General features: G+C 34.4%; 3 protein-coding genes and 1 pseudogene across 7 annotated transcripts; 1 reads left to right on the top strand and 3 right to left on the bottom strand.

Moving 5' to 3' along the window:
* Positions 1-8,653: 8,653 nt before the first annotated feature.
* LOC142610386 (putative calcium-transporting ATPase 13, plasma membrane-type) lies at positions 8,654-12,877 on the bottom strand (annotated as a pseudogene).
* A 5,237-nt stretch (positions 12,878-18,114) lies between these two features.
* On the bottom strand, positions 18,115-33,921 carry LOC142610387 (protein DETOXIFICATION 21-like). Its single transcript, XM_075782196.1, has 9 exons — positions 33,817-33,921; positions 29,297-29,591; positions 26,579-27,120; positions 24,987-25,073; positions 24,359-24,413; positions 23,614-23,854; positions 23,380-23,498; positions 18,467-18,553; positions 18,115-18,354 (listed from the first exon to the last, which is right to left on the bottom strand). Exons 2-9 carry the CDS (start codon positions 29,561-29,563, stop codon positions 18,268-18,270), a joined length of 1,485 nt encoding a protein of 494 aa, XP_075638311.1. The 5' UTR covers positions 29,564-29,591; positions 33,817-33,921; the 3' UTR covers positions 18,115-18,267.
* Positions 33,922-50,035: 16,114 nt separating this feature from the next.
* On the bottom strand, positions 50,036-69,007 carry LOC142610388 (protein DETOXIFICATION 21-like). Of its 5 annotated transcripts, none has more exons than XR_012839820.1 (9): positions 68,862-69,007; positions 66,960-67,254; positions 60,965-61,506; positions 59,866-59,952; positions 59,225-59,281; positions 58,471-58,699; positions 57,926-58,044; positions 50,445-50,531; positions 50,036-50,331 (listed from the first exon to the last, which is right to left on the bottom strand). XR_012839820.1 is itself a non-coding variant. In XM_075782197.1 (9 exons), exons 2-9 carry the CDS (start codon positions 67,224-67,226, stop codon positions 50,260-50,262), a joined length of 1,470 nt encoding a protein of 489 aa, XP_075638312.1. In that variant the 5' UTR covers positions 67,227-67,254; positions 68,862-69,007; the 3' UTR covers positions 50,036-50,259. The 5 variants fall into 5 exon arrangements, 3 of the variants coding, with proteins under 3 accessions (XP_075638312.1, XP_075638313.1, XP_075638314.1); XM_075782197.1 differs by having other exon boundaries at positions 58,461-58,699; XM_075782198.1 differs by lacking the exon at positions 59,866-59,952 and having other exon boundaries at positions 58,461-58,699.
* Positions 69,008-77,445: 8,438 nt separating this feature from the next.
* On the top strand, positions 77,446-77,835 carry LOC142609058 (uncharacterized). Its single transcript, XM_075780698.1, has one exon. The coding sequence runs from the start codon at positions 77,446-77,448 to the stop codon at positions 77,833-77,835; it is 390 nt and encodes a 129-aa protein (XP_075636813.1).
* The last annotated feature ends 23,518 nt before the right edge of the window (positions 77,836-101,353 follow it).

Genomic DNA, 101,353 nt, shown 5'->3' with positions numbered 1-101,353 from the left:
TTTTCTCTCCTTTTTACGAGAAATTATTAAATTTTTATTGCACTCATATGATTATTATCCGTTACATTTCTTTCAACTCCTAAAATCTGCACGCCTTCTCCTCTTCCCATATATATCACTAAGATATCTAAAAACAGTATAAATATCTAATTTCTATTCTAGCATATATCCAAAACTTCGTTCATCAACACTACCATAAAAAGTCATGGTAGATGGAGCTTGGAAATGAAGTCTATGGCTACATAGAGCAAGCGCATGGGACATCCAAATTAAAGCTCTTGGCAGATATGAGAGAATGGATGCAGTATTTTCAATTAGGTGAATAGGAGCTGTATCATAATAGGTAGATAGCCATTTTTCACCATTGAGTTTATTGGGGAAGTTGCTCAAGCCCTATGGTAAACAAATGTAAATCATTTGTTTGCTGTATTTTGTTCTTTTTGTTTTATAGTAGTCCCATTTAGTAAAAGGTAAACATTATATATATATATATATATAGAATTCAAACATTTAGTTTTTTTTTTTTTTAGAGATACTTACAATATACTACTAACCGGCTTGCAGCTCAAACCCTCCCCACCCCACCCCCCCCACCTCCCTAGACCCCAATGGCCCATGCATAAAGGTTCTAGCTCAACTACAAGGCCCTTGGTAATTCAACATTTAGCTTGACGTGCTATATAAACTTATTTATTTTATTTATGGATTTAAAATGTTACATGAACCATAATCCATGAACATTACAAAGAGCGCTTATGGTTAGAAATTGATTCAACCCATTTTGTGAAATGCTCAAGAAAGTGAGCAACCATAATATAAAGTGAGATGTAGAAGAAATTGGTGAATGGTGAATTCTCTACAAATATATATAGTACAAAATTTTAATCTTAATCTCTATTTTGGAATTTTCTATATATATATATATATAGACACACACACATACACATACACACCGGTAATTGGGGTTGCTTTGGGTTACTCCAAACACATGGTATAACTTGAAGGAAGAAATAAGATTTAATTATGGTGATTTTTTTATCCCTCTCCTTTGTTGTAGCAGCACGAATGAGCATAGTTATGACTTACGATCACTTATCAGAACTCTAGCAAGCATTAAAGATAACTACAAAAGGATACCAAAACTTAAATTTAAATTTAATATATAGAATATTATTGTTCAAAAATTTATTCAGATATAGAATTTATTTTTCCACTATATAAAAATGACAAAAATAAGACACTTGAATAGTTGAATTGATGTTTTTTTTTTTTACTACTTATTTCATAACCTAGCTAAACATGCTACTAGACATGTTAGAGGTTTGTCAGTGTGGATGAAGGATGGAAGATGCCCCTCCTCACCTTTATTCTGTTCTTTTCGCCGATTCTGGCTAATATTAGTTTGTCTTCCTTCTCAAAAAAAAAAAAAAAAACAAACAAACTTAAAATTCCGTTAAAAAACTAGACAATTTGAATAAAACCGTGTTTTGATATTTTTTCTAAAAAGCCATTGAATTTTTCATGGTTTAATCTCTCTTTTTTTTTTCTTTTTTTCTTTTTTGTTGCAAATCTAGCATTTCTTTCATACTAATCCAAAATTTGACGGTTCAACCACTGGTTTAGTACAGTTCGAATAATAGTGTTTTGTAAAGTTGTAAATGAATTGAGAAGTTAATGAATAACATGGGCTCAACTCGAGAAAAAAAAATTGTTTATATTTGTTTATTTTAGCAAATGACTAACCACAAGTCTAAATTTAGGTTTGACTATTAACAAGTCAATATCAAACATATTAATGTGTTCATAAGCAAGTTCATAGATTTAGAGCTCAAATAATCATATAAAATAGGGTTAATTAAGCTCAAGTTACATTTAATATAACTCTTTATAATGTTACACCTATTTATAATTTTTTTCTAAAATTAATAATTTGAAAATCTAGCCATTAGATTACCTATTCTCATTGCTCTTAATAGACACACACACACATGCCAATTTTTTTTTTTTTTTTTATGTTGATAAAAACACGTGCCAAATTTTGTGTTCATATTAATGCTATTGAGTTATTTACTATTTGATACAAACATAAGTTTTATGTATAATTTCAAAGTTTAAACAACTTGAAATTCAAAGTTATTGATCCACAATTATCTTGATATTTTATTTACTTAAAACACACTTTCAAGGATACATGTGTCAAGGTTGCCTGGTTGTCTAATTACCAATCGCTCAAAGTTTTTCTCCCTCACTTTTTTTTTTTTTTTTTATGCAAAGCTTGAATTTGTATTCAATCAAGCAAAGAAAAGGAATTACAATAGAACGAAACAAAGAAGAAAACAAAGTCACTATTCAATACAATCAAACTGAATTATTTCCCGCACTACCATAGGAAGGGCTCCTATCCACACCTGCGAACCTTCATTTCTTCTTGCAAGATGAGCTATCTCATGAGCAGCTCTGTTGTAATTCCGTTTCTACCTCACTTGCCACAATCACATGAGTCTAAATCTTCTGTTCCACTTTTCCTGCTCCACTCTATACTCCACTAATAAAAACTTGCCACGTGTTTACTTAATTAATTAAATACTACTATTAATTCATAACCATAGCATTAATAAGTCAATAATGATAGTATTTAATTAATTAGATAAACACGTGGCAAGTTTTTATTGGTGGAGTATAGAATGGAGCAGGAAAAGTGAGACAGAAGATTTGGACTCCAATCACATCCCCCGTACTCGATTTCAAATTATGTGAGCCTACAACAAATGAATTGATTGACTGTTTCAAATGAATTGGGCGAGTCTGAAAGACCCTGAAGCTTGGTTGCCCAAGAATTTGATTCTTTATAAGTCCAAGTTTTTCTATGTATATACTTGTTCAACCATGAGACCTTAACTTAAATTTTTCGTTATATCTTTGTTTATTGCTATTTTCTAGTATAAAAAAAATTAATACTATATTTAACCTTTACAAGTAAAGATAAATTCATTTAAAATCAAATTAATAAAAGATTTCTTCATATCAATTACATATATAGAGCATAAAACGGGGAAAAAAAATCAAATTTATTTATTTTAAATGTGACATGTGTAAATAAGTTTAAATGTAAGTGAGAATAGTGGTTTGATTATGACTTATTACGAAGAGATGTTTTTTAAGATTAAAAAGAAGTGTATATGTCCATGATTTTATGATGACCAATTGCAAGAGCCAACTTTTGAATGAGAAAATGAGATTTTATTGAGAGATGGAATTAATTAAAAATTTCTTAAGTTAGAGATGAGAGTAAAAAAAAAAAAAAAAAAAAGTCTATGGATATCTTTTATAATTAGTTAAACATAGACCAACATCATTATCATAATTTACTATTATTATTATTATTATTAAGTCAGGGTATAATGAAATACAGAAATAGATTTGATTTAAGATTATTATATTAGACTATTAGTATTATACTATAAGATCAAAATTATGAGGCCTTTTATTAATTCGGGCAATTTAGGCCCAGAAAAAGGTTGCCCCTCCTGAGTTTGTGGTCTTGTGGGACTTGATTCTTTTTGATGATTTGTTGGGCTAGAAAACCCAATACCATATAGTGCAGTCCATTAATTCCAATGGCATGTCCTATTTGCAGGTTGGGCTTTAGAGCCGAGTTCGTGAAGGCCCAAAAAAAAAGGTGTATCGAACAAGAATGCTTCAATGGAGGCATAAATTATTTAGGCAAATTTTAATGTATGTTAATATCAAATAGGGTCGGTTAAAGGGTGACTTAAAAAAATCTTAATATCTTAGGTTTTTCTTTCTTCGGTACTTGTTTTTGGTATTTTTTCCATTTGTTTTTGGTTTTCTTTTTTTTGGTTCATACTTTTTTTTCCTTTAATTTGTTACTTTAATTTTATTTTTATCTAATAAGGACATGAGAGTAAATTTATTTTTTTACAAATTACATTTTTCATCCTCCTATTTTTCTTTTCAATTAAATAAAAGAGTTTTAAACCCTTCCACTTTTCCATTCCTCTAATCAAACATATATGGGGAAAACTTAATTTTATTTATCCTCTCACTTTTTCATCTTCTTCAACCAAATGGATCCTTAGAGTTCATCATTGTTCAAGGGCTTCATTTTCCTCTACCATGCGTGTTATTTGATCCTTATGGGCTAATCATCATCGAAAGACTACATATATATAATAGTAATGTCCATCAACATTTTGAGTTTTTGTGCTTTTGTCCCTTTATCATGTAATCTCTATCTCAAAAATTTTCCCTGTCACAATTGGATTGAAAGAGAAAAAGCATGAAGCAATTGCCAAGTAGGTCCATGTTACGGGAGAGAAAGATCGGGTTTCATTTGCAATCATTTACTTTTATCATTTATAAAAATAAAGGCAGAGCCACTTGCAATAGTTCTATCTTCTGTGGCACGTGCTAAAAACCCAAATCTTTGTTCTAGTAGACTAAAGTTCATTGCATGAGTCACTACAAAAAACGAAGGCTATAGCTGATTTTCAAAAACGCAGCTATAGACCCTAAAAACGCAACTATAGGTTATAGCTGCGTTTTCAAAGCTGTGTTTCCAAACACGGCCTATCCTGCGCGACAATAGCCCTCTGCGGGGTCTAAAGCCGCGTTTTTACAAACGCAGCTCCAAGTTACCCTATAGCTGCGTTTTTTATCCCCTACAATTGCGTTTTTTCCACCCTTATAAGCTAAGACCTATAGTTGCGCTTTGTAAAAAAACGCGGCTATAGACCCGCCTTGAGCTGCGTTTTCTAAACACGGCTGTAGGCTCAGATTTGTAGCTGCGTTTTCTAAAACATGGCTATAGGCCATCTTGGCGCTGCGTTTAGAGAGACGGCTAAAACATTGGGCCTTTCTATAGCCGCGTTTTTAAAAACACGGCTATAAGTTTTCCCCCCTAGCTATATCTATAATTCCTGCCCAACACAATCACAAACACTCAACAGATGTAACCATTTGGAACCAACAAAACAATTGCTAACACTCAACAGTTCTCAACCATGTGAAGACTTACACAGAACAGTTTTGACATTACAATATTTTGTTTGCCCTTTTTCAATTAAAAAACAAAAGTGAAAGGTCAGTTAATTCTACCATGTAGTTAGTTTGTGGCTCTATACTAAAATATAGTCAAGTTATTAACAAGTTGAGCCAACTTGGTCTTGCTTTTGACTTTTTAAAATGATGCCTCTACATTTCAAAGCCACAATGAGTTAGAGTAAGGCCAATAAAAGAATAGTTTTGAGTTATAAGTATACTTTCAAAATCTCTGAAACTTTTGCGGCTAACTGCTGCTGCTCAAAGGTACTTTGATTTCCATGCCAGGTGAAAATTGAAGAGCCAGATTGAAGGACAAAACACTCCATAGAGTTCAATGATGTTGCGGCCTAAACAAGAATAAAACATATATATGTATATTTCTGTTAGAATAACATCTAGATGACTCATATGATGATCAATGTCTTGCAACTATGCAACTTAAGAATGCTTAGTATTTGAAATAGAGAAAGGAAATGGGGAGTTAGCTTGCTCATGTTAGTCGTTTTTCTTGTTCACTTACCTTATAATCATATTGTAAACAAAATTTTATATATTATCACCAGCCTCTTCTCACGTGTTTAGAGGCTTGTTTCGATTAACATATATATAGTTTTTAGGTCATAAAACTCTAACATGTTCAGAAATCATGTTTTCAAATATAAATATTTTAGGTTGTTAGAAACTTTAAACCTTTGACAAAATGATTTTTTTTTTTTTTTTAACTAATAAAGTGCTTGCGAAACCATCGCTTATAGGTAGTTATAACCTCCTCTTCTCTCACAAAAAACAAGGTAGGTGGTGTTCTTGAAATTACCGTTATAACTACTTCCAGCTAGCTAGTTACAGTTTAGGTGGGGTACTCTTTAATAAAAGTTACTAACCTTTGCACAAATGCAAGGAGTGACTAATGCCAAATTACAGGCTACATCCTGCTATCTTCAAGGAATCTCATATAATGAGCAACAGTAGCATCAAGTACACGATATGGCAAAGCATACTTCTTCTCCAAAAGAAGCTTTATAAAAAAGCTGCAATGGTTTACCAAGGAAACTTTGTCAAGCAGTTTCCAAAGCATTTGGCAAAGGAGGAGAGGTTGTAAAAGAAATAATAATAATAATAATAAATCATTGCTATTATATGAGATTTCATTAAATCAACAATCGATTGATTCTATAAACCTTAACCAAAGTAAAGAATCAAAACAGTTAATCATGAATAAACATGAATACTAATCTCGAAGCATTATGAGAATCTCAACAATACCAACCAATTCCCTAAGTTATCGCTACTTAGGGAAAGCACATATGATGTTAATCAGCACCAACGAAAGCACTGGGCTGTGGTCATTATGTCTAGCTAAGAAAGCAATTTGATATATCTCAGCAGGATGCATAGATTCAAATTTAGACATCATTTTTTTATTTGTGAAAAAACTTTAGTCGAGTAGTTTTCTACAAAACTAATATGCATACCTGGAACATCACTGCAAGAAGTTTGTTGGCTTCACCACCTGCTGAAGTTATCTGGCCCATCACACCACATGGAGCTCATATTGATTAAATAAGGCAATACTTTCAAAGATATTGTCAGGTTTATATTGGTCCAAATCCATGCATTAGCTTAGGCTTGTTGTACTATTACTTATATTAGTTCTCAAGGTTCGCAATACAAGTCATAGTGGTCATATATATATAATAGAATACAAACAGTTCTCCTTCTAAATGGTGCTAGAGCCAGGGTCTTAAACCCTTTTCCTTGCCTTTTTTTTTTTTTTTTTTTAAATTTCTTGGCCAAACCCTTTTCCTTGCCTTTTTTTTTTTTTTTTTTTTAAATTTCTTGGCCAACAGTACGTTCCATTATATACATATACACACACATAAGTAGAAAGCAACAATAATTATGTTAATGGAAGGATATAGGGATTCTTTGTTTGGACCTTTTTTTTGGGGTATAAGGTGTGAGTTAGCAGTAATAGTTTTATGGGCCCGTCCAATTCAGGCTTGAACAATTGAGGTCCAGCTTTGGACTGACCCGCAATGGACTACATTAGTGCAGCGAGCTAGTCCCTGAAAGTGTTTCGTGCTATTGCAGCTGGCCTTTAAAAGGCAGGCCTTATAGTTTTTTCTTATTAATTTGCATAAAGTTGTTTTGTGACCCCAAAACCTACTTATATTCAGTAATTTAATTGTTACTATTTTTTTTTGGGCAAATTACAACTTACCCACCTGTAGTTTGGCTAAAATTTAAGTTGCCTACCTGTGGTTTAAAATTTCACACTTTACCTACTTGAGGTTTGATGAAAATTTAAGTTGTCTACCTGTGATTTGAAATTCCATAATAAAAGTGTTCCGGTGGATAGTTTTTTATCTTATTTAATATTATATTTTTATGTTTATTGTGTTTTTAGAGAAGAGAGACATAAAAGCTGAGCAAAATTACATATTTAGCTCTATTTTTAACAGAGGTGGGTTATAGAAATCTAACTAAGCTAACCTCAGGTGGGTAAAGTGTCAAATTTCAAACCACAAGTAAGAAACTTAAATTTTGACCAAATCACGTGTGGATAAATTGTAATTTGTCCTTTTTTATAAATGATACATATAGAACAAAAAAATAACTATGCCCATTACCTATCCTATGGCCCTCCAAAGGAAAAACCCAAAATTTCCTTCTAAGACATTCCAAAGTTCAAATTACCATATATCATCAATGTCTTGAAAAAAATAAATAAATAGAACAAACAAACAAACTAATCTGCATTCCCATCGCGCCGCCAACCCCCTCAATGTGAGCGCATGGTCTTTCATAAGTTCCGGGCTCCATCACCTAGCAAAACGCTAGAACCACTGGTCTCTCCCTCTCTCTCTCTCTCTCTCTCTCTCTCTGTTTAACTTGTGAACAAAAAGCTAGGTAGCAGATTTACTGCCTAGCTGTACTACCTTTTTTTGCTTTTGTTTTGAGATACTGTGTGCTATACTGCTATACAGCTGTGTTTTAATTTGTGTCTATTTTCTAATTTCTTTTGTTTTTTCTTTTAAAAAAAAAAAAAAAAAACTTGTGACTGTCCAATTTCTTTACATTTTTATTTATATAACTTTATTGTCGTATTTTTTTTTATGGGTACATGTTTTATTTTGGGTAGAAATCGGTATGTGCTGTTGATTACCTGTTACTGTGCTATTGCCTAATGCAAAATGATAAGGTTAGTTTACAGTAAATGTCATATATATTATATAAAATGGTTTTGTTTATTGTACATTAATGTGTCTATATTTGGTTTAGAGCTTGCATAAATGTTTGCTTTTATCTCACTGAGTTTACATCATTAGCTAAAGTGTGAATAATCTATGAGCAATATATCCACAATTTATGCATATTTTAAAAGAAAAAATATTTAAGATTCAGAAATTGTAAATGCCGATAGACCGTCTAAAATAATAAACCATCTAAAAAGTTTCAAAAATGTGAATCTAAGAAAATAGATAGATTTTTTTTTAGTAAAATATTTTTATTAATTTTATGACATCAAATACTTATATATATATATATATATATATATATATATATATATATATATATATATATCATTATATCTTATTCTACAGTGTGAACTAAAACAGTAAAATAAAAAATACAAAGCATAAAATATTTGCTTCGAAAGCCTAGAGAATCATAGCTATGAATACAAAATATTGGAGAAAAGCCCAAGGAGGAACCGCGGTTGAAGAGGATTTTGCACAGGTCTCATTCCATGCTTGTTGCTTGTTGGAGGGGTTACACTCCCCAATCCTTAATTCTATTTCATCCTTAAGTAGCTGAGCAATGGTGTGTGTGGAACAGGTATCCACTTGACAATACAACCGATTGGCCAAGATACTATTCCAATTCCAATGCACACACCCCATTGCCCCCAGTTCAACCTTTCTGTATTTGCAAACTTCTTCAAAAATTCCACCATGACCACCTGAAGGACTATGGTTATGGCAATAATCCCCAAAAACAACTTGTTCCTATGTATCCCTTTAAACACATTCTTCTTCTCAAGCTTTCTTGCATTGAATTCATTGAACACTTGACAAAGAACAAAAGTGTTAAAGATCAAGGTGTCATTTACCTTCTCGGTCACACCGAAGATTGATTCACCTTTGAATTGCAAGGTCAAGAGAATGATAATCTGATACAAAGCTTGAGCTAAGAGATTTCTCCACATTATGTTGGTAATAAGTGGTTCAGTTCGACCTACTGGTGGCTTTGTCATCAACTCTTCGGTGGGCTTCTCTGTTGCAAGAGCTAAAGCACCCAATGTGTCCATAATTAGGTTCACCCATAATAACTGAACTGCTGTTAATGGGACTTTTCCAGCTGAGACAGCTGCCACAAAGTTTATCACAAGAGCAGCAACATTCACGGTGAGTTGGAACTGAATGAACTTTTGGATATTGGTGTACACACATCTTCCCCACCTTAAGACTGTGGCAACGGAGGCAAAGTTGTCATCCAAAATGACAATATCTGAGTTCTCCTTGGCCACTTCAGTGCCTTGAATTCCCATTGAAAGTCCTACGTCAGCTTCTTTTAATGCTGGTGCATCATTTGTGCCATCCCCAGTGACTGCAACAACATGACCTTTTTGTTTCAAACATTCTACCATCAATAGCTTGTCGAAGGGAGATGACCTTGCCATCACACAAATTTTATCAACTCTCTCCATTCTCTCCTCTGGTGTGTAGTTTCTGAATTCGACACCTTCTACTACTGCTCCACTCATGTCTTGATCAAACCTTAGTATTCCACATTCAGTGGCAATAGCTTTTGCTGTGAAAACATTGTCTCCAGTGATCATTTTGATTTTCACACCCGCATTTTGGCAATCTTCCACAACTTTCTTTACCCCTGGACGACAGGGGTCCTTAATACCCACCAATCCTAATAGGGTCAAACCTTTTTCTTCTATCTTTTTTTGTTCGGAATCATGTTCTTGATCTTTTTCTGAAACTTGCTTATGTGCAAAAGCAATGCATCGAAGGCTACTGGCAGCCATACCTTGAATAATTTGCTCAAATTTCATCTTTTCACCACCATCTAGATCTTTCATAATTCCAGAAGCATCATAGTAACTTGAACACATTTTCAATATCATCTCTGCAGCTCCTTTCCAATGTACATGGATTGTGTTGTCTGCATTTCTCCTCATTAGGACTCCGCTTCGTTTCTTTTGAGAATTGAATGCTTCAACATAAAGAATCCTGCAACTTTGCATCAATTGTTCCATTTCCATGCTAAGCTCCAAAACAGCCCATGAAAGAATTGCTTGCTCAGTGGGACTACCTGAGAACTCAATTTCAGATCCTGAAGCAGGCTTGTAAACACTACCAGTTGTGTTTAGAGAAACTCCTTCTTGTAGCAGTTTGAGAAAATATGGAGCAATTGATGAGTAAGTAGTTGGTACAAAAGATTCTTTCCCTAACCAAAACTTAGTCACCTTCATTTTATTCAGAGTGAGGGTGCCTGTTTTGTCAGTACAAATGGTGGTGGCAGACCCCATGGTCTCACAAGCAGAGAGCTTTCGCACCATAGCGTGATCAGCCATCATTCTTTTCATGGAATAAGCAAGTGTAAGCGTCACAGCCAGAGGCAAACCTTCTGGAATTGCAACCACGACTATAGTAACTGCAGCAGCAACAATCCCCACCACAGCATTTAGTATGTCATTGACCTTGGTGCTGCTACCATTGAACTCTTTATTTCCATTCTCATCTTCAGTATTCCCTGTGAAATATCGAACCAACAAGACTACAAGAACTAGGAAAGCAACTACCAAACCAACCTTACCTATTGATGAAGTTAGTCTGTTGAGCCGAACTTGCAAAGGTGTTTGTTCATTGGTGTCGCGGCTGATTGAGCTCATCATCTCTCCCCATATCGTGTTCATCCTAACCGAAGTGACTAGCATCCGAGCATAGCCATCAACCACCTTAGTACCAGAAAACAAAAATGGATGACTGCAATTTACTTCTACATGGTCACTTTCCCCTGTCATGCTAGATTCGTCCACTTGCAATGAATGTCCGTCTAAGAATAGCCCATCTGCTGGAACTTGATCTCCAATCTTTAAGCAAATGACATCTCCAACGACAATTTCAAATATTGAAATCTGCTGACGTCTCCCAGCTCTCACAACTTCAATTTGGATATTGTTGCTAACTTTGGATAACTTGTCAAATTGTCTGTTTTGCCTAAAGTTACTTATGGTAGAAACAGCAATGACAAGAAATATAGCAACACAAATATGCTTCCACCGTCATACCATCCTTCTTTTATTCCATTCTCTTTGATGCCAAACACAAGAGAAAGTACAGCACAGCCTAGAAGGATGAGAATGGTAAGATCCTTGAAGGCTTCCACTACAAAATGGAAGAAGCTCTTTGTGGGCGGTCTTTTGTACGTGTTTGTGCCAAAAGCCTCGTGTCGGTGAGCAATATCTTCAATATTGCCCTGAATCCCGCTTTCAACATTGGTTTTAAGATCAGATGCCAGTCTATCAATGCCTCCAATAATTTGGAGTTTTTCAATGTTTTTCTCTTTCACAAGCTCTGTGAGAGTTTTTTGATCGATTTCTGTGAGACTTGCTTGATCAGCTTTCAACCTATTGTCTTGATTGAGATCCATAATTATGAATGAATGGGAAGGTGAAATCTTGGTATTTTTCTTCTTTGGTAGTGAGGGTCTAGAATAATAGATGGAAACAAAAGCCGATAACCATCTCTTTTTGGGTTCACTAAGGAAGTTTGGTACACAAAGTAAATACTGAATCTGCTCCAAGTTTTCTTGGATATTAAAAGTAGACATGGTTCAGAAAGTACAGGATGAATGTAAATTTAGCAGCTCACTGAAAATAGTCTTTTTAAGAAATCAAGGAATTGACAATGTAGTAATTAGAAGGCAAGAACAGCAAATATATATGCTCACGAGCAAATTATAAAAGGATGAATGAGCAAAAAGGTTTTTAGGAAATTACAATAATAAAAGAAAAGAAAGAAGGAAAGGGTGATGAATATATGTTGTGATGCGAAATGGATGAAATCTAAGGATTTCTTTGGCTAAGTCTATATTGTTTACCTAAGTACAATTTTGGAATGAGTTGTTTGGAACGGAATAATATATATATAGGAGGAATTGGATTAGGGAAGCAAGGGATTGACAAAATTAATGTAGTAGTAAGAAGAAATAATATTTCCGTACGAGTGAATATATGATGATGAAGGATGAATGATGGAGAAAGAATTTAGGAAATAAAGGGAACTAAGAAAGTAATAGTGGAGATATGTCGTGATAGAAAACGGAATGTTAAATATATAGCCATATAGGCGTGTTCATCGTGTCGGTTATGAATAGTTTGTAGGCGTGTCGGTTATGATACGTATGAACTAAGGAGGGCGCCATTTTTGAACAATTTCTTTGGATGTTGCGTTGGGTGCTTCTTCCCTTTATGCTGCTCTTGCTTCTCCAGAAAGTTGCTTAAAGCGCAAGTACAAAGATAAGGTCAGGGGGGTGATGTGTTGGACTTGGATCAGACGCTTCCTCCAAATAATTAGGAACTTTCATAGTCATAGTCGTATACGCCCTTCGTTTTTGTCAATGAAATCATTGAAGTAAGGTATCCCCCCATAAATGATTTATTTCTTTTTTGAGGAGTTAAAAAAGAATACTTCGCTATTAACTCTCACACACAAGGGAGTGGGCGCCGGAGAGGTATAATAAGACTTAAAATACTAGCAACTTCACAAGGGCCAAATGTTATGTGGCTTATTTGTACAAGTATTATATAAGCAAAATTTATAGTCAGTTGTGTGATTCATTCAAATTAGTTAGATTAGATTTGGAATATGTAATGACAGATTCAAATTTACTTGCTTTTAGTTTTATTGATAATAAATTATATGAAGCTAGTGGTTTTTTTTTAGCATGGTTTTGAAACCCGAACTATACAATTTGACCGAAAAATCGCAAACCTCTCAATTTTGCGGTTTTTTTTTAGCTTCAAGAACCGTTCTATAAAAAAAAGCAAGAACTCGTACAAACCATGGTCGGACCTTACGGTTCTAAGAACTATAACCGGTTTTTGAGGTTCGGACGGTTTCTTTTTGTCTTAGCTTTTCCGGTGAATTTTGGCCAATACACCGGTATGAAGTTATGATCAGATCTAGAAGAAATGAAATAACACGAAGAAGAACAAAGATCGGAAGGAGATCTGATAATTTCAGATCTTGAACAAATGGATTTAAAAGGGAAAAAAAACAGAACCAGAGAAGAAGACAAGTTCCTCAAAAAAAAAAAACACAGCGAAGCAGGGTCTGCGCCAAAAGGCCCAAAACAAACACCACACTTGCTCAACAAATAAACAGTAAACACAAACTACATCAGATTTAAAAAAAAAAAAAAAAAAAAACACACACACACACAAATTACAGTAACACTTATCTTCGTCTTCTGCCAACACAGTCACCGATCACGCCTTCGTCTTCTGCTGCTGCTGCTGCTTCTTCTTTCTTCTTTTTTTTCTTCTTCTCTTTCCTTTTTCCGTTGATGGAGCTCTGTAATTTCCTCTTTTTTGCTGAGCTGTGTTAAGAAAATAGATAGATAGATATTCCTTCTCAAAAAAAAAAAAAAAAAAGAAGATATTACCTCCTTAGAACTTATCCTAAATTTTGACAATAGGGACAATTTTAAGTGATTGTTTAACTATGAATATATAATTTTTTTTTTTTTTTACTTAAAAGTTTTATTATATTTAGCTTAGCCCTCCTTTAGGAAAAATTTCTGACTTTACTACTGTATTAACTAGTCGCTAAGTGCGATGCACGGGACAGTTAATCTTGGAACGCACTTGTAGTTTTTGATGCTATCTCAATCCCTCAACAATCTTTACCCTTCTAGCAAAAAGGAAAAAAAAAAAAATATATATATATATATATATATATATATATATATATATTTCTCATCCTCAAACCAAACCTATTTAGCGCATCTTCTTTCTATTTGCTTCAAAATAAAGCATAACATTAATCTACCATATGCTTCTACCAGTTTTACAGTAATAATTCCCCATGTATAATCATTCCCATCCAAAATATTAGCACACAAAACAAAACTCCCCAATCAAAGCATCGAAACGTAAGAACATATGGAAAATGCAAAAGGTACTTCCAATTTTACAACAAAAAGCTTACACAACTTACATCAATAAAAAAATAAAATAAAAATTTTAAAGTGGGCGCATTTCATGAATTAGCCCATCCATTACAGTGATGACTCCAATTTTTCTAAAGCCTCGTCTGATATGTTGGATTTATGAATGCAATATTATTCAAACTATGAACATTTCCAATTAACAGGAAACCAAACAGGTTCAAGAGATACACCTAAAAAGGGAAACATGAAAAGAAAAAATTGTCAGCTCAAATTTTATTTGCTTTAGTCAAATGAGTTCCATAGCAGCAAATTGCTAGCATCATAACTCATTTAGTTCATAAATACAATAATAGAATACAAACAGAATAAATTGCTAGCATCATAACTCAACTAAATGGTATAATCACATAACACATCAATTTATGAACTTAAAATAAAATATGAGGCAAGAAAATCCATTGAGAAAAAAAAGTACTCACAGTTAATATAAGCCTATGCACCATAGAACTATGTTAACCTCAATATCAAATTACAATGGCTACAATACAACTTAAGAAATGAATGCAACATAAAGAAAAGAAACTAAATAAGAAATGAATAAGTAGATTCAAGATACCTCCATATGCACTGAAACTTTTTTCAAGAGAAAGCAAAAGCAATCACCTTTAAATCAATATCTACAAACATTATTTCATGATACTATTATACGAAGGACATAAGCAATAAGCCTGAACCCAAAATATTCTTAGATGCCTTTTTCTATATACCCATAATATAGTAATTCAGAATAAAGCTTATTTCAGCATCAAACTTAGCAAAGCACAAAAAAATCAAGTTTATAGCATAATTTTAACAATTATAGCAGAAATATCAGCTATAAATCAAAATGGCAATCAAGAATATATATGTACATTTCAAAGTGGCAAGGATCAAAACATGTGCATATCTCTAATTTTAGCATGATTATATGGATTAAACAAACACAGTAAGGATAAAATATATACACACACACACACTCACATTGAATCATTAAAATCACTATTATTTCCATGGAGATAATTCACTCTACCATTAAACTCAAGCCCAGATGATTTTTAATGAGCCTTATTGACTTATGGTTATCTACAAGAATTGGTAACCATCACCGAGGAAAAAAATATCCAGAGTCTTCCAAACTTAAAGATTGTCACCATTCCCATCTCTTAAGGAAAAGGAAAAGAAAGGCATGATTGTGTTTCTTTTTCTCTATTTTAAAAACATCATTGACAAATACCCAAAACCAATTAACCCAAATACTCTAAACAAAAAAGCAAACCAAATGTGACACAAATATCCTAAAGATAGAAGATTCTAACCAAATACCTTTATCAAAACAAAATATAACCTAGAAACAAAAATCAAAGATTTAAAATCAATCCGACCAGAATACCCAAAACTAATCATATTTAATGCCATTATTGAAAGGCCATAAGTTCAAAATCAATCCAACCAAAATACCTGTTTTAGATGGTGTTTTTGGGAGCAAAAATTTATGTTGGTTTGGAATTTTGCTGCAGTGGAAGGCCAGACAGAGTCTTTTATAGATCATATGTAAATCGTGTTTGAAATAGTACTGAAACCTAAATCACCTGAATTAACTACATTTGAAATTACCTGAATTCTTTCTATCTTTCTCACGATGTCAAAAATCTTCTGAAGTACTTCTTTCTTAGATTTTTGATGCACTTACAAAGACAAAATGACATTTGAGGAGTATTTAGTAATTCACCCAGTGAACGATTTTTAAAATTCAGATTTTTTTTTTTTTTTTTAAAGTTGAAATCTTACAAACATGAGAATGTACTTGGTGAATCTAGTGGACTTGCACAACATGACTAACCCTCCAAGATAGCAAGATATTATCACATATTAAGATGCATCAAACAGGAAAAGTGCAAGAAACTAAATTCATATTAATGGATAAATAAGAAAGGATAATGCATTAAAATTTAAAACAACAATTCCATAACAAAAGAATAAAGGGTAGTTCAAATAGTTCATATTGTTAATCTCATGCCTTAAAGGAAACAACAATTTCTGAAAAATTTATTGACTAAGTTCTTTTAACAAACAGGCAGAGCACATCATTAAACAAAAAATTGAAATAAATAGATATTGAGACTTGAAGCTCAAATATTTGACATACTAAAGTAGAAATGGAAATCCAATTCAGATGCAAAGTTTGCATTATTAGCCTCGTTGATCAAATATGACAAAACTCATCTCTAACATTACAGAGTGTGAGTATACTAATGAAATACAATTTAATAATAAAATTGACCTAATCATTGTGATATGTGAACAACATGGCCTTTATATCATAACCCAGGAAAAACTTTAATTTTAGAAAAATATACACCGAAAAACCTTGACAACAATGGTAGAAAAGAAACATGGGAAATGAAAATATAAAGAAGGGAATATATTTCAACAAAAAATTAAAAACGGCATAAATGAAATGGCAAACAGAGCTTTATTTTTTGGTAACATGAATCTATGTTCTTCAGAACTAAATCAATCCATGAAGATCTCCAGAGATTTCTCTTTGGAGCGAAGACATACTCAAAACAAATTTAACCCAAATATCCAAAAGAAACACCAAATCTAACACAGATAATTGATATTAAAAACAATTCTAACCCAAATTTCTTACTCAAACCGAATCTAAGCCAAAACCTGAATGCAATCCAATCCAATCCAATCAAAATACCCAGACCTAAATCATATCTAAACCCCAAATTTAAAGAACCTAAATCAAAACACAATACAATTCCACAATAGTACACCCATTAAATAGCACCGTTTCTGGTAGGGATAGAACCCAATAGAGAGAAGCCATTTTTCTGAGATTTTCAACCAAATAGAGAGAAATTGTTTCAAGTTTGTGCATAGGAAATACATTTCAGAAGAGAGAGAGAGAGAGAGAGAGAGAGAGAGGGAGAAGGGAGCGTATAGGGAGAAAAAAGTAAAGCGCTTGCTTTTTTTTTTTTTTTTTTTATATATAGTTTTTTATGGGTAGGAATATGAAACGGGTTTGCAACTGGTACCCAAGAGCCAAAACGTTGTATTTTTTTTTTTTTCTCTGAGAAGAACTTAATTTTTTTTGAGAAACTTTTAAGAAGAAAAACGTTGTATCTAATGAATCAGAAAATTGTCCTGCATAAACCACTGAACCAAAAGTCACCTCTTTTAAGGTTTTTTTTTTCTTTTTTTTCCTTTTTTTGATAGCAACCTCTTTTAAGATTTTTTAAACGTAAACATGACAGTAATTTATGTAAATATGTGGTGCAATGAAGAACGATCAACAAAAAGTCAAACGTTTCGATTATTAGTTATTATACAAATTAGCAAATCTCTTTGTCCTTTTTTTTTAATCAATCCTATAGCAACACGAGTTGCTTGTCAAAAAGTCGACGTATGGTGTAGTCCATTTGATCAGCGAATATTGGAAATAGTTTTTCCTCTGGGTTCTAGGTAAAAACTTTTTGGTCTCCAGAAAATGTTAGAACTAAAAATTGTTTTACAATTTTTTTTATAAATTGTTGATATAATGAGCAGTTATTGATAAATGAAAAAATTTATACTAATAGCAAACCCGAATAAGAACTAGTGAAAGTTTGCTACATAAATAATTTGTAAAAATATTATAAAATAGTTTGTGATAGGCTTGCTATTATTTAAACATCAGCATAACAGTTGATAAAAGCAAAAGAAATTTAATCATCTACTCAAATACAATATATTTGTTATCTATAAATTGTAATGCAGAGAAAATTAAATTCATTTCATTATTTATTTAGTAGGTAAGGCTGGTAAGCTTATTTCATTCAACACTTGGTACTTTTTGAAAAATAATCCAATCCAAGCAACCGACTATATGGTATATAGATTCTAAAAAGTAAAATAATCTCATATTAGATTCCTCTACCATTTTAAATTTTTGAATGCATAGAGGAAAGAATATGTAGCAGCTCAAGGGTAGACATCTTTTGTGGTATGGTCTGGTTCATTGCTATCTTTCACAGTCCATCTATTAACGCGATTGCGAGCTATAATTACCTGCAATTATCCACAAAATATAAATAATAATAAAAAATTGGCTAATGTAATATAGGAAAATAGATCCATTCAAACGACTGAACAAAGCTAAGAGGAAAACTAAAGCCAATACCTGTTCATCCCAATCGGTTTTGTAGGTCATAATAATAAGTACAACAGTTTGAACAAATGTTCCGAACAACATTCCAATCCAAACACCCTACAAGATAATATCAAGATAAGGAGTTGAGAAAGACAAGACGTAAAAATTTGTAGTTGTACAAATGGTGTAACGTCACTCTCACAAAACCCAAAATCCAAATACACCAAATGCTACTCTTTCTAACAAATACACAATTAAAAAAAAGAAAGTTATTTTCCTTCAATTACAGTGCAACACCACTTTCTCTTGCTAAATAACAATCTGCATCTAACATATATAGAGCTATACTAACAAAATTCGGTAACGCGAATTTGTTGTTCATGCGACGGCAGGCATTCAAATTGCTAGGCTTAATATTTTAAGCCACCTAGTCTATATAAGTTGATACCAAAAAAAAAAAAAAAAATAGAAGCCATTAATGCTTGATAAAAAATCAAGGCAATCTTTTTTGACTCCTTAGGCTTGTTTTGAAGTCAAGCCACCGACGAATGGCAGCTCTAAGAATGTTTTCCAGAGCAGCCATTAAGAAATTGAAATTATACAAAATCTAATGAAAGGAGAACTTGAATATATTTCTGTCACAAAATAAATACATGAAAGTTTACAATTATTTTTTACTAACAAAATGAAAAGAAAAAAAAATGAACTAATGAGGGATAAAGTGAGAATTGGGAAGATTGCAGTGAGAGTAATAAAGTGAGAAATAGTCTAAAATGAGAGAGAGAGAGAGAGAGAGAGAGTAACAAATGATACCTACTACAACTACAAGCTGAACCTCTGAGGAGAGCAGAGTTGCTGTGATTGCAATGCCACAATATCTCTCATGGTATAATTTTTTAGGAAAAATGAAATTAAGAATTATTTTGATGAAATGGGTTGAATGAGTTATGAATTTAAATGATTATGGTTTTTATTTTTGAATGAGCTATTTTTTTGAATATTTTGTTTATGTGTTGTTGTTTGTCCTAATCTTGTTATTGTTTGAGCTATTTTTGCTATTATTTGGTCTAATTTTTATTGTTGTTATTTGACTTTCTTTTTTTTTTTCTTTTTTTTTTGCTTAAAGGTTTAAGGACTATGTTTGGAGGCCAAGATTATTTTTATTGAACCTAAATTCCTGAAATTCTAAAGTCAAAATATTTAATATATATTTTTAGAATAAACAAAATAGGTTAGTTTCAAAATAATTATATAAACTTTTTTTTTTTTTTTTGCAAGTCTGGATGTTGATATGAATATATAACTTGAGCTCAATGTAAAGTTGCCCCTGTCACTGACTAAAATTATTTGTAGATTTAATTGAATAATTACATCCAGAAGAAAGAATGCAGTTATAGTATGTTTGGATATCGCTTATTTTGCTGAAACTAAGAACTTATTGCTAAATGTACTGAAAATAAAGATAAAAATTAGTTGAAATAATACAGTGAGACCCATGAATAGTACCAAAAAGTATAATGGAACCCATGAATAATAGCAAAAATAAGCTGAATAGTAAAATAATTTTAATTTTTAATCGGTTCCCAAACGCATGCTTAGATATCTAAATTTCAAATGGAAAAATGTAGACCCATATATAAAATCAAAGATGCATGTTGATTTAAGATCTTGTCAATACGCTAGTTTGTGAGTTTTTTTTTTTTTTTTTTTTAATTTATGTAAAAAAAATTAACAAATACACAAAACAATAAATTTCAAGTATTACAATTAGGGAGGGAGCTAGGAATTCCATAGAGAGGGGGGGGGGGGGGGGGGAGAGTATGAACCATTTTTTTTTAAATAAAAATCCAAACTACCATCTAGTTGGTATTAACAAAATATCAACAAATGAAAATACATAAAAGAGCTGTTTTTTTTAATATATTGCAATGCAAAGTGAAAATATTAGTGTAAATCTACATAGTTATTGTAGCAACTTTGCAAATTTATATATTTTTAGCTTGTCTCTTCCTTCGTCGTTGGAATTCATAAAGAAATGATAAAAAAAACTATATGCAAAGTGTATAGTATCAGTATAAATTTATACAGTTATTATAAAAATTTTGTAGATTTACACATTTTTAACTTGACTGACTTGAGTAGTTTTGAGGCTTGAATGCATAAAATTCATACTTTTTTTTTTTTTTCGAGCAATGCTGGTGCCAAAACTTGTGCCAAAATTCGCCCATGTGGCGAGTTGTAATTAGTAAAAGGGTGATGGTGAGTCCATATAAGAACACCCCTCCAGTAATAGTGATGAGGGTGGCAGGTCTTATGTGGGCCTCTTTGGCGTAAAGTGGAGGTGTGGGTGCATTGATTCAATATCAGGCTTTGTTTTTTGAATTAGAACATTTTGATAAAATGGTTTCTTTTTTTCTTTTTCTTTTTTCCTTTCAAGATTTTAGAGGAATAGAAATTGTACTAGTGGTTAATTTCTTCAAGAAAATCGACTATCAATAATAAGAATTAAAATGATACATACATTATCATCAAACTCCCAAAAAATAAACTAACCTAAATTCCTAACACAACCAAAGGTGTCCTCACATTAATATAGTAGACAAAGTTTAGTCCCCAACTCTTTAGTAGACAAAATATCGTCTTCTAACTCCCATACACAGTTACACACCAAACCTTTTACAATGCCCACCTTAGTAGATAAAAAACACATAACATTACCTTTAGCACCAAAAAAAAAAATAATCAAGAAAACTCAAATAACTAATCAAATCAAACTTGACAACCTCCACACTATTCCATTCATGGACTAGACTCAGAGCATTAACATCCAGTATCTCAAATGCTATATGTTGGTATGTTTTAGCATAAAAGCCCCAAAAGCCCCCATTATCCGGTCTCTCAATTGTAAAAATTTTACATTGTGCTATAGTACCATCATAAATTTTTGATCATACTTTAGCAACATTCTTAAATTATAATATATTTTAATCCCAAAATATTAGCCTCTTTTTCACTCTCTTCACAGTCTCATCCTCTCTCTCTCTCTCTCTCTCTCTCTCCCATGCCTCTGCCAAGCACTCTTTCTCTCCCCATGCCACTCAACCCAGCACTCTAGCCACTATCCCTCTACCCATTTAATTCTCCACTTTATCACTCTCTCTTCAAACCAAAGATTCAAGGGTTTTTGGGTTTGGGTTAAGATTTTGTTTGCAAAATTTGAAACCGAAGCTCTGTCGGTGTTGGGGGTTTTGTGCCCCCTCGGTGATGTGACTATCTCTCACCGTTTGGGTCATCAATCATTTGGGTTAGCTAGGTTAATTTTCTCAGCTTCATCACGGTGGGTTTTGGTTCCAATGTGGTGGTGTCTCTAGCTGTGGTGGCTGAGGTGAGTTCTGATGGGTTTGATTGCTGGTGGGTTTCAGTGGGTTTTGATATGAATTTTTCTTTGATTTTTTGTGGGTTCTATGCATGGTGGTTGTGGATGTGTTGTTGCAGTGGATTTTCTGTGGTGGTGGTGGATTTTTCTTTGATTTTTTATGTTGTTGCCGTGCTGGTTTTGTGGGTTTTGTGGGTGGAGGTGGTGGTGGATTTTATGGGTTTTGTTCCTAGTGGTAGGGGTGGATTTTTTCACGGTAGTGGTGATGGGTGGTTGAAAGAGAGAGATAGTGAGGAAAAGATAAATAGAGTGATGAGAGAGAGAGAGAGAGAGAGAGAGAGAGAGAGAGAGAGAGAGAGAGATTGGATTATATTATTTTATTTGGTAGTATATATAATTTTAATGAGTTGAATAGGAAAATAAATGTTGGGAGTGTTGTAAAATAGAATGGTATAATAGATAAAGTAACTTTAGAGATGATATAATGAGATTTTTTTGAAGAAACCGAATACTAATGCTGTTAACAAATCTCTGACTTTCGTCTTTGAGATGTCGTCACCAGTACCTCCATCCATAACACTGTTGCAATTAGTACACTCCTCTATGAATAAGGTGCTCCACCACATCCTCAAAGCCTAAGAATCTAGTTGAGGTTAAAATAATCAAGTTTCATCCAAACTCAGATACTTATCTCTCTCGTTATCCATGTTCTTTGCAATCCTATTAAATATATATCTTAAATTTTAAGTGTAGTTATCCCCTAAACTTTACATTTTACATTATGAAAAATGCTAACGGATTCCCTTAAAATGGATTGTTAACTTTTGCCCTAAGAGCACTCATTAGCATGACCTTGTTTCTAAACATTAAATTTTGTGTGTTGTTGTTCTTGCCATTTTATTCTCCTTTTTTTTATACAAGTTTTTTTTACAACAATTTAGTACTATATTAGACCTATATGTGGTGATGTTGTTATGGTTAACGAAGGTTCTAAATATATTGAGAATTCCTAGGTTTTGAATTATGTTTTTCATATGCACTAGAATAATGTAAGAGTCGTGTTAATAAGTGCTCTTAAGATAATGGTTGAAATCCATTTTGTAAAAAAAACGTGTATAAAAAAAAAAAAGAATAAAATGACGAGCAACAGCACACAAAATTTAATGTTTAGAAAAATCTATGCATACATTCATGGCAAACGAAAACAAAAAACTCATTAATGATAATAGGAATAAGAATCACATATAAACTCTCACAAAATTAATAAACATAAACTAATTTATCAAAATCTCAAAGCCACTCCATCAAATCCGTTATGATGTTGCCTATATATATATATATATATATATATATATATATATATATATATATATATATATATATAAGGCTTTAACACGTATTCCTTTAGCTGATAAAAAAATATCTTCTTTTGTAGAGAAGGATTTGATAAGGAATAAACTTTTTTCACTGTTTAAAATCTAAAAAGAAATTAATTGAAACCAGAAAACCTCCTCTATAACGGGTTAGATTTAAAACGTGGAAATCAAAGGGGATAAAAATAACTCACTTTGACTTCCATGTCAAAAACAAATCCAAGCACAGCACCAACAGGAATCCCTACTAGGTAATAGGCTGCCAAGTTGACATATGCAACAATGCTCTGCAAGCCAGCTCCAATAGCAACTCCTGTCCATGTAACAAGTGAAGTACTATTAAGATACGATTAGTATGTATAAAAAATCATCCAAATAAACAAAATAATCAAGTTTGAGAGATATCAAAGCAAATGTAAAAAGAGTACCAGAGAGCACAGGTTGAATGCTATTCAACAGTACGGAGACAGCCAAGAAAGGTGACATGTTTGCAAATGCTAAAGCCACCTCTTCATTTTCGGTGAATATGTAAGCCACACGTCCTCTGAAGATAAGGAAAAACAAGAAAAGTACGAATCCGATGGTAAATGAAGTGAGCCCTGTGATCACGATTGAGAACTTCGCTGCCTTTGCACTCCCTCTTCCAAGCTCATTTGATACTCGAACACTAGATTTTTAACCAAATATTTGGACAAGTATATATGGTCGAAACATTCATAAAATTAATAATCAGTAGGAAAAATGCTATAACTATTACAAATTTTATTAATTTACAAACTGATTTATCAATTAATGTGATTGATAGGCTTCAAAAACATTATAAATTAACATCATAATTTCTTCTTTTTTTGCGATCAATATAATATCACCAATATGCCAATAAGTATGATTGGTATGCTTAAACAACATGATATATGAATGCCAGATTTTTTTTGTAAGTTCTAATTAATGATTGGTGACAAAGATTTATATAGTAAACTTTGTAGTATTTCTATTATCACTCATATTTTAATATGTAAAATCTTTTAAAACGATGTTTATATAGTTCAGACATGATAGTGAATGAACATCCTAACCCCACTTTTCTCTTAAAAAGAATATATCTAAAAGATGATGATGATGATGATGATGATGTTGGGCTTCACAGAGGTCATGAGAATGATGACAATTCCTCGCTGCAGACATAAATCCAATAGCTATCATCATTTCCCACCCATTGATGCTAAGGCTGTACAGAATCATGTACTTAATTGAATTAGCTACGGGTAGGCATGGAGCAAAATTAACGGGGGCAAACGGATAATTTAGAAAAAAAAAAAGAATAGGCAAAAAAACTTAATTGCTTCCTATATTTTGGTCTTTTTTTTTTTTTTTTTTCTTTGTCCTCAAGTTTTAACAGCTTTTATTTTGGTTTTATTACTTTTAAACTTGTAATTTTAGTTTATATCGTCATCTCACTTATAGAAAATGTCTACCTGGTTAATGGACCACACTACAATTTTAAAAGTAACATTTTTTTAAGTGAGATAATGTCAAGGACCAAAATGACAATATGTTTAAAAATATAAGTACCAAAATGAAAGCTAAGAAAACTTGAAGACCAAATTAAAAATATGGTCAAAATATAGGAACATAAATGATGTTTTTACCGAAAGAATATGAAGGAAAAAGAGTTGGGAAATAAATAAAAAAATTAAGTACAATAATAATAACAACAACAACAATAAAGAAGACGGAGTAGTCAAAAAAATTCTAAATAAATAAATGGAGGAGAGGAGAGGAGAGGCTGTATGAGAAATACCATATGCTTAAAGCATCAATAGAGACCTCGGCATTTTTCAGGTATCCTGCTATAAGAAGCAAAACTGCGTTGTACCAAACCTCCGCACTGTCATTATAAATACATTTATTTACTAAATAGTTCTGTATATATACACTCCGTTATGTGTGAAAAAGTCATAAATTTCAAGAGTTTATTAAGAGATTGTTTCCACAGTTTTGGAAAGACTACTAAGTTTTAAAGTTCAAAAAAATAAAATATGAAATTGAAAACTTATTTAGTTGAAACAGCTTATTTAGTTGAAATCAAAAATTTTTTATTGAAAGTATAAGAGAAAAAAAAAATGTTAAAAGTTAGCTGAATAATACAATGAGGCTCATGAATAGTACCAAAAAATACAATAAAAACCATAAATAGTATAAAAAAAAAAAAGCTAAAAACTTAAATAAGCTGAAATTTGCATCATATTCCAAACAAACTCGGAGTTCGCTTATTACATTGGAATATAAAATTTTTTCTCTCATTTAATAATCATTTATATTTCAACAAATTAATAAATGATTGCTCATAATTAATAAAGAATCGCAATGAGGAGTCAAAGGCTATACAATGCCTCCTCGGATTGAAGGTAGACAAACCGGAAAGGCCTAACTTCAACCTCAGAGGTTGGTCAAACCAAATTGATTTTAGTCTCTAGCTAGCACCTTATGATACTGATTATGTCGTAAGAGAGACACAAATGAATTTGTGGAAACCACTAAGGAAGAAGGGCCTTGGTGTAAAGGGCCATCAGAGCATGATATTATTGGTCAACTATGCAAAAAGATGCATATATAAGACTATGTTCAAGAATATTGTGGTAAGTGTCAATGATTCTTAAACATGCAAAACTACTATTAGAAGAATTAAAACCTATGATAAGACCCTAGCCATTTGCCCAATACGGACCTCATCTTGTTTCCTCTTTGTAGTTCTGTTTTGTCTTGTGAATAAAATTCTTGTTTATCAAAAAATAAAATAAAACCACTCATCCTTGCAAAGAGACAATTGACTCATTCACAAAAATGGGTAGAGGAAAAACCTTTAGCAATCATAATGGAGAAAAATTTCAAGGATTTCATTATTTCATATGCCCTTACAATGCCTTCACAATCCAAAATTACTTATAAATATACTCAATCCGAAGTATCACACCTATGAACTTGAACAAACAGCTAAGAATATTTCTCTTTTAAGATCACTCCATCACAGATCTGTCGCTTCTATTTTTCAATTGAAAAAAAATATATATATATATATATATATTTTTAATATTTGATGATTATGTCTAGGACTTGTGTTCATGCCTATACACATGCTTCCTAGGTTTTTCAACAACCAAAGAACAAGTGAAGCAGATAAGCTTGAACATAGAAAATAATAACAACAATATTTTTTTTTTTTTGAAAAAAAATGGGTTAAACAAAGAACCTATTTTAAAATGACCATTGTTACGTAATTTTTAGACCATATACTATCTTGTATTTATTTTGGCGTACTCTTAAAATACAATATTATTCTAAATTCCAATTTCAGGTATATCAACCTACTCACTAATTAATAGAAAGTCTTACCATAACATTACACCCGATGATAAAGAAAGCTTCATAACATCCCATAGATCCTGGAAAGCCAATGATGAGAAACCCTTCCATGTTTCCCGGCAACCTCCACACATAATAAACATAAGCTGACCGATATTGGGAATCCAAAATGCCAACACTGTGGACAACATTGCACCAGGAACCCCAAAGTTATATCTCACAGTTAGAAGCCATGAAAGGAGGACGTGTATTAGAATGGCAACAGCTGCGAAGTAAGTAATGAGCATGTTCTTGCTCTGTGATTGCAAGTACATTTGACTTGAATAAGATATCACCAAGGCAAACATTGCCCCAATTATCCAGTGAGCAACCTCTCCTCCAACTTTTGCAACAGCTTCATCTTGGCCTAAAACCTCTAGAATTTGGGTTGCGAAGATAAATATAGGAAGAAGAATTATTGATGCCAAAAACATAAAAATCCATGATCTTTGAAGATATACACCAAGCATGTGGTATTTTCTTGCACCGTATGCTTGCCCACAGAGAGTTTGCAATGCCGTAGCCATGCCTAACTGCACTTCCAAATTCAAAAACATGATTTAAATCTCAAAATACAAGTTCTACTCTGCCAAATGATTTCCACTGAATATAACTTCATATAATCAATTTTATTTTTTTAATTAAAATATTGATTATAATAATAAAAAATAGAACTCATCTTATGGGCTATCAATGTACTAGCAAATCAAAAAAGATGAAGAAAGAAAACACAAAGGACTCATCTTATTCAAGTCAATAGTTAATTGAAATTCAAACTCTTTTGGAAATCAATTAATTATTCAAATATAAGGAAAATCTTCACAAAATAAAATCCTTCCAAGACTTAAAAGGTAATTGGGCTTGGAAAGCTAATTTGGGTTTCCACTCAATTCCATAAATCAATTAAAACGTAATTGAAGAAAGAAGGGATATTGTCTTAATAGAATAAAGATGACTAAGATAATTAATTTGAATTTAAATGATAACATGAAATTCAAGTTAATTCAAACTTAATTAATTGAATCTAACTAATCTCTAAAGCTTGCAAGACAACTAATGATGCATCAAGATCATCTAAGTCTAATTAAGGAAAGACACTTAAGAGCTAATGAAGTCTCAACTTCAATTAATGCTTCTCCTTCATAAAACTCAATGATTCATCTATAATGAAGCCCTTAAACTTAGTTGGTATCCACATGCACATGCATGATTGGATAGACACTTACACCTAGATGCTGATGGTGTAATGCTCTTCGTGTTTACAGGTTGTGTGATTGAATGTGATTCCATGATGATATGCTTGTCTTCCCACACATTTGTTTGATAACATGCTTTTTATACATTCTCTTGGTTGATTCATATAACCAGTAAACTCAGGCTGTAAACATGAATGCACATCCATTTGAGCTTTTTGGATAGCTCTCACCTTATCCAATTAAGTAACGATATATGAAGGCTAGATACGGTTAGGCAAGCTTGGGGTGCTTAACATCTTCCTATCTTGCACCCTAACTCCGGACCTAGTATAGTAGGTAGATCCCTTCAAGGAGTTATGTTTTGGACGTTTTGGTTCCTGGATTTATAACTCTCAAATCCCAACCCAACACATTTAAAGGCGGTTTTGTAACCCTAATTTACAGAAAAGGGAGACAGCCGTAGAGCTTAGAGAAACTAGATTTGAGAGTTCCCTAAGTTTTCCTAACCACTCCCACTGAATATCTTGAGAGGGAAATCCATCCAAACACCTTGTTACCTTGAGTGTATTGGATTGGTGTTGAAACCACATAGACTTCGATTCAAATTTTCAAGAAATTCTTGTAGTTGGTCGAAGGTTCAGATAATGATCATGGGTTCATCATCCATGGAGCATTCACATGGTAGAAGAGTATAAAGGTTTTGAAGTAGTAGAAAATTTCTATTTTAAGTTCATATACTAGGATTGTAGAGTCTAAAAACAAAGTTTTTATACTAGATCTTAAACTTCTCTTTACTATAATGGATTAGTTGTTGGGAACATTTCTCCCTAGTGATTTTTACTTTGAGACAAGTTGTACAATTGGTTTTTAACTAATTTTATTTTTGCACAATAATGGTGGTGTCAATTTCTATATTCAAGGTGTAAATGAACTTTCACATTATATAATTTGGACTTAGTATCCGTTTGGGAAAAATTTATTTAATTAAAATTGAAAACTTTTTGCTGAAAGTACTGTAAATAAAACTAAAAGGTAGCTGAAATAATACAGTAGGACTCATGAATAGTGTCAAAAAGTACAATAAGACTCATAAATAGTAGCAAAAATAAACTAAATAATACAAAAAGCTAATTTTTTTAAGTCAATATCAAACGCAACCTTAGTATTTAGTTTTTTTTTTAATTGTTCAATATTTTATGCAAATAAGGTTTCTGGATTTTTGTTCCAAACAGTGGAGTTATTAGGTTAGTTTTGAATTTATTTGGTGTAAAAATTCTTTGAAGATGAGTGCTAGTCTATAAGAAGGCCTTTGACTTATAAATTACTTCAGTTAAAAATAAAAAATAAAATAAAAACCACCTAGGTAGCTTATTCATTGGGTTGGGGGTGTGATAGGTTACATATACTACCTTTGACTTGAGTAAACTTTAAAGACACGCATACTGTTCATACCAGTTTGGTATATAGTAAAGCTAGTTCATGAGTTTCTGAAAAGAGTAATGCCTAAACGCACCAGGATGCCAACTGCAAATTGCAAAAACACGGTACAAATGAAAGAGTAGGCAGCTAATACTGTAGACCCAATGTGCCCAACAAAGGCTTGAGTGATGACAATGATCCCAAAGGCGGAGGCTCTGGTGAATATAGCAGGAACAGCTACAACCCACATCTTCTTCATCTCGCTCCATACCTTGTCCTTGAGTGGCACTTGATCAACAACACTGATTTCTCCTGCAGCATCAACTTCTCTAAGAAGCTTTTGGTTCATATGTTCCTCCATTTCCACAGTATCAATACCTTCCTACTAGCTATCCAATGAGGATAAAATCATTAATAGATTTTCTTACAATCACTCTAATGCATATCTAGGTGCCAAATTTCAATTTTCATAAAATAATGGGATACATTAAGATACCAAAAATATAAAAGAAATTAAAGAACACAGAAGATTAAACTTAGTGAAGTCATACTTACAATCCCACACCCACCATAATGGCCTAAACAATTAAATATCTTTATTGACTATAATACAATGTCTAGTGATAAAGCATTTGTTCACAAACGCAGCAAGCCAAACGCCGCAAAAGTCTACTCTTTTTTTTTTTTTTTTTTTTTTTTGTAGTGAACCTATTAAAAAGTTAAAGCCATTGTACACATGATATATTAAAAATATGCTCAAGTGAAATTCATCATTTTATTTAGTGTCCGTTTGGGAACAGCTTATTTAGTTGAAATTGAAAACATAAAACTGTTGTAATAGTACAATGAGACTAATGAATAGTATCAAAAAGTACAATGAGACTCATAAATAGTAATAAAAATAAGCTAAATAGTTAACTGACTTTTTCAGCCAATGTCAAACACAACCTTAAACCAATATATTTCAAACAATGCTATTTTCAATTATACAAGCTATTGCAGTAATAAATTGATGATAACTTCGCCGAAACCTCTAGCATTTTGGCATCGGCCAAATTTATTTATTTGTTTATTTACCTTTTGTAGATTACTACAGTTTTGAATTTTTTTATGAAAATAATTATTATCTTTTAATTTTCCTCATCAGAATTATACTTGTATAGTGTTTTAAAATTCTCTCTTTTTTTAAAAAATTAATAGAAATGAATCATCCAAACTCAAGAACAAGATAATAAGCTAGGGAAATTATTGTTTCACGTACACTCGTTGAGACTAATTGTTTCTCCAAAACCAAAAAATAAAATTTGCTATACACTACTTCACATGACCTACCACTTAAAATACTCTAATCACTGTTGAAATATGAAATTTTCAACATAAAAAAAATGGTTACTTACAAATTGCCAAGCAAAATTTATCAAAAAAAAAATTTGGACAAGTTTATGGGGTCAAAAATGTCCTCTTAAAAAATTGATAAGATACTGAAGGGTGGGACGTGTGGTTAAATAACATATCGCTGGCCACATGTACCATCATAATAAAAAAATGGAAGGAAAATAATATGAAAATGGTTAGTAGCACTTGCAACACATCACCTAAAAACAAATAAAAACTATTGTGTTAACTTTAGTTTGATGACTAATTTCATTAAATGATGTAGCTAGGAAAAATGGGAAAGGATCCAAATCTGAGCTGACAGATTTGGATAGCAAGTTCTGAACAGATGGAGTTAATGGTGTAGAAAAAGCGTAGGATTTTAGATTTGGAGGTCAAGAAAGGGAGAAAACTTGAGGATTTGGGGGCTGCTTTCAGTGCCAGCCCTTCCACTAGGCCAATTAGGCAATGGCCAATTAGTTTATAATTATCCTAAACTATGTAGTTGGAATTCTGTTTTTCAGTTTGCTCATGTAGGTCATCTTTCAAGTATCACTTATACATTTGTGTTGCAGCTTGGGGTGTACTGGTGTGGCAGCTAAGGCACCATGTGCTGCATTGTGTTGCAGCTTGGGCTGCACTGGTGTGGCATATAATCTTTCAAATCCCTTCAATTTATTAATAAATGAAAGTGTTTATTATTTTAAAATTTATCTACATAATAGACCTTCTTGTAGTCAAGAAGTTTTCCTCATTCATTGGTCAACATTAATTTGCCCTTGCTGACCTTGGGAATTTTATTAAAGGTGAAAGATCTCTAAAGTTGTATCAAGGTTGTTAGTTGATGCCCATCTCAATTCTTATCAATAAAAAAAATGAGCAGATCTCTTACTCCAATGTAAAGTGGATGACTTTGGAAGAACAAGTGCATTGATTGGATTTTGTTGCTCCTATCCCTGGGGAATTAATACATCTAACTTGTTATTGTAGTTATTTAGTCTCTTAGGTAGGTGTATTTTTATTTGAGCTGAAAATTAGGGCAAATTGGTTGATTTCTGTTGATTGTTTCATTGAATTTCGTAGCTGTTTGTATTCCAATCTAATTTAATTAGATCAATCAAATTAAACCTAAGTGTATGCAAATTCAAACTCCAATGCTTTTCAATTTTTTTTTTATTTTTTATTTACTTTCGTAGAGTATTTATTTTTATTGAAGTGTTATTTGGCACGTGTTTTGTTGTCGGTAAGGCTAAGTTTGAATAAATGGTAGTGCTGGTAAAAGAATTGTACCTTTCTTAAAAGAAAAATTTACAAAGTCAAGAGATTGTAGTTATGATGCTTGACGTAGAAGTGGAAGCTCAAGGAGAGATCGAGTTCAAGTGTGCTTAGCCTTGGGGGAAAGCAGGAAGCAATTAAGATGATATTACCTAGAAGGATCTAGAATCTAGTAAAGATATGTCCTTCTTAGTATACCTCTTTTAAATTGGGAGGTCCGTGCTTTTCTTTAATATAACTTTTATTACTTATCAAAAGAGTCTAGTAATGATATAACCTATCAATCTAATGCATATGGTATATAATATTTTCTTTTAACTAATTACTAACTAACTTATTGCTACTTGTACTTTGGAATAGCCTTTTAATGGGTGAATTAGATACCCATAACCCCACACCCTCCCTGCTATCTGGTTGGTGGGCTGATTATTTGATGTGGGGATGTGATCTCAATCCTGCCCTGGATAAAGTCAGAGGTCAGAGGCATCATTTAGCCATTTAGGTCATCTTGCCCTTCTTTTTTCCCTTATTTCATAATCCCATACCCACACCCCTACCAACCAACCTATACAGGTGTGTGCACTCTTGTTTATTTAAATCAATAAAACTATGTTTAGGATGTGATTTCCTTTTTTTTTTTTTTTTAATTTAATGATGATTCTAAACATGATTTATTTTTTGGTTTTTGGTGCTAGACTCAGGCCACCGTTGAAACCTTAAGCCCATGGTAGATAAATACATATAGCTTGAGTTCTTGTTTTGTTTGTTTTGTCTTGGTGTATTTTTTTTTACATTATTTATTTATTTATAGTATTTTGTACTTGGTTTCTTGTGGTGTCTTGTACTGAGGTTTTGAAATTCTGTGTTTTTGATCTTCTTGAAGGCAAGAGAGAAGCTGAACAACAGCTAGAGAAGCAAGTTGCCAAAAAGCGGAAGAGGGATGAGGGTGTAAAGCAAGCTATTGTGAAGAATTCAAGGGTTATAGCTGCATTCAAAACGCAGCCATAGTGATGGGCTGAAGCTGCGTTTTTAAAACGCGGCTATAAAAACGCGGCTTTAGCCCACAACTATGGCCGCGTTTTAAAAACACGTGGCCATAGGCCTATAGTTACGCATTTTAGGCCATGGTTAAAAACGTGGCCTAAAAAAACGCGGCTATAGACCAAATGGTCCTATAGCCACGTTTTTTGGAGCTATAGCCACGTTTTAAAAACGCGGCTATAGAACCTTTTTTTTGTAGTGCAAAATTAATAGAGTCCTTCACCCTACCCAAATCAATGAAGTCCTTGATTTCCAAAATTATGATTCTAATTCCTTCAAATTCCAACATGGCTAATATTTTTGGGATTTCTTAATCAAGATTGAAGTTAATAATGCCCAAAATAAAATAACCATAAAAATTGATTTGAGTCAATTTTCCAAATCCCAATTTCTAAAAAAACTTGCTCATTAAAAATAAAATAGGATTATTGACATTCCAAAAGTTGAGATTAAAATCAATTATCTCACCCAAGACAATATATATTAAGCCAATACTTAATTAAACACTAAGTATTTAACTTAAAGGTTCATCATTTAAATTTCCTTCTTTAAATAAATAGTAAATGAGAACCGGATCGTACAAATCAAATCATGGGTCCAAATTTCATTCACCCACAAAATAGAATTCAATACAACCAACAGGAAAAAACTACAGTCCACACAGAACAACAAAAAGAGATCCTCTCAAGCAAGATTACTACCAGTATCTATGCTAGGAGCACCTTTATTTGAATCCTTGCCACTTAGAGCAGTAAAGTGAGCTTTTTTTCTTTTTCTATTTTTGTCCAAACAACAATGAAGTGAATTTTAACATTCAAGTGAGAAATATAGAAACATAATGCAACGTTTATTGTAAACTAGAAAAAAAAAAAAGGAGAAAGATATTAGATAATTTTTTTTAATCATTTAAAATATTTAGCTTACCTTAGCCTTGTAAATGATTCTAAAAATGGAAAGAATTTCACTTCGAAACCCTTTGTAGTTGCTTGAGTTGCTTCAACCTGAGAGAGAGAGAGAGAGAGAGAGAGATGACACATGAATACAGGATTGGAAGAAACATTTATTATAAGCCGACAGCCATGCAAATCATCACATTGAACAGTACTATTCATTTATTGAGGAGAGAGAATGTGTGAAATCTTTTTTTTTTGCGTGCATAAAAAGAGTGAAATCTTATTTCTTTTGCTTATTCCAACGACTTCATTTTCCAGTGCTAACCACAAATCTTGATTTAGGGACGGCCATATCCTTTGTTTGTCACTATCATGCTTACTCGTTGACCCTAAGTGACATGTAACTAATTTAGGCAGGTATTTTAATTAAGATATTTAAGTTTAGAGACCCTCTCTCCATTATCACTATTGAATTTTATAAATAAATAAAAAACGTTAATAAGTAATAATTTGACTTAATTTTTTTGATTAAGATAGGTAGAAATGCTAATACGTAACGTTGACTCTACCACTAGAATTTATCTTCCCTCAACTCTTAAGTGCTTTATGTACGAGAGGGTATCAATTGTATTATAAGCCTTTTCATATGATTTGAAGTTCTTGATTTATATATTCTATAAAACTGAATCCTCTAACTAATATTTAACTTTTTATAGAGTTTCCACATTATTATTAAAATAAATATTTCTAACTAAATTTCTTACGTGTAAAACTCAACTTTGAAAATCAAAAATTCAGCTCGGTTTAGTAATATTGTTTTAATAACGTTGTTTAAGTGTTGTGAAAATATGTTTCGATAAAAAAGTGTTATAAAAATACATAAAATATTATTTAAATAAAAAAATTTTTAAAAATAAATAAGAAAAACTAATTTCTGTTTGACTTCTCTTTTCCCTACCCTTCTCCTTCCCAACGCAAAATCATAAGAAAATTTTGTAGAGTACCGTTGTATTTCTACACGTTTGCGAGATAGATGAAGATCAAAAGTAAAACAGGTAGCATAAATCTTTATTCTGCATAGCCATTGATGCTTAATGGTTCATAGATTTGCAGAAAAAACTCTTCGTTGAAAGTAAAAAGTAAAAACAGTGGAGGAATGAAGGAGGAGAAACCAAAGTACAATGGAGAGAGTAAAGTTAAAAAGGAGGAAGATGAAGAAGAAATTAGAACGTAGGGTTGGTAGGATCGGGGAATGGGAATATCATAATTAAGAGCTGGTATCTCATGCGCACGCATGCGCATGAGATATTTTTCCCATGATTAAAAGTTGTGGACGTGGGAGTGTCACGTTTTGGATTTTTAAATTAATGATTAGTTTTTTTTTCTTTTTTTAAAGGAACGGTTAGGGTTTTTTTTTTTTTTTTTTACTCAGTATAAGACTATTACTGCATGCTATTTATGGTTTTAAAAACCGAATAAAAAATCAAACTGTTTTTTTTTCAAAATTTTCAATTTTTAATCGGTTTTTTGATTTTGAGGCATTTAATCGGATCGAATTGCACCGGTTTTCCTAATTGAACTAGTCGGACCGGCCAATCCGGTTTGGTTTTTAAAACAGTGATACTATTCATCGTTTTCCAAATATTCAAATTGGAAAGTTAATTTTTTTAATTAAAATTAACTCTTTTCTTTAACCATGGAAACAAGGGCTTTTGTTATTGTTAATATTATTGTACTATTATATTATTATTTTTATCATTATCTAAATACATCATAAGAGCACCTCCAATGGAGTAGCTAGGCCAAATATTCTCTATAATAGATAATGAAACCAAAAAAATGGTCTCCAATAGATTCTCTAAATTCTAAAATTTTTTTGGCTCATGAACAGTAGCTCATCAAATCTGATGGGTTACTGTTCATTCTTCAAATGTCTTTTATTATTATAATAATCAGGTATTGATTAAAAAAATGTTGAAAGATGTGTAGTTGTTAAAAAAATAAAAAATAAATAAAGAAATAATATTTAAATGATATAGATAATGGGATAGAGAGCCTGTTGGAAAGTGTATTTGAAAAAGTAGGTAGTTAAAAGGTAAAAATCACTGTTTATTCTCTAAACAGTATAAAAATTTGAAAAATCTATTAGAGATGCTCTAATTTGGTGATAATATATGAGTGCATCTATTGTTTTATTTTTGTTTGCCAGACAAAACAGAAATGTTATTGACTACCTTTGACTGGAGACATGTGGAGGAGTTTAAAAATAATAATAAAATAAAGAAAAAAAAAAAACCTAAAAGGTAGAGAGAATAAGTGGATGAGAATAAAATAACGTACAAATATGTTGGTAGGATAGTTAGAGTAAAAAATATAAATGATACTAAAGATAAAATAAATTTCACCACTTAACTTCTAAAAATTAACATCACTCGGCATAATTTTTTAAAAAAAAATTATTGCTATTTACTAATCACAATTATTATCATATCAATTTACAAAATGTTATGTTATAAAATTTTTAGTACCTTTAGCATTTTATAGAACATTCAGTTTAGTATTTATAAAATGATATTTTTGAAACGTTACAATAGTATTGATTGGTACCGAAATATATCATTTTTTAAACCAAACCAAAATGATATCTAGGCCATTAACATAATTGGTATTTTTAGTACATTAGAAGTTTCATTGTAGAAACCCAATTTGCAACAATAAAATAGTATTCTTCTTTTCCCAAAAAAAGAATAGTAGTCTTCTTACAATGGAATTCTATTTTACGAGTTATATGTTTTGTATTAATATGCGTTTACAAAGACAAATCAAACAAATGAGAAAATTATAAATTCTGTAACATTTAAATATTAAGGGATTCAACCATTATTAAACGGGAGATAGAAGGAAAAAAATCTTTGAAAAATATTAGTACTATTTTTTAAAATCTCTTGAGTGTTTTTTTCGTGCTTTGGACGAGCTAGCGACTAGTATCATATATTTCAAAAGCACTTCTATAAATATTGATTATTTGTCTATATTTTTTCCTGTATTTTTTTTCTTCTAAAAACTTGAACTTGGGTTCTTACTCTTCACTCTACAAGAACTTTGTACTTGTAGAGTAATCACGCCAAGAATAAGCGGAAATTTCGCCAATAATTTTAAAAACCTAATGCAACTGGGAAATTTTACTACGAATGGCACATTAGTCTAGTCTGGTCATGTTGAAAAACTAAGAAATAAAAAATAACCAAAAATGATAAAAAGTCAAGAACCAAAACGGTTACTTATACAGGTTTTGTTAGTAAAGAGACAAGTAGTTGAAAGCAACATAATTTTCATCAAGATGGTGTCAACAAAAACCATAGATGGCAACGTTTCTTTCTTTCTTTTTTCTTTTCTTCTTCTTCTTTTTATTATAAATAATCTCTTTCTCATTATGATGGGATTTGGAGTTTTGCACTTGGGTGCTGCAATTATTTTAAAAGAAAAAAAATACATTTTATTTACTCATTATTTTGCTGTGGTGTAATGGGGTTTTCATTATCTTGGCTGGTGGAGTGTTGGTGTCAACATGGAGCTGTTTAGTTTTCACTTTTCTTATGTGTGTCTATAATATATATATATATATATATATATATATATATATATATATTATACTGCTCGGCCCTTATTGCAGCTCAAAATTCTCTTTTAGGACTTTCTTTAGATTTCCTAAATAGTTAGAATATCTCATTACTATCTACAAAGCTTGTAACTAGAACCAGGTTTAGCCTTCAAGCCTTGTACTACTATCCTATTAATTGAAATCTTGTAACTACAATATTTACATATAGGATCATACCGTCATTGGCGCCACCGTCCTTCTCCCTCTATGATTTCAAGCCTTGTACTACTATCCTCCACAGCCTATCCATAGTTATCCTAGTTATAACACTCAATTATCATATTTTTCTCACAACCGTTGCATTTTGTAACACATACCGCAACCAACCCTATTCCTCTCATGCCCTCATGCTCTCTCGGCTTCACGAGCCTTACTGTTCGGATCTGGGATTTCACTTTACGACTACGATGGCACCAACGATGGTAAGAAGGAACACAACAATGAAGTATCACAAGGTCGAGTAGACACAGACAGGATATGAAGGATACAACAATACTACTAGCGGCCAAGGAAAGAATGGCTCTGATACCATAAAGGGAGAAGGATGACAGCGCAGATGGTGGAAGCACAACAGATATAGTAATAATTGAAAGTAAATGTAATTGAAAGTAAGGCAGTAGAACCAACTAAGCAGTTATAATGACATCTGGTTATGATATTAGATCCAGAAGGAGCATCAGATTTTACATCATCTTCTTCTTCATTAACATTTCTGCTAATGTTAGAGGGAGATTTAGCTTTAGTTGAATAAAAAGCAGTGCTAACTTGAGAATTGTTGCTCGCAACTCCCTTTAGCCTTAAATCAGGTTTTTCAAAGTTCCTTCTCAAAAACTCATCAATATCATGATCTCGTTTAACAAAACTTTCAGATCCAGCAAAGGAATGTCTTCCTTCGTTGATCCTCAAAGGTTTATTTTCACCAAAACATATTTTACAGTACCATCAGCATATTGTTGAATATTAGTAAGATCAAGTTCATCAAAAACAGGTTTAACAAGTGGAGATTCTTGTTCCAAAGTCCATTCTTTGGGAAGAGTTATATCTTGCCATTAAATCATTTTAGGGACTTGGATCTTAGCATCAGGGGTAGAACATTGGATTAACATGGTTTTACCAGCAAGATCTCTTCCTCTAGCATGAGGAGTTAACTGAAAATCAAGCAATCGGTAATAGATGCGGTAAATAAGAGTAAAAGGCTTACTGCCTTCATCCATATCATAATCAGATGTCAATATGTTTAATGTCAAAGTTTTAATAATATTAGAATCATCTAAAGCAAGAGCAAGATCCTTTATGATTTCAAGGATCTTGCTTTTGCTTTAGATCTCTAGATGGATACTGATTGCTAAAATGGCCAAATTCTATCTCTAGATCTCTGAATATAGAGTTAGAACTGTTGAACAAACTTTTTCTATCTCTAGATCTTATGCGTGTCTATAATATATATATATATATATATATATATATATATATATATATATATATATATATATATATAATATTTTGTTTTCTTTCCATTTCCTCTTTACTCTATCTTTCTCGGACTGAGCAAAAGTACTTTGGAAATACTTTCTTTTACTTCTGTTTTTTGCAGAAATAAATTCATTATACAAAGCAACCATATCAATTTCAAAATCTTTATTCACAAGATTTATCACTCTTAGTTGACTTTGATAAATAGGGGTTTCAATAGATGGAAAATCAGATCCAGAAGGAGCAGTAGACTTTGCATCATTTTCTTCTTCATTAACATTTCTGCTAATGTTAGAGAGAGATTCAACTTTAGTTGAATAAAAAGTAGTGCTAACTTAGGAATTATTGCTTGCAACTCTCTTTAGCCTTAAATCAGGTTTTTCAAAATTCCTTTTCAAAAACTCATCAATATCATGATCTCGTTTAACAAAACTTTTAGATCCAGCTAAGGAATGTCTTCCTTCGTTGATCCTCAAATGTTTATTTTCACCAAAACATATTTTTACAGTACTATCAGCATATTGTTGAATATTAGTAAGATCAAGTTCATTAAAAAGAGGTTTAACATGTGGAGTTTCTTGTTCCAAATTCCATTCTTTAGGAAGAGTTATATATATATATATGGGATGAGTTCAAGTTATACCTAGTGTAACTTTATTGAAGTTATACTTTTTTTATATCATAGATCTTTAAGAGACCTAACGGTTTAAAAAACATCATTAAATATTAATTCCTTACCAACTCATTTACCAAATTAATACTCCACCCATCCCAGTTTGTTTGTCCTATATTCCATTTTGGGATGTCCCAAAATATTGTCATGTTTCTAGAAATAAAATTAATTAATTTACTAATGTTCCTATTATACCCTTACTTTATTTTCAAAACTATTTGAAAAAAAAATAACAAATATTTAAAAAATCTTTCTAATTGGGCCAACTTTTTAGTTGCCTCATTAAGAATAACTCTTTCAAAAAAAAGTTGATAAATTTATTTAAGGGTGGTTTTGTAAACTTATACATTTTTATAAGGCAAATAAGATAATAAACGATGTTCCTTAAAAAAATTTGGCTTTTCAAACAGGACAAACAAATTGAGATAGAGGGAGTAGCATTTTTTCTCACTCCTTATTTATTACTTTCCATATTTTTATTTTTTAATGATTGAGATTCTATTGTTTTCCACCTCATTAAATGTCATTTTGCCATTTTTTTTTTCAAGATACTTTTAAAACCTTTAAGGTCACCCCACCATAGCCAAAACCTCCAATTTCAGCCTTGTAGTACCCTGATTGAAAGTTTTCTTATTGACACTAATTCTTAACAAAAAAAAAACATTGCAAAGATGTCATCTTCAATAATCTGTGGCTTGATAGGGCTTTTAATTATATCACAGCTTTTGTTTAATAGGGTACTAATGACATTTTCCTAGCAATGAGATACCAATGGTTGTTCACTCACTCACAATTGCATTATGAACCAATTTTTTTATTTAGCCTTTGGCAATAATATCTGCTGTTATTTATTCATGAACTTGATTATTTGTAGTGGTGTAACTTTAAAGAGTTACATCTTTTCAAAACTATTGGATTTAAGTAGATCCAATGGTAAAAAAAAAATACACTTATTAATGCTAATATTCTGATAAGGATCTCATTTATTATCTTTATTTATAACATTTCATACCTATCTCTAATCCCAAAAATAGGTATATTTTTCTCTCTACTCTCTCCTTCTCATCCACTATACATTTCTCTCTCCTCCATTGCTTTTCCACATCCATTTTCAGAAAATTCCACCTTTATAACCACATAGAATCTGATGAATAAAAAAAACTCCAATTAATTAAACATAAGACTGAAGTAAATAACTTAAAAATTGAAACTAACCTCCACAGCCACATATTGAAGGTAGCAAATGCATTATTGCACAAACTGGCAAAAATTAGATTGTGAATGACATATCTGAGTGTGAGAGCCGTACCAACTGTGTGAACCTAATGTCATTGATGATTGCTCACATAGTGAGACTTTTAGTGCATGAGATTGGAAGTAAAATGATTACTCTAATGTATGATGAATTAGTAGTACTCTATTAGATAGATGATTCATATATATATGAATCATATCCCATTATGGGACTACTAGACTAATCAGTGGAGCAGTTGATGCTATGGCCTTAGGAAATTAGGGATATGGGCAAAGAAGTCAAATTTCACTTTGCAACATTTAAGATTCAAACTAGTTGCCATTGGGGGTAGAACCGTAGATCTAGAGTTGTCTTATTGATTTTCACTTAAATAAGTCTTATTGCAATGAAAGCACTGACACAATTCCAATTAGTTGACAAAACTATTTGTCATTTTCTTACATATTAACTTAAAAGCTATGCCTATGACAGAAAATATGACCAATTTTTTTTTTTTTTTTTGGTAGAAAGAAAATGCATTAAAAACTAATGAGTTTTGGGACAAAGTTTATTACATAACACATCATTCAGATTTGAAAGATAACCTAACAGGTTCTGCAATACAGAATCAAAGGTTTGATTGATTCCCAATCTCGCCAACCATAAGCACATTCTTTAATTTCGCAGTAATAATGCCTAACTAGCACCTAGTAAAGTTGGGAAACCAACAACCTGGGATTAAGTTATTTACTTCAACCTTATGTTTAATTAGTTCGAGTTTTTGATTCATCAAATTTTATGTGGCTATGGAGGTGGCACCTTATGAAAATAGACGTGGAAGAGCAATGGAGGAGAGAGAAATGTGTAGTGGATGAGAAGGAGAGAGCAGAGAGAAAGATATACCTATTTTTGGGATTAGAGATAAGTATGAAATGTTATAAATAAGGATAATAAATAAGATCTTTATTAGAATATCAGCATTAATAAGTGCATTTTTCTAACTATTGGATCTACTTAAATCCAATGGTTTAGAAAATGTGTAACTTGAACCCATCTCATATATATATATATATATATATATATATATATAAAATAAGAGAAGAGAGAGAGGAATATATTAATCCAAACAATGTGTTTGGATTTAAACTTTAACTTATTTTGGTAAGAAATTATATAACCAAAGATTAGATTTAGATATGCCACGTGGGTCCTATGACATAAATAAGTCATAATCATGTATATCTCATATAAAGCAACTTGATAGGAAGCAAGTTACCGATGTACTACCAAACTCAAAATCCCATTTCAAATCACAATTTTTTGATTCAAGCACGGAACCAAAGACCAAAACAAATTGAGTTTCTTCATTCTTTTCTCAAGAATGAAAATGCAATAAACTATAAGTTAATTTGAAGATACAAAATCTATGCTAATGACTTCATTATATTTAATATGGATTTTTTTTTGAGTGGTCATTATGCTAGTTTTCCATATTGTGAACCATTATGTTTTTTTTATTATTTGGGAAAAAACTTTATAATTAATAGCTTATCTTCGTGCATCCTTTAATTAAATACAAGGTCATCTGTTAAGGACTCTAATCTCATTAGAATCACTAACTAAATTGGAGGCCCTATTTTTTTTTTATCAAAGAAAAAAATGAATTGTATATTATTATTAAATTTGATATCAAATTCTTCTTCAGTATGAAAAGTTGCAATTATTATTCTTCTTCCCACCTCTCTTTAGGTGAACCTTTGGTTTTTACAATTTTTAGTTTTTAGAGTTTTAACGCCATGTTCATTTCCTCTCTCTTACTAGACTCACTTTTTTATATTTGCCAATGAAACTTCCAAATTAGGCAACACTAGGAAACACAGTACAGACATTGTCAATTCGTGGAGTCTGTAAACAGAGAGTAACTGAGAAAGTTAAAGCAGTTCTAACACCGTCGATTTAAGTTTATGATAGGTATAATTTGGAAATTCCTTTTAAGGGAGTTGTTCCTTCAAAAATTAGAATCAATTGAATTTTTTTTTATTAGTTATTCTGTCTTGTGCAAATTCTACCTTAGTGGTAATTTGAGAAAATGTATCTGACCTTGAAACTTGCTTTGGCACTTTGCTAGCCTGTGTTACTAAAAAGAGAAATCTTCTTTCTGAGTTTTTTAAGCAAATAGGAGAAAAACTTTTATGGACTCACTTTATTCAAACTTGTGCACAGGAAACAAATTAGACAGAGATGGAGAGAAAAGCGTATAAATAAGAAAGCAATATTATTTTATTTATTTGTTTTTTGTAGGAAGGAATAAAAGATAAAATGTTGTGTCTCTAGTTTAGTTTGTGTTGTATATATAGGTATATACAAAATAAGTTGTAATATATATCCTAAAAGTTGTCTATTGAAAGGTCATAACCCTTTAAATTGGATAAACCAAAATGTACCTATTGAAATGTCATAATCCTTCATATTGAATAAATATATTAAAGATACCTGTAAAAACTGGATTTGACTCCTGGGCCCAAACGATTGAAGGACCTAGTCTCAAATAGTCCAACACAATGAATTTGTTAGAGTGGGCTCTGAAACTAGGCTTTCATGGGTGAGATAGCGCTTACTATGGGCCAAGAAAATCAAAGAGACAAGAAAAAATAGAAGGCAATCACAGTATTGAGAAGGATAATTCTCCTTGGAGGAGGTTTTGTTCTTGAATATATCACTATTAGACTTGTTTACAATTTCCTTTCTTTGTGCTACAATGTTTTTCTCTGCTGTATTTCTGATCCCCTCTCTCTGGGAGACCTTCTACTTTATATAGGCCATTTTAGATGATCCTGACCTTCTATTTTTTGATCACGCATGCCACCACTCAAGTGCCAGTCCCATCAACCACCTTCCATGTACCCCTGTGAGATGCAGCAACCAAGGCAGCACTGTTCAAGAGTGTTTAGTAAGATGCATTGAATGTGGTGGCAGCCTCCAATTCTTCAATCACGTTAGTGTTAGTCCCATTTCCAAAGCTCTTTCCACACAGTAAGGCCTCCTTTAATGACATATTGGTGACGTGATCATATAATCCGAGGACATGGACTAGTCCTTAGCACAGCAATTGCTTTTATCAACCATGCTATGACACGTGGCGTAACTGCCTTACTCAGAATTCTAGTACCCCACAGTACCTATTAATTGAAAATGCGCCTATTAAATAAAAATGTGTCTATTGACCGAAAATGTGCCTATTTAATGTAAATGTGTTTATTGACCGAAAAAATGCATATTGCATGAATAATGTGTCTATTGAAATGTCATAATCAATTGGGTATAAATAGTGGTTCATATTTATTTGGTAACTTTTTTTCAAATTCTTCTTTTTCATCTTTTTTAGAAACACAAGAAATCTGTAGGTCTTCTCCAAAATTATTATTTGTAGAACCCAATAAACTTGGTTGCATCCTTGGAACAAATTTGTTGTTACCATTTAGCAACTCTTATGTGAGGGCAAATATTGTCTAAGCATAACATTCAATTGCACCACCAAGTTAATTAAATTATATGTTTGTCTACTGGATTATTTTGCTATTTCATTATATTACTCCTTTAAATTCCCAACAGTTTGTGCAGTTGATTTTTTGTAAGTTGGTTTTTTTTGTTGTTGTTGTTGTTGTTGTTGTTGTTGTTGTTGTTGTTAAAAAGTGAAAAAAGTTTAAGAATCAAGCCACACCAATGGTAGCAAGAATAATATTGAACAATTTCTTTAAATGTTTTACAAATGCTTTTCTTCTCAAATTTCTCATTCTCTTCCCTACAACTTACCAATACTTTTCTTCTCAATGACAATTTTTTGTTGTAATATGTACATCTTATGTGCAACAGTGAGTAGATACTGAAACTTAATAGGGAAAATAAAAAGCCACAATTATTCGATGTTTTTAAATGTATACATGGCATAATTTATATAGTCTTGTAACACAATAAGAAGTGGTCAAAAAAAGTTAAACATTTCGCTTTTATATTATATATAGATATAGATTAGACTTTATTATAGTTTGAAATTTATCATATTTACTTAGTCTTGTGCAAGTCTTTTTTAAATTTTATATAATTTGAAATTCATCTAACCTATCTTAGTCTTAAAATTTATCAAAATCTTTGTGATCTTAAATGAATTTAGGCCAACCCAAAAGCTTTTTTGTTTTTCCTTTTTCTTTCTTTCTTTTTTTTTTTTTACTTTTCTTCTCTTGGTTTTTTCTCCTTCACACACGTACCCACTCTTCTCCTCTCTATCTTCTTCTTCTTCTTCTTCTTCTTCTTCTTCTTTTTCTTTTTTCCTTTTTGGTTTTTCCTCCTCCACACACGTATCTCACTCTTCGCCTTTCTTTCATTTGTATACCCACAAACATAACCCCTACTCTTACTTATGTTTTTTTTTTTGTTCTACTTCTACCTCTTCATCTACCAATAAATTGAGTCATCATTTTTTTTTATGCAAGTCATCTTTAGTTCAAAGAGAGAGAGAGAGAGATCGTTGTGGAGAACAAAGCTGAAAAAGTGAGTTTTTTGAAGGATGAACCTGGGGATGGAGCCAGGACTTGAAGTTTTGGGGGGGCAATTTCGCTACTGGCTGTGTGTAGTAGCTTTGGCATCCAACTCTGCTACTTAACTGTTAAGGGGCTTTATTTATTCATTTATTTTTGTGTGTGTTTCTAATGTGTGTGTTGCTTCTAAGTAAGGACAAAATTGTTTTGTTTTAAATTTATTAAAGGGTTGAGCTATTTGTTTTAGGTAAAATTATTTGATTAAGCTTAATTTTTTTTAGCTTTGCTAATGGTAAATTTGTTGTTGGGCTAATTTTTTTCGACTTGTATATTTTGTTTTAGATTTTAGATCTATATATTTTTATGGCCTTTAAAATGAGGAAAATGCTAGAGCTACAAACTTTTTTACAAGTTGCTGATATGATGAGTGGTTATTGGTACATTAAAAAGTAATGTAAGTGGTGGACTTAGATGCTAACCAAAAACTGATGTAGAAAATTTTGTGCTTGTAGCATTACTCGTAAAAGAATTAATGATAATATTAAGGGGAGTAAAGTGTAATTTTATAGAACAAAATTGCTAAAATTTGTTCTTATGTAATACTAATATTTAACCAAAAAAAAAAAAACTAGGGGGGACCATTGGCCCCCAAGGTCCAACTATGCCTCCATCTTTGGATGAATCACCTAATTTCAAATCAGCATTATATATATATATTAGTTTTATGAGAAAAATTGGGGTATGTCTTTGTTTCAACAATGCCTGCCTTTTAAGTTTGAGGCATTTGAGAGAAAAAGGAGGTGAGTTTGATTTGTATCCGTTTAAATAATAGTAGAATATTTTAATTGGTTATGCTCATTTTTATTCTATTTTATTCTTTTGCTAATGAACATAGCACATCAGGCTAAGAGAGTGACTATTCATTAGCAAAAAACTTTTGAGAGGTTGTTGGAGCACTATTTTGTGGTTAGATTCTCTAAAACTTTACCCGTGTGTGAAGTGTGACGTGAAGATTGATATTTTATGATTTTGTGTTTACCGAAGCTGTTGGAGATGCTCTAACTACTCATTACTTTACCCATGTGTGAAGTGAAGATTGATAACAGCCTTTGTTGAACGAAACCCAGCAAGACCAGATTTGGGAAGAAGAAGCCATTGCAAACAAAATCAAAAAGTACCAACACCATCTACAAATCTAGAACCCATTATCATCAACACAACCATAAATCCAAATCCCATAATCAAAAAAATCCAAGCCTCAACCAAAAAATAATTAAACAATATGCAAATGGGTTTTGTCTAAACAAATAAAATGAAGGAAATAAAATCAAAATGGAGAGGAAGAGAGAGAAATGACCACCACCCACATCTTAAATTTGAACTCACCACAACCGCACCACAAATCCGAACCCCACACCCATAGTCACCCTCAAATTGGTGATTAATATATGCTCTAAAGGCATACATTAACCAGACCCTTATTACAAATAGGGTTTTACTAACGTATGCCTTTAGGGTATATAGTAGTAAGAGTAATGCTATACACACAAATAATTTTGCAACATTTTTACAAACTATTGATATTGCTTTAGTATTTGTTAAGACATATGCGATTGGATGTTAGGAACATGTGTCAACATTTTATATATTGGCTAATTCTTTGACAAAGCGCACTTTACTTATATTTGGATAGATCTAGGATGTGTTTAATACTTTAAGAAACAAGGTTTTAAGTCCAAGTATTGAAGCCATACAAGTTTGTCAAAGAATCAAGTAAGAAAGTCCTGGATTTTAAAACTCGATAGCTAGTATTTATCGAGATTTAAAAGCTGCTGAAGCTCGTGGTTCGACAGCTAGCTCAATAGATGGCTATCTATCGAGGTTTATGAAAGTCAGTTTTTCATCCAATCCGTGAGTACGTGTTTGAGCTTTCTCACAACCCTAAACATATATAAGAATTATTTTAAGGGTCGTATCAAGTGACACAGTTGAGAGCACAATTCATCAAGTGTGACCGGAAACCTAGTTTGCCTTAGTTCTTGAAGAAGCTTCTGTGTTTGTACACCGTAGGGTTTTGTGACCAAGCAACTTCGTGATCTTCATCAGTTGATAAATAGAAGAACTTTGTAGCCAACATCCTTCTCAAGTTGGTGATCAAGTCGCATACTAAGATCCACCCATCTTCTGGTTAGTCACGTACTGGAAGTCATGCAACACAAGAAGAGATTGTCACTACAGAACAAGTCCAATTAGGTATTAGGGTAAGGGTTCAACTTTAGGTTGGTAAAAGGTACTTGGATTCCTTTACTTGTAACCGTTTGTTTTGATAATAGTGAATTCTCGGGAGTGGTGACCGTAAAATCACTTGGTGGGGTTTTTGCTGTGTAGGTTTTCCTCATTCGTAAACAAATCACCGTGTCATTTAATTTTCGCTGCATATTTAGTTATTTGGTGATTTGTTTGTGCTACCACGCTCATTGCATGTAATTGAACCTAATTAATTCACTTGGCTAATTAATTGGTTAATTAATTGGTTAATTCATCACAAGGGGTCAATACATTTTTGGTCTATTACTATTTTCCAAATAATTATCAGTAAATAAAAATGTGATGTTAGTGGTGGGTCCAGATTAAAATTAATAAGAATTTGTCACATCAATAGTTTGTAAAAACGTTGTAAAATAGTTTGTGACTATAACATTACTCATGTTTGTAAAAATGTTGTAAAATAGTTTGTGACTGTAGCATTACTCATGTTAGTAAACCATTTTAGGAAGTTTTTATGGAAAAGTGAAAGAATGATTAACTCTTTTGACAGCTTATTTAATTTTCCATAAAAAGTTTCCCAAAATAGATTATTTTTGTGTGCCCTAAGGGATACATTTATCGGACCACACTTAACTCATTTTCCTTTAACCCAAAAACATTGAAATGTTGTTTCTATTTCTATAACTCACTACTTATTCTCACTTTTTTTTTATTGATGAGTGATAAAAATGGAGAAAAAAAAATCAATCTTTATAATCCATAACCTATATATATATATATATATATATATATATATATATATATATATATATATATATATATATAATCGTTGTAAATATAACCACTTAAAAATTACATTATTTTATTTATATGATATCATATATTTTTGATAGGTTTTATAAAATATTGATCAATAAGGAAAAAAAAGTGTACCTAAGGAGAGAGAGAGAGAGAGAGAGAGAGAGAGAGAGAATAAAGTAATATATTTAAGTTTACAAACCCAACACAATAAGTTCTATATACATAAACTTACTGTTCATTGATGCTAAAACATTTTAGCAAAGAAATAAAGTAATATATTAAAGGTTGGATTTAATAAAAATCAATTGTCTAACTTTGTAAGAGTTACACATTTTTTAAACAATTGATTTTTATTAAATCCAACCGTTAAAAATACACTATTGAGTCCATGGGTCCCATAAAAAGGCGAGTTTTTGGAATGAAAACTCAACTGGGTTTAAGTGCCAAAACATAATTGGGTATAACTTTGGGATTTTTAAGTGATAAAAAATGAGTGATTATATTTGAGTGGTGAGTGATAAGATATGAATAACTCACCGTCCAAATAGGGCCTAAGTTACCTCCTTACCTCCTAAAGAAATAGCTCTTATTCTCAAAAAAAGAAAAAGAAAAAAAAGATAGCTCTTATTTATTTTTTCATTTCCAAAAATACCTCTTCTTTAATTTTTGTCCAAAAATAACCACAACTTTTGATTTAAGAATAGCCTTTGACATCTTGTCACTTACAATACATACATACACATGTATATAAGTCAATACCCCTCTTTTACTAGAGTTTAAATTATAAAGGTTAATGTTGAAGATTTGTTTTGTTCCTTTCTTTATTTGAAAGACATTTCAATAAATAATATTCCTTTAAAAATGGATTTTTTTTAAACATGACCAACCAGATGGGATGGAGGTAGAACAACTTAGGAGATTGTCTTAAGGCACAAATTAAGAAATAATATTTATTTAAAGTATTTAATTATGCTTTTCAAAAACTTAAATATACTTGTCACTAATAATTGATTTGCACTCAGGAATTCATTACAGTTATATGTGTTTTTTTTAAATTATTATTTGGGGTTGAATTCCCACTTACATCAAAAACCAATTAAGTTATATTTGGTAATAATTTTTGTTTTCTATTTTCAAAAACTTTTTTTTGGGAATATAAATTAAAAAAAATTCTTGTATTTTTGACATCAAAAACATGTTTGGTTATTTAATTTTTTTAACAAACATTTTTACAAACATGAGTAATGTTTGTCAAAAAGTCCACGGTGTAGTTTTTGTCTGTTTAATCAGTGCATTAGAAATATTTTTTTCTCTGGGTTCTAGGTAAAAACTTCTTGGTCTCCGGAAAATGTTAGAACGACAAATTTTTTTATTATAAATTGTTGATATAGTGAGGAGTTATTGATAAGTGAAAAAAAAATTATACTAATAGTGAGCCCGAATAAGAATCAGTAAATGTTTTCCACATAAACAATTTGTAAAAATATTATAAAATAGTTTGTGATAAACTTGCTATTATTTAAACATCATCTTAATAGTTGATAAAAGCAAAAGAAATTTAATCATCTACTCAAATACTATAGATTTATTATTTATAAATTATAATGCAGAGAAAATTAAATTCATTTCATTATTTATTTAGTAGGCAAGGCTGGTAAGCTTATTTCATTCAACACTTGGTACTTTTTGAAAAATAATCCAATCTAAGCAACCGACTATATGGTATATCGATTCTAAAAAGTAAAATGATCTCATATTAGATTCATCTAGCATTTTAAATTTTTGAATGCACAGAGGAAAGAATATATAGCAGCTCAAGGGTAGACATCTTATGTTGTATGGTCTGGTTCATTGCTATCTTTCACAGTCCATCTATTAACGCGATTACGAGCTATAATTACCTGCAATTATCCACAAAATATAAATAATAATAAAAAATTGGCTAATGTAATATAGGAAAATAGACCTATTCAAACGACTGAACTAAGCTAAGAGGAAAACTAAAAGCCAATACCTGTTCATCCCAATTGGTTTTGTAGGTCATAATAATAAGTACAACAGTTTGAACAAATGTTCCGAACAACATCCCAATCCAAACACCCTACAAGATAATATCGAGATAAAGGGATGAGAAAGACAAGATGTAAAAATTTGTAGTTGTACAAATGGTGTAATGTCACTCTCACAAAACCCAAAATCTAAATACGCCAAATGATACCTACTAAAAGTACAAGCTGAACCTTTGAGGAGAGGAGAGCTGCTGCAGTTGCAAAGCCACAACATCTCTCTTGGTATAATTTTTTAGGAAAAATGAAATTAGGAATTATTTTGATGGAATGGGTTGATCGAGTTATGAATTTCAATGATTATGGATTTTTTTATTTTTGTTTTGAATGAGCTATTTTTTTTATTATTTTGTTTATTTGTTGTTGTTTGAGCTATTTTTGCTATTATTTTGTCTATTTTTTATTGTTGTTATTTGATTTAATTTTTTTTAAAGGGTTAAGAACTATATTTGGAGGCCAAGATTATTTTTATTGAACTTAAAATTTTGAAATTCTCGAGTCATGATATTCAATATATTTTTTTATAGTAACAAAATAGGTTAGTTTAAAAATAATTATATATACTTTTTCTTTTTTGGCAAGTCAGGATGCTGATATGAATATGAAAGTTCAAAAAGCGTGTAAAACACCTTTAAACGTTTAGATCCCCAAATAACAAATTACCAATTCAAGTTTAATATCAAACAAAGTATTTGTGGAAGATGAATATAAGCTTATAACAGAATTGATAAACAATCTAAACCAAATAAAATCACATCCATAGTAGAAATTAAATGACAAAGATTAAGGGAAAAGAGATGCAAACACAAGGACAACACAACGATGTGTTATCAAAGAGGAAATCGAAGCCCTCGGCGTAAAACCCCTTCGCCGCCCTTCAAGCAGTCAATAATCCACTAAATAATGTAGTTGGGATACATGGACAACAGAAGACCCTCCAAGCTCCTACTCCAACGAGGTTGCACCGAACCTATTTCTTCTTTAGCTTATCGGATTCCGCTATAGCCCATAACATCAACCAATATGAAATTGGTCCCTTCCTAACTGCTTCCTAAAGCACCAAACAGCCTTCTCACAAATATAGGTATTGTGAGAAAATGTTTTGGTAATGGACCTCTCAAGGATGTAACAATGGAGAGGAAGAGAGTAGAGGAATTTGAAGAGTGTCTACGTGAAGATTGTGGACGAGTCAATCTTGTTTTTCTCTAGGGTTTTTCTCTCAAAATTCTCTCTGGAAGCTCTCTACATTTCGTGGGTATAAGGGGTATTTATACTGGGGTGAGAAAGGAATGCGAAGAGTCATATTTTCCCAAACAGGGCTGGCTGGCGACTTAGCCTCGCGACTTAATTGAGTCGCGAGTTCAAGCCACAAGCAAACAGAATGGCCAGACTGGACTTTTTGTCCTGTTGTGCTCTAACTGGCGTGACTATTCAACTTCTCAGCATGCTTCGCTCATGTGCATCATTTGGCGGCCTGCAAGCCGCGAGCCAGCTGCGAGTCCCTGCTTCACTGCACATTCTTGAACATTTCTTCACACTCTCTCACACACTATCCTTACATGAATCCCACATAAATACAGAGTTTCTAAGTGTTGAATTACAAGCAAATTAGCATGGAATAAAGCCAACACAATGGTTGATAAATTTCAACCTTACAGAATATATAACTTGAGCTCTATGTTAAGTTGCCCCTGCCACCGACTAACAATTTTTTGTAGAAATAATTGAATAATTACATCCATAAGAAAGAATGAAGGTAGATATCTAAATTTCAAATGGAAAAATGTAGATCCTTTATAAAATCAAAGATGCATGTTGATTTAAGATCTTGTCAATATGCTCGTTTGTGATTTTTTTTTTAATGTAAACAAATACACAAAACAATAAATATCAAGTATTACAATCAAGGATGGAGCCAGGAATTCCATAGAGGGGGCCGAAAGTATGAACCAATTTATTCTATTTTATTTTATTTATAAAAATTCAAACTACAATCTTTTTGGTATTAACAAAATATCAACAAATGAAAATACATAAAAGAGCTGTTTTTTAAAATATTGTAATGCAAAGTGAAAAATATTAGTATTAATTTATACAATTATTATAGCAACTTTGCAAATTTATATATTTTTGGCTTGTCTCTTCCTTTGTCATGGGAATATATAAAGAAAGGATAAAAAAAAAAAATGCAAAGTGAATAGTATCAGTAAATTTATAGAGTTATTATAACAATTTGTAAATGAATTTTATTAACGTGTGCCCTAAAAGCACACAATAGTATACTATTTTTAGAAAAAATTTTATCGAGAATTGAAAAAAAATTTCAATTGCCAATAAAATTTTTTCAAAAACAGATTTGTTAACTGTACCCTTTGTAAATTTACACTTTTTTATCTTGACTGACTTGAGTGATTTTGAGGTTGAATGCATAAATTTCATACATTTTTTTTAATATCCCATTGACATTTCTGACCACGTCCCATTACCAACTTCTTATCAAGAAAAGAGTACTGAAACTTAAGTACTACAAAAACACTTACCTTTACTCTTTGCTCATTAGAAAAATTGGATAAAGTATAATAGAGTTTACAGACACAGAAAGACGGTTCAAAGAGAGTGAGGGAAGAAACAAATACCAGGTGGCCAGTGGTAGATCGATCTAACAAGAGTGATGAGGGTAGCACCGTAGCAGGTCTTCTGTGGGCCTCTCTGGCGTGAAGTGGAGGTGTGGGTGTATTGATTCAATATCAGGTTTTGTTTTTGAAATTAAAACAATTTGATAAAATTGTTTTTTTTTTTTCAAGATTTTAAAGGGATAAAAATTGTACCAGTGGTTAATTTCTTCAAGAAAATCCACTATCAATAATAAGAATTAAAATGATACATAAACTATCATCAAACTCCCAAAAAATAAACTAGCCTAAAATCCTAACACAACCAAAGGTTCCCTCACATTAACATAGTAGACAAAGTTTAGTCCCAGACTCTTTTAGTAGACAAAATTTTGTCTTTTAACTCCCATGCACAGTTACACACCAAACCTTTTACAATGCTCACCTTTTTACACCACATTTATAACTCTTTTAGCAGATAAAAAACATAACATTACCTCTAGCGCAAAAAAAATAAAAATAAAATAAATATCAAGAAAACTCAAATAACTAATCAAATCAAACTTGACACCCTCTACACTATTCCATTCTTGTACTAGACTTAACGAATCTCCAGCTCTAGTATTTGGGATGTGGTCACTAGTACCTCCATCTATGACACTGTTGCAATTAATGCACCCCTCTATGAATAGGGTACACCACCACGTCCCCAAAGCCCCCAGAATCTAATTGGAGTTAAAATAATCAAGTTTCATCTAGACCCAGTCACATATCCCTTTTATTCTTTAAGCTTTTATGATTTTATAAAGAATGAAAAAAGTTTTCAAAATATTATTATTTTTTTTTCATAAATATTTTTTTAAGTAAATTATTAATTAGAATTTTATTAACACGTGTCTTAAGAAGACAAAATAGTATACCATTTTTTTTAAAAAAAAATCATCGAGAATTAAAAATTTTTTACAACTTTTTCAATTTCCCATAAAATATTTCTAGAGTTAGCATTTCTCTAAATATAAATCTTAACTTTTACGTGCAGCTATCTCCCAAACTTTACATTTTAGTACATTATTAGCAAATTAAAGTAACTCAACCTTCACCACAACCACAATCACAATCACAATCTTGCATGTGTCAAACAAATATTTATTCCAGTGCATATGAAAAGCATAATCCAAAACCTAGGAATTCTCAATATATTTAGAACCTTCGTTAACCATACCAACATCACCACAATAACCTAGGATTTCTCAATTTATTTAGAATTTTTATTAAGAACATGACCACAATTTTCGTCCTCAAAGTAGCCCAAAAAATTGGCGATGGGCAGTGCCACGCTACAAATGGCGTGGTACTGTTCATCGCCAATGCTAAATTTTTTGTTTGTTTGTTTTGTTTATATCTCTCTCTCATCTCGCCAATGCAAACCCACTCACATCAGTACTATTGAACAAAATCTCCATCAAACACAACCTATGAAGTACGGGTGCGTTTTCAGATTTAGGTGTGAAACTTGGAAATTTTTGAAAAAGTAAGGTGTGGATGTGGCAAAATACGATGATTAAAAAATTATTAAAATATTTTTATTTATATTTTCTATATATTTTTACTATTAAAATATTCTTAAAAAACATATTAGATTCACAAAACAAAGAAAGAAGAAGGAAAGAAACACAACACAAAACACAAAACAAAAACAAAAAATGTCCTACACTCTCACCTAATCATGCCACGTATCAACAATATCAGATAAAATTACCAAAACAGCCGCATGAATTTGGGTTTAACTAGCGGGTCCAATAGAATACAAAGCAAAGGGCATTTTGGGGTAATCAAAGTCTTTTTATATTAAAACTCACTAACAGAGTAGCAATGTGTTGTTGTGGGTTCCTGTGGTGTAGATGAATATGATCTCTCTGAATTAAGACGTGGGTTTCAACTCAACAGTAAGGTTTAGGTTTCAGTTTTTGGACAGCTAATGCTTAGGTTTCAAATTTTTGCTAGTGCGATGCATGATTCAAGGCCAATTCGGCTGTTTTGGTCAATTTCGGCCGCTGGCCGATACGCTCTGATTTGCCTGATACAACTTGATTTTGGCCAAATCGGCTCGGTTCGACGTGAGTCGAAGCCGAGTCGACGTGAATCGATAAAAAAAAAAAAAAAAAAAAAAAGTGACACCGTCGTGCGCACATCGGGTCGGGTCGCGTCGGACGAGGGTGTGGTGCCCATTTTGCTGCGTCCGTGCATCATAGAACACAACAAACCACACCATTAAACGAAACCCATATGAATCCAAAAGCAACCCAAGTCACACAAAAGCAGATTAGAGAAAAATCTAGCACAAAACCCAGAAAGAAATCAAGACCCAAATGCAAAAAACATTAAAATCAAGAAACTAAGGTAAACCCATATGAATTTATGGTGGAAGGAGAAGGAACTCGGTCAAATGTTGGTAAACCCAGATGAACGATATTATGCAACTGTGGTCATATCCACAGATCTATGCAAGACAGAGAGAAACGTCAAAAACCCAAACCATTGCCCACCATTGTCCTCCATGCAAGAGAGGGGGGCTGCTTTGTGCAAGAGAGAAGGGCTTATCTGTGCAAGAGAGCTCTGGAGCAAGATTCAAATGATAGTACGCTTCGTACATTCATCTTCAAAGATAAGTGACCGAGTTATTTGACCTTTCATATATTATCTTAATAAGTACTTGCTGCACCAAAATGTTTTTGATTAGGCTTTGCCAATGACTAAAAATATGATTCCATGGCTCCAACTAAAATTCTGTTCTTAAAATCTTCAGGAATTCAAACAAATGGGGTGTAATCGGTTCGGTTCGATCGGTTTGAAGTGTGATTTTTCCACGGAACCAAAATTTTCGATTTTCCAAATTTGGCACCGACACCGAACCGAATGGGAGGAACACTGACACCGAATTGACTGGATTTCAATCGGTTCGGTTCGATCGATTTTCAGCTGCTTCCAATTTCTTAGAACCAAACAGATCAAAGACAAAAAAAAAAAAAAAGCCTATTTCTCTTTACTTTCCCACATTTTCTTAGCACCCAAACACCAAGCAAACAAAAAGAAAACTCAAAATCATGTATATAATCAAAAAAATACCAAAATAAGAAAAATATATATTTCCTTTGCTTTCCCACATTTTCTCACCACCCAAACACCAAGCACCAAGCAAGTAGCAAAAAAAAGAAGAAGAATGGAGATGAAGCACTTAAGCAGCGTGATAGTCTACGTGTTTTTTTGGATAAATTTTCTAACCATCCAAACAAGAGGGACTGTGGGGAGGCTGGCGTGGGGAGACGGCGGCAGAGGCAGAGACCGTGAGAGAGAGGGACTGGAGAGTGGAATGTGCTGCCGTCTGTGAGAGGGAGTACTGGTCGGCGCATTGGAGTGGGTTGGGGCGATCGGTGAGGGAGGAGCCGGAGGAGTGGCGGAGCGGAGGTTGACCGAGCGGAGGAAGGCGACGGAGGAGTGGCGGATGGAGTTGGAGCCAAAGAGGGAGTCGGTGGCTTTGAGGTGGGAGCGGGAGCATGAGATGGTGGATAAGAATTCGGAGATGGAGTCTTGGTTGGTGATGAGGCTGGTGCGGCTGGGTGAGAGACTGAGAGTCCGTTTGGATAGAACTTATTACTGAAAATTGAAAACTGAAAACTGAAAACACTGTAGCAAAATAATTTTTAAATGGATAAAAAACACTGCTCATTCCAGAAGTTACTGTTCATTGGCCTAAAATCACTGTTCATGGCCAATGAACAGTAACAAACACGCGTTGAAAAAAAAAAAAAAAAAAAACGTGGACGCAGCTGGAAAACGCTGAATCCAAACGTATTATGAGAGTGTGAGAGTGAAGTGAAGTGTGGCTGGGTAGGGTTTTTAACTTTTATTTTTATAGTTTAATTAGTTTAATAGAAATTTACTTAGTTTAATCTTAATTAGTTAATCTAATGGATTTTAACTTTTAAATAACAATGTTTAAATAGAAAGAAATTAAAGAATCATAGAATGAAGAGGCCGGATTTTATCTGATCTTATCACAATATATATATATATATATATATATATATATATATATATATATATATATATATATATATAAATGCCCAAATGGGCCTAATGTTTTACAAACTAGAGGCCCACTTTTTTTTTTTAAATAACTAGGAAGGCCCATATTGCAAATATAAAATATAATATGTAAAATATATCATAATATGTTTGGTTCGGTTTCAATCGGTTTGGTGTATTCAACCTTGAAACCGAAACTAAACCAAACCGAAATTTTGGCATCGATTCGGTTGATTTCGGCTGTTTTTTTTCAGTTTGTCGGTTTTTCACACACCCCTAGGTCTAATATAGTACTAATTTGTTGTAAAAAAAAAAAAAAAACCGTGTATAAAAAAAGGAGAATAAAATGGCAAGAACAACAACACACAATTTAATGTTTTGAAAAATCTATGCCTACATTCATGGCAAACGAAAACAAAAAACTCATTAATGATAACAGGAATAAGAATCCCACATAAACTCTCACAAAATTAACAAACATAAACTAATTTATCAAAATCTCAAGCCACTCCATCAAATCCGTTATACGATGTTGCCTCTATGTGCAAGGCTTTAACACGTATTCCTTTAGCTGCTAAAAAATATCTTCTTTTGTAGAGAAGGATTTGATAAGGAATGAACTTTGTTTCAGTGTTTAAAATCTTAAATGAAATTAAGTGATACCAGAAAACCTCCTCTTCTTTATAACGGGTTAGATTTAAAAAGTGGAAAAGGGGATAAATATAACTTACTTTGACTTCCATATCAAAAACAAATCCAAGCACAGCACCAACAGGAATCCCTACTAGGTAATAGGCAGTCAAGTTGACATATGCTACAATGCTCTGCAAGCCAGCTCCAATGGCAACTCCTGTCCAAGTAACAAGTGCAGTACTATTAAAATACGATTAGTATGTATGAAAAGTCATCCAAATAAATAAAAGGGATTTAGGCATGTTTGGTTAAGTTCAAATTCACATTTTTATCTTTTAAACAATATTACAAAAATTTTCACACAAATTTTCACTTACATGTATTTCAAAAAACTTAAAAAATCTCATCTCAAATTACTTTATCAAACACTCCCTCAATAGCGTGTGGCCGTGTAGCGTAAATTAGCAAACTATTTTAAGAACTTTTTACAATAAAACAAAAAAGTAATTCATTGACAATTTTTTTAATTTTTTTTTAAATAAATGATTAATATAAGTTCTAGGAATACATGTGAACCGGACTAAATAAAATAATCAAGTTTGAGAGATATCAAAGCAAATGTAAAAAGAGTACCAGAGAGTACAGGTTGAATGCTATTCAATAGTACGGAGACAGCCAAGAAAGGCGACATGTTTGCAAATGCTAAAGCCACCTCTTCATTTTCGGTAAATAAGTAAGCCACACGTCCTCTGAAGATAAGGAAAAACAAGAAAAGTACAAATCCGATGGCAAATGACGTGAGCCCTGTCATCACGATTGAGAACTTTGCTGCCTTTGCACTCCCTCTTCCAAGCTCATTTGATACTCGAACACTATATTTTTAACCAAATATTTGGAAAAGTTTATATGGTCGAAACATTCATAAAATTAATAAGCAGGAAAAATGCTATAATTATTACAAATTTTATCAATTTACAAATTGATTTAACAATTAATATAATTGATAGGCTTTAAAAACATTATAAATAAACATCATAATTACCTTCTTTTTTTTTTCTTTTTTTTTGTGATCGATACCACTAATATGTTAATAAATGTGATTAATAGGCTTTAACGTCATGAGATATGAATGCCAGAATTTTTTTTATTTTTAATTAGTGATTAGTGGCAAAAATTTATATAGTAAACTTTGTAGTATTTCTATTATCACTCATCTTTCAATACGTAAAATCTCTTAAAATGATGTTTATTTAGTTCAAACATTATAGTGAATGATTCAGCTAAAAAAAAAATGATAGTGAATGAACATCCTAACCCCACTTTCCACTCAAAAAGACAATATCTAATAGATGATGATGTGCTGGTCTTCACAGGGGTCATGAGATTAGTGACAGTACCTCGCTGTAGACATGAATCCAAGAGCTATCATCATTTCCCACCCATTGATGCTAAGGCTGTACAGAATCATGCACTTAATTGAATTAGCTACGGGTAGGCATGGAGCAAAATTAACAGAGGCAAACGGATAATTTAGACAGACAAAAAAGAATAGGCAAAAAAACTTATTTGCTTCCTATATTTTGGTCTTTTTTTTTCTTTTTTTTTTTGGGGTCCTCAAGTTTTAACTGCATTTATTTTGATTTTATTACTTTTAAACTTGTAATTTTAGTTTCTATCGTAATCTCACTTATAGAAAACGTCTACTTGGTTAATGGACTACACTGCAAATTTAAAAGTAACATTTCTTTAAGTGAGATAATGTCTAGGACTAAAATGACAACATGTTTAAAAATATGAGTACCAAAATGAAAGCTAAGAAAACTTGAGGACCAAATTCAAAATATGGTCAAACTATAGGAACGTAAATGATGTTTTTACAAAAAGAATATGGAGGAAAAAGAGTTAGGAAACATAAAAATAATAATAATAAATAAATTAAATATAATGATAATAATAACAACAACAATAAAGAAGACAAAGCAGTCAAAAAAATTTTAAATAAATAAATGGAGGAGAGGAGAGGCTGTATGAGAAATACCATATGCTTAAAGCATCAATGGAGACCTCCGCATTTTTCAGGTATCCTGCTATAAGAAGCAAAACTGCGTTGTACCAAACCTCCACACTGACATTATAAATACATTTATTTACTAAATAGTTCTATATATATACACTCCTTTTATGTGCGAAAAAGTCATAAACTTCGAGAGTTTATTAAGAGATTGTTACCACAGTTTTGGAAAGACTACTAAGTTTTAAAGTTCAAAGAAAATAAAATATGAAATTGAAAACTTATTTAGCTGAAACAGCTTATTTAGTTGAAGCTAAATTTTTTTTGCTGAAAATGTAAAAATAAAAGTTAAAAGTTAGCTAAATAATACAATAGAATCTATGAAAAATACCCAAAAATTCAATAGAAGTTATGAATAGTACCAAAAAGAAACTAAAAACTCAAATAAGCTGAAATTTTCATCACATCCTAAACAAACTCCGAGTTTGCTTATTACACTAGAATATAAAATTTTTTCTCTCATTAAATAATCATTTATATTTCAACAGATTAATAAAGGATTGCTCATAATTAATAAAAGAATCGCAATGAGGAGTCAAAGGCTATACAATGCCTCCTCTGTCGGATTGAACCCGAAGGTAGACAAACCGGAAAGGCCTTACTTCAACCTCAGAGGTTGGCCAAACCAAATTGATTTTAGTCTCTAGCTAGCACCTTATGATACTGATTATGTCGTAAGAGAGACACAAATGAATTTGTGGAAACCACTAAGGAAGAAGGGCCTTGGTGTAAAGGGCCATCAGAAAATGATATTATTGGTCAACTATGCAAAAAGATGCATATATAAGACTGTGTTCAAGAATATTGTGATAAGTGTCAATGATTCTTAAGCATGCAAAGACTACTATTAGAAGAATTAAAACCTATGATAAGACCCTTGCCATTTGCCCAATACGGACCTAATATAGTAAAACCACTCATCCTTGCAAAGAGACAATTGACTCATTCACAAAAATAGGTAGAGGAAAAACCTTTAGCAATCATAATGGTGAAAAATTTCAATGATTTCATTATTTCATATGCCCCTGCAATGCCTTCACAATCCAAATTTAATAGGAAGTCTTACCATAACATTACACCTGATGATAAAGAAAGCTTCATAACAGCCCATAGATCTTGGAAAGCCAATGATGAGAAACCCTTCCATGTTTCCCGGCAACCTCCACACATAATAAACATAAGCTGACCGATATTGGGAATCCAAAATGCCAACACTGTGGACAACATTGCACCAGGAACCCCAAATTTATATTTCACAGTTAAAAGCCATGAAAGGAGGACGTGTATTAGAATGGCAAAAGCTGCGAAGTAAGTAATGAGCATGTTCTTGCTCTGTGATTGCAAGTACATTTGACTTGAATAAGATATCACCAAGGCAAACATTGCTCCAATTATCCAGTGAGCAACCTCTCCTCCAACTTTTGCAACATCTTCATCTTGGCCAAAAACCTCTAGAATTTGGGTTGCGAAGATAAATATAGGAAGAAGAATAATTGATGCCAAAAACATAACAATCCATGATCTTTGAAGATATACACCAAGCATGTGGTATTTTCTTGCACCGTATGCTTGCCCACAGAGAGTTTGCAATGCCGTTGCCATGCCTAACTGCACTTCCAAATTCAAAACCATGATTTAAATCTCAAAATACGAGTTCTACTCTGCCAAATGAATTTCCACTGAATATGACTTCATATAATCAATATTATTTTTTTAATTAAAAAAATTATTATAATCATCAAAAATAGAACTCATCTTATTTATTTCATATAAATCTTATGGGCTATCAATGTACTAGCAAATCAAAAAAGATGAAGAAAGAAAACACAGGACTCATCTTATTTAAGTGAATAGTCAATTGAAATTCAAACTCTTTTGGAAATCAATTAATTATTCAAATATAAGGAAAATCTTCACAAAATAAAATCCTTCCAAGACTTAAAAGGTAATTGGAATTGAAAAGCTAATTTGGGGTTTGACTTATTTCCATAATTAAAACGTAATTGAAGAAAGAAGGTGTGGCATGTATAGCTCGGTTAAGGGGCTAATTATTAACTAGTGCTAACAATCTATTTATTGTTGTGTGGGTATGGATATCCTACAATGGGAAGCTCTTAAAAATACAATTCTTATACCTTTTAGACAGTTTTCTAATGGTTTCTCTCTCTCTCTCTCTCTCTCTCTCTCTCTCTCTCTCTCACCAAGAAAATGTCCAACCCCCATTTCTTCCTCTTCTCCTCCATCTATATGCTTCCTTAGTGGCTTGGTCATGATTGCGTTAAATGGTTTTTCAAGCAAGTGGGGTCCTTGTGGGATTATTCTTGACAAAAGGGGGTCCCACTTTGGGAACGAATGTGTCAGTTTTGGAACTTGTGACAAATGCTAAATATTGTTTGACAGGCGACCTACCTCCCCTAGGCATTACCAAGATACATTGGAAACGAGCTCCAAGCAACACTGGTGACTAGACCTTGAGGTTGTAATAGTTCACGGGTTATCTCAGGCCGAACAATATGGGTTGGGCCCATGGAATGACCCTCATTCAATCCACGGCCCTTGGGCCACCAGACAATAGGCTAGTGGATCTGACCCCGTACAAAAGAGATATTTTCTTAAAAGAATAAAGATGACTAAAATAATTAATTTGAATTGAAATGATAACATGAAAGTCAAGTTAATTCAAACTTTTTTTTTTGAGGGAGAAGTTAATTCAAACTTAATTATTTGAATCTAACTAATCACTAAAGCTTGCAAGACAACTAATGATGCATCAAGAACATCTAAGTCTAATTAAGGAAAGACACTTAAAGCTAATGAAGTCTCAACTTCAATTAATGCTTCTCCTTCACAAAATTCAATCATTCATCTGTAATAAAGCCCTTAATCTTGGTTGGTATCCACATGCACATACATGATTGGATAGACACTTATGCACACTTGGATGTTGATGGTGTAATGCTCTTCATGTTTAAAGGTTGTGTGATTGAGTGTGATTCCATTATGATATGCTTGTCTTCCCACACACTTGTTTGATAACATGCTTTTTATACTTTCTCTTGGTTGATTCATATAACCCGTAAACTGATCCTTAGGCTGTAAACATGAATGAACCATCCATTTGAGCTTTTTGGATTGCTCTCACCTGATCCAATTAAGTAACAATATATGAAGACTAGATACAGTTAGGCAAGCTTGGGGTGCCTAACATCTTCCCATCTTGCACCCTAACACTGGACCTAGTATAGTAGTTAGATCCCTTCGTGGAGTTATGTTTTGGTTCCTGGACCTATAGCTAGGTAGCGGCTCATTTGTCTCTTTTTAAAAGACTCTATATACTCCTAGACTCGCACTGGCTTCAAGTCTAAAACTGCTTTCAGGAAGGTTGGGTATCATGTACTCCGTCTTCATAAGAAGGAACCAATATGGCGACATGTTATAAACAGGTTAAAATGAACAACAATTATAGTAACACACACACTCACACACATTTAGAGAGAAAGAGAGAGATTGATTTACGATCAAACTCTTTAGTTATAATTTATGTTGGTTGCCTATCGTAAAGTTCAAAGTTCTCTTCTAGTATCATTAAACTTAGTCAACATGACAGTAGGAATTTATTTATTTATTATTATTATTATTATTATTATTATTATTATTATTATTATTATTATTATTATTATGTGTGAATCTTAAACGGTAGCATCAACTATTTTTCAACAACTAGTCGTAGTCAATGTATCTCACATAACTATGCTTTGTATGAGAATGTTAATAGCATTGCCCAAATCTAATACATTATCTTTCATATTAAACTATGTACTTGTCTTGCTTTAAACCCAAATCTTGGAGAATCTACGAGATCTAAAGCATCTCTTTTTTAGCATCTTTTGTGACAATATACTCACCTTCAATCGTAACTAACGCAACTCATTGCAATATATTAGGTCATTTATTGTTGGCTAATTTCGTGCCAAAATTTCTATTGCAATTGCAATGATTTTTCATGTATTTGTGACATTTGGGTAGTCATTTGGGTTTTCAAGAATAAAATAGTTGAAAGTGAAGTTGTTGACTCTTAAGGGTTTGCTCAAGAAACCATCAAGCCAACATCAAGAAATGGAGGAACAGAGGCCTTTGCCCAATCTTTGCCTGACCTTTGTTTGATCAAACTTTACAAAAAGACTTCCAGGGGAGTTCGCCTGAAGTTCACTCAACCTTTGTTTGTGTACGTTTTTAGATCCTTGTAAACTAGATTGTTTAACATAATTAATTAACCAAGTAAATACTTAGATTTATTATTCAGATCTAGGTTAAAACAAAACAATCATATCATGCATAGAAATGGAAAAGTAAATAACAAAACGATATGATAACATAGGAAAACCAAACCGGTAAAAAACTTGAGAAGGATTTAACTTAGCTATCCTCATAGTAAAAAGCAAATCCACTAAAGAGAATCGAAGTTTACAATAAGACTTAGACCACTAATATCCTATTGCTACCACATGTAAAACTTACTAACACGACCACGTGCAAGCTACAAATCCACAGACTCCTTCTCTATTAGGCCTTTGCAACACAAGCACCCACAGTTGTGACAAAAAAACACAAACTCTCCTATTTGTGATTCCAAGACCACCCTTGAAGGTTTACATCGTCAGTACATTTGATGACTAGAGAAGGCAACAACTTCTACAACACTAGATTTTGAGATTCTTCAAGGAATAACACCGGTAGAAAATATGAGAGAGCTTTTTGGGTACAAAATTCTAAATACAAAAGAGGCATACGATGCACTCTAATCTATCTAAAAAACTCTAAAAACCCTCTCTAGGATTAGCTTATGATGTCCTTTAAATACTAGAAAAAATGGATCGCAATTTGGGCTTTAAATGGATAAGTTATGGCCCTTTTATGTTTGTTGATTTTTGCTGATATGTGACTTTTGATCGATCGAATTTAATTTTCGATTGATCGAGCCTTACAGAAATTAAATAGTAATTTCTTGCAATTACTCGATTCCAAACTTAATTAAAACCAAATTTTGAGCAAGTCTAAACCTAAACTAAATGCCTTGATCATGGCTTGCCAACATATACAATTGAAGTTTTAATGCATTAGTTCCTAAAGTCTTAGAACCTAAAAATTTGAACAAACTTGTTGCAGAAAGAACCAATCTAGGCTTATTTATGGGCTCTTTGTAGCCACTCAAACCCCAACCCTACACATATTTAAAGGTGGTTTTGTAACCCTAATTTAGAGAAGAGGGAGACAGCCATAGAGCATAGATACACTAGATATGAGAGTTCCCTTAGTTTTCCTAACTTCTCCCACTGAATAACTTGAGAGGAAAATCCATCTAAATACCTTGTTACCTTGAGCGTATTGGATTGGTGTTCAAACCACATAGACTTCGATTCAAATTTTCAAGAGATTCTTGTAGTCGATCAGAGGTTCAGATCATGATCATTGGTGTATCATTCGTGGAGCATTTATATAATAAAAGAATTCAGAGATTTTGAAGTAGTAGAAGATTTCTATTTTAAGTTCATATACTAGGATGGTAAAGTCTACAAACAAAGTTCTTGTACTAAATCTTAAACTTCTCTTTATTATAGTAGATTGCTTGTTGGGAACATTTCTCCCTAGTGGTTTTTACTTTGAAACAAGTTCCATTGGTTTTTAACTACTTTTATTTTTGCACAACAATGGTGGTGTCAATTCCTATATTCAAGGTGTAAATGAACTTTCACAATATATAATTTGGATTTAGAGTCCGTTTGGGAATAACTTACTTAGTTGAAACTGAAAACTTTTTGTTGAAAACACTGTAGATAAAGCAAAAAGGTAGCTGAAATAATACAGTAAGACCTATGAATAGTACCAAAAAGTGCTATTGGACTTATAAATAGTAGTAAAAATAAGTTGAATAGTAGTAAAAATAAGCTAAATAATAGTAAAAATAAGTTAAATAGTACAAAAAACTGGCTTTTTAAGCCAATGCCAAATGCAACCTTAGCATTTAGTTTTTTTTTATTTAATAATTGTTCGGTATTTTATGCAAATAAGGTTTTTGGATTTTTGTTCCGAACAGTGGAGTTATTAAGGTTAGTTTTGAATTTATAGCGGGACTCATGAATAGTACCAAAAAGTATAGTGGCACTCATAAATAATAAGAAAAATAAGAAAAATAGTAAAATAATTTGATAGAACTTATTACTGAAAACTGAAAACACTTTAGCAAAATAATTTTTAAATGTGTGAATAGTGCTACGGGACCCATTTTTAATGAAAAAGTACGTGAACAGTGTGTGAACAGTGTTGTGAATAGTGCCGTCAGTGGGTGAACAGTAACTTCTGTTCCCTTAAAAGCTGAAAAGCTGCCGCAGGAAAGAAAAAGCTGAAACGTGAAATTTCCCAAACATGGACGCAGACTCCAATCCAAATAGATACTAAGAGTCTATTTGGAATCCGCTTATTTTATTGAAACTGGAAACTTTTGCTGAAAATATTGTAGATAAAGTTAAAAGTTAATAAAAATGGTAAAGTGAGACTCATGAATAGTATAAAAAATAAGATAAATAGTAAAATAAGCAGGCAAAATTAAGCCATGCGAAATTTAGCAAAAATTATTTTTGCCAACTTATTTTACTATTCAGCTTATTTTTTCTATTATTCATGGGCCCCATTGCATTTTTTGTATTATTCATAGATCTCACTGTACCATTTCAGCTCACTTTTACCTTTATTTACAGTACTTTTAGCAAAAAAAATTTAATTTTAGCAAAATTAGCGGATCCCAAACAGACCCTAAGTGTGCATTTGGCACAGATGAAAGTTGCTAGCTTATTTCATTAGTTAGCTTATTTTTGCTATTATTCATAGATCTCATTGCATTTTTTGGTACTATTCATGAGTCCCACTGTATTATTTTAACTAATTTTTACCTTTATTTACAATATTTTTAGCAAAAAATTTTCAATTTTAACAAAATAAGTGGATTTCAAACAAACTCTTAATCTAGTTCATGAATTTATGAAAAGAGTAATGCCTCAACGTACCAGGATACCAATTGCAAATGACAAAAACACGGTATAAATGAAAGAGTAGGCAGCTAATTCTGTAGACCCAATGTGCCCAACAAAGGCTTGAGTGATGACATTGATCCCAAAGGTGGAGGCTCTGGTGAATATAGCAGGAACAGCTACAACCCACATCTTCTTCATCTCGCTCCATACCTTGTCCCTGAGTGGCACTTGATCAACAACACTGCTTTCTCCTGCAGCATCAACTTCTCTAAGAAGCTTTTGGTTCATATCTTCCTCCATTTCCACAGTATCAATACCTTCCTATTAGCTATCCAATGAGGATAAAATGAGTAATAGATTTTCTTACAATCTCTCTAATGCATATCTAGGTACCAAATTTCAATTTTTTAAAAAATAATGGGATACATTAAGATACCAAAAATATAAAAGAAATTGAAGAACACAGAAGATTAAACTTGGTGAAGTCATACTTACAATCCTACACCCACCATAACGCCCTAAACAATTAAATATCTTTATTGACTATAATACAATGTATCACTATCTAATAAAGCATTTTTCACAAACGCAGCAAGCGAAACGCTACAAAAGTCTACTTTTTCTTTTTCCTTTTTTGTAATGAACCTATTAAAAGATTAAACACATTACACACATGATATTTTAAATATAAGCTCTAGTGAAATTCATCATTTTGCGTTTGGATATTTAGTGTCCGTTTGAGAATCGTTTATTTAGCTAAAACTGAAAATATTTTGCTGAAAGTACTACACATAAAGTTAAAAGCTAATTGAAATAGAACAGTAAATTCTTTGAATAATACCAAAAAGTACAATAAAATTTATAAATAGTAATAAAAATAAGTTAAATAGTAAAATAAATAAAAAAATTTGCTTTTTCAGCCAATGCCAAGCGCAACCTTAAACCAGTATATTTCAAACAATGCTATTTTCAATTATACAAGCTATTACGGTAATAAATTGATGATAACTTCGCTGAAACCTCTAGAATTTTGGCATTGGCCAAATATATTTATTTGTTTATTTACCTTTTGTGGATTATTACAAGCTATTTATCTTTTAATTTTTCTCATCTGATTTATACATTATAAATCAGATTATTGGTTTATGTATAGTGTTTTAAAATTCTCTCTTTTTAAAAAAGCAATAATAAAAATGAAATCATCCAAACTCAAGAGCAAGATAATAAACTAGGGAAATTATTGTTTCACGTACACTCGTTGAGACTAATTTTTTCTCAAAAACCAAAAAATAAAATTGGCTATACACTACTTTACATGATCTACAACTTAAAATACTCTGATCACTAATTAACACTCAAATATGTTGCGGTAAAATATGTGTCCCAGACTCCAAAGTGCGTTCCAAGACTTTTTGTGACAAGATGTTAAAAGAACGTCGGCAGGCACCCAAAAAAAAAATTTTTGTTGGCAGGCATTTTAAATTTCCTTCTTTAAATAAATAGTAAATGAGGACCGGATTGGACAAATCAAATCACGGGTCCAAATTTCATTCACCCACCTATAATTGTTCCCTCAGACTAAAATTCGAAACAAAAATAATTAAAAACAGATTTTTTTTTTCCTTTTGGCTGAAATAAAATTCAATACAACCTACAAAATAGAACTACAGTCCACACAGAACAACAAAAAGAGATCCTCTCAAGCAAGATTACTGTCAGTTTCTATGCTTGGAGCGCCTTTATTTGAATCCTTGCCACTTAGAAGTTAGAACAGTAGAGTGAGTTTTCTTTTTTTGTCCAAACAACAATGAAGTGAATTTTAACATTCAAGTGAGAAATATAGAAAGATAATGCAACATTAATTGTAAACTAAAAAAAAAAAAAGGAGAAAGATATTAGATAATTTTTTTTAATGATTGAAAATATTTAGCTTACCTTAGCCTTGTAAATGATTCTAAAAATGGAAAGAATTTCACTTCGAAGCCCTGTGAAGTTGCTTGAGTTGCTTCCACCTGAGACAGAAAGACTGAGAGAGAGATGACACATGATTGCAAGAAAAATTAATAAACCGACAGCCTTACAAATCATCACAATGAACAGTACTATGCATTTATTGAGGAGAGAGAAAATGTGGACTCCTTTTTTATTAGGGACGTCCATATCCTTTTTTCTTTTTTTGTTGGGAGTATAGCATCCTTTGTTTGTACTATATTAGCTATGTATTTTTAATTAAGATTTTTTTTTTATACAAATAAAAATTTTACTCTAATCGAATATAAGTGTATATGTGTGTGAAGTTCCCTCTTAAAAACTTAAATTCAGTCTTTACCCTCACATCCTACAAATACTTATACATATAAAATTACTATTAATTAATTAAGATATTTGAAGTTTAAAGACCCACTCTCTCTATTAGACTATCAAACTTTATAAATAAATAAAAAATGTTATTAATTAATAATTTGACATACTTTTTTTGTTGAGATAATTAAAAATGCTAATAAGTAATGTTGACTCCACAACTCAAACTCATCTTCCCTTAACTCTTAAGCGCATGAGAATGTGTCAATTGTGTTATAAAGCTTTTGACATGATTTGAAGTTCTTAATCTATCTATATATTCTATAAAATTGAAACCTCTTACCAATATTTGACTTTCTTTAAGTTTCCATATTTTTACACATCAGTATTGATAGGCCAAAAATGTACTGACCCCTTGTGATAAATTAATTGATTAATTACCCAAATTTATTAATTAATCAAATTAACATGCAATGTACATGGCAGCACAAACAAATCACCAACTAAAATATAATGCAGTGGAAAATAAAGCTGACACGGCAATTTGTTTACGAATGGAGAAAACCTCTGAGATAAAAACCTCACTGGGTTATTTTAAGGTCACTACTCCCGAGAATTCACTATTATCACAATAAGTGGTTACAAGTAAAAGAATCTCAATACCTTATACTAACCTACAGTTGAACCCTTACCCCAATATCCAATTGGACTTGTTTTGTAGTGACAATTTCTCCTTTTAACGCACGGCTCCCAGTACGTGACTAACCAATAGATGCGCGGATCCTAGTGCGCGACTTAATCACCAACTTGAGAAAAATGTTGGCTGTAAAGTTCTTCAGTTCATCACACAATGAAGATCACGAAGTTACTTGGTCACAAAACTCTATGGTGTACAAACACAGCAGCTTCTTCAAGATGAACTAGGGCAAACTAGGTTTACGGTCACAATTTGCATGAATAATTCTTTGCTTCACACTTGTGCAACTTGAGCAACCTGTGACAACCTTGAAAACAATCCTTATAGATGTTTAGGGTTGTAAGAAAAAAAAAGCCCAAACATACATTCATGGATTTAAATGAAATCAGATCTGAAAAACTAATTTTTATAAACCTTGACAGATACCTTAATTATCGAGCAGCTATCGAGACTCGGGCTGAAACAATTTTTTAAGCCTCGATAGATACTAGCTGTCGAGTTTTAATGAACAACACTTCTTCACTTATTTCTTAGCAAGCTTGCATGGCTTTAACACTCGATCTTAAAACATTGTTTCTTCAATCATAAAACACATCCTAGATCTACCTAATTACAAGTAAAGTGTGTTTTATCAAAGGATTAGTCAATTACATAAAATATTGATGTATGTTCCTAACACGAATCGCATATGTCCTAACAATCTCCCCCTTTGGCAATCCGTGACAAATCCACATTAAATAAATGAACATATGAGAGAAGTCATAAATCACTCAACTTATATTCACTTATTGAATACAATAAAATCTATCCTAACACAAACTTTTGAAAAACTTTGCAAGAAGAGAGTTCATGGCAAGGAAGACTTTGACAACTTGTATTTCTGAAAAACTTTAAATAAAACTAATCAAGGCATCTTAGTGTGAGATAGAAATAAAAGATTGCATACAATATGAGAAGCATGTGCGTGAAAAGAGAAAAGAAACAACATATGTAAAGATAGGTGAAAGTGTAATAACAACCTCATCATATATATATCAATAAAGAATACAAGGTTTGCTATCACAAAGTGGTCACAGGACCAAAGATACATGAAAAATGTATCTAAAAGAGAAAGAAAAGAAAAAGATACATAAGTCCTCACTATATCCCTCAAAATATACACTCCCCCTAACAAAAATCTCCTATACTAACTCTCCCCCTATGAGTATGACTACTCTCATATCCAAAACTACTTCCCATTTTTGTCATGAGTGACAAAGGGTAAGTACATCAAGTAGACATCTCATCATCACTGGGCAAGCTAGCACCATCGTCCTCATTAGCATCATCACTGTCGGAGCCATCATTACTCTCATCCTTTGAAACAGGTGGAGATAGAGAATAAGTCGCAGTGAAACCACCCATGATAGCCTGTTGTCATGCAATATGACTAACACGGGTGTTCACCTAACACAACTCATAATTGAGAGTGTCAAGGCGAGCATCCATGTGCACAAGCTGTGCCATGATGGCCTTGAGAGTCACTCCACCTGTGGAAGAAAAAGAAGCGGAGGTGGATGGAGCTGAAAAAACTAAAGGAGCTGTCGTCTCGATCTGAGTCCGCCTCAAACGAAGCTGAGCATCACTCTGTCTAACGGTAATTGCGTCAATGGCACCCATGACGAGCAAGGGATTAGACAGAGGAAAGGAAACAGAAAAATGGCGAAGGATCCTCGTGATAGCTGAAGGAAATGAGCTTATCACAGGTCACCATATCCCTATAGACATCTATAAGGGATAGAATGAAGTGAGAAGGGAAGTCAATAGAAAGGTCCTAATGTGGGATAACAAAAACCGAGCATGAGACTCTATAATAGAATTTTAGTGAGACAATGGATGGATAACGAATGTCATCACCATGTTAAGGAATCTCTTACCTTTAGCAAAGGTCGAGCATTGCGTGTTCTGACTATCACCCCAAGAAGAAGGTCGCTCATAAAACAAAGACATGAGCTCGTCTTTAGACACAGTCTTAAGATGATCATAGTTGGGGTAATCAAGATGTGCTACCCTTAAGACGTGTAGTACCTTGGACACAATATCAGGAGTGACCACAATGCGCATACCTTGAACGCGAGTGAAGAAATGAGGTATTGAGTAATCGAATCCATGCATGTTGAAATAGAACTCCTGTATGATCACGGAAGGACAAGTGATCGGGACGCCACACAGTGACTCCCAACCCCTACTGTGAATGATAGTGGGTAGGTCAGTATCGAAAAAATTTGATAAGATGATTTGGCATTCCGAATGAATGCCTCGTCTAAAGAAGTTCTCCAAAAAGTTCATTCGGGCTTTATCATCATGAAACCGGACATGAGAAGGAGTAGGATTAGAAGAAGAGGATGCCCCAAAATGAAGAGGGTTTTAGGACGGAGTGGATTTGCATTTGGGTGCCATAATGCAGACTAACACAAGAGAGAAAGAGAGAGAGAGAGAGAGAGAGAAGCAGAAAAGCACCAACAACATCAATATATAAGAATATAAAGGAATTGAAGGTACGTATACATACAAATGCATGAGCATGTGACATGTAAACTTAAAAGCATCATGGGCTCAGTCCAATCTAAACCTAACAACACACAATCATTGCAACAAAGTAAAACACACATCTAAAATACATGAATCATTGTTATAATGCATATGTGATGCAATACAAGATGATACAAGATCATTTAAGCAAAACCCATCCCAAAACTTTAGCAAAAACCTCAAAAATTTTGAAAGATCTCAACAAAATTTCAAAAACCCCAAAAGTTAGGTCAAAAGATATGAAATGCATGATAAGTGAGTGAGAAAGCATCATACCAGATGAAGAAAGTGATCTTGAGACCGAAGAATGAGTGGGGAAGAGGTTTAGAGTGTTTGAGAGGTGCTTGGGAAGGTGAGAGGTTAGAAAGGATCGAGAGAAATGAGAAAAAAATTACGCAAACCCTTTATATAGAAGCTCATAATTCTCGACAGATCGAGAGGTATCGAGAGATGTCAAGCTTTAAAGTTCGCCAGATACAGCTATCGAGAAGCTATCCAGAGGTGTCCACAGCAAAAGGGGCTCGATGGTTTAAGAATCTATCAAGCATCTATCGAGGAGACAAAAACTTTCTTGATGGATTGAGGAACTATCGAGAAGTTATCGAGATTGCGATAAAAAGAAGTTGAAGAGCTCGATAGATAACCTAGTTGTCGAAAGATATCAAAAAGTTATCGAGATTGCTTTGAAAACAATTTTTCAAGAAGGGAAAAACATAGACATGAATGCAATCAAACATGCAACTCAACCAAAAATCCAAACAACAATTTTAGCTCTCAAAAACATCTCTCAATAAAAAATGTCGTGCATTTAGATCCAAAACGCACACACGCACACACTAAACAAGTCTAACCAATTTTATATTTCAAAAATAAGTCAAAACAGTTTAGTGAGCATACATTAACACATGTATTCTTTGTGATTGTTAAATCACATTGTATCTGCACATGTATCAAAGGTAGCAGAGAATATTGTGTGTTGTGTGTGAAAACATCGTAAGATTGCATAAGTGTCTATATGTTATGACGATTTTGATTGCCTAAATTCGAACCCTATAACCAAAAAAATCCAAGCCTTAACCAACAAATAATTAAACAATATGCAAATGGTTTCTGTCTAAACAAATAAAATAGGGGAAATAAAATCAAAATTGAAAGGAAGAGAGAGAAATGGTCGCCACCCACATATCAAATCTAAACTTGCCATAACCACACCACAAATCCGAACCCCACACTCATAGCCACCCTCAGATCGGTGACACACATAGACACACCCAACCATGGCCACCCATCATCATCTTGTGGGGAGAAAAAATAGGAAATGCAAAATGGTTGGAGAAAGAGATCAAACACTAGATCGTGAAAGAGAGGGATATAGGGAGAGCAACAGAGAAAGAGGGTTGGGCGTAAGAGAGTGAAAGAGACAAATAGCAGGTAGGCTCAATTGAGGGAGATAGTGATAAGACACGCGGGTCCCAATTATGTGTGTTTTATTACAAGGATTTTACTAACGTATTACAAGGATTTTACTAACGTATGCCTTAAGGGTATATATTAGAAAACAACTTCTTATGGAAAAATAATAACTATTTTGACAGTTTTTTTATTTCTCCATAAATTTTTTTCTAGAATGGATGATTAATATATGCTTTAAAGGCGACCAGACCCTTTACAAACTATTGATGTTGCTTTAGTATTTTCCAAATAATTATTGGTAAATAAAAATTTGATGTTAGTGGTGTGTCTAAATTAGAATTAGTAAAAATTTGCTATATCAATAGTTTGTAAAAATGTTGTAAAATAGTTTGTGACTATAGCATTACTCATGTTTGTAAAAAAATTTTAAAATAGTTTGTAACTGTAGCATTACTCATGTTAGTGTAGAGTGGATTTCACACTAAGTTTCTCTTCACAAGTGAAAGGTAGTTTTGCTCCATCTTCTCCTAGGTCATAGAATAGTCGTCCCTTCTTCAAAGGTGTTTTGTGTACCTTGGGTAACAAGTTTACCTTCAAGGTTTTGTGGTTTTTCTTTTCTTTCGGGTTAATGGAAACAATTTTTTAACTTTATTGCACGTTTCTTTTTTATTCGAAGAAGGACTTGACCAAATCTTGGAATTGCCTCAATTTCTTTGATGTTGAAGGATCAAACCTGTGCATTATAGAAGAAGCGGTGACAGAGTTTGTTCTCGCTGCAAAGTTTTTCACCAAACGCACTTTAAACATTGAACCCATTGCTAAAACATTCACACCCTTGTGGTTATCGAAAGATGGCTTTAAGGTGACTAAGGAGGGGGATCATGTGGTTCTTTTCACTTTTGACAATCAAGCAGACCTCGATAGAGTTCTCAGCACCAAACCGTGGAGCTTCGATAAACATCTCATGATTTTGCACCCATATGATAAGGAGGTTGATATGCTTGATGTAAATTTTAACATGGTTACTTTCTAGGTTCAGGTACATGACATACCAGTTTGTCTTCGAACTAGGGTAGTGGCTAAAAAAATTTGTGGAGCAATCGGCATAGTGGACGTCAACACTGAAGAAAGTGAATCAATGGGGGATGGTTTTATCAAGGAGTTATGGGTGTCTTTCAAATACGAACAACTGGCAAACCTATGTTATTGGTATGGTAGCCCTACACACGATGACAGAGATTACGAGTTGTGGTTAGAAAGCAAAGGTACCCTTACAATGGAGGCCCAACAATTTAGTGCATGGATTTGAGTACCACCCTTTGTATCGTTGAAAAGAAACTCAATCTCTGTTCCGGGTTTCTACAAAACAAAAGTTGTTGGTCCGAGGACTAATACAACTATCGAGTTGTCTGAGAAACCACCTGTGGTGATTTGAAGAGGGGGGTCGTTGCCGAAGATCATAAGGACAGGAAAGGAAAGTTTGAATCTAGAAAAGAATTCTAATTGCCACTCGGATATTCATGAGCCACATCTGATGAAATCAAGCCCATCCTACACGAATCAAGGGATTAATTTTGAATCCAATGCTGAAAATCCAAGCCTAGAGACTAGGGGATTATCAACTAAGTTGTTTGAAGAGAAAATTGAGGACATTGATCGAGATATTGGGAGATTTGATGCCGTTACAAAATTGCACTCCAAGAATATCTCCTTTACGAGTAAGGAAAAATAATCTGGAGTCTATGACAATTAATGACCTTTATTTGAAGTTCACTCAATCACGTGCATAGCCACAAACAATACCAACTCATACACCACTCTCTACTCTACCCAAAAACACAAACATCCCTACAAGGAATGTAGCTACATGGAAACGATTGGCTAGGTCCATACCTAGGAATGATGTTATTATGGCAAAGGCAGTGGGTTCAAAAAGGCGTACACGGCACATTGGAGGTCAATCTAAGCTACAAAAGAAAAAGAAGACTGTTTCTTAGGATGGCAAAGGTAACAATCAAATATTGGCGAAGGTTGGTTCCCAGTCCTGCCAAAAGCAATGAGTTTTTTATGTCAAATTGTCGGGGGCTTGAAAAACAACATACAGAAAATCAGCTTGTAGAGTTAGTGTGGGCAAAAGATCCCTGCGTTGTGTTTTTAGCTGAAACATGGACGAACAAAGCTAAGCTAATTTTAATTCAGGATTGTATAATGTTTAAAAACAAATTTGTGGCATGTAGGAGAAACAAGTTAGGGGGATTGGTGATATATTGGAAGGAAGACTTCGACTTAACAATCAAGACATTTTCAACAAATCACATCGATTCTATAATAAAAAAGAATAAAGAAGGGGAATGGAGATTCACAGGATTTTACGGAAAGCCGGATACCCAACTCAGACATGAAGCTTGGGCATGTTTGAGAAATCTAAAGGGCCGAAGTAATGTGATAGGCCAAGAATGTATTGACCTCTTGTGATGAATTAAACAATTAATTAGCCAAGTTGATTAAGTAATCAGATTAACATACAATATGTGTGGCAGCACAAACAAATCGCCAAATAAAATAAAATACAATTAAAAATAAAGTTGACACGGTGATTTGTTTACAAATGGGAAAAACCTTCAAGGCAAAAATCCCATTGGGTCATTTTAAGGTCACCACTCTCGAGAATTTACTATTATCACAACAAGTGGCTACAAGTAAAGGAATCCCAGTACCTTATACCAACCTACAGTTGAACCCTTACTCCAATACCCAATTGGACTTGTTTTGTAGTGACAATCTCTCCTTTTAATGCACAGCTCCTAGTACATGACTAACCAATAGATGCGCAGATCCCAATATGTGACTTAATCACCAACTTGAGAAAGATGTTGGCTGCAAAGTTCTTCAGTTCATCACACGATGAAGATCACGAAGCTCCTTGGTCACAAAACCCAACAGTGTACAAACACAGCAGCTTCTTCAAGAGAAAGAACAACTAGGGAAAATTAGATTTCCGGTCATAATTAGCATGAACAACGCTTTGCTTCACACTCGTGCAATTGTGCCCCTTAAAACAATCCTTATATATGTTTAGGGTTATGAGAAAAGAAAGCTCAAACATCTATTCACGGATTAGATGAAAATCAGAATTGAAAATCTGTTTTTCATAAATCTCGATAGATACCCTATTTGTCGAGCAACTGTCAAACATCGGGCTAGAATAGCTTTTTAAATCTTGATAGATACTAGCTGTCGAGTTAGCTATCGAGATTTAAAAACCAGCACTTCTTCACTTGTTCCTTGGACAGATTTGCATGACTTTAACACTTGAACTTAAAACCTTATTTCTTGAAGTATTAAACACATCATAGATTTACTCAATTACAATTAAAGTGCGTTTTATCAAAGGATTAGCCAATACATGATGACATATGTTCCTAACATGAAACACATATGTCCTAACATAATGCACCTTGGTTATGTGCGGGTGACTTTAATGAAATTACAAAGCAGTCTGAAAAATTAGGTAGTAGAATATGACCTCATGCACAAATGCAAGCTATCAGGGACAATTTGGATGAATGTGGATTTATGGATCTTGGATTTGTGGGACTGAGATTTACTTGGCATAAACATTTTGACAACTTCACAATATGGGAGAGATTGGATAGGGCAATGGCGACGAGTGACTGGTTTTCTATGTATCCAAATACACAGATTCATCATTTAGATGTTACTACTTCGGATCATAAACCATTGTGCATTCTTCCGGAAGGGATGGAGTGCAAACAACAAAGGCCTTTTCGTTTTGAGCAGATGTGGATGAGTGAAAGGGGTTGTAGGGAAATGGTTGAAGCTATCTGGCAAACATCATATTCAGATCCAGTTGGAGGCAAGGTGATAAAGAAGATAGAAACTTGCAAGAAAGAATTGATGAAGTAGAGTAAAACCTGTTTCTAGAACATATGAAGAGAATTAGAGAAAAAATGAAAACTGTTTGCCCAAGCCGAGAGAGTAGCACTCGATGGGGGGTTGGCTCACCTCTTGATAAAACTAGAAAAGGAGATCAACACACTCCTTGATCGAGAAGCACAGCTATGGGGACATAGGGCAAGAATACAATGGCTGAAAGACGGCGATAGGAATATGAAGTTTTTTCATAGCAAGGCATCACAACGTAGGCAAAGAAATACATTAAAGGGTTGTATGACAACACCAGGCAGTGGTGTACACATCCAGGCCAAGTGGTAGATATTGTGCCGGATTTTTATCAAGACCCTTTCACCACTCAAAACCCGGACACCTTTGAGGATTTCTTGGCACAAATTCCTCAAGTAGTGACATGGGAGATGAACCAGGACTTAATCTCTGATTTTAAGGCCGAAGAAGTAGAAACTGCTCTAAAATAGATGGCACCTCTGAAATCACATGGACCAGATGGTATGTTGCCTCTTTTTTTTATCAACATTACTAGTCCTTGGTAGGTAGCGACGTTGTTGATGCCATTTTATCATATTTAAATCCCGGTAATCTCCCTTAATCATTGTGTCATTCATTTATAACTTTGATTCCTAAAGTTAAAAATCCAGAATATGTTTCACAATATTGCCCTATTAGTCTCAACAATGTTTTGTACAAAATTTTCTTGAAAGTGTTCGCAAATAGGTTGAAGAAGATTTTACCACAGCTAGTTTCGGAGTAACAAAGTGCTTTCATGATAGACAGGTTGATCTCTGATAATATTATGGTGGCTTTTGAAACCTCCACTAGACAGGTTATATGGCGCTTAAACTTAACATGAGCAAGACGTATGATAGAATTGAATGGCAGTATATGGAGAAATTGATGAAGAAAATGAGTTTTGGTGAAACATGGACAAATCTAATGATGCAGTGTATTTCAAAAGCAACATACTCGGTGATGATCAATGGAGAGCCACATGGTCACATTCAATCCACTAGGAGACTTTGCCAAGGAGATCAATTATCTCCATATCTATTCTTGCTATGCATAGAGGGTTTCCACAAATTATTAAAAAAGGAAGAGGAGAATGGAGATATAAGGGGTTTGTCAATTTGTCGAAATGGACCTAAACTAACTTATCTTCTTTTTTCAGATGACAGACTTGTTTTTTGTAGGGCAAAAACAAGCAAGTGTGAGAAGCGCTTGGAGATCCTAGCCAGTTATGAACGAGCATCGAGACAACAAATTAATAGAGGAAAAACGATTCTATTTTTTAGCAAATCAACCTCCCAACAAATGCAAACTTCAATAAAGGATGTTCTCGGGGTAACAATGGTCCAACAATATGAAAATTATTTGGGACTACCAAGCTTCATAGGCCATAAGAAGAAGGAAAGTTTTGACAATATCAAGCAAAGAGTGTGGAAGAAGCTTCAAGGGTCGCAGGGTAAACTCCTATCACAAGCAGGGAGGGAAATTTTAATTAAGGTGGTAGCTCAAGCACTCCCTACAAATACAATGTCCTGCTTTAAACTCCCAGTTGGCCTATGTCACGATCTTGAAGCTCTCATTCGAATATTTTTTTGGGGACAAAGGGGGGATAGCCGAAAGGTCCAATGGATTAAATTGGAAGATTTATGTAAGCTGAAGACGCAAGGTGGTATGGGTGGGTTTCAAAGACCTATCAAGGTTCAATGATGCACTACTGGCTAAGCAGACCTGGCGCCTCGTACATGATAAATCTTCGCTGTTTTACCGGATTTTTAAAGCAAAATATTTCCCACGTTGTTCAATTATGGAAGCCACGTGTCCAAATTTGGTATCCTATGCATGGAAGAGCATTATTAGGGGGAGAGATGTCATTATTAAGGGGGCAAGCTGGAGAATCAGGGATGGGAAATCAGTGGCTATTTGGGGAGATCGTTGGCTGCCTCAAAAACACTCCCCAAAAATTCTGTCGCCAAGAGTGGAAGGCCTGATGGAAGCTAAGGTGAGTACATTCATCTATGAAGTCCGGAGGAGCTGGAAAACAGAGTTGATAGATGCCACACTGCTGAGTTTCGAAGCAACCATGGTGAAGAATGTGCCTCTCTGCCATACGGACCAGCCAGATGCACTTATTTGGCATTACAATGCCACTGGTGAACACACGGTCAAATCAGGATGCAAATTTCTGCAGATGGAAGCTCAGTATCAGCAACCTGGGCAATCCGAAACACAGTTGCTACAACCACTATGGCAAGGGATATAGGGTCTAAAAGTACCAAGCAAAGTAAAGAAGTTGGCCAAGAGTGGAAGGCCTGATAGAAGCTAAGGTGAGCACATTCATTGATGAAGACCGGAGGAGCTGGAAAATAGAGTTGATAGATGCCACACTGTCGAGTTTCGAAGCAACCATGGTGAAGAATATGCCTCTATGCCATACGGACCAGCCTGATGCACTCATCTGGCCTCACAAAGCCACCGGTGAATACACGGTCAAATCAGGATGCAAATTTCTAACAATGGAAGCTCAGTATCAGCAACCTGGGCAATCCGAAACACAGTTGCTACAACCACTATGGCAAGGGATATGGGGTCTAAAAGTACCAAGCAAATTAAAGAACTTGGTATGGAGAGCAACAAAAAATTCCCTACCTACGAAGCGAAACTTAATGAGCCAAAAACGCTGCTAATCACAGCATGAAGATGTCCTCCATGCTCTCTATCTCTGTCTGAAACTTGAAGAGCTTTGGTCCACGGTACCAATGTGGAATCAAAGTAGTTTACGGTGAACAACAACTTTCATCGATCTCATTGGTTGTATTTTTGCAGAAAACAGAGACCCGGAATTATTTGCTATGGTGGTGTGGGCTCTATGGAAAAGAAGAAATGATTTAAGGCTAGGCAAGAGCTGTGGCACTCTCGACCAGCTATTAAACCAAGCCTACAACAGATTGCACGACTTTACTCTGCACAATAACTCCTTGGTATTACCTATGGGGAGACCTCTAACACAGTGGTAGCCACCGGAGAGTTCACAGTACAAAATCAACTTCGATGGGGCACTTTTCAAAGTAGAAAATTATGCAGGAATCAGGGTGGTAATCTGAAATAGTGAGGGGCAAGTCATGGTCTCTCTCTCAATTCCCCTCCCTATCACGGCAATAGAAGTGGAGGCTTTAGCAGCAAGACGGGCACTGGAATTGGCACTCGAAACAGGTTTCAACAGGGACATGTTAGAAGGAGACTCGCAGGTCCTTATTGGCGCTCTTAGATGAAATTCACATATGTTATCACTATGGACGTGGGGTTGTTAAAAGTTTTTTAAAGGTTCAGATTTTTTGTTTTAAGTAAAATTGGTTTACTAGGCTTAATTTTTTTTTTTTTTTAGTTTTACTATTGATAATTTTCATTATTGTACTAATTTTTTTGGGCTTGTATATTTCTATTTTAGATTTTAGACATATTAATATTTTTTAATGGTCTTTAAAATGTGGAAAATGTTTGAACTACAAATCTTTTTATAAATCGCTAATAATGTAAGTGGTGAGCTCAAATGTGAATCAATAAGAATTTGTTACCTCAACCGTCTGTAAAAATGTTATAGAAAAATTTGTGACTATAACAATTGTGGGGAGTAAAAAGATCCTGATGGGGATGTGGGCCTTCGGGCCATGCTAAGGAAGGCCGACCTGCTCTTGGGTTTGGAATTTGTTAGTACTATGGGTCGGCCCATACGCCGAGAATCCGAGGATCCAACCGAGGGTGAACTTCCCCTCGGACGGACACCGGAGAACCCAAGACTTCATGGTAAAGGTTAGGGAATGACACGGTCAAGACCAAGGGTTAAAAGGGGTGAACCCTTGAATGTCCTGGAAGCACCGATGTTGGAGAAATACTAAAGATAAAGGCTGCCACCTCCACATTAAAGATCCTGCACCTACCACCCTGACCGCATTAATGGGGAAGTGACACCTGAACAGTGGAAGGGAAACTTCTGGTTACTATTCAAAGGTACTGAGAAAAGAAATATCTAGGCTAAGGGGGAGTTGGGGCAACACGTGTACAAAGTATCAAAAAGAGGAGTATTTAAGGATCAACCTAGAACAGGAAGAGGGATGCCTTTTTTGTAATCTAAAGGAAAAAGAAAAAAGAGAAAGAGATAATATAAGAACAGCTCTCGGCTTGCGTCCGAGCAGGTTGATTTACAATATTCCTTGTTGTTTTCAAGTGTTAGCAATCTTTGACTTGTCATTTAATCCTTAGTCACTTCTAACCTGGGTTTCAAGCCCACACTCTACAAATTCATATTGTTTAAGGCTCATTGGGCCTGAGCCCGTAACTGTTCTTGGGACCAGGTGCAATTGTGCGCTTACAACAATACTCTTAAAAGAATCAATGATATTTTTAAGGGAGTAAAAATGTAATTTTCTAAAACAAAATTGCTAAAATTAGTACATAATATATATAATAATAATATTTAAAAAAAAGGGGAGGGGGGAGGGGGTGGGTGGCATTGCCCCCCAAGTCCAAACATGGCTCTGTCCATGGTTATCACATTTTGGTCACATTGTAAAAGATATACGGTATTTAGCCTCCTATTTTTCAAACTTATCCTATTCTCATGTAACTGTAGCTCACTTGCTAGCGAAACGAGCAATTTTATTTTTCTCTTTAGATTGGTCTTGATTCTAAAAAAAAATATTAGTAAACTATTTTAGGAAGTTTTTTTTATGGGAAAGCGAAAAAGTAATTAACTTTTTTAACCGCTTATTTAATTTCTCATAAAAAAATTCCTAAAATGGATTATTAATATGTGCTCTAAGGAAATACATTAATCGGACTGCACTTAACTCCTTTTCCTATAACCCAAAAACATTGAAATGTTTCTATTTCTATAACTCACTGCTCATTCCCACTTTTTTTTTTCTTTAATTGATGAGTGGTAAAAATGGTTAAAACAAAAATCAATGTTTATAATCCATAACCAATTTATATATATAATCGTTATACATATAACCACTTAAAAATTACATTGTTTTATCTATATGATATAATATATTTTAATCAAATTAACTATAGTTTAGTATAGTTTAGTATATTGATAGGCTTTATAAAATATTTATCAATAAGGAAAAAAAAGTGTACCTAAGGAGTGAGGAAATATATATATATATATATATATATATATATATATATAAAATAAAGGGAGAGAGAGAGAATAAAGTAATATATTTAAGTTTACAGACCCAGCAACAGTAAGTTGTATATATATAAACTTACTGTTCATTGATGATAAAATATTTGAGCAATACACACTTAGGTAAAGCTTATTGTAAGGGTGTGTGTTGCTAAAATAGCAATTTGGGGGGGGGGGGGGGTGTTTACACCCCTAATGCTAATGCTCTAAAGTTTCATCCACACACATGTTAACCATGAAATCGAAGGAGTAAAAGAATCTTGGCCATAAAGACTTGAGAAACAGTTGATCTGTAAATGCTGGTAAACATTGTTTCTCCTCCATCAAAGCCAACATAAGTAAGAGAGAAGTTATTATGAACTAGGAAAGAGCAAAATTTTGAAACTTTTTTTTATACAAGATGGAAATTCTACTCTAGGCTAATCTAACAGCATATGTGTATGAAGCTTCTTCCTTGAAAACTTGAATTCCGGCCCTTACCTCTCACGTCTCACAAGAACTTTGTACTTATGGAGTGATTATCACACTAAAAGTATGCAGTGGTAAAACCTTTTTTTTTTCTAAGATAATTGCTTATTTGTTTTTTTTTTTTTGGGTTAAATTTATGAGATCATGGTGAAAATAATTGTGTTTATCCAATTAATTTATCACTAATAGAATTATAATCCATTTAATTGAAAATTATTACATTGGGATTTTATATATATATATATATATATATATATATATATTAAATTGAATAGGAGGAGGAGGGGGCCGAAAGGATATAAACTTGAATTTTGTTTTAGTAAAACATAGGATAATCGAAACAAGAGACTATACCTATTAACTTTTGAAAAAAAAAAAAAAAAAATCTTGTGGGGCCATGGCCCCTCCAACTCCTAACATGACTCTGCCACTGCATGCTAAGAATTCGATTTTAAGTCTTTGAGACAACCTAGGCTAACAAAAATAAGTGTTATAAATTGTGAGAATAAAATTTGGCTACAAACTTAGTTGTATCTAATAGTTACAACTCTCACTAAAAAAATTAATATTGTTATGTATCTTGAAAATCTAATAATTGGATGACATGTTTATTATTTTCTTAACACTCTTGTCAAATTTTGTGTCAACCAAATTTTGTTTACTATTTGATCTATAAATTTATTTTTATGCATAATTCTAGACTACAAAAAATTGAAATTTAAATATTTGATTAATAACATAGTTGTTAGTATTGTACGCTACACGAAACATATCGTATCATGTATAAAAATTTCATATTGGAAGGGCATATTGGAAGTGCTCATGAATCATACAATACATAGGCACGTATCGTATGAATCGTATCGTATCGTATCGTATTGTAAAATCGTATGTATTGTACAATACATAAACATGTGGGTTAAAATAAGTTTTTTTTTTTTTGGTTAGAATTTGTGTTTGTATTAGAATCCAACAAGTTATTAGCTTATTTTAACACAAAGGTATTAGGATATTTGATTGAGCCTAATAAAATATCTTATCCATGAGTTTTTTTTTTTTTTTTTTTTTTTCTCTTTCACCTACAAAATTTGGACTATACACTTGACACTTTACTATTATATTTCTATTTTTTTTTTCTATACTATGAATAAGTTATTAAATGACAATATAATTTTATTATTATTGTTGTTGTTGTTATAAGTTTAAGAAGTTACAATGCTTAGAAGAAATATAAAGAAAAAATTATTAAAATAAAAGAAAATAAGAGATCATAAATGTTGATGATGATGAAGAAAATGTCATTGAAGAAATGGTTTTGCAAGATGATGAACATGATGATATCATTAACTTAGATGGAGTTGATTAGGCAAGATGATTAAATGAAATTAATTTTGACTCATATGTCATGTATTATCACTTTTGAATGCGTAAGTTACAAACATATGTTAATTTTACTTATTTTGCTAGCCTTATTAAATATTATTACATAAGTAATGATCAAATTAGTCATTAATTGAATATATTTTGAAATTATAATGAATATCATTTTTATATACGTATATATATTGTAAGTGCACAATTGCACCTGGACCCAAGAACAGTTATGGGCTCAGGCCCAATGAGCCTTAAACAATGAAAATTTGTAGAGAGTGGGCTTGAAACCCAGGTTAGAAGTGAGTGAAGATTAAATGACAAACTAAAGATTGCCAGTATTAGGAAACAGCAAAGAGTAATGAAAATAGGTCTCCTCGGACGTAAGCCGAGAGCTGTTCTTATATTATCTCTCTCTCTTTGTCTTTTTTTTCTTTTTAGGTTACAAAAAGTTCCGTCCCCATTTCTGTTCTAGGTCCTTTCTTAAATACTCTTCTTCTTAATACTTTATACACGTGTTGCCCCCAACTCCTCCCTTAGTATAGATATTTCTTTTCTTAGTGCCTTTGAACAGTAACTAGAAGTTTCCCTTCCACTGTTTAAGTGTCACCTCCCCATTAATGCGGCCAGGGTGGTAGGTGCAGGGTCTTTAATGTGGAGGTAGCAGCCTTTGTCTTTGACATTTCTTCAACACTGGTGCTTCTGGGGCATTCAAGGGTTCACCCCTTTTAACCATTGGTCTTGACCGTGTCATTCCCTAACCTGTACCATGAAGTCCCGGGTTCTCTGGTGTCAGTCCGAGGATAAGTTCACCCTCGGCTGGGTCCTCGGACCCTCGGCGCATGGGCCGACCCATAGTATTAACAATTTCCAAACCCAGGGTCGGGTCGGCCCTCCTTAACACGGCCCAAAAGGCCCATGTTCCCATCAGGATCTTTTTACCCCCCACAATAGCCCCTCAAAACTCTAATTTTCCACGTCCGAGGAGAAAAATAGGGTTTTGATCCGATGAGAACCTGCTCTACACACTTTATAAGTGATGGTACGTGTGGAAGTCGTTTTGCGTCCCAGAAGATGACACTTGGCGTTTTTATTTTCGAAAACGCGCCCATTTATTACTATAAGTTACTCTTTATCTCCCACGTTCAACGGTGAGATGGGCATCCAACGGTTCTCATTACTTCACGAAATTTTAGGCGGGACAGACATAATTTCGAGGCCGCCTTTTCGCACGTCGTGACGCTTCGGGAACCCGCGCCTTCATTTAATTCCTCAGGGGGTAATCCCATTAAGACATCAGCCATCATACCTTACTCTGCAGAAAACCGTGGAGATTTGCACATCTTGAACCTTGTAAGTTCTTGCTCCTATTCTAAACCTTTTCTCCTCAATATTTGTCCTCGGCTACCAATACAAACACTCTCCCTTTTAAAGTTTAGTCTATCGTCTCTCTGTAATGGGAAAATTCAAGTGTCTAGTTGATACCGCCGCTGGGATGGAAGGCTTTAGAGCCAAATACCATATTCCCAGCGACGTAGGGTTAGAATACTGCCCGGCAACAGCCGTGGCCGGTTCTAGGAAAGAGGGAGAGGTTATCATCCCTATGATAGCCTTCATAGAGGGTGGGATGACCCTTCCAATGAAACCCGTAATGAGGGAGTATCTTCGCAACCACAGGTTGTGTCCCGACCAATGCCTTCCAAACGTTTTTAGAGTTCTAGGTAGTGTAGATGCTCTAAACGAGCAGATGGGTTTAAACCTCACATGGCACGATGTCGTGTTCCTATATGAGTCCCACAAACTTTCTAAAGTAGGTTATTATATGAAATCTCGGTCTAGCACCGTTAGGCTAATCTCCTGTCTGCCCAAATCAAACAAAGGCATGAAGGACGACTACTTGATCGTGTCCGGGAACTGGCACGATGGCTTTCACTGCCCAGTTCAGTGGGGGGATCCAGGTGCGACGCCGTAGGATTAATCTCCCCACAACACAACTTCTCCTAACACACACACAGAAATACGTATTTGTATTTACTTAAACTTGTTAAATATTTGTGTGAATCTAATCAGGTTTGTTTGTTTTAACGTCTTTTTTGCAGATAAGCAGCACGTGCGTCCTCGCCTGAGTCACTGTAACGTTGCCGATTTAAACCGAGTACTTCGCTCCGAGGTGTTCGTTAGCGAAGACTTACAACTCCGGGCGGCTCACCTCATTCTCGGATACACTCCCCTTTCCAAAGACTTCCAAGAGATAGAGGACGCCATTATTGCAGGCGACCGAAGACGGAAGAGGATCAACGTAGCTCGGCGCCATTTTTTGGACGACCGTGACCTCCCGGACGCTCCTAACACCGTTCTGTACAACCGGGCGATAGCAGCAGTCCCCCTTGCCGTGCACGCATAAACAGCTGTCATTCCAGAAGAGCAGGTGTCTTCTTCACACACCCTTGACGACGAGATAGATCAATTCCATCTCGAAGACACCGAGAGACCTCGCGGGAACCAGTTTGTAGTGCTTTCCGACGAGGAAGAAGAAGCAACCGAGGCCTCTGGAATTGCAGGGTTTGCAGTTGCCCTTCCCGAGGACGAATCCGTAGAAGACATGGGACGAATGGAGGGTCTTCTCACTAATAGGGCTGCCAAAGTTGCAGAGAAGAAGAAAAAGGGGACGTCCCAAGTTCTCCCAGTTTTACCTCCTCCTCCTCCTCCAGCTGAGCCCAAACTGCTAGCCGAGGATCCCAAGAAGAAGAGGAAGGGGGATGATGAGGGGACGACTAATAAAGAGCCCAAGAAGCCACGCCAACAACTCCCCCCGGCCCATCAGCAGAAGCTGGATAAGGGCAAGGGTAGATCCCGTTCAGTTGAACTCGGGGAAATCAGGGATGAGGCTGTAATGCACCGAGCACCGGCCACCTGGTCCCCCGATCTAAGGCTGGACGGCGCTCCTATCTCCTGCCAGTCCAGTATAAGGGCAGTTCAACAAGGCCACGCCCACCACCTGGCCGAGGCCCTAAAACGCCCTCTTCTGCTGCCCAAGGACATGGAGACCTTGGAAAAGATGGGCCAACCACAACTATTCCTCTCTCTAAAAAGAGACTTAGCGCTGGTAAGTGTTTCTCCCTTCAACAATATTTATAATTAAATTGGTTTTTGTTATTCCTAACTCCATCATGCTTTTTTACAGGCTATTCAGGAGGTCTTTGTAGCTGAAAAGTTTATTGAAGACGCTCGGAAAGTAGCCAGGGCTGAGCTCGAAGTTAGGGTGGAGACTGAGAAGACCTTAGGTACAGCCCTTGCCGAGAACGAGAAGCTGACCTTGGAGGTAGCAGAGCTGAGGAGAGAGAAGAATGGGGTCGAGTCAAACTTGAAGACCATGGAGACCCAGATAGAAGGACAGCGCAAACTCCTTAAGGAAAGAAATGAAGAGCTCTCCCAAGCTCAAAGAGAGTGCTCGGATCTGAAGAAACAACTGGCTCTGATGAAGGAAGAAGCCAGCTCCTTCCAACTCTCTCTTCAGGCTGCCAAGCAGGAATGTTTTGACGATGGGTTAGCGACCACCGAGGAACCGCTGACCGTGGAATTCGCGGCTTTATGCCGCGAATACTGTCAAAAAGTATGGGGGGAAGCTTTAAACGTGGCAGGAGTTCCCCAGTCTTCGGATTTGAGGAAGTCCGAGAACGTTTGGCTTCCCCTAGAAATACGGAGATTGAAGAAGCTCCCGCCGCTACTCCTACCCCCGAGACAACTCTTCTGTTCTACCTCCGATGGTCCCACCAGATTCCTGATCCTACAGAACCTTTTGGTTCCAATAAAGAAAAGGAAGGAGGAGTAGATGCAGAGAAGGACTTGAACCAGATAGTGGAACCCAACGTCCTTCCAACAAAGACAGCGGATAAAGGAAAGCAGGTTATGACTCCTTTTGAGCTGGAGTTGAGAAAGACCGAGGGCACTAGTACCTCTCAGCAAGATCCTCCTCCAACAGCTTAGGACTTAGCTTAGGGCTTCTCTTTTTCCATTCTTTTTTGTTTTTGAATTATATATTGTAATGTATATTCAACTTGATTAATGAAAGACAATTTCGTTTGCTTTTCACTTGGATTGTGTCTGCTTTTTCTTTATTCTTTATGTACTTATTACAAAAGTTTTCCCATTAAGTCATATCAAAAGTTTCTCAGAGTATAAAAATCTAACTCCAAGGATTGCACAATCGTAACTTCCACATAATCATGCGTATATTACTAAAGATTTAATACGAGGTGACATAGTTAACACGTTTGAACAATGCCTTGATAAAAAAGGAAAGAGGACTTCATATAACGATTAAGCCCTTATAATGCATAACACTGTTTCTAGTAGGATGTAAGATCCGAGGACCATTCCTTACACAAATTCACTCAATACTTAAAGATATAAAACTTAAGATCCAGTTAATAAACAGTAAGGTATTAACATCCAGACACAATCAGAAGTTAACTTTAAGCAAAGTCATAGTCCGAAGACAAATCTTAAGCAATCTTTCGTTTAACTGCAAATGTTAGTTTTCCCCAAAGTAGGAGGTCCGAGGACCCGGCATAACTAAGGTTCTGTTTGATTCTTTAAAACAATAACTTCAAATGTTAATTTTCCCAAAGTAGGAGGTCCGAAGACCCGGCATAACTAAGGTTCTGTTTGATTCTTTAAAACAATAACTTCAAATGTTAATTTTTCCAAAGTAGGAGGTCCGAAGACCCGGCATAACTAAGGTTCTGTTTGATTCTTTAAAACAATAACTTCAAATGTTAATTTTCCCAAAGTAGGAGGTCCGAAGACCCGGCATAACTAAGGTTCTGTTTAACAAATGATAAGACATCAATTTCCACAAGGTTTGTGGTCCGAGGACTACACTTAACCAAGTTTCTGTTTGATTCTTTAAAACAATAACTTCAAATGTTAATTTTCCCAAAGTAGGAGGTCCGAAGACCCGGCATAACTAAGGTTCTGTTTGATTCTTTAAAACAATAACTTCAAATGTTAATTTTCCCAAAGTAGGAGGTCCGAAGACTCGGCATAACTAAGGTTCTGTTTAACAAATGATAAGACATCAATTTCCACAAGGTTTGTGGTCCGAGGACTACACTTAACCAAGTTTCTGTTTGATTCTTTAAAACAATAACTTCAAATGTTAATTTTCCCAAAGTAGGAGGTCCGAAGACCCGGCATAACTAAGGTTCTGTTTAACAAATGATAAGACATCAATTTCCAAAAGGTATGTGGTCCGAGGAATACACTTACCCAAGTTTCTGTTTGATTCTTTAGAACAGTAACTTCAAATGTTAATTTTCCCAAAGTAGGAGGTCCGAAGACCCGGCATAACTAAGGTTCCCTTCAACAACAGATAACACATCAATTTCCACAAGGTTTGTGGTCCGAGGACTACACTTAACCAAGTTTCGTTTGATTCTTTAGAACAGGTAACTTCAAATGTTAATTTTCCCAAAGTAGGAGGTCCGAAGACCCGGCATAACTAAGGTTCTGTTTAACAAATGATAAGACATCAATTTCCACAAGGTTTGTGGTCCGAGGACTACACTTAACCAAGTTTCGTTTGATTCTTTAGAACAAGAACTTCAAATGTTAATTTTCCCAAAGTAGGAGGTCCGAAGACCCGGCATAACTAAGGTTTGTTTAACAAATGATAAGACATCAATTTCCACAAGGTTTGTGGTCCGAGGACTACACTTAACCAAGTTTCGTTTGATTCTTTAGAACAAGAACTTCAAATGTGAGAGCCAGCTATAACTTTGAAACATTAATTGACAAAAGCTTATTTGATTAATAATAATACCTTCTAAGATTATTTACATTCCATGGACGTGGTACAACTCGTTCATCCAGGTCAACTAACCTATACGACCCTACGCCTGCTATTGAAACAATGCGGTAGGGGCCTTCCCGATTAGGTCCTAGCTTACCCCATGCCGGGTTCTTAGAAGTGCCTACAACTTTCCTTAATACAAGATCACCAGGCGCAAGTGGCCTTAGTTTCACGTGGGCATCATGTCCTTGTTTTAGCTTCTGCTGATAATAAGCCATTTGGACCATAGCTGCCTCACGCCGTTCTTCAAGTAAATCAAGATCTCTCTCTAGAAGTTCCTTGTTATTCTCTCGGACTAAAAGAACTTGTCTTTAGAGTAGGAAATCCAGACTCCAATGGTATCACCGCCTCGGCTCCATAAGCCATAGAGAATGGCGTTTCTCCGGTGGACTGCGCGGAGTGGTCCGATACGTCCACAGGACATGAGGGAGCTCTTCTACCCATCTGCCTTTCGCATCATCCAACCTCTTCTTGAGCCCGTTGACTATGACCTTGTTAACGGCCTCGGCCTGTCCATTTCCTCGAGGATAAGCTGGGGTAGAGTATCTGTTTGTGATGCCCATGTCACTACAGTACTGCCTAAAGGCGTTGCTGTCAAATTGAACGCCATTGTCCGAGATAAGAGTATGTGGTATACCAAATCTAGTAACAATATTCTTCCAAATAAACCTCTTGGAATCAACATCTCGGATATTGGCTAAGGGCTCAGCTTCGACCCATTTAGTGAAGTAGTCTGTCCCTACGAGCAGCCATCTTTTGTTTCCAGCAGCTCTCGGGAATGGCCCTACAATGTCCAAGCCCCATTGTGCGAAAGGCCAAGGGCTAGACAGAGGATTAAGAACCCCTCCAGGTTGGTGGATATTAGGGGCGAACCTCTGACACTGATCACACTTTCTGGCATAATCCTGAGCCTCCCTCTGCATATTAGGCCACCAATAACCCTGAGTCAGGGCTCTATGGGCTAAGGACCTTCCCCCAGTATGACTCCCACAAATTCCTTCATGCAATTCCTCCAGTAATGATTCTGTTGATTCAGGGTGTACACACAACAAATATGGTCCCGAAAAGGATCGTTTGTATAGCTTCTGGTCCTCGGACAACCAGAAACGCGGCGCCTTTCGACGTACCTTTTCTGCTTCAACTTTCTCTTCGGGAAGGATGTCATTTTTGAGAAAAGATATGATTGAATCCATCCAACTAGGACCAGGCCTTATTAAATGGATGCGAGGTGCGTTAGCAGCTATAAGAGAAGGTTCTATCAGATCCTCAACGAGAATCACCCTAGGTAGACCTTGAGCCGAGGATGTGGCCAATGTAGCCAAAGAATCTGCATGAGTGTTTCCACTCCTAGAGACATGAGCTAAGGCAAATGAGTCGAATTCAGCTCGCCGACGTTTAACCTGGGCCAAATATTCTTGTATTCTGGGGTCTCTAGCCTCCATGGTCCCCATGACTTGGCCGACCACTAATTGAGAGTCCGAGAACACATGGATTTCTTTGCCACCCATCTTATGTACCATTTGCATGCCTACCAAGACTGCTTCATATTCGGCCTCATTATTAGTAGCCGAGAAGGCCAATCTCAAAGATTTTTCAAAGACAATCCCTTCAGGGGACACTAGAACAAGCCCAACACCAGACCCTCTTTGATTAGCAGCCCCATCCACGTGAACTCTCCAAATCGAGGGTGATACATCTGTGATCACACCAACTGATTTTCCATCCAAGTGTGCTTCTTTTGAAGTTTCTTCTATCAATGGTTCGCAAACTCGCCACCAAATCTGCGAGGACTGTCCCTTCACCGATGTGCGAGGCCTCGTATTTAACATCAACGGCTCCCAAACTGGTTCCCCATTTTGCCACCTTGCCGAATAATCAGCACTACGCAACACAGCCTTGAGAGGCAGCTGGGTCAAAACAACCACAGTATGAGATTGAAAATAATGAGGGAGTTTGCGAGTGGCGTGGACTACAGCCAGAAGTGCTTTTTCCAAAGGCAGATAGCGCATCTCGGCCTCATTCAAAGACTTACTAACGTAGTAGATCGGTCTCTGTAATCCATTTTCATTCCTTATGAGGACTAGGCTCACCGCGTGAGTGGCTACGGCCAGATAAGCGAATAAAACCTCGTCCACCTCAGGGCGAGATAAAATGGGTGGCCGAGAAAGATATTGCTTAAGCTGTTGGAAAGCTACCTCGCAATCCTCGGTCCATTGAAACCCTTTCCACTTGTTCAACAACTGAAAGAAAGGACGGCACCGGTCAGCTGACCGAGAAATAAATCTATTCAGCGCAGCAATCATTCCGGTCAATTTTTGAATATCTTTTGGGTTCCGAGGCGGCTGCAAATTCTGAATAGCCTTAACTCCGCACTGGGTTCACCTCTATGCCCCTATGAGTGATCATATACCCTAGGAACTTTCCGGATCCCACGCCAAAAGAACACTTGGAGGCGTTAAGGCGCAACTTATACTTCCTCAGCATTTTGAAGGTGTCGGCCAAATCTGTCATGTGCGAAGGTACTGTCTTACTCTTCACCACCATATCATCCACGTATACTTCTATGGTTTTCCCCGATTCTTTGTTCATACATTCGGGTCATCATTCTTTGATAAGTAGCCCCAGCATTTTTTAACCCAAATGGCATGACCTTATAATGATAGTTCCCCGTTAGAGTAATGAAAGCAGTCTTCTCCTGATCCTCTAACGCCAAGGGAATTTGGTGGTAACCCTGAAAGGCGTCCAAGAAACTCATCCGAGGATGTCCGACAGTGGCATCTACCAGTTGATCAATCCGTGGCATTGGGAAAGAATCTTTAGGACAGGCCTTGTTCAGATCAGTAAAGTCCACACATACTCTCCACTTGCCGTTTTTCTTCTTAACGACAACAGTATGAGCCAACCATTCAGGGTAGAAAACTTCTTTGATAGCCCCCGCCCTTTTGAGTTTAAGAACCTCTTCCTTCACAGCCTCAGAATGTTCTCGGGAAGATCGCCGAGGTGGCTGCCTCCTCGGAACAATGGCCGGATTGACGTTTAAACGATGACAAATAAAGCTCGGATCCACGCCTGGAGCCTCATAAGGGTCCCACGCAAAGACATCTATATTGTCCTTTAGGAATTCCAACAACTCCATCTTCTCTTGGTATGGCAAAAGTATGCCAACTTGGAAGAATCTCTCTGGATCATCTGCTATTACAAACTTCTCTAACTCCTCGCAAACAGCCTCATCTTCTGTCATCGCTCCAGGTGCCTCCGGAGCTGTTAATTGCTATGACTCCTGGATGGGCAAGGCTGATGACTCAATTTCTGACTGACGAAGCACCGCAGCCGATATGCATTGCCTAGCAACTACCTGGCTGCCGAGGATTTCCTCAACATGCTCCCCCGAGGGGAATTTTACTTTAACATGTAAGATAGAAGAGACAGCTCCCAAAGCGTGCAGCCATGGCCTGGCGAGGATGGCTGTATATGGAGAGTACGCGTCAACCACAATGAAATCTACCTCAACCGTTTCTGTGCCGGATTGTACGGGTAAACGGATCTGTCCTTTTGGTACAACGGCTCTCCCTTCGAAACTAATAAGAGGTGAGTCATAAGGAGTTAAATCTTCCAACTCCAACCTTAACCCCTTAAACAGATCAGGGTACATGATATCTGCACCGCTGCCCTGATCTATCATCACCCTCTTCACGTCATAATTCCCTATTCTGAGGGTAACCACAAGAGCATCGTCATGGGGCTGGATAGTCCCTATTTTATCCTCCTCGGAGAAACCCAAGACAGGTAAGGTGCTCTTTAATCTCTTCGGCCTACCACCCACATCCTCGGCCTGCGGATGGGAAACCGCCATGACCCGAGTGGGACCTGAGCCGGTCCTGCCAGGTGCGGCGAAGATAACGTTAATGGTTCCCAATGCTGGCCGAGATGAACTGTTCCTCTGGTTGTTTGAACCAACTTGACTGACCTGCCCAGTGGGCTGACACAAATGCTGCTTCAACTTTCCCTCACCGACGAGCTGCTCTAGATGGTTCCACAGGGTCCGACAGTTCTCAGTAGTGTGGCCCACATCTTGATGGTACTGACAGAAAAGGTTTTGATTTCTTCTCGCAGGGTCCCCTGCCATCTTGCCGGGCCATCTGAAGAAGGGCTCCTTGCGAACTTTTTCTAATAACTGATGCACTGGTTCTCGGAACACAGTATTTACAGCCTGGGGTGCTGCCAAGCCGGTTTGTCCAATGTAATCCCTCCTCGGCTTGTTGTTGTGATATCCGTCCGACCCGAAATCCCTTCTCTCCGCGGGATAACCTTCTCCTTCCCTTTTCCCTGCTGCTGGTCTTCCTCTACCCTTTTATATTCATCAATACGATCCATAAGACGGCGTACGCTGCGGACGGGCTTTTTCGTCAAAGATTTTCGTAGGTCGTGATCAGTAGGGAGGCCCACCTTAAAGGTATTAAGCGCCACCTCATCAAAGTCGCCGTCTATTTCATTAAACATCTCCCAGTATCTGTCGGAGTATGCTTTCAGTGTCTCCCCTTCCTTCATAACCATGGATAGCAACGAGTCCAATGGCCGAGGGACTCTGCTACACGTGATGAACCGCGAAGCAAATGCTCTAGTTAGTTCCCCAAACGAGCCTACAGACCCCGATTTGAGACCGTTGAACCATCTCATAGCCACAGGTCCCAAGCTGGAGGGGAAGACTTTACACATCAAAGTCTCGTTGTGTGAGTGCACTGCCATCCTTTGGCTGAAGTGACTCACGTGCTCCACCGGATCAGTCCGGCCATTATAGATGGTAAACGTGGGCTGGGTGAACCTCCTGGGAAGCCTCCCCCTCTCAATCCTACGTGAAAACGGAGATTTAGAGAGTTGGTGCAACGCCCTACTCATGGTATCGTTGCCTAAGCCCCTAGAACGAAGCTTCTTACGTCTGCGAGTTGATTGGTCGTCCTCCTCGCCGGAGGATGTTGCGCTAATGGGGGAATATGACCTTGAACCGTAGCCAACTCCCCTATCCTTCTCTGAGGAAGAACTAGATGAGGACGGAGAAACCTTACGTTTAGCACGGCGTAACTTCCTCTTCAAACGATTAATTTCCTTCTGCATGGATTTAGAGCCCTCATCATGGGTAGTGCTACCCCCTCCTTGAGTATGGCTATCCCCTGGGTATTCTGTATGGACGCTTCCCTCACGATCCCTATGACGTTCAAGACGTTCTAAATGATCTTCCGGTTGTGATCCTTGTGACTCTGCATGGTGAGAGCCTAAGCCTGTCATAATATCTCTACTACTTCCAGACTAGATTTCCCACAGACGGCGCCAATTGTAAGTGCACAATTGCACCTGGACCCAAGAACAGTTATGGGCTCAGGCCCAATGAGCCTTAAACAATGAAAATTTGTAGAGAGTGGGCTTGAAACCCAGGTTAGAAGTGAGTGAAGATTAAATGACAAACTAAAGATTGCCAGTATTAGGAAACAACAAAGAGTAATGAAAATAGGTCTCCTCGGACGTAAGCCGAGAGCTGTTCTTATATTATCTCTCTCTCTTTGTCTTTTTTTTCTTTTTAGGTTACAAAAAGTTCCGTCTCCATTTCTGTTCTAGGTCCTTTCTTAAATACTCTTCTTCTTAATACTTTATACACGTGTTGCCCCCAACTCCTCCCTTAGTATAGATATTTCTTTTCTTAGTGCCTTTGAACAGTAACTAGAAGTTTCCCTTCCACTGTTTAAGTGTCACCTCCCCATTAATGCGGCCAGGGTGGTAGGTGCAGGGTCTTTAATGTGGAGGTAGCAGCCTTTGTCTTTGACATTTCTTCAACACTGGTGCTTCTGGGGCATTCAAGGGTTCACCCCTTTTAACCATTGGTCTTGACCGTGTCATTCCCTAACCTGTACCATGAAGTCCCGGGTTCTCTGGTGTCAGTCCGAGGATAAGTTCACCCTCGGCTGGGTCCTCGGACCCTCGGCGCATGGGCCGACCCATAGTATTAACAATTTCCAAACCCAGGGTCGGGTCGGCCCTCCTTAACACGGCCCAAAAGGCCCATGTTCCCATCAGGATCTTTTTACCCCCCACATATATATATATAATTTATTTAGATGTTTGTGTATTTTATGATATACCGTATGATACGATATGATACACGATAAAAAAAAAAAAAAAAATTGATTCACGATATGATTTACGTTTTGACAACTATGATTATTAATCTTTGATATTTTGAAAATTTTGTAAGTACAATCTAATAGTAGATTTGTCAAAATTTAAATGATTGAGAGCTTAATTTGCTGGGTCTAAGGTAAATGAACCTCGGCCCAAAATTCAGCTGAGATTTTGAACTTGAATGAAATTTACATGGGACTAGCCCATAATATACTTTCTTGAAGAATCTTGGTTGAAATTTGGGTCAGACCCATCCAGATTTTTTAAAAACTTGTTTTCAGAAAATTTGCATTAGCTTTTTTGAAAAATTACACATTCTTTTGTACGAAAATTTGTGCGGGGTCTGGTGACTAAGGCCTAAATTATGATGATATTTTTAACAAAAATGGTTCAGACTTCAGACCCATATTTTTAAATGGTTTATTTGAAATGGGTTTGGGTAAAAGGAAAACACAATATTTTAAAAATGTGTTTGGAAGAGAGATTTTATTTCCCTCGAAACACTATATATCAGTGTTGTAAGAGCATTCATATTAGTTTGTGTAAAAAGATCTTTCTATTTTAGCATAAGAACCTATTTTTTCTATATTACATACTCACTTTTTAAAACACTTTACATCAAATTATCTATTTTACACCACATTACATTAAAATATCAATTTTTCTTATTTTTTTAATTGTTCCTCTTTTTTCACACACAGCAACCACCGTTCAATCTCTTCCTTCATTCTCGAGATACATAAAGAATGAAAAACTAAATGAAAAATGAATAGTGTTAGTGTAAATTTACACAGGTAAAGCATTCACATCAGTTCTTCTAAAAATTTCTGTCTATTTTACCAAAAGAGCCTACTTTTTCTATTTACACAACAATTTTTACAAAGCACCCATATCAGATTATCTATTTATACACTTCATTTTATTTAAATAATCATTATTTTTTTATTATATATCTCTTCATTAATCTCTCTCTCTCTCTCTCTCTCTCTCTCTCTCTCTCTCTCTCTCTCTCTCAATACATGATTCTCTCACTTTCTTAGCTCTCTGCCTCTCTCTCATCCCAAACCCCCCTCCCACACACACACACACACACACATTGAAATGGGTTAAGGACCTTGTGGTGTTGGACCGATGGTAGTTGGGTGGTGTTGGGTTGATGTTGTGGTGGCAGTGGTTGATTGGTGGAGGTTAATGTTGGATTTTATTTTTTTCTTCTTCATAGTGAAGGTTGGATCTTTTCTTTTTTTTCTTCACGGTAAAGAGAGTATGGGGAGAGAGAGTCTGAGGGAGCAGATGTGAGAGAAAAAATAATATACTAATTGGATACACAGCTATAGTAACTGTGTATATTTACACAGTTACTATTGTAATTTTGTATATGTACATTATTATTAACCCACTGATGTAGGTAGTTTTTGAGCAAAACTGTGTAAAATGAACAACTTTTTCTATTTTACGCTAACTGGTGCGATGACTTTTACTATAGCAACTTTGCAAATTTATACAGTTTTAGTTTGATTGATATGGATGATTTTGAGGCTTGAATGTGTAAATTTGATACATCTTTCTATTTTGCATTATCTGATGCAAATGCTCTAAATTGTAACTAAAACACATGGGTATTGAAGCAATAGAACAGAATGGTTGTTAACCTTCTTGCTATACACAAAAGAGAAGACAAATTCCTTTGCTTATTGGAAAGTCTCCAAAGAAGGAAACTATTATGCTTGGTTGAAAATTCACTAGGGATTTTAGAGATTGACTTCTTGGTTTGGTTTGGACTAAAAGGGAGATATTTCGAGGATTCTTGGCTTCTTTGGGTTGGTCGAAAGTTGCTCATGGAGGTTTGGTAGAAGAAAAAAAAATATTCCCTCTTTGTTTTTGAGCTTAGATTAAAATTTTTTTTTTTTCTTGAAATTTACTTTGATTCTTGTTTTGTTTTGAAGATTAGCCCATGATGGGCAAAATTTCGATATGGGTGTATGGGTGTTTTTTTTTTTTGGGTGTGGAGTTAAGTGAAGTTAACACTGATAAAGTGATAGGTATTTGATTTTTGTCAAATTCCTTGTTGTATTGTTTGCAATTTTGCGTGAAGTTTATGCTTGGGGTGGGATATGGGTTTAATGATTTATGTATCAATGCCCATATCTTGGTTGAAACTTTCATGTAGGATTCTCTATAATTTTATATTGATAATGAATCATTTCTTTACTTGTATTTTTTATTTAGATTTTGAATTTTGTGGCTTTTATGCTTAAAGTTTCATTATGATCATAACGAGAGTATGTTTAAAATGATAGTGTTAGGTTCTAAAGATTTAGGTTTAAATGTTTAGAATCATATTTTTATTGTGTTGGCAAACTGAGAACAAAACATATCTAGTCTAGGTGTTAGGCAATGCTTAAAAGTGTTGGTTTCAAGTCCAGCTGACTGCAGATAAAGGAAGTGAATTTTTGCCTTGCTCGACCAATCGAAAATCGCAGGTCTAGAAATTCTACAAAATTTTTAATCAGGCCCAAGCTCGCGAAAACGTTTAGGGTTAAATTTGATTGTAAAAACTTCAATTCTCTTATGGTAGATTTACTTTACCTTAAGGATAGCTAGGTCAAATCCTCTCTAGGTGTTTACCTTAAAACGGTTCATTTCATTGGTTTTCCTGGGTCATCATATCGTGGTGTTATTTACTTTTCCGCATTTGTGCATGATATGATATATGCTTGTTTAACCTAGATATGAATAATAAACCTAATAATCAATTTGGTTAATTAATTAGGTTAAGCGATTTGGTTTGTTGGGTCTAAACAAACAAACAAGTGGTATCAGAGCGAGTCAGCTCTTGTTTATAGGTTTCTTAACCTAGAGTTGATCCTTGACCTCTGCTGTCAATTCTTTGTCTCATTTCTTGAAAACAACTAGGATGAGAATTGAATATATTTCTTCTTGGACTATATGGCTTTTTAAATGTGCTAATCCTATCTTTGAATATTTACGTATAACTACTTCTTCCAATAAATATGTTTGTTATATTGCTTTAACTGCCTTAAAGGCACGTGATACTTGTCTTTGGTATTTGGATAGTGGTTGTTCCAGGCAAGTAACACAGTCATGTTCAAGACTCTTTTTTAAGGAAAGATTGGCACTGTCACCTTTGGAGATGGAAGCAAGTCAATCATCTGAGGTATTGGAACAATAGACATTCCAAGATTGCCTGTGTTTGAAGATGTGTGGTTCATGGAAGGGTTGAAGACAAACTTGTTGAGTATCAGTTAAATTTGTGACAATGGGTTGAATGTGTTGTTCACTAAGTATGAATGTGAGATACTTAATGATGGAAGTGACTGCATATGTGTCAAAATAAGAACAACTGATAATTGTTACGGTATAAAACCAAGCATAAATCATAAGTGTTATAGTGTAAAAATTAATCAGGTGAATTTGAGGCATCAATGGCTAGGACATGCAAGTCACAAGCAAATAGAAAAAATCTCTAAGTGTGAAGCAGTTCTTGGGCTATCAAAGTTTGAAAAGTTAGAGAAAAGTATTTGTGGACCATGTCAGATTGGCAAACAAGTGAATGCTAGGCATCTATCAATCAATGAAGTTTAGACATCTAGACCCTTGGAGTTGTTGCATATAGATTTTATGGGTCCTGCTAGAGTTCAAAGCTTAGGTGGAATGAAGTACATCCCTGTTGTGGTGGATGATTTTACAAGATATACTTTGGTGGTTCTTTTGAAAGATAAGTCTGAAGCTGCTGGCAAGATGATTCATCTGTGCAAGAAGTTGCAAGTAGAGAAGAATATTCTAATTGCTCGGATCAAAAGTGATCATGGAAGAGAGTTTGAGAACTCTAAACTCATATCTTCTTGCAATGATCAAGGAACAAAGCAAGAATTCTTTGCACCCAAGACACCTCAGCAGAATGGGGTTGTGAAGAGAAAGAATAGAGTAATTCAAGAGATAGCTAGGGTCATGTGAATAACAAAAGCATGCCAAAATCTTTTTGGGCAGAAGCTATAAAAACTGCATGTCATACCTTGAATAGAGTGTACTTTCGTCCCGATACTAAGAAGAACCCATATGAACTTTGGAGACGGAAAAAAACCAGTGGTGAAATATTTCAGAGTTTTTGGCAGCGATTGTTACATCCTTCAAGACCGAGAGAATTTGGAAAAATTTGATGAAAAAAGTGATAAAGGGTTCTTTCTTGGATATTCTATATCAAGCAGAGCATATAGGGTATACAATCTTAGAACTAAAACTGTGATAGAATTTGCTAATGTGGTGATAAATGATAAACGATGTGCTAAAACTTATGCTGAAAAGGCTCAAAGTGTTCAAGAGAGATCTATAAAGGTTGAAGATACTCTTCCTAAGGAGTATGTTGAAAAGTTAACTGATGAAGAACTGTTGATTCTAAATGATACTATTTTAGAACCAACAACACCGGT

This window comes from Castanea sativa, chromosome 9, assembly GCF_040712315.1.
Source record: "Castanea sativa cultivar Marrone di Chiusa Pesio chromosome 9, ASM4071231v1".
NCBI classification, from domain to species: domain Eukaryota; kingdom Viridiplantae; phylum Streptophyta; class Magnoliopsida; order Fagales; family Fagaceae; genus Castanea; species Castanea sativa.
Note: the sequence above shows the minus strand (reverse complement) of the source record. Positions and strands in the feature narration are given on the sequence as shown.

Coding starts and splice junctions, on each gene's coding strand:
- LOC142610387 (XM_075782196.1), bottom strand. CDS start 29,563: ATGGAGGAACATATGAACCAAAAGCTTCTTAGAGAAGTTGATGCTGCA. Junction 27,121..29,296: donor AATTTGCAGTTGGCATCCTG/GTGCGTTTAGGC, acceptor TTGGAAGTGCAG/TTAGGCATGGCTACGGCATT. Junction 18,355..18,466: donor AAACCGATTGGGATGAACAG/GTATTGGCTTTA, acceptor GGATAATTGCAG/GTAATTATAGCTCGCAATCG.
- LOC142610388 (XM_075782197.1), bottom strand. CDS start 67,226: ATGGAGGAAGATATGAACCAAAAGCTTCTTAGAGAAGTTGATGCTGCA. Junction 61,507..66,959: donor CATTTGCAATTGGTATCCTG/GTACGTTGAGGC, acceptor TTGGAAGTGCAG/TTAGGCATGGCAACGGCATT. Junction 50,332..50,444: donor AAACCAATTGGGATGAACAG/GTATTGGCTTTT, acceptor GGATAATTGCAG/GTAATTATAGCTCGTAATCG.
- LOC142609058 (XM_075780698.1), top strand. CDS start 77,446: ATGCAAGCTATCAGGGACAATTTGGATGAATGTGGATTTATGGATCTT.